The sequence below is a fragment of the Arvicanthis niloticus genome, chromosome 5, assembly GCF_011762505.2.
Source record: "Arvicanthis niloticus isolate mArvNil1 chromosome 5, mArvNil1.pat.X, whole genome shotgun sequence".
In the NCBI taxonomy this organism is placed as follows: domain Eukaryota; kingdom Metazoa; phylum Chordata; class Mammalia; order Rodentia; family Muridae; genus Arvicanthis; species Arvicanthis niloticus.
In genome coordinates, this window is record NC_047662.1 from 85548615 (window position 1) to 85692793 (window position 144179).

At 39.8% G+C, this 144179-nt stretch overlaps 3 protein-coding genes across 13 annotated transcripts in view; 2 read left to right on the top strand and 1 right to left on the bottom strand.

Annotated features, from left to right (window-relative positions):
* Positions 1 to 18214: 18214 nt before the first annotated feature.
* Positions 18215 to 20082, bottom strand: LOC143442436 (uncharacterized). Its single transcript, XM_076934887.1, has 2 exons — positions 19408 to 20082; positions 18215 to 19000 (listed from the first exon to the last, which is right to left on the bottom strand). Exon 1 carries the CDS (start codon positions 20080 to 20082, stop codon positions 19489 to 19491), a length of 594 nt encoding a protein of 197 aa, XP_076791002.1. The 3' UTR covers positions 18215 to 19000; positions 19408 to 19488.
* Ptbp3 (polypyrimidine tract binding protein 3) lies at positions 19942 to 99136 on the top strand. 5 transcript variants are annotated; one of them, XM_076934884.1, is made up of 15 exons: positions 19954 to 20088; positions 22981 to 23014; positions 43433 to 43514; positions 51581 to 51750; positions 58295 to 58441; positions 72367 to 72531; positions 79072 to 79182; positions 80170 to 80344; positions 84327 to 84404; positions 86816 to 86955; positions 87336 to 87369; positions 89550 to 89642; positions 90616 to 90832; positions 93715 to 93792; positions 93947 to 99136. In XM_076934884.1, the coding sequence occupies exons 1-15, from the start codon at positions 20081 to 20083 to the stop codon at positions 94077 to 94079; spliced, it is 1665 nt and encodes a 554-aa protein (XP_076790999.1). In that variant the 5' UTR covers positions 19954 to 20080; the 3' UTR covers positions 94080 to 99136. The 5 variants fall into 5 exon arrangements, with proteins under 5 accessions (XP_034358134.1, XP_034358135.1, XP_076790999.1 ...); XM_076934885.1 differs by having other exon boundaries at positions 43433 to 43505; XM_034502243.2 differs by lacking the exon at positions 22981 to 23014 and having other exon boundaries at positions 19942 to 20088.
* Positions 99137 to 132092: 32956 nt separating this feature from the next.
* The window catches only part of Susd1 (sushi domain containing 1), a 122537-nt gene continuing 110450 nt past the window's right edge, over positions 132093 to 144179 (top strand). For 3 of the 7 annotated variants that reach the window (XR_013110652.1, XM_076934890.1, XM_076934893.1), the window contains exons 1-2: positions 132093 to 132798; positions 141236 to 141349. Coding sequence is in view for 6 of the 7 variants with exons in the window: in XM_076934890.1 (XP_076791005.1) it covers positions 132681 to 132798; positions 141236 to 141349 (232 nt within the window). In the remaining variant the exon portion in view is untranslated. The remainder of the gene's footprint in view (positions 132799 to 141235; positions 141350 to 144179) is intronic. The other 4 variants (XM_076934888.1, XM_076934892.1, XM_076934891.1 and 1 more) reach the window with 2 other exon arrangements.

Sequence of the window (144179 nt, forward strand, 5' to 3'; positions counted from 1 at the left end):
AACTAAATACCGCGAGATTATGTAGCTTTGCAGCCACTAGGATGGCTAAAATCAAAAGGATAGAAAATAACCAGTGTTCAGAGGATGGAGAAATTGGAACCCTCAGACGTTGCAGCAAGAAACGTAAAACTGCGCAAGAAGCGTTAGGAAGTAGTTTCACAATCTCTCAAATAATGGACCTCCTGGACGTCCATGGGCACACCGAAAGAGAAATGAAGGCAAACAGTCAAAACTACCACCAGGTGGCGATGTTACTTTAAAATTCAATTTTGTTCACCAGGAAATTGTTAGCATCGTGATAGACAACTATAATTAATTTGAGTTAAGGCAAAAATACGAGGTTCCCTATAGGACTGCCATCAAGAAGTAAGAATACGTATTAATTAAAAGAAACCTTTAAAGAAAATTGTTTTGAGAGAACAAAATAAGTTATATAAAATTTAAATCCCTAAAAGAAATGTTTGGCCTCGAGCGCCCAATGTTCCTGCTTCTCCCTCTCAAGAGCTAAGATTACAGATACTGCACCTACATAATTATACGTTGTCATTAAACGCTCCTCCATCTGGTGACTAACCACCACCTGTGACTCCAGATTCAAAGCCCTCCTCTTCTGGAATCCATAGGTACCTTCATGCCTGCACACACATACACACTCTCACACGTATGAGAAAATAGATCTTTCAGGGCTGGTGAGATGGCTCAGTGGTTAAGAGCACTGACTGCTCTTCCAGAGGTCATGAGTTCAAATCCCAGCAACCACGTGGTGGCTCACAACCATCCATAATGAGATCTGATGCCCTCATATGTCTGAAGACAGCTACAGTGTACTTACACTAAATAAATAAATTTAAAAAAAAAAATAGATCTTTCAAATAGAAAAAAAAAATAACTGTATGTTATCACCAAAAGCAGATATTTTCAGTGACTTTAGGAGCGTCAAGGGTCTCTTGAAAATGTTCATTTTCTTCTCAGACAAGATAGGCCATTTTGCCCCAGAGTCACTTGAGAAATCCTTGGAGTCTTCAGAGTGTGGCAATTGCTTCTGATATGGTACCAAACCTCCCACATAGAATTCCTGTGTCTCTTCTTGCTTGCTTCATTACTGCCAGTGGTTATCCAATAATTGTAGGATAACCTCAGCCCTGTACTTCACTTGTATTTTCCCTAGTGATATGTAATTCCAAAGACAAAGGGAAGGCCAGCGCCCTCTTCTAATACAGGGTTTGCAATATCATTACAGTGTTCATCTCTGTTAGGATTGAAACATTTACATTAATTTTGATAGATTTTTAAAGCAGAGGGAAGATTTTATATCTGCTATACTGTACTGAAACATAGTTTTGTTTTTGTTTTTATGTTTAAGATAAGGTAACCCAGGCTGGCCCTGAGACTTACATTTCTCCTATGCCAACCTTCCAAATTCTGGGATTACAGGCATGCACCAGTGAGGCCCACTTCTGGTTTTGTCTTGCTGAGTGTATCACTGAGCTCTTTTTAAGTTTATACCAAAAAAGCCTATCTTAACTGTTTGTGTGCACGCGCGCATGTGTGCGCGCGTGCGTGCACGCATCTGCCTGTGTGTGTGCATGCTTGTGTTAATAATATATATTACTTTGTGTTGTGCTGTGTGTGTATATATATCATGTGTACTTGACTGTGAATGTGTGTGCTGTGGGTGAGCATGTGAGAGTCATAGGACAACTCTGTGGAGTTAGTTCTCTCTCTTTTTTTTTTTTTTTTTTTTTTTTTTTTTTTTTTTTTTTTTTTTTTTTTGGTTTTTCAAGACAGGGTTTCTCTGTGTAGCCCTTGACTGTCCTGGAACTCACTCTGTAGACCAGGCTGGCCTCGAACTCAGAAATCCGCCTGCCTCTGCCTCCCAAGTGCTGGGATTAAAGGCGTGTGCCACCACTGCCCGGCTTGTTAGTTCTTTACCCAACCTTTAAGGGAGTTCCAAGAATCAAACTTAGATAGCCATGCCTTTGTGACAAAAACCTTTGCTTGCTGAGCCATCTTACCGGTTCCCTACCTTAACTTTTTAAAAGCGGTTTATAGTTTTTCTTCATTTAAATGCACTCTAAATTGATGTAATCCTTTGTATCTGTGATGAAACACAAATTTAAGACATTTAGGTATTTTCAAACTTGTCTCTATGATAAAGTGTCACCATAAAAAACATTTGGACATGTATGTACTCTTGCTCAGAACCCATATTTCTCTACAATACATTTCTGAAAACTGCTCGATGGATATTCACGTGCATATTCTTCAGGACACAGCTAATAACCGATACTAAGGTTTCCCAACCTCAGAATGGTTGGCCTTTGTGGTTAGATAACCCATTGCTGTAGCAGGTTGTTGTGGACAGTATACAGTAAGATCAATAACTTCCTGGTCTGTAATCTGTAGATGCCAACAACACTCCTTGTCAGTTTTTCCACTCACTATAGTAAAATACACCTAACATAAAGGCTATCACTTTAACCTATTTTACAAGCAGAGCTACCTTAGTGGCATTAGATACATCACACTGCTGTGGAGCTTTGCCTCATTCATTGCCAGTTCCAAGTTTGAATAACTAAAAATGTCCCTAAAAATTGCTAAAAATCTCCAGAGGGCAAGTTGTTGTGAGGGCTTGCAACACCACAGAGATGACTTCTAGAGTGTAAATGCCATGAACGGCAGACAGGAGCAACAGAAAGCAAAACAAAGGCTGGGGAGGTTAAAGGAAAAATAACACCATGCTCAGGATCCCAGCCTCCCTCCTATAAAGAAAGAAGGACATGGCTTCAGAGAACATCACTGAAAGCGGGTTGTGGTGGTCCATGCCTGTAATTCACTGATTGTGAGGCTGAGGCAAGAAGGAGGTGAGTTCCAGGCAAGCCCTGGACTGCATAGTAAGAGTCTGTCTCATAAAACAACAAGAAGAAGTTTGCTTCTAAATTTACAGTACTTTTTCTTAGTTTTTGTTTTTGAGAAAAGGTCTTATTTCTGAGGTCCAGGCCAGCCTCAAATTGATGGCAATCCTTCTGTTTCAGCTTTCTAAGTAGTGGAACAACAGGCATGAACCACTTCCTGGCTGCAATATGTGTGAGCACAGCTATATTAAACATATACATTGATCTTTAGCATGCTGGATTTTAAATGGATTGCTGGATCGGACAGTTCTGGTTATCCGTAGGCTTAGATTTTTTTAAAAACCTACTTTAATAAGGTTTCTCAAATGCTTCAAGCCCCCTTCTAGCCCACTGTCCAAAGGTAGGAGAGAAAAGATTTGGACAAGGGGATGTGGACCTGTTTAGAAGTAGTTCTGTAGGGCCATTTCAATCTCCATTTGTCAGGCCACCAGTCTAGTTCAGTAGTGTCAGGATACCAAACACCAGTCGTCAGTGGTGGCATGATCCAGCAGAAACTGCCAGGTCTCTGCCAAACTGGCAAGTCTATGGAAGCAACCAGGACCAGCTGAAGTGCCAGGAGTTTTCTGGTGTGCCTCTCTCACAAAGTGAAGACCAGTGAAGACTCAAGACCAACGAAGAGCTATGCAGTCATCTTGTCACTGTGTGCTGAGTCCTATCTACACTCTCTCCAAACACCACATGTCCTCTCACAGATCTTGCCTCAGCAAAACACCACGTGAGTCTGTATCACATGACACAACCAGAAACTTGCACGTCAATTATCTGAGACACTTCAATGATGTATAATAGTGGCAACATTAATTCATATTCTCACTAACAGCACATGTCTCCCTTTCGCCTCATATTCACCAGTTATTGGTATTTTTAAGATATCTATTCTTTATTTCTCTGTGTGTGCTCGTGTGCATGTGCACGTGTGCATGTGCATGCGTGTGTGAGTGTGCGTGCGTGTGTGTGTGTGTGTGTGTGTGTGTGTGTGTGCTCTCTCGTCGTGAACTATTTGCAGGTGCCCACAGACACTAGAAGAGGAAAGCAGATTCCCTGGATCTGGGGGTTCAGATGGTTTGTGAACTCCTAGACGTTGGTGTTAGAAACCAATTCTGGTCCTCTAGACTTGTGCTCTTAGTCTCTAAGGCTTAGGTTGAATTTAAGCTCTCTCTCCAGTCCCCCCAATCCCATCTGTCGTTTATTTCAGTGGTACTCAATCTAACTGGGGTGACAAAATTCCCAAGTGTAGTTTTGGTGTGCATCTCCCTGATGGTTAGTGATATTGACAATGTTTTGTACACGTTTTGGCCATTAATATACTCTATTTTGAGAAGTGTCTACTCAGGCAATCCACTTGTTTTCTGATTGGACTTCCCTTCTCTGTTGAGATCCTTATACATTCTGGAAATGAATCCTTGCCAGACGAAGTTCAAAAGTATTACCTGCCATTCTGCACATCTCTCTTTGATTCCTTTAGAAGTTTCTAAACTTCTTAGTCTGATGTAATCGCTTTCGTGTCCTATGCTTTGAGAGTCAGACCCAAAAGATCTTTGCCAATACCGTTGTTCTCAAGTATTATTCCTCTATTTCCTTCCACTGGTTGCACAGTTTGGGGTCTTAAATTTAAGCTTACTGGCTAATCTAGCTGGGCTGGCCAGGGAGTCCCAGGGATCCTGCTGTCTCTGCCACCCAACAGGCCACCACTCAATGCTTTTTGTGTACTGATTCTGGGAATTAACTCAGGTCCTAGTGTTTTCAGTGTAAGTATTTTACTACCTGAGCCGCCTCTGCCTTCACAGCCCCAGGACTGCCATGGCATGTACTTATTTGTAATTTCTTTCCCTTTACTAAGTTCCGGTTTGTCCTTTTTCTAGTCCCGAATGATACATTGTTTGGTCTTGTGTCTGCAATCTTTCTACTTTGTTAATGCAAGCACTTTTTCCCATAGACTTCCTCTGAGCACCGTTGTGTTTTTTTAGCTGAATCCTGGAGGTTTCAGTATGCTGTGTTTTCATTTTTGTTCCTTTCAAGATAAACTTCCCTCTTCTTATTTTTTCAATGGCTCGTTCATTCAAGAGAATGTTGCTTAATTGACATGTATTTGTACAATTTCTAAAGCTTCTCTTGCTGACTCTTATCTCAGAGAAGATAATGGAATGATTTAAATTTTCCTGAATTTGCTGAGATTCGAATTATATATAGCCTAGCCTATGGTCTACCCTAGAGGACGGCTCACTTGACCATGAGAAGAAAGTATATACCCTGCAGCTAATTCTGCAACCTGCTGGAGGACAGTCAAGGTCAATAGTTTGTTAGACCATTTTGGCCTATAGAATAGATTTAATGTTTCCTTGTGGATATTTTGGCTTGGATAATTATATATTAATAGAAATAAGATATAAACGGGGTCTGAATATATTCTAATTTGTCTCTTCTTTTATAGCTAATGGTGTTTGTATTCTATAACTGAGTGCTGCTGTATTCATTGTGTTTATGAATCCAGAATAGCTATTTCTTCCTGTTAAAGCCTTTCCTTTATTATTTTATTCATCCATTAATGAAGAGCCAGCTTCACTGACTCTTGGACTTTTTTTTTTTTTTTTTTTTTTTTTTTTTTTAGACATGGTCTTATGAATCCCAGGCTGATTTTCCAAGACAGGGTCTCTCTTTGTAGTTCTGGCTGTCCTGGAACTTGCTCTGTAGACTAGGCTCACAGAGATCCACCTGCCTCTGCCTCCTGAATGCTGGGATTAAACTACATCCCAGAAACACTGACCTTCCTGCCTCCACCTCCTTCATGCTAAGATTACAGACACATTCAGTTTATTTAACATTTTTGTTTGTTTGTTTGTTTGTTTGTTTAAGGGTCTCACTATGTAGCTCTGGCTGGCTTAGAACTTGTTATGTAGACTAGGCTGGCCTCAAACTCACAGAGATTCATCCACCTGCCTCAGCACTTGCCTCTGCTGGGACTGAAAAAGCACACCACCACACCCAGCTCATTAACATTTTAAATATATTCTTTAATCTAACATAATTAAATTATGAGTTAAGTTTAATACAATTATAGTGACTCCTGTTCCCTTTTGATTTATGTTTGCACAGTGACCTTTCCCACCCCTCCCTTTTTTTAAATCTGTGTATACCTTTTCCAGTGACGATGCTTTCCTATAGACCACATGTAACTGTGTCTGCGTTTTTAAAAAATCCATCCAGTGAGTTTTTCTCACTGGTATCTTTCATTGAGTGAATAATCTATTTATATTTGAGATTATTGTTGATAAGTGAAGACAAGCTTCTGATTTCTCTCCTGGTGGTTCTGTGTACGTCTGTTCCTTTCTTGCGTCTCTGTGGTTTGGTGGTTTTCAGAATGCTGAGGTTTGATTTTCTTTAACCGGTGTATATGCCCTGCTGTTAGCTTTCACACATGCTCACACCTCCCAGCAGCCTTTCACTGTTGGCGGAGGGCACCTTTCACTGTTGCTGGTGGGGATGAATCCCCTTCATTTCTGCCTGTTTGAAGATGTGGGATGTCTTGATTTCTGCTTCACTTCTGAGTATATGAACACAGTTTCCATCCCCCACCCTGCAGTGCGTGCTGCCTCCCTTTCTCTCCATTTGATGAGGACTTTCAAGAGAATAAACTTTAAGCTCAGAAGTTGCTTGGTTGTTGTTGTTTATTTGTTTTTTTGTTTTTTTCCTTCTTGATTGGTGCTTCTCCCTCCTCCTCCAAGACAGAACTGGTCTCACTGTGTAGCCCTGGCTACCCTGGAATTTACTGTGTAGACCAGGCTGTCCTCAACCACATAGAGATCCTTCTGCCTCTGCCTCCTGAGCACTGGGATTAAAGGTGTGTGCCACTACAATGCTTGGCCTACAATTCTTAACCTTGAATGCAGATTAGAATAACTTGGGAGAACTTTAGAACATTCTGAGTTCAGGTCTTATAAAAAAGGGATTCTGGTGAAATCAGGAGGGTATTGTACTGGTCACTTTTCTCTTACTCTAATGATGATTGCCTTATAGAGAAGTCTGGAGCTTCCAGTTCATGCATTTTAGTCCAAAATTCTTTTAGTCCTACATGAGGAGGCACATCCTGGAAGAACCATGTGGCAGAGCTTCCTGTTTCACGAGTAAGCTGAAGCTTATTCATGGCTAGGAAGAAAACAGACAGAGGAAGGGATGGGTCCCACAATCCACTGGGAAGAAAAGCTCCCAACAACCCAAAGCCATCCCACTAGGCCCCCTCTTCTACATTTCCTACCATTTCCCAATAGTGTTAAACTGGGGGCAAAGCCTTCATGGACCTTGAGTGGGCTTTTCCAAACCTAAATTATAGCAGGGGTGCATCCAGGAAACTATGCTGTGAAGTCCTTTTGCTAGTTTTAATATGTAGCCGGGGCTGAGAATCACTGACTTCAGGATTATAATATAATCCTTATCCCTTTGCCTTCGTCTTGTATAGAAATGGGTATCTGATCAGGTTTGAATCCATCTGGGAAGATCTGGGGAAAATGGCCTGACTTTAAGAAAGCAATCGCTTGCTGGATCTTATTCCTAGGAAGACATCTCTCCAGTCTTCATGTATCATATGTAGAGAATGACAAGTCAGACAGACAACAGTTCCTCAGATGATCTCAACGTGAGGCAGTCTGAAATAGCATAGTGTATATAGTATAGAGTAGTTTGGGATGGCAGGCCTTGGACTCCCTCACGTGTGTATGTGGATGTGCTCCTTGGGTTGTGTTGCTTTGTTCAGTGTGACACTCAGACAGTTGATTCCATTGGGTTCTTGCCTTGCCTTCCCTCCAAGAATGGAGTGATGACAACTGAAGAAAGATGAGGAGAACTTTTATCAGCAATGCAGGATTAACAATTCAAACAGGAAAAACTTGAATAGGACCCCATACAGGAAACTTCTCAGTAGTGGGGTACCATCCCATAGGCTGCTGGCAAATTACAGCTCTAGGTTCTTAGCTGGCCCGTGGAAGCCAACTGACAGCAGTCCTCTGTAAAGCAAGGGTGTGGAGAACAGGCTGCTGAAGTGGCAGGTGTCAGAATTGGCAGGTGTCAAAATGGCGGTCTCGAGCAAGTCTATCTCTGGAGGTTCTCCAAGGCAGGAGCAGTCTTCCTTAGTAAATAGTGAGACTGATTTTGAAGTCTTTCTCTGAAGTCTGAGATCTGACCTCACCCCTCCTCAAGCCAGGCTGGCAAACCCTCTCCATTTATAGGGGCTCAGACAGGCCCTGATTCCTTTGGTGTGTTTGTGTGTGTATGATACTGGCTAGTAGGTTGTTCTTTTTCTCTGTCAGCTAAAGAATTGAATGACAGAAAAGAGTTCAGAGTATTGCAAAAGCAAAATGTATGTGTAAGTGCTACAGACTCTCTGAACAGAGAGGGCTCCCAGAAATGGATTGGTCCGAGGACAAGGGGGAGTTGGCTTTTCATTTGTGTTTCCAGGGATCTGCCTGGTGATTTCCTCCTCACGTTCTGTATCAGTCTAAAGGTGTAGATAAGCCCTTTCTGTAGGAGGGATTGGTTCCCTGTCTCTGCTATGTATCAGTTACTTTTCTGTGCTATGATTTAAAACAAACAAACAAACAAACAAACCACCACCTAAACAGAATCACAGAAGAAACTTTATTTTGGCTTCTGGTTCCAGAGGAAGAGTCAATAATGGTAAGGAAGACATGTCAGCAGAAGCCTGAGCAGGAAGCTGGCTGGTCACATTCTTTCACACAGGAAGCCAGGAGAGTGGACTGGAAACTGGGTGAGGCTATACACTCTCAAGGCCTGCCCTCAGTGACTTACGTCCTCCAACAAGACCTAGGTCCTGAAAGTTCTCTCAACTCTCAAGCCTCCCACCAAAAAGGAACAAGTCTTCAAATACATGAGCCCACAGGGCGATATTTCTCTTTCAAACCACCACAGTGCACGATCATGGAAACAGCTGTAATAGTGTCCCTTGCCCTGGTGCATGAAGACACAAACAGTTGCTGGGGGTTGGGACTTGGAGTTGGCCCCCAACTTTCTCTTAACTTTGTGGTGTAACATGGACAGAAAGATTCATTGTAGGTAAGGGAAAGTGATCTACTTTTGGGGGGAAATGGAAGCTTACTGCTGGGACCACAAAGCTACAATGATAATACTAATACTAATACTAATACTAATACTAATACTAATACTAAAATAGTAATACCATCTCTTTATGTTAACTAAAAATGAAGTTACTATATTCCCCTTCTCTCATCCTAGGGGCTGTGGCCTTGTGTGAGTGTTAGGTATAGAACAAGGGCCAATCCAGGCTGGAGAGACGGCTCAGTGGGTAAGAGTGAGTACTGCTTCTGAAGACAACCTGAGTTAGCTTTACCTAGGGTAAAGAGAGAGCAAGTCAAGTTCTTAAGTCTCTCTTTCTGCCCTAAGTTGTCAGAAGAGCATAACTGGACAGTCCGCACCCAGGCATTTGAACATGGTTCTAACTGCCAGCAATCTTTGCAGAGTCTCTGACTCATCACTTGTTAGTTGGGGGCCATCAAAGGCAGTCCTTTGTAGGTTCTCTCCCCGAGGCTTGAGCTCCAGGCCTCTACCAGGGAACTCCAAACCTTGCTGAGTCTCCCTCCTGTTCGTAACTGACTTTCTGAAGGACCAGAGATTGCTGGTGTGGCTAGTCCAGCTAACCACCTGGCTCCGCACATCCTTTGTCTTCCTATTGCTGAAATTATGGGTGGGCTGCCACACCTACCTTGCATTTACCTGGGTGCTGGGCGTCTGAACTCAGATCCTCGTGCCTGTGCAACAAGCACTTTATCCACGGACCCAACACTGCAGTCTCTAGACAAGCTTTTCAAACGACTTCTCAGCCACTTATGATACTAAGACTGAGAGTCATGTACTCATACAATGAAACCAAATGGAGACTGGGTTTTTAATGAATGTGAAATGCCAAACCAGCCTTGAATCCATAACTTTGAACTTCTTTTGATTGAGTATGAATTTTCAAAACAAAAATAAAAATTTTCTCCAGTTACTTTGAGTTTTCTGTTAAATGTGGGTGGACTTAATTCTTAATGGATATCCTATTTCAAGACCAAAGGATCAAAAGAATATGATCAATTACCAGGTTCTTAGGCACACTTATACTTCTAATGTGTTTCTCTCTGAGAAAAATCTCTTTTGTTCAAATTTCCTTCATTAAAATGGCCTTTCCTATTTTCATCTCCTGCTGGTCCCCACTCACAGGGTTGCTCTCACATCAGGATCCAGCCTCCTTTCCCAAGTCAAACATTTTCTTGCCTGAATTATTCATTTGGTTTTGAAAATAGCTTTAGCAAGAAAGTTCAGGGTGAGTATGTGTAGTACAATTTCCACTGGAAGTGTTTCCACCTAATTCTTCCTGGTATCCTGCCAGTAAGTATTATGTCAAATGTATCTGCATTTCCCAAAGACAGATGACTTTTGAGAAAGAGAATTACTGCATTTATATATTGAGAAAAAGAAATTCTTGACATTCCCATGATCAACACAAGCTTCCTCACTGACAGTGGTAGAAGAGGCAACAGCTCCTTTATATCTGGTGTTTGGATTGTACCTGATGTTTGAAATTAGTTTAAAAATCAAGCCCCATAGCCTCTTCCTACAAGATCCTTTAATGGTCTGAGGATTGCTACACAAAGGTCAAGCATTGGAAATACCTTGTGTTTCTACTCTCTTACAGATTACATTCCTCCTACGTGTGGTCCTCCTGCTGTCCTCCACAAAATTAAATTTTTGATTAAGAGCTCATCCTCCCTGTGTTTTGGACGACACACAATAAGAAGACCTAAACCCCTGGTGCAAGTGACCTTCTACCGTCTGGATGAGAGTAAGGCAGGGAGGGTCAACTTTCCAGTTACATAAATAATACATTCTCAGGGAGAAACTTTCCAGCCAGGGTTCTGTTTTCCTGTGTGTGTGTGTGTGTGTGTGTCTTTTTTTGACTGACCTTTTGCTTATTTGCCCACTCAAGGTTGAACATTTGCCTGGTGTCCTGCGGAATCATCAGCAGTTAAACATTTTTTTTTTTTTTAGAGCCATACTGGGAAGGGAGAACAGCTCTAGCCAGTTGTCTGACATTCCAGGAACTTTTCCACTGACCTTAGACTACGGCCTGCTTTTTGCTTTTTGCGTAAGGCTATTATTTCAACAAAGGGCTAGTCTGGAAAAAGAAAATAGGTACATGTTAACCAATCCACTTGGCTCTTTGTTAAAGAGTTCTGTCAAAGGATTCTGTGGACAAGTTTGAATTAGTAATCAGAGTTAAGGCTTTGTTCTAATTGTAAAGGAAAATTTGTATTTCCTGCTGGGTGTGGTGGCCCTAGCCTCTAATTCCAGCATTTAGGAGGTAGAGGCAGGCAGATCTCTGGGGGTTTGAGGACAGCTTCATTTACCAAAGGTAGCAAGTTCCAAGCCAGTCAGGACTACATAGTTAGTGCCTCCCCCAAAATGATTTATATTTCCTGCTTGTTATGTGGTCTCAGATACTCAACAATAAACTATCTTTCCCCCCATAGAACAGTAATAACAGTAACACTATTTCGGACATCTATAATATTTATCAACATTGTACTTCCTTGGAAATAATGGTGAGTCAGCGCAGAAGCTGTTTTGAGATACACAAGAACACAAATACACACATGCACACACACATATGCACACATACACATGCACACACATACACACATGTGCATACACACTGAAGGAAACTGATTTTCTGCTACCTTACAGCAGTTTTTCCAAGCTTTACTTCCTTAAGAAGATTAGGACCAGGCACCAGTTGCTTAGTCACTTAGATGTAGATGCGTTAGGAAAAGCTCGTGCTAAGGGGTAGTGAGCGCGAGGCTGGATGGGAAGAGTCAACTAATGAGAATGAAAGCCATTGTGTGCCACAGAACTTCTCAGAGTGATAGCCCTAGACAAGGAGAGAGAGAGCCAGAAATGTCAACAGCAATGATACCAGCGTGCTGATACAGCCCACGGCACAGGCTTTGAAGAATACTTGGCATTGTGTTCCCAAATCAGGGACTACAGTGGGGTTTGGCAAGAATCAAGTCAGCACCATTTTTAGCAAGTGAGATATTCCCGAAGGTTCAGTAGCATTTTGAAACTTGAAAGGGGATAAAGTATGCTGTCTATAAATTAAGAACACCCCTGGGGTCCATAACCAGAACAGAGGTAGACTTGAAGAAGAGATAACACACCGTATGGTTTTATTTCCCAGGATTCAGTTTCATGATCCATTATTGAAATGTACTTGTGAGGGGAGGCTGAAGGGTGAGTGAGTGCCCTCAATGCTGACCTGCAACTGTGAACTAAAAAGTAAACCAAGGAGTCTAAGTTTATACTGATCGTTGTGTAAACGTCCCACAACAGACAGTGGGGTGGTGATAGTTCAATTGATAAAGAACCAAACACAAGGACTTGAGTTTGATCCCCAAACTCTTTGTTTTTGTTTTTTATTTTCTTAAAGAAGGAAAGCTGGGTGTGACAGTGAATGTTTGTAATTCCAGAGCTAGGGAAGCAGAGACAGGTGGCTCCCTGGGGCTCACTAGCCATCCAGTCTACCTTATCAGTGAGTTCCAGGCCAGCAGGAAAATCTGTCTTTAAAAAGATAAAGTGGTTAGTGCCTAGGGCTGTCCTCTGACCTACACACATGCCCACTCATGCATATACACCTGCACCCATACATGTATACACAGATGTACACACACACATACATACACACATATACACTACATTACTGGCTAGATCTTTGGAAATTCTTAAGTTAAAAATTTAGAGGCAGTGAGCACATTTAGTACCCAGATTTTGTTTTTTGACAAATGACTGATCCTCACATGGGAGCAGAAAATAAACAAGATGACTCTGGAACATCTTTTAATACCATACAAGTCAAGAAGTGTTCAATAAGAAATAGTTGTGTACAGTAGTTTGTGCCTGTGGTCCCAGGACTCGGGAGCTGAGACAAGGAGTCCTTGTGTCCAGGAGTTTGAAACCAACCTGGGAAATATTTAGAGACTAAACACAAATATAAAACACTCCACTTTCTGTGTTATGTAGCACAGAAAGCAGCTTAAACAGCTCCCACGAGTCAATGGCTAGAGCAATTTGGATATTAAGATAAAATGACATTGGTTTAAAATCTGAGTATAAAATAAATGTTTGTGAGTCTGTAATGAAAAAAACTAAATGATTATATGCACAAACTCATCTCAAATAATTTAGGTGAATGCTGTTCCCTCAAGGAAGTGGAGGGCAATGCCCATTTCTTAAGCATGAGCTGCCCAAGATGCTGTCATCTCAGAGAATACAATCTGGATAAAGGATGGAGAGAAAGAAAGAAAGAAAGAAAGAGAGAGAGAGAGAGAGAGAGAGAGAGAGAGAGAGAGAGAGAGAAAGAAAGGGAAAGAAAGAAAAGAAGGAAAGGAAGGAAAGAAGACCACTTTACAGTAAAGAAAACCATAAACTCTATCTTGATCGGATGTTCAAAGTTAATCTTACCCATAATGCATCATGGTGCTAATACCCATCATTTTTATCTTTGTGTTCTTCTTCTCTAATCCTATAATTGTAGGACAGAAACAGCAAATTCCAGTTGAAGGAATCTGAACAGTATTGTTCAAATATGTAGAAGTTTAAAAAATGGGTCCTCAGGGGACCTAATAATGTAATGTAACCTGTTATCTTAGGTGGGATTATAGGACAGATAACATTATTAGGTAAACACTAAGGAACTCTTAGTAAAGACTTCAGTAATAATATATCAGAATTATTTAACTTCATTAAATATACTGTCCCAATGTAAGCTACAGTAGCAGAAATGGTGTAGGATCTGCATAAATGATGTCTTTGAAATTTATTCAAAATTGCTCATTTAAAAATCTTGGCTCCGCAGTGGTGGCACATGCCTTTAATCCCAGCACTTGGGAGGCAGAGGCAGGCGGATTTCTGAGTTCGAGGCCAGCCTGGTCTACAGAGTGAGTTCCAGGACAGCCAGGGCTACACAGAAAAACCCTGTCTTGAAAAACAAAAATAGATAAATAAATAAATAAATAAATAAATATCTTGCCAGCTGTGATGGGTCATGTTAATAATTGTAATATTTGGAGGCAGAGAGATCAGGAATTCAAGGACAGTGTGAATAGCTTATTTTACAACACACAACTCTGGGACATCCAGGCAGAAGAGATGTATATAGTAAGATACAGGGTGGAGTAAGAACTCCCATGCCCTCTCTCTGGGCACACTCTCCTCCCAACAGGTACTCGGAGACCTGAAAATCCATCAGATCTCCCTGTGCAAGAAGAATTTTGTCATAGGGGCTGGAGAGATGGCTCAGCAGTTAAGAGAATTGGTTGTTCTTTCCAGAGGATCTAGCTTCAATTCCCAACACCCACCTACTGGCTCACAACTATCTGTAATTCCAGTTCCAGGAGGTCCAATGCTTTCTGGCCTCTGGGGTGGGTACCAGGCATGCCAACAGTGCATGCATATACATGCAGGCAACACACAAACACACACACACACTCCCTTTTTATCTTCTCTTCCCTTTTCTTTTCTTCTTTATCTTCCTCCTTTTCTTCTTTTTGTGGTTTGGCTTGGTTTGGTTTTTCTCTGTAACAAAGCCTTGGCTATCCTGGAACTCTTTGTAGACCAAGCTGGCCTTGTACTCACAGAGATCCACCTGATTGCCTCCTGAGTACTGGGGCTAAAGGTGTTCGCCATTACATCAGCTAGGGGTATTAGTTTCAAGGACAGGATCTCAGTGTTTAAGGGGAATGATTCTTAAAACATTAGCTTTTATCACTTGGACAGTCCTCTGGTCTAAACCCTAAAAATTTTCCTCTGAATAAAAATAGAAAGGACAATTACATTAAAAAATCTGGGCAACACAGGGAGCCTTGTGGTATAGGGTGACAAAAAGACAGGGGACAAAGTCTCCTCTCTCTTTGGAAAAGTGCTTCATGTAGAGAACAGGAATGTCCAAAGGAAGTCTAACTACAGCGACAGGAGATAACAGCACCCTCAGGGTAGACAGAGGAGTCCTCTGCATCAGGCGCTATCCACGTGCAGGTGATTGCGCTGGGGCAGTCACAAGACAAGGAAAGCAGACATTACTCATGGTAGTTTCAGGGGAGGAATTTCTTAAGGAAATGAGAAGCAAAACACAAGGAAAACACAATTATAGCTTATTCAGAACTGTCTTTCAGAGTAATCTGCAGTGAACACACAAGAAACACTTTGAAGGCACCTCCACCATAGTGGGAAGAAGCTTGAAGAAGGGCCAGTTCGACACAACAGGCAGAGTCTATCTGATTCTGTATGTGTCAGCTAGTACAAGCTCATTTGACTACCACAGTGAGAGAGCCTGAAAAGGAAGAATTGACACAAATGATTTTTGCCTAAGCTTTTGAAGTTGGTAGTGTATCAGTACTGAACCAACAACAAATACGAAAGAACAACCAGATAACACTGAACTCTTAAAACTATTATTTTGCAATAGTTGTAGTGCACAGAAATATAAAAGATAGTGGATCAAGTCCCCAAAAATCCCTCATAGTTTCCTCCAATGGTACCATCTAACGAGAGCATATCATCAAAGCCAGGAAACTGACACGGGTGCATCCATGTATTTGTTACTTTTATATAGGTGGGCATCTGAAGTTTATACAGTCTTATGTGAAGATCTGTATAAAAATCCCCTCCCTGTAAATCAAGATTCAGAACTGTTTTCATTGCTCCAGAAATCCCCCTGGCATAGTACTTTATGGTCACAGGGATCTACTCCCTGCGCCTTGTTACCAGTCTCTTCCAAACACCAATCTGTTTTTCCTCTATGTAATTTCATCATTTTTGAAAATGCTATAGAAATAGAGTCACACAGTATATACGTTTTGAAGCTGGTCTTCTTCATTTAGTGTGATTTCACAAGTTTCTATTTTAAGGAATAGATGTTAATAGTTATAATTTTGAAATTGTCATGATATAAATATTCCAGTAATGACGTTCTGAGATTCACCTAATGGCTAGCATTATTTTTGAACTACAATGGCATCTTTTTTGATTGCTCTCTGTCTTAAGTCTTACTTGTAAACATGAATGTGGGTTAAATGTTAACTAACCACTGCATAGTAGAATAGCTTGAGGCAAGTGCTCAAAGGTTACTTTTTGTGTAAACAGAATAATGAAGGGGTGTGTCTCTTATCAGATAAGCAAGTTTCAGGGGGGACTTCTTAAGCAAACCAGAACAAAACACACAGGGGAGAAACTGTAAGCTAAATTATTTAGAACTATCTTTTCAAAGTATACAGTAATCTGCAGAGAATATCCTCTTTGGCACAAAGAAGACAGAATATTATATATAAAGTGCTACACCAAAGTCATATGTGTAAAATCATTCTGAAAACCCAAAACCTTTGGTTGAAATTACAAAAGACCAAGTCTCTTCTATGTAATATAGAGTATGGGAATGGGAATACTTAAAATCCAGAACATAGGCTTTAAGAAGCAAACTCCATTCTACCCTCTGGAAGTTGTTGTTTTTGCTGTGTGTGTGTGTGTGTGTGTGTGTACACCTGCAGAGGTCAGAGATCAGCATCATGTGTTTCAACAATAGTGTTCCACTTTAATATATATAATATATATAATGTATATACACACTATATATAAATATATAAACTATATATAAATATATAAATAAACTATATATAAATAAATAAGCCATATATACATATATATGTATATATATATACATATATATATGTATATATATATATATACATATATATGTATATATATACATATATATATATGGCTTATTTATTTATATATTTACTTTTTGGTTTTTCAAGTCAGGGTTTCTCTGTGTTGTCCTGGCTATCCTGGATACTACTCACTCTGTAGACCAGGCTTGCCTTGGACTGGGAGATCTGCCTGACTCTGTCTCCTGAGTGCTGGGATTACAGTGTTACCATGCCAGGCTGATAGGTTTATTTATTTGATGAATGCTTTATCTGCATGTATGTATGTGCACTATGTGTGTGCCTGGTGCCTTCAGAGGTCAGAAGAGGCCATCGAATACCCTAGATCTGGAATTAGCGATGGTTATGAGCCACTGTGTTGGGGCTGGGCACTGTCCTCCAGAGCGGCAAGTGCTCTTAGCCACCGCACCTCTCCACCTTCCTTCACTTTGTTTGTGAGACAAGGTTTCTGACTGAGCCCAGAGTACCAGGATCTGGCTTGATGAGGCCATCCTGACTGCACAGCCGTCGTGGAATGAGTCATTTCCCAGCTCCTGTCTACCGTTTTCATCAGAGTGATATGCAAGCTCACAGAGATCATACCATGAAGTCTTTGAATTCAGGACAAAGGGGCATGGGAAAGAGAATGTTTCCCCTTGTCCTCTGTTTACAAACTGTTTCAGTTATCTAGGCCTCTGTTATAAGGCTGGGCTTGTTTAGGACATAAAGTACAGTTTTGTTAATTTTATTCAGAAATATAGTCTTTGAATGATAGACTTTTTAGAGTGACTTGGTTTAGATAATGAGTCTCAGGTAGACATCATTAGTTTTAAAGAGTGACAACTGGGGCTGGAGAGAGAGCCCAGCAGTTAACACACTTACTGCTCTTGTAGAGGACCCTAGTGTGGTTCTCAGGACCCAAGTCGGGTGCCCTGTAACTTTAGCTGTAGGGACGCTAATGTCTTTTTTTTTGGCCTCTCCACAGGCACTGCATTCATATATGCACATACTAACACATTTAATATACTTAATTTAAAAAAACTGCTAGGCATGGTGGTGCTCACTTTTAATTCCAGCACTTGGGAGCTCTGTGAGTTCAAGGCCAGCCTAGGCTACAAAGTGAGTTGTAGAACGGTTAGGGCTGTTACACAGAGAAACCTTGTCTCAAAAACAAAACAAAACAAAACAAACCCCCCAAAACTAGTGACAACAGTTATTTACTTAAAAGGCTCAGGGTTAAGAGAGACATGCTGTTTTCAGTCATTCTTTAAAAAAACTTGTAAATTGGCATATTGTTTTTAGAATTACCTTCATGGTATTTATCAAACTTGATGTACTTATACCCTTTATTCTGGAATTCTATTTATAATATTCTATTCCTCAGTGATAATCATATGTGGTCATAGCTATGTGATGTTTTGTGTGGCATTGTTAATTGTTTTGAATAGCTGCAAATAATATAAGCGTCCACTATTTTGGAAAAAGTGTAAATAAAATATGACACATTAAATTATAAAGTACTATGGAGTATTAAAATGAAGTCAATTAAAATATTGTAATTAAAAATAGTTAAAGTACGCAGGCATATGTCCAAGTTCAAAGACAGTCTGGTCTAGAGTGAATTTCAGGACAGCCAGGGCTACACAGAGATCTCAACCCTGTCTTGAAAAAAACCAACCAACCAACCAAAACCAAACACAAAACAAACAAACAAAAAAGAGAAACGTATTACAAAATATACCTCAAATACAGCAATAGAAACACTTCATCGGCTGCTTCTCTCTCCCTCCCTTTCTTTCCTCCTCTTTTTCCCTCCCCCTCTCTCCTTTTCTCTTCTCCTGAGTGAGTGCTGGGATTAAAGTCATGTGCTATCACCACTTGCTCGGCTGCTTTTCTCCGACATTTTATTATTATTATATTTTTCTGTGACCCAGGATGGCCTGGAACATACCATGTGGCCTTAAACTCAGGTAGGAATTATAGGCACAGTTATGTGCCTCTACACCAAATTGCTATTTTAAAATCCCATGTAGCAATGTACGGTGGAAATGTTTCCAAAGGTAACTTAATGTTTAGATTTAACATACAAAATGTTTTTGACATCTTGAAAAGGGGAACTGAAATTTAAAAAAAAATGACCTTCCAGAATTACAAACTGGTTATACTTTTTTTTTTTAAAAAAATAAGTGTCTACTTATTTTAAAGTAGGTAATCAGGAAAGGTGGACGGAAGTTGTTACTTCTTTTGAAATGATGTGGGCAGGCTCCCTCTTTCATTCCAGACTTTGAAGACATGGCTTTAAATGGCTCAAATTTCAATGATCTGTGAATGGAAAAAGCACTCCGTTCAGAAGTAGATGTGCTATAAAAAAGGGGAAAAGCGTGTTCTCACTAGTTATACGCATTATATATACTAAATAGCTGTTTTATGTTTTACATATGGCTTTGGTGCAAACAAAACATTTTCTGGCTGTGAAATCTCTCTCGTGAATTTTCACCTGGAAAAACATTAATCCTTTCCTATAACGCTCCCCCTTCCCCGCCCCGCGGAGGGATGAATAAACTTACAAAATACTGGCATTATGATGGCCATTAAATAGCTATGCAATGAAAGTTTCTTTTAGTATTAGACTGTTCGGTAGAAAAGCACTCAGATTAAAACCGTGTAAAAATGAAGATGGACTTCAGTCCAGGGCAGTCTCATCTACTTAATTTCTTTCCCAACCACACCTATCCAGCCAGCGCAGGTCTCAGAGGTTGGCCAGGGCCTGACGGACAGGCTACCGTCGCTGCTCTCCGGTCTGGAAAGACCTACGTCCACCCCTGCCCCATAGACGTCGCGCGGGTCCCCTGCCGTGCGCCAGCAGTGTCGCCCGCCCGCCAGTAGCAACTCTGCTCCACTTCAAAAGTCCCCTGGGGTCTCGAGACTTCTAGCCAGCAACATTCAAGGGCCTGAGCCTGAGTCCGGGAAGCCGGAAGGCCCGCGGGCTCGCAGGAGGGCGAGTCGCGAAGCGGGAAGCACAAGGCGCGCGTTCCCGCGAACGCAGGCTCGACGCTGGGGGCGGGGGGCGCGCACGCGCGCCGAGGCACGGGCGGGGGGGCGGGGCGAAGAGGCGAAGGCGGGAAGAGGGCGCCCTGGAGTCCAGCCAAGCCACGGGAGGGCGTCGACGCTGAGGGGGCGGGGCCAGGCGAGGCGGGAACGCGCTCACGGGCGGGGAGGGCGGGGGCGCGGCGCTGGCGAGAGCGTGCCCGGTCCCCGCCCCTGTTTCCCACTCTTCCTTCCACCTCTGACCGGCCGGAGCTGCGGAGCGGCTCCGCTCGCAGGTCCCCGGAGCCGCCGCCCGCTTCCTCTGCCCGCGGTGAGCCCGTCAATCCCCGCACAACGCGCTCCTCCGTCTGGGCCATGGATGGGTAAGTGCCGGGTGGCCGCTCGGGGGCTGCGCTGGCCTCGTTTCCTCTCGGCGTCGCGTCCCGCCGAGGCCGGGGACCAGGGCGCGACGCCGGCTAGCGGAGCGGTCCCGACGGCAGGGACCTTTCGAGCGCGGGGGTCGGTCCGCTGCGGTCTCCGCTTCCTGCGCGCGGCGTCCCCGTCACGTCCGCCCCTCGCAGCCTCGGGGCGCATTCGGGAAGCGGAGACGAGCCAGGGCCGGGGTGCCGGGCCGAACTCCCCACACTTCCTCTCAGAAAATGGTGCGCGACGCTGGCGGGGGCGGAGGCTGAGGCGGCCGCAGCGCTCGGGGAGTTGCTGTTTACCGGTGGGGTGGGGCGCGCGGCGGAGCTTTCCCCGGCGGCGGGCCCCGGAGAGCGGCGGCAGCCGTCTGGGCGGCGACCGGGTCTCGAACCGCGGTCCCGCGCGGGTCTCCGGACCGGCTGGGTCTCCTGACTTGGCCAGTGAGTTACGTTAACCACTTCTAAATACTGAGCGTCTGCACTTTTAGCACAGAGACGCTTCCTCTTCGTTCCCCACCCCCAAGAAACTTCGTGAATTCGCCTCGGGCGATGTCAGATATTGTGTAAGTGTAGATTTCCGGGCGCTTTCAACCGCTCAGTTTAAATGGGGTCTGTGACTAAAAGAAAAAAAAAAAAAGATTTTCTGGTAATTTCTCTGGGAACTCTGGAACGTGGGACAGAACCTGATGTATTTTAATAAAAGCGTGAATTGAGGGATTTTAGTAAATTGGGGGTCATATAATCAAGATAAAAAAATCTCCAAGTCAATTAGAGATTCCACCTTTTATTCATTTAAACCTTTGCCGTTTGAATTGATCCTAAACCCTTCTCCCCCGCCGACTTTTGTTGACAAGACTTCTATAAACTGCGGAATGGTGGAGCATATAAGTTGTTTGAAAAGTAAAATCCATTTAGCAGGTTGCCGCGTAGTTGATCATAGCATACTACGTGTTTACGTGAGGACACTAGAATCTTACAACAATTTTTGCCCTCGGTAGCTTTCGTTTATCTTAATTTCACAGTATTGTAATATGTGGATTATCCCATTTGAATGCAGATTGCGCACTGCTGCAGATATCAAAGTGCAATTTTGGATTTGATTTATGGTTGTGGTGTACTTTCAAGTATTTTTATTTAATGGGAGCTTCTTTGCCGAGCGCTTCTCCTTGAGCACTGACTTCTCTTTACCTGACTCTGATTCACTTTCGGTGATTTATGCCATAAATGCCATTATGTCAGTTTAGAAAGGGCTGTGAAGTGTTCGTCTTCAGAAGGTTCAACTTCGGGTGTGGAAACAAGTTAGCTTTTTGTGTCCTGAGATTTAGTTAAAGGGCTTGACTTGCTTCTTCACTGTGAAGTGCAAGCTCCTCCCCCACAGCGCACTGGTAGGGGACAAGGTTGAGTAGGAATAGTCAACCTTACTCAGCATCTGTGTGTTTCTCTGATCCAAAACATTAATTGCATAGGCTTTTAGTCATCATTTGCTACTTACTGCATCTTGTTAAAGATTACCTTTTTGGTTGACTTACAAATTAATAGGTTTTATTATTTTTCACACACAAACACACACACCGTCTTATTTTGCTCGTATTTACTCCTCAACTCTCCCCTTCCCAAACTGACTTCATTGATAGTTTTTAAGAACTTTGCCTTGCTTGTGGTATTAAAGCTAAGAAAACTGTGATGCAGATAGAGGCATTCAAATTGAGAAATGCTTGTTTTGTACATCAGGACCAATAAAGATACTATTACACACTTGTAAAAAGTATAGCTTATCAGTTATTTATCAGGCTTAAATTTCAGAGAAATGAATACAAGTTTCAGAACTCTACAAGGAAATAAAGGAATGGTTATTGTTTAAAACAATGAAGTTTATACCACTTGATGCAAAGACAGGTTTGCACATTGATTAGTAACGTAATACAGAACTTATATATGTAGCTTTCTTTTTAGGAAATATGGAGATAGAAACTGCTAACTGAAGATGCAGAAGAGACCAGTTTTTTTTTTATAGAACAACTGGATAGGCTTTTACACATTATCTTATAGAGTGTGGCTTTTAATATAGTGAACTATGCCCTAGGCAAGCTTATTAAATTTCATTTTCCCACAGCTTGCAAAAAGCTCATTTCCTTTATTCTGAGTAGTTAAAAAAAAAAAAAAAAACCCCACTAGCTAACATATTTTTAGTTCCTCCTTGAATCCCAGCTCTCTGCCTGACTCCCCCTCCCTGCGTGTTTGTGTGTGTGTTCATGTGTGTTCATGTGTGTTCATTCATGTTCATTTCTACCTAGGAAGAGAAGTACTTTTATACTCAAAACAGTATTGATGGATAACATTTTTAAAATAGCAAATCTTAATGGTGTGTAAAAATTGAGGTTTGTATTTATTCTAGCTCTGGGAGACAATCTTGTTTTTTTGTGAGTTTTGGGGGTGATAAGATACAGATTTACAAGATGCCTTTTGTGTCTGTGAAATCCAGGCCCAGGTTTTGTTTTATTGAGGCTTTAGGGTGTGATCACTCCTATCAGTGACTTAAAAGAATGAACTTTGGTGATTTTAGTTTTGGTTTGGATTTGTCAAAGTGAGATAAACACATGCTTAGTGTATTGAAGCACAACTGTTCTTTCCTACACACTAGAGAGTCATTTGTTTCTTACATTGATGTTGAGGCTTTGCTTTTGAACTCTGCTGTTGCTACTGTCTGTTGTTTTTTCTTTGTTAACATTTCACAGTTCATTTTTTCATTATTTGTTATTATAATGCTTTTTCTTTTTCTTTAATCTTATCTGTCTTTTAAAACTTGTTCTCTAACTTTGTTTTCCATTTTCTCTTTTTACTTTTTCCATACAGTGTTGTTACAGATCTTATAGCAGTCGGTTTAAAGGTAGGAATCTTTTACTATCCTTTCATAGTTTTTATATTTTAATTTTGACATTTCTCCCCCAGTGGCGAAATGATTTCACCTGTTCACAAAATTGTCTTTTGTTTTGTGTGATAATAGTCTTTTACTTTTAACTCCAAAATAAGTAAGCCTGTGGCTAATTTTGGATTTTATGTACCTTTTAGGAGGAACTGTAGTATTATATATGGAAAATTAAAACCACCCAAAGTATTACTTAACATGATTTTTTTTGGGGGGGGGTGTTGGCTTTGTTTTTGTTGTTAAAATAACCATAGGCTCTGATTTTTTAAAAATCTTTTGTGGCTGCACTTATGAGTAATATAATAATAGCTGATTTTTTAACTGCCAACTATGTGACATGTGCTTTACATGTATGATCACTAATCGTTATAACATTCCTTCAAGATGGGTAATTACTATTCTTATTTTAGAGATGAAAAAGCAGGTTGAGAAAGTTTGTCCAGGTTGTTCACATGCTTGTCTTCCTGTTCTATTTTCAAAGCCTTACCCTTTTTGTTGTTGTTGTTGTTACACCTGGTTGCTAGCAATGAGGTCTCTATCTAAAACGTGAATATCCAGAGAACTCAGTATGTCTCAATATGTTGTAGTAATGATTTTTCCAAGTTTCAAGTCTTTAGTTATACCAGAGTCTTCTCAGTATTGGATTAAAAACTACAAATCAAGAAAACACTGCTCCTCAATATGAGGGTTTTAAAAATATAATGTCTTGGGGCTGGAGAGATGGCTTAGCACTGTACTTACTGCTCTTGCAGATGACCTGGGTTCTCTCCCCAGGATGCTTATGATGACTCACAACCACCTGTACTTTTAGTTGCAAGGGGGTCAGATGATGACCTCTGAGTTCACATACATACTCAAGCATGTATACAGACATGAAATTTAAAGACAAAATAATAAAAGATAACTGTCATAAAGTTTTCTTTGATGTTTGATACTGATTTGGGAATCTAGTTCAATAGGTCACACAGTGCAGATTACTGGAGAAAGTAGAACAAAATCTTTACCTTTGCATCTATTTAATAAGTTAGGTTTATTTATATAGTGTGGTCACTTATCTAGTCTGTCAGAGTTAGCACACATCCACCACTGCTCTACATTTTGCTAGTCCTGTTTTTGTTTCTGTACACTTACAGGATCTGATGGTAGAGCTTGTAGTCTATGATATCTTAAGAAATAAGCATAACAAGAAGTTAAACAATGGGATGTCTAAGACTAGCATAATTAGCATAATTGAACTATTGCACTATCTTTTGGGGTAGAGTTGACCTGCTTTGGCAAGCTCTGAATATGCTTATGAGTAGGAAATTAATGGAGGCAGCCTTTTTTGGAACTACCTCCTCCCATTTGTTGTCAGTTTCCTACTTAAGAATACTAAGCAGAGATGAGAAATTAAGGCCTCAATTGTGTGTCTGAAGATGCCTGTGGAAGAAGGGATATTTAATGAATTGTTTTGATCTTTAAAGATGTATTTTGTGATTCTAGCTTTTTTATCTGGCATGTAAATACAGCAGATGTTTAAAAAAGTTACCATTTTAAGGTTAAAGAATTATGCCTACTTTATTATGGTGAAAACTCATCCATAATAAATGAAAGAAAATTTAAATGTTATGCTTAGGAACCAGATTTCCTAAGATACAAGATTTGGCTTTCTGTTTGTATCTTTTGAAGTAAGAACTCTGAAAGCAACAGTCCTGAAGAGATGATAAGCTGACTAGTTGATTCAATAGGCAGCCTGTATTAAAACGTTTATTTATGCTGTAATATATACATTATACATCTGTTCAGCACCTACATATTGAAATACTAGAATTGTGCTATAAAAATATTTATTATATGTACTTTCTGGCAAGATTGTTCTTTCTTTGATCTCACCAAGGAAGTTTGGTTATTACCAAATAATGAATCAGTAAGACTTGCATTTCATCCAGAATATGTGAAAAATAAGTCAGTAATTGTTTTCTTTATTTGCTGTCTGAATACAACCACACAATTAATGTTTTTGATTAGTAGCAAGAATGGAATTTAGGCTGTGTTCCCTAATTTTACTTTCCTGGATTAAAAAGGTATTTAGTTAAAGTTGTTAACATTTATTTTATGTGTATGAGTGTTTTTCCTGCATATATATTATGTATATGCTACATGTGTGTCTGGTGTTTATGGAGGTCATAAGAGGGCTATCTGGAACTGTAGTTAAGGATGGTTGTGAACTACTGTATCGAGCTGGGATCTGAACCTGAGATATCTGCAAGAGCAGGAATTGCTCTCTCCAGCCCTAAAAAGTTATTTAGATTTTGCAAAAGATAATTTTAAATACTTTTAAATATAAAATTAATTATTTTAACAAAGGGAAACTGAGTTGCTTTTAAAGTGATTTATAATGTGTCACAAAAGACATTTGTGAGGCTTTCTTTTTTATTGTTTTCAGTGTCTGATTATTATAAATTAAAAAAATGTTTGATGGAAGAATGAATGCCAAATTGTGACACAGTGATTGTGGCACACATACTGGAGCCCAAGCTTTCTGATACTGCTGGGGTTTTAATAGATATATACCTAGTGAGAAAGAGTTCCTTATGTAGATTGGAATTGTATTGAAGACATACATTTTCAGGTGTTTTAGCATTCATATCATGATATAGACCTTGAATGTTCTTTGTGGGGTATTATTATTACTTCTTTTGGGGGCTGTTGAGACATTGTTTCTCTGTGTAGCTTTGGCTGTCCTAGAACTCACTCTGTAGATCAGGCTGTCTTGGATTTAGACATCTGCCTGCCTCTGTCTCCCAAGCGCTGGGATTCAACTCATGCACCACCATTGCTTAGCTTGGGGTACTAATTTTTTTTTAAAGATTTATTTATTTATTTAATGTACATGAGTGCTCTATTTGCGTGTACATCTGCGTGCCAGAAGAAGGCATCAGATCACATTATAGATGGTTGTAAGCTACCATGTGGTTGCTGAAAATTGAACCCAGGACTTCTGGAAGAGTAGCCAGTGCTCTTAACCACTGAACCATCTCTTCAGCCCAGGGTATTACTTTTTTAACATTGCCCAAATTAAAAGATTAGCTTTTGGAACTCATTGTGAAATATTTTTCATTTATGGGTTGTTGAGATGGTCTTGTTAGGTTAACCAAGCTGAACTTAAAGCTTCTTCAGTTTTCCAATGTCTGGTGTCACAGGTATGCACTACCATGACAAGTTATCTGTATATGTATATTATATGTCTAGATAAGACACACACACACACACACACACACACGTATATCTATCATTGACTCATTGAGAAACAGTGAGCATTGAGTTCTTTTAAATGAAGAATCTTCATCACAATCTGGTGATGAAGAGTGCTGTGGCATTCATTTTAGGGATTTAATATACCACATAAATCAGTGACAGCATTGTAGGTAATGACCTTTTCTGCATGCCAAAGTGCATTTTAAACTTCCAGCTTATGTGTTCAGTAGTATTAGCTGGCTACTACTCAAAATCTCAAAGCCACATTTCCTATATTTCTATTTATTTTGCTCTTCCATAACTGTCATAGTCTTTTCTATTTTGAGTGGGTAGTTGAGTATAGGAAAACACATGTTTAGAAAGGACTGTAATTGGCTTCTAATAATTGTCATGACTGCTATGTAGAAAAGAACAATACAGCATATCGAAATTAATTTTAAAGGTCAGTTTTCTCCATGCTAGACATTGGGAGTTAACAAGCAGCAGCCCATGATGGACACATCTGGCTTGCTACTTGTTTCTGTAAGTAGTTTTATTGGGACATAGCCATGCTTATTTGTTTCTATATTGTCTGTGGTTACTTTCACATTATATTAACAGAGCTGAATAGTGGTCGCAGTCTGCAAAGCATAATGTATTCACCTCCTGGCCCTTTGCAGAAAAAATTTGCTTACTGTTATGCTTCATTATTGGAAATATGGAAGACCTTGGCTACAATTTTTTTAATTTAGATGTTATTTACCTAGAATGCAATTCAATAAAGTTTGACAAATTTTAATACTTTAAATCAAAACAATAAAATGCTGCTTGCTAAAGATTCCTGTTATCTCTTTCCAGACATATTGTAGGCAATGAAAATCTTCTGATTTTCATTAACAGAGAGTAGTTTTACCTATTTCTGCATCTCATATGAACAGAAGCATAGGGTATAAGTTCTCCTGTATATGTTTTATTTAGCAAAATGAATTATGTTGTTGTGTAGTAGTTCATTTTATTTCTGTTTTTTATTATGTCTTAAAAGCTGTTCTCATGTTGATGGGCACTTGAGTTCTTTTCTGCTTGGGAACATTACAAATAAAGCTTCTCTCTCTCTCTCTCTCTCTCTCTCTCTCTTTCTCTCTCTCTCTCTCTGTGTGTGTGTTTTGTTGTTGTTGTTTTTTTTAAATTTTATTTATAATTCTAGACGTGTGCTCTTTCTGTCTTCGTTTATGCCTGCATGGCAGAAGAGGGTATTAGATCCCATTTTAGATGGTCCTGAGCCACCATGTAGTTGCTGAGAATTGAACTCAGGACCTCTGAAAGAGCAGACAGTGCTCTTAACCTCTGAGCCACTTCTCTATCCTTGTGTAAGCCTTTAGTTTACTGTTGTATATCTGTCGTCTAAGCCCAGGAGTAGAAGTGCAGGATGCCAGGACATTTAGATTTATCAGAAACTGTTCAATATTGTTTGGATTTTTGAATGTTCCTCAAAGATCTGTATGTTAAAGGCTCTGCGGGGTAGCATTTTGGGGAATTAATAGAACTTTTTAGTAGGTTTAGTTTCCTGGGAAGGTTTTAGATTTCCATGAGATTGTGGGATGTTGGCACTTCCCTCTTTCCCTTTGCTTTCTGGACTTTAGGTGAACTATTTGTCTATCATTCACACACTGCCATTTCTACAGCAGTATATCTGCTTAATCTTGGACTGGAACTCCCAGAACTATGAACTGAGCAAATTCTTCTCTTGTAAGTTAGTTGTCTCAATTATCTCATTGTAATGAAGAGCCTACTGAGCTGTTGAACTAGTCTCTAAAGTGTATGCACTTTACACAGTCTGCTCTATATTCCAGCTCACATCTGTGGTCATATTACCTTGACTATGCCTGATCTCCCAGGCTCAGCTTGTCTTCCACCCTTTGCAACCCTTGGTGCTGTTCTTTTTTACTTTTAGGTATCTAAAGGGTATAGCAGAATGGCTAGTTTCAGTAATATTTTATTGTACTTGCAATATTGTTATTGATTTGATGACTGGTACTGATATTTATTAATATCTTCTATGTACTTTCTAGCTGTTCACTTTTGCGGGGGGGGGGGGACTTCTGTGAAATCCTTTTGTTGCTGTTATTTGTTGTTGTTTTATTTTGTTTTGAGACAGGGTTTCTCTATGTAGCCCTCTAGAACTCAGTAAACCAGGCTGGCCTCAGACTCAGAGATCTATCTCCCTGTGCCTTCTGAGTGCTGGGATTAAAGGCATGTGCCACCACTGTCTGGTCTTTTAACACCATTCTTTATTCTAGTGTAGTATGTCCTCTCTTAATAAATATATCCAGTGGCTGTCAACCTCCCTAAGGCTGCGACCCTTTAATACAGTTCCTCCTGTTGTAGTAGCCCCGGCCATATAATTATTTTCATTGCTACTTCATAACTATGATTTTGCTACTGTTATGAATTGTAAAGTAAATATTAGTGTTTGCTGATGGTCTTAGGCAACTCCTGTGAAAGGGTAGTTTGACCTCCAAAGGGGTTCCGACAACAGTTGAGAACTACTGTCCTAGCGTTGTAGACAATTATGAGACACCATATGGGTACTGGGAATTGAACCTCAGAGCAACAACTGCTCAATCCCTGAGTCTTTCCAGGCCATCTGTTAAGCCTTTAATTTTTTTCTTTCCCTCCCTCCCTCCCTCCCTCCCTCCCTCCCTCCCTCCCTCCCTCCCCTCCCTTTTTTCCTCCTTCTCTCCTTATCTCCATCTATTTCCCTCCTTCCCTTATTTCCTGGCCACCCTTAAGTCTTTCCTTTTCTTTCTTTCTTTTTTTTCTTTCTTTTTTTCCCCTTAGAGACAGAGTTTTCCTGTGCAGCCCTAGTTGTCTTGGAATTAGCTCTGAGATCAGGCTCACCTCTGCCTGCCTCTGCCTCCTGAGTGTTTGTGATTGTATGCACCTCTTTAGTGTTTCTTAAAGACAAAATAACTTAAAAAAAAAAAAACATTTATGTACTTACTTACATAATTGTGTGTGCATATGCCACAGTATGTGGGTGGAGGTCAGAAAGCATCTTGCTAGAGTCGGTCTCACCTTCCTCTTTTGTAAGTCCAGAGGATCAAACTCCAGGTTATCAAGCTTAGTGGCCAGTACCTTTTCCCACGGAGCAGTTTCATCAGTCCCCAAAATGCAGCTGCTTGGTTTGCTTTTGTTGTTGTTTTTGAGACAAGGTCTTTATGTAACCTTGGCTGTCCTAGAACTCACTTGTTTATCTTTTTAAATTTATCTTTTGAGACTGGGTCTCACTATATCTCTGTGTAGCCCTGGCGCCCTGGCATCCTGCAACTCTGTATAGACCAGGATGGCCTCAAATTCAAAAGTCTGCTTGCTTCTGCCTCTCAAGTGTTGGGGTTATGACAAGCACCTTCACACCTCACAGATTCTGATGGTCTTTTCATTGATATAAGTAGACTGATGGTTCACATTAGTGTAGTTGAATGAATATATTAGTTACTTTTCTTGTTGCTGTGACCTTAAGGAAGAAAGAAAGATTTACAGTGGTGCATAGTTTGAGAGTACAGACGATCATTGTGGGAAGGGCATGGAGGCAGGAGCTTGAGGTTGGGTGACATAGTCAGGAAGCAGAAAGTGCTCAGCTGGCTTTCTTCTTTTTCTCTTTTCTAAAGTCTGGGATTCCAGTACCTGAGATGATTCTAATCATATTCAGGATATTTTTTTCACCTCAGTTAAACTTCTGGACACACCCTCCTACACACGCTAAAAGTATGTATTCTAGGTGCTTTCAAATCCAGAAAGATTGACAGTGCTCACCAACTGTCACATCTGCCATCTTCATAACTTTTTGTTCATTGCACTTGTTCTTGGTTTCTTCTGATTTTTGTTTCTTTTTTGTTTTGCTTTTGAAATGAAATATTGCTAAGTTTCAGGCTGGTCTCCAACTTTGAATCTTCCTCTGTTAACCTTCAGAGTAGCTGGAGTTATAGAAATTCTCCACCACATCTAGTCCCTTCTCCTATGTTAGTTGAACATGTATTTGATTCATATTTTCTCACTCAGTGTATTAGTTAGTTTTATATTATGTAAACATTCTTTATATGTTGCCTTGTAGTTAACATATGCATTTATATGTCACATAAGTATAACATTCAAAATTACTCTAGTGCTTCATGTGTACCATATGTACAATAAAACAGCAGTCTCAGTTTTCTGTCATTTATGACCTCACTACCCTTCATTTTCCTTAAGCATATGCATTATCATCCTATACTTTAGAGATGTTATTATATTATGTAGCTATAGCATAATTATATCCAAAATATTTTATGTGTGCATGTCTAAGTGTGAGTTTGTGTACCATGTTTGTGCAAGAGCCAATGGAGATCAAAAGAAGGTAGTAGATCCCATGGAACTGGAATTATAGGCTGTTGTGAGTTGCCATGTATATACTGGGAACAGAATACAGGTCCTCTGCAAGAGAAATAAACATTCTTACTGAGCCATCTTTCTACCACTGATAGCTCAATGAAATTAAAAGATTTTATTTTACCTGTTTATTGATTTCCTTCATGTAGATCCAACTCCCTGTTCAATAATTAGAATGAACTTCTGCTTCCCCAGGTAACTTTTTTTAACTTTTCTTATAGACATCCTGCTAACAGAGTCTCTTAGTTTTGTTACATCAAATCATACTGGGTTGTGAGGAGGCAATGTTGGGGATTAGAGGGCCTTGGACATTCTGTAGCTAGGCTCTGTATACCTGCAGCCCCTGGCATAGTTAATTCCTTTACTGTGAAATGTACTTTGTGTACTAAGAATTTGGCATTGGCTCTTTCCTCCCTTTCTCTAACACTTTAAGTAGTTCAGTCTTTTTATTATGCTTCTGATGGAACCTTGTAATTGTTTTTCTTAACGCTCTGTATGTATAGACCTCTTACTCTTAGTTTTCCTTCCTCAAAGGTTTTCTTTGTCTAGTTTTCTATAGTTTGAACAATATGCTGAAAGTATAAGTTTAATTTTTGTTTTTATCTACATTGCTAATCTCTTAGCTTCCTGGAGTTGTAATTTGTAGTTTGATACAAATCACTAATTATGGAAAATTGCAAGCCTTTGTTACTTTTTTCTTTCCATTTCTCCCCCCTTCTCTCTTTTCTTCTCTCCTTTCCTCTCCTCTGCCTCTCCCTTTCCGTGTGTGTGTGTGTGTGTGTGTGTGTGTGTGTGTGTGTGTGTTTTGTTATGTTACATATTATGGCCTTAAAATGGCTTTTGGATCTTTCTACTTTAGTTTCCCCTGTAGCTGGGTATATAGAATGCACTAAGGAGCCCTATTGTTAACCTTTTCTCATTGTTACATTTTAAAAACTGTTTAAAAAATTCTTAAGGTTAAATTATATCACTGTTTCCTCCCTTCCATGTATCTGCATTATATACACATATGCATATACACACATATATTGTTTTTCCCCTTTTGTGTCTGTTATTTAACTTGAAATTGTCCCACATTATTGGATGTTCTGAAGTTTTGTTGTTTATTTTCACTCAGTATTTCATTTTGGGAAATGTCTACTGAAGTCCTTTTCTTTACCCTCTGCAGTACTGGGGCTGGCCGTGCATTTCAGTACTGACTGAGCTTGTGCCTATAGCCCCTGTTGAAATACCTTCAAGTTTATTGATTTTTTTTTTTCAGTAATACCTAGTCTATTAATGAACCTATCACAGATTTAAATTTTTGTTACATTTGTGTCTGTGTATATACACCATGGCATCTAGTTTTAAAGGTTTTTGTCCTAGCTGGACGTGGTAGTGTGTGTCTTTAATCCCAGCACTGGGGAGGCAAAAGGCAGGTAAGAAACCCTGTTTCAAAAACAAAAAAACCCCAAAGACTTTTATCCTGCATGATTCTGTTCAAGGGTTTAATAACTGTTTGTGTTTATATATATTTATTTCTTAAAGTGACTTTTACTTATGGAAAGCCAGATATAATATATCAGAACAGAAATTTAGAGCCAAGAGGTCCTTGTGGGATGGGTTCTATGGTAATCTGTCTAGGTGTTGGGTTGGGTTTGGTACGTTCTTTAGTGCCCAAAGCTTCAGTGTCCCTATTGTTCTTACTTGAGTCCTTTATTTAAAGACAGACCCTGCACCTCTTTCAGCTGTAATCCATTGTTGTTACAGCGGAGCCCTGTGACATGGTAAGATTGTGAGGAGGGATGAATTTTGTATGTCCTTACATTTCAGCTTTTAATGGACATATGTTCTCATTCTATGCTGTTTTAAATTCCCCACACCCCCATAGGTGAGTCAGGAAGGCTTGCAGGGGATAGAGTTTGAGGAAGTGCTCTTCTTTGGATAAAGTAGTTTACACATTAGTGTATGAATGCATTAGTCAGGGGTCTCTAAAGGAACAACTGATAGAATGAATTTATTCAGTTGGCTTACAGATATGGACTGGGTAGTCCAACAATGGTTGTAACATGACAGAAAGGTAGAGAATCTGATATTTGTTTAGTCCAGAAGGCTAGGTGTCCCTGCAGTCCCAATCTGGTGGTTGGTATTGGGGGAAGGGTGGGGTGGATTCCTAGAGAGCTGCTGGTTTTCATTCTATGTTGTATTTAATACTGGGCATAGCAACAGAATAGACGAATTTGTCAGTGAGGGCAAGCAGTCAGAAGAAAACTGCTCTGGCCCAGTTATGGTAGGTCTTCCTGCTTCAGATCAGTTTAGGAAAAATCCCTCACAGGAGAGCCCAACAGCTTGATTCTTTTTTTTTTTGGATAAATATTCTAGGGCTGGGTGTGGTGGCACATGCCTTTTTAATCCTAGCACTTGGGAGACAGAGGCAGGAAATCTTTGAGTTTAGGGCCAGTCTTGCCTACATAGAGAGTTTCAGGACAGCTCAGCCTACATGGTGAAACCCTGAATTTGAAAACAAAAACAAAACAAAACAAAAGCTGTGTATTCTGGGGATATAAAGAAAGATTTTCTCATTTGTTGAGAGAAATTTCTAGGCTGAATTGCTGGACATCATTGTTTGAAATCAATTTATCACTTGTGAGTTGGGTTATTTCTGCTCTATTTGTGTCTTCTTACGTTATTATCACATGCACCTAATAATAGCAAGAATAACCACTTGGTAAATGGTTATTTATCAAAACTGCTTCAGCTGTTCTAGGACATTTAAATTTCATTTTAAAATTTACATTGAGCTTATTTCTACAAATGGTGTCAGACTACCTGGATAACCATATGGAAACAAATGTATCTGAACTGCTTGCAGGGAAATTTGAGGCTTAGTTTAGCCATAAAACTACGTAGTATATACATATACACACCATACATAGGCATGCACTAATATAAATTTCATTTTGTTTTAAATTATAAATTTAAAGGTCAATCACAAGAATAGAACAAATAATGTATATATCCTTTACCCATTTAGTTGATTTAAAACAATTTATTACTGTGATAGGGTATGCATGTTGAGGTCAGAGGACAGTGTTGTTGAGTTGGTTGTCTTCCTCTACTCTTACAAGGGTGCCAGGGAAGGAACTCAGGTGTCAGCTTGCATCATTGGGTGGCACTCAACTTGCTGAGCCATCTCACCAGCCCCCTTTAATGAACATTTCTCCATTGTTTCTCATTCCTCCTGTTCCGTGTCTGTTTCTCTCTTAACTCTTATCAACTGTAAAGCCACATAACTTTTCTTTTATAGTCAGTAGTTTAGAGATTTTTTTTAATATACTTTATTCCTCTTAGCTTTCCTAGCTGGGAGCTGAGCCAGGAAGCTCCAAGTGCTACTTACCACTCATACACATATATGAATACACTGAAGCTGTCTCCAGACACACCAGAAGAGGACATTGGATCCCATTACAGGTGGTTGTGAGCCACCGTGTGGTTGCTGGGAATTGAACTCTGGACCTCTGGAAGAGCAGTCAGTGCTCTTAACTGCTGAGCCATCTCTCCAGCATTACTTACCATTCTTATTTTTAAGTTCTGAATGTGCTCCCGCTTGTTTGAGCACTGCTACTCCCCACCCCCCCCAAGTTTTGAGACAAACCCTCTATAAGTTGCTGTGAAAATGGCTTGGAAGTTTTACATTTTTGATTAATATTTTCATTATTTCAAAATAGGTAGAACAGTTTCTTGTTTTTCTGATTTTTCTATTTAATCCATGGATTATTTAGTACTTTAAATTTTTTAATTTCTAAATACAATTTATTCTTTTGTTACTATTTCTAATTATTTTTCTTTCTCTTCCTCATTTTCCTCCTTTCTTCTTGCCTTGTCTTTTTTCCTTCCACTGTTTAGTTCCAGTAGCCTGGAGTACAATCCTCTTGTTTCACTGTCCTGAGTGCAGGCCTTGTAGCACTGTGGCCTCCTTATTGCTTACTTGTTCTCAGAAAAATAGTCTTAGTAGATTCCTTTGGGTGAAATTGAGACAGGAATTGGCAAACTAGGGCAGAAGATCTAACTACTCACTGTCATCTGCTTTTACATATCTTGTAAGCTAAAATAGTTTTTATATATGTGAGTGTTAAAAAAATAAATTAGTATTTCATGACAGGTGAAAAATGGATGAATTCTAAATCTTAGTGTCCAAGTTTTACTAGAATAGAGTGGCTCTTTTCTGAGTTGTGTATGGTTGCTTTTTGTTCATGCAGCAGCATAGCTTAGTAGTTGACTCAAGATTCTTATTATCTGGGGCAGATAAGCTTACCAAGCTGCTACAGTGTCTGTACTATGCTGCCCCTCTTTGTGCATGTGAGGTAAATGCTCTACCACTTAATTATAACTGAATCCCAAACTGTTTGCTTCTGTAAGTGTTTATTCCTAGCTGTGTGTCTGGGTCTCCATTCAGTGTATCTGTTAGCACAGGTTACTGACTCTCACTTGTTTTCTCTTGTCATAATTTTTTATGTTTAGTTTCTTAGTCTCTAAGAGGGATTTATTAAGAATTTAAATAATACTATAGATTTTCATCTTTCATTGGTATCGCTTTCTTTTTATTTTTTCATGCTAAGTGCTTCACCAAGATACCTCATTTTGTATATGTATGTGTATATTGCAGGGAGGGGTTGAGTGTGAACATAATGTGCCTCTGTGTGAGAGCTTATATCTCCATCAAGTTCTCTATCTTTGTGTGTATGTGGTATGGATATGTGCTTCCGTGTTCATGAATTTACGTGTGGAGGTCAGGTTAATATATGTTGGGTTTCCTTCCACAATTGCTTTCTGTTTTGTTTTTAAATTTTTATTTATTGTGTGTGCATGTGTAGTACGTGTGTGCCCATGTACTCACACATGTGGAGGTTAGAGGATAACTACTTTGTGGAGTTGTTTCTCACTTTCACCTTTATGTGGGTTCTGGGACTATAATGCAAGTTGCCAGGCTTGTGAAGCTCACACCTTTACCAGCTGAGTCATCTCTCCAGCCCCACCTTGGCAGAGTCTATCACCAAACTTGGAAATCACTAATTGTGCTATTGTGCTAGACTGTTTAGCCAGGAAGCCCCAGGGATCCTTCAGTTTCTACCATGGTCAGTTCTGGGATTACAGGTACTATACTAGACCCTTTCTATTGGTACTGGGGAACCAAACTCAGATTTTCATGACTGAACCACACACACCTTACCAACTGAACTATCTCCCCATGGTTTGTTTTTCTTTCTTTTCTTAAGAAATCATTCTTTTATATGTGTGTTTTGTTTGCAAGAGTGTCTATGTGCACTACCTAGATGCTCATGGAGGCTAGATCCTCTAGGACAGAAGTTACACAGGGTTGTGAGCTGCCATGTGGGTTCTGGGACTCATATCCAGGTCCTCTGGAAGAGCAGTTAAGTGGAGCTGTTTCTCCAGCCCCTATTTTGGTATTTCTTGAATTACTGTTGGCTGTTTTTCTCTTTTCTTTTGAATGATTTTTCTAAAGAAGTCAATGTGTGCTTGTGTGGCAGGTCTTGAGGCTCTGTATACTTGAGGATATTTTTCAGCAAGAATATTTTATTTTAAAGGCTTCCTTCAAACTTCCTTTCACCCAGACTCTTGTTTCTTCCATCTCAGTCTGCAGGCATCAATTGGTCTATGTCACCCTCACATACAGTGTTGAAGCTCACCTGCTTACATGCAGTGCTGTCTTTCAGTAGCTTTTTGTTTTTCTTTTCTTTTTTGAGACAGGGTTTCTCTGTGCAGCTCTGGCTATCCTGGAACTTGCTCTGTAGACCAGGCTGGCCTCAAATTTAGAGATTCTCCCTCCTGAGTATTGGGATTAAAGGTGTGTATCACTGCCTGGCTCTCTTTTAGTATCTTAATTTCTTGAACACATACATTCTTTTCTAGCTTTTGTAAATATCTAGAAGTTAAATTTGGACCTGAGAGTAAGCCATGTATCTTAATTTCATGCTGTAGACCCATGATCCATTGGTTACCTAGTACCATGAATATGAAAGACCATCACCTAGGTAAGTTATTCATGAAACTTCCAAATTCTATAGGTGAAGGCCTGATTTTAAAGCTTCTGGGGAGAAAGAAGTGAGCTTTAAAGAAATGAAGGTTTGATTTGAATGAAGGTCAGACTGGAAACTTAGTAGTCTCACTACATCCTCAATGAAAACAGGAGCACTTTATAATTTTCTTTAGAAAATAATTTTAACCCAGCACTGCAGTCAAATGGCCTTTTTTTATAGGTAATATTCTCACATATGCATGTGCCTAGAAACTTTACCTTGTTTTTAGTTATCTAGGGATACACTTAAGCAAAATGAAAAATTAAGAACTCGAGAGAAAGGTTTTAAAAAAAAAAATGAGCCATCCCAGAAGAAGAGCCAAAAGATGTTGTTAAACAGTTGTCTAGAATGGTTAGAGAGCAGTAATTATAGATTTGAACAAGAATATCTTGGTGGGGTGAACACCATCATGGAAAGCTTGAAATAAAAGTTGATATGATATAGGACAAGACTATAAGCAAAACCCAAACTAAAGATGTCATGGAAATCGAAACAAACAGGGTAAGGAAATTTTGGTTGTTAACAGACCAAATTAGACTGGCATGGTGTTATGAAATTAAATAAGACGGTAATAATGCATTTGATCTTAAATCTCAGAACCATTTCTGTCTTCAAGTAACTGTAAAGTTGTGATACTGGACTATAGAATAGAAAATGAACTATATCAGGAACTTGATTTCTTAATAATAATTACATAGTTTAAAAAAATGCTGTTTCTTGATTTTCAACTTTGAGTCAGCCTTTAGTCACCACAGGAGTGGACAGAGCCTGTAATTGCAGGACAGAATGTGACAATTATAATAATAAAAGAGGTAAAGGGAAGAAGCAGGGAGATTACTACCTCTGACAGTTTTGTTTTTCCGTAGGGAGAATCAAGAGATAATGCTGAATTGACAAACAAACAATAAAGGTACACTATTAAAGTTCACAGATGGACTACCACACCTGTTAGCAGATCCCCGGAGGCAGAGGCAGGAGGATTGCTAATGTCTTAGTTAGGGTTTTATTGCTATGAAGAGACACCATGACCAAGGCAACTCTTTTTTTTTTTTTTTTTAAGATTTATTTATTTTATATATGTGAGTACACTGTAGCTATTTTCAGATGCATTAGAAAAGGATCCTTTGCTCTCTTCTGGTGTGTGTGAAGATAGCGGCAGTGTGCTCACACATATGAAATCAATCAATCAATCATCTATCTTTAAAAAAATAGGTATTTATTTCTGTAGCCACTCCTTTATATACAGCAGATATCACTAGTTATAAAAGAGTAGGCTTTAATACAGTGTTGTTTGGGACTTATCCCATGTTCATTTTAATGAACAGATATCTAGAAAGAAATCACCAGGGAAGTATCAGAGATAAGGTATACTACAGAACAAGTGGATCTGACAGATATTTAAATAACATGCCACCCAGCGGCTGCAGAATGTATATTCTTCTGTATGCTGATACACAGAGGCTACAAGACAAATCTAAAAGATTGAAGAACTTGAAATTAGAGTTTGTTTTCTCTGACTACAATGGGGTAAGTAAAACCAAGAGAACTTTAGAAATAGTAGAAACAAGCTGGAGAGTGGTGGTGCATGCTTTAATCCTAGCACTTAGAAGACAAAGGGTTATTTAAAGAAAGAATCCTAGAGATTTATAACTTTTTTGATAGTTTCCTTATGGTCTTGATAGGTAAAAGAAATGATACATTCTAGAATTTCATGTGCATGTTATATCTGATCTGAATGTAGAGTTTGGTTTAGTTTAAAAACCTTACATTTTATTTCAATAGCTTTCCTTGATTGACAGATTGTTTTTTTAATCACATTAATATTCTTTCTTGAGTTGCAAATAAAACCAGTTCCATCAAATTTGATAATGAAACATTTGTACTGCTTAATCACAGTATTCTTTTGCTTTGTTGGCCCTGTATATTTAGTTTGTCAGTTGGAGGGAGCTTCAATAATTGATGCTTGAAGCAAATGAAGCTGATTTATGTGTTGACATCGTCAGAGCACTAACAAGTCCACAGGAAATTGCTGTACTTATGTAAACTGACCATGTGTTTCTAAGGAGACTGTTGATGCAGTCTTAGCCTCCCTTCCACACCTGCCACATGATGTCTCAGTTTTCATTCTGTTAAGACCTCCTTGGCAATACTGTTAATTGTTTACCCATGATGTATTCCATTTCCTCCTGCTAAACATTCTTGTTGTCTTCAAGGAGAGAACTGACGCCCTTGCACACATACATGTATATACACATATACATATATATCTTTTGTGATTGACCTCTTAATATTTAAGATTACCTTGTTCTGTGGGATAGTAGTTTATGTTTTTAATAAATAATTGCATGCATTTATAAAGATTTATTCTGTAATTGATGACACTTTGTTGTTTCAGCTGTTCTAGTATGAATAATGTTCTGGGAATATCCTTATATCTAATCGTGTATAAGTAAGCATATCTTGGGTGTGTACATAGCAGTAGATCACAGGGATCCTTTAGATATTCATATTTTGGCTTTCATAGGTTGAATAGTGTTACAAGTTGTACCAATGTATATTCCCATTAAATCACATCCAGCTAAGTCCCGTTTAATTCTAAGAGCTTTGTTGCTCTGCCTTACCCAATGCTCCATTTTGGTACCTTTCTTCACATGATGGTATTCTGTTAGGGTCTTAACTTACTACACGTCCTGAAGTAACTAGTAAGAGCAAACTTGTTTTCCTATGTTGATTGCATATAATGTTAGAAAAATATTTCCTGTTTATTTACAATGTGTGTGGCTTTACTTAATTCCTGTGCTGGAAATTGGGCTGTTAGAGTAAAGGCTTCCTCTTATATGGGACATTTTCTTGTTATAGAGTGAAAACAAAGAAAATAAACCCAACAAAATGGCTATCCTATGCTTGGGTTAAATGTTGTGTCCATACTCCAGAGGCCAAAGCCTATCACAAAACTGCTCAGTGTGAGGCAGGAAGTTGTTCTCCCAAGACAAGCATTCCAAGTCATGGGGCCATGTGAATGGGGGAGGGTGATCCTTTCACAGGACAGGACAAAGTACAGGTGCTAGACAGTAGTCACAGTCTACTGCTGCTTGGTGAGATGCTGCTCACTTTCTTTCATTTGTATCTTAACTCTTATTCTCATTTCTTGTGTTTTGGTCTTTTATATACTGTAGTCGCCCGCGGCCACAAGTTAACTGGATTCACCTGAAAGGGGGGCTGGGAATGAAAGGGGAAGGAGGGCGAGAAGAGATGAGGCCAAGACAAAGTTCTCTGATCAAGGCCTCAAGCTTTAATGTTCAGCTCTCAATTTAAAGGGGAAGACCCAACCCACAACCCCTCCTGGTTTCAGATGGGTGGGATAATCCATAGTCCATTCCAGGTCACGGCCGGAGATGTCTCAAGGCAAGCCCAGGGGCAGTTCTGCTGTGTTCCGGGCAGCCAAGGTGGGTAACTCCACCTAGATCCCGTCACTTGACCTTGCTGTGGCAACCAAGGTCTCTCAGTCCTGCTCATGGGGGGGAGAGTACAATATACTTTCTAAAGTTTTTTAAAAAGACTTTTAAGGTTATAAATGCTTTGTTGATTATATACAATACAAACATATTTTCTTTCACTTGTTCTTTTACTCTAAATACAAAAGTTAACTTAAAGTGTGTATCTGTATTTTTTCTTTGCATTTATGCTTTTTTGTTGTTGGTTGTTTGAAATAGTTTCTCTGTGTACCTTGGGGTGGTCTGGAACTTGATTCTCCCACCTCAGCCTCTGGAGTGCTGGGGTTACAGGCATACATCTAGTTATTTTTTTGTTTCTCGTGTAAGAAATAGTGTCCTACTCCATAATCCCAGAGTTATATTCCATTGTCTTCTGCAGTTTTTATCATTTTTCTTTTTACATTTTAGTCTGTAGTCCATGTAAACGTATTTTTTTTAACATTTAAACATGATCATTTTTAGAGCATTCCTTGAAAGAGTTGCTCAGATAATAAGAACTTTAGAACTGTCTCAACAGGCCCAGCCACTGGTCCTAATTGTGTGAGTGAAAGAAATGAGTAATTGTGAAAAGCAGAGAAAGAAAATTTAATTAGCATGCATTAGGAAGAGAAACATAGAGAGGGGTCCCCTGTCCATGTCCATCTTTGTTGTACTAAAATAGATTTAGATAGAGGAAGCATGGTGGTGGATGGGCAAGAGGTATGTGGAGCTAAGCACTGGTGATCTAGGTGTAGTTTGTCTGTTCATTGTTTTCTGGTTCTGCATGGTGGTCAGAAGGAGTTCTTCTTAGTCTAGGGGACAGGCTGCTTCTCAGATTAATCCTACTCGAGAGTGCTGCCTTTCCATTATGGACAGTTACCCTCATTTGAGTTATAGTTTGTTGTGTGAGGTTCTGTTGTTTCTGGACTCCTTGATGATTGAAAGTTTAGGACATTGGAGACCTTTCAACATTTTGTGGGGGTCTGGAATAGGACATTATAAAAAGCTGACAATAAGGTGCCTCAGGTACTCTTATATTTGTTTCTTGTACCTTTAAGTAAAATAAAGAGGTTAGTTAGGTACTACCTTTTTCCTAGGTAGTGATTAACGTGCCTAGGTGCAGAATTAAGGTGTAAAGTTGCAAAATGAGAGGAGGGATACCAGGATTTTATCCTGCTTTTAGTTACCTGGTGGGCCCAAGTGAAGAGTTGATGCTTGTTTTTTTTTTTTTTTTTTTTTTAATTTTTTAATTTTATTCTACTTTTATTTTTTGGTCTGGTTTGTTTGTGTGTGTGTGTGTGTATGTATGTATGTATGTATGTATATATGTATTTATTTATTTTAGCAAAGGCAGGTTTTAAGAGCCTTTTACCAAACCCGCTTTATTTTGACATGAAGCACACTGATACTAAAGACACATAATGTGTAGAGGATATATTAGCAAAATATATTTTAGCCAAATTCCTTATTTTAAAATCATGTTGGATATATTTTGTGTGTGTGTGTGTATAAATATAATTCTTTTCAAGTTATAAGATTTTCCTGTATAGTCCTACCTGTCCTTGAACTCCCTCCGGAGAACAGGCTGATCTTGAACTCAGAGATCTGCCTGACTGCATCCCAAATGCTAATGCTGGGATTAAAGGCCTGTGACACCACCACCTGACAAATTACTACTGTATTTAAAACTCAAAACCTTACCTTTATCTGCAGGTAGACAGCAAGATACAAAGTTTGTTCACTATTGGATCAAAAAGCACAGTAATACCTTTATATCAGAAATTAGGAATTTCTGTGCCTTAATCCTGATCTTTTAGGAGAGTTGGGATTTGAAATTTTTCTTTCATCCTAGTTGGTTAATTCCTTTGTTTTTTGGGTGTGTCTTTGTTAAACTTGAGTAAAAGGGTTAGTAATTTCTGGATGCTTAAAACATTTTTGTTTAAATAGTTGTTTTTGTAGTAACTCAGATACTTTGGAGGTTAGTCCTTCCGCGGGAGCCAAAATGTTTGTAGTAGGGGCTGGAGAATTACCTCAGGATCTTTAAGAGCTGCTTTTATAGAAAACCAAAGGTTCATTCCCAGCACCCACAGTGGGCAGCTCACAACACTCTCTAACTCTATTTCCAGGGGATCTAACACCTCCATGGGCCCCCAGCTCCCACAACATACATTTACACAAGGAAACATATAAGTTTAGATTGAAAATAAAGTATTTGTGGTAGAATTATTCTAAAATGTATATAGTTATTTGAAGATTAAGTTTTATCACCAATGAAACAAAATACGTATTTTTTTTAAAAATTACCAGGATGAACAAAATTGGTCGATTTGAAGTAGATTGGTTTTGCCTTTTATTTCATATTTATTATCCTTTTATAACCTTGGTTATCTGTATTAGGATTATAATGAAAGTGCTTATCTGATACATTTTATCATTGAGTATTCAGATGTTCAAATAGGACAGAACTCTTGCTTGAACAGGTCTGGTGGTTCAGCCTTCAGTCCCTGTACTCAGAAGGCTCAGGCAAGAGCATAGAGAGATCACCACTCAGTCTTGGCTATATAACAAGACTCTTATCTCAGAAAAGCCAAGGTCTGAGGCTGGAGCTGAGTCATGTTTGCCCAGCATGGTCAAATCCTCAGCACCAGAAGACAAACACTTCTCTCTTATCCTAAAGAAATAAATTTCTAAAAACATATTTGCTTAAGAAATAGTATACACCAAAGATAGTTTTTGGGATTAATGCTAATGGAAATTAATAATTATAAAAAATTTGACAAGTATAGATACAAATTGTATCCTTGTAGCTCTATTTTTAAAAATGAGTATTGAAAGTCAAGATTCTTAGAATGTTAAATTATTTGCATGGAAATAAAAACTGGCAGAATATAGTCTCCTAAATACAGTTTAGCACTTCAAACACTGAATGATTGGAATTGTCAGAGGCATTTGCAAAATTATGTCCCCAGTGTTTTGCCATACACACACACACACACACACTCACACTCTCACACACTGATAGGCGTCTGCTGTAATTTTTTCCTTACCACACAGTTTGCTCCCAATCTTTTTACTTTACTTAAGTATATCTTTATACTTAAATAAAATAACACTTTTGGTAAATTTAATAGTAAATATAAACCATTATTTTAAAACTTGCTTTATTGAGTACTAATTTTGCTTTTCAGCGGGGATCTGATGAGCTTCTTTCTTCTGGTGTCATTAACGGACCTTCTACCATGAACAATTCTACTTCTGCAGGTGTGTATGGTAAGTTTGAACACCTAATCTTGTGTTTTCTTTCTGTGAGCTTTTTTTTTCTTCATTGTTCTTATGTGCTACTGTTTACAGTAAAAATTTGTGAATTTTACTCAATAAGAGAAGTGGAAAGAGTCAGCTAAGGAAAAAAGATAATATTGAAGAAATTTAGGAATGGGTCCACCATGTTGTATGTTGTACATCTACCCTAAAATAATTAATTGGGAAGATTTTGTAGGCAGAGAATTTTTTGATATAAACATGTAAACAGTGATATGGGAGTTGAGACTAATGCCAACTTTGTGACTCTGAGCTCACATTAGAGTCACTGGAGAAGAAGCTGGGGAGATACATGTAGTTTGATTAGTAGTGCTTGGTGTGCAAACATGAGGGCCTGGTTTTGATTGCTCATGTCTGTTTATTGCCTGTGTCTGTTAACCAGTGTTAGGGTGCAAGAGGAAGAGAAGCGACAATCCTTGGAGCTCACTGGCCAACTAGTCTAGCTAAAACAAGGAGCTCTGTCTCAGAAATTAAAGTGAAGAGTGATAAAGGAAGACACCCAAATCAATTTCTGGCTGCCATAAGGATGCAATGCATGAGTAGCTGCCTATGCACATGGCATGCCAGGAAGCAGAGAAAGAGGAATGCTACTTTTCCTTTTTATTCGTTCCGGAAGTTTCGATCATGGAAAGATACTGCCCACGTTCAGGGTGGGTCTTCCCACGTCAGTAAAGCCTCTTTGGAAAGCCTTCCTAGACTACACCCAAGGGTTTATCTCCCAGATGAGTCTATTATAAGTGTCTTGAAGTTGACAATCAAGATTAACCAGCATACTCAGAATAACTTGGAAGCACTGAAAATATGCAAACAGCACGACTTACCCCTGAAGTTTCTGTGTGGGGGTGCTGTTTGTCTTTATTTTTAGAGCTCTTAGGTCATGCATCAAGAGATACAGACCTAAGGGGTGTTGCTAGGAATCTAATCCAGTCCTTGCAATGCTTGACAGACCCTACCCAACTAGACTTGTTTGATTCATGCATCTTTTAATGTTCCTTCTAGGTTGTCCTAGATTCCTAGAGCATTATGTCCTGAAGGGTGGGAGTAGGGGTTGGGATGTGTGTGTTAAATTAATAGTACCTTGAATTTCCTTATGATTTCCACTTTGTAATTAATGTGGAACAAACTTTTCTTTCGTCATACTGGGAATTAGACCCAGGACCTCACATATATTAGTAAGAAGTTGTATCTCTAGAACCAAAGAAACCTTTAAAAATTCATTCTTTGTAATAATTCAAATCCAGGTTTGTTTGAACTTGTGATAATTCCACCTCTGCCTCCAGAATGCTTCTGATGTTATAGGCATTCGCCACTGCAACAATGTGAGTGTGAGTCACTCACAACTTAAGATACACAAACATTTTTTGTTGTTTTGGTTTTTTTGAGACAAGGTTTCTTTATATAGTCCTGGCTGTCCTGGAACTTGATCTGTAGTCCAGGCTTGCCTTGAACTCCCAGAGATCCTGCCTTCCTCTTGAACACTGAGATTAAAGGTGTATGCCACCACTGCCCTACAAGACACAAACATTTTAATAAAGTCATACTGTGCACCAAAATGAGAGCCATGAATACTGACTTACTGAGTGGTCTTTTTTTCTTTAGTAAAATCAGAAAAAATTTTGTAGATAATCTGAATATCAATTTTAAAAATACTTAAAGTCTGGTAAACTAATTGGTATTGGATGAAAACTTTTTGTTTGAAGACAGGAATTAGCTTATATCTGTCCTCTTGCAAGTATGGCTGCCTCATAATATTTTTGCCATGCATGGACATAAGTGGTAGGCTAATGATGCATGGCTATAAATGTACCAAAAGACAGAGGAAAACTGAGTAGAGAAATGATTACATTCACTGGGTGTATCTGCAGCAGGTAAGCTTCTGAAAGGTTTATACCACTGAGGGGCCAGAGCCTTTTATATCTATCTGTAAGAGGGACAGGTTATTTAGTCAACTTATAGACCATTTGTGTGTGGTATAAAGCTGAGGCAAAAGCCATATCTGAAGGAACAGACTGACTTTCTGCCATCTTGTTAAATATTAAGCTTTACAGCATTCGTTATTTTTTTTTAAGAGATGGATCTTTGGGTGTCACGTGTCTTGGGTCACTGGGACTTTGTCTTGGAATGTTGGTATATCTAGTAGCTAGATAAGGCTCCATGAGTTGAGTGTTGATTGTTAAAGTGCACAAACCTTAACATTTGTCTTGGGCCTTTTTATCTTTGTGGTTTCAGTAAGAACAGTGTTCTTACCCTAGAGTATGTGGCACCAATATTTATAGTTGAGTCATACCTCAGAATGTTACCTTACCTAAGGAAGCCTTAGCAGGAGGATTTCAAATTCAGTGATAGCAGGTTCTAGACCTTACTACAAAATTCTATCCTACCTTAAAATGATAAGTTTTTTACTGTTTCAACAGTTGATGTTGAACTTTTAAAACTGAATTTAAACATATTAGGTAGAATTGCTCCTGTACTGTTAAGTTGGGATCCACTGAAAGGATTCAGAAGTATGTCAGTATCATGTAATAATTGATTCTCTAAAGTTAGCAAATGATGACAAAATTGAACTGTTATAGTCTGCTAATAGGGTTGCTGTCTCTTTATGGTATATACAGAAAAGACTGCATGTGAAAGTAATTAAGGAAAATTGTTAGTTGATTTATTTCAAGCTTTTAAACATAATAGTGATAAAGTTGTATTTCACATAAGCGTTGCCAATGATTCACACATTTTCAGCTGTTGCCCTGGCCACCAAGTGTTCCAACATGATGGTGCATTCTTTTAGTCCTAGCACTGGGGAAGTGGAAGCAGAAGGATAAGAACTTCAGGATCATCCTTGGCTACAATTTTAAAAAGTGGAAAGGAAAAATAAAGTGTGTGTGTGTGTGTGTGTGTGTGTGTGTGTGTGTATGTGTGTGTATGTGTGTGTGTGTGAAAGAAAGAGAGAGAGAGAGAAAGAGAAAGAGAGAGAGGCAGAATAGCAATATGTAACAAGATTGAAAGCTGCTAGGAAAAAAAAAAACTAACTAATTTCCTTATTCATACCCTGTTGTACCTGCTACTTTTAAATCAAAGCTCTGTATGTTGTCCATAAGAGATTTTATAAAGAGTATCAGTCTCTCATTAATTAACTTTCAGATTTAACTGTTCTGAAGTTAGATGAGACTCTAACAGAAACCTTAACACTAAGGAATTAAATCTACCAAATCCCACTCTTTCTTATTTTGGTACAACTACTAGTAATATAGATATACTTAAAATGAAAATTTTTATGTTGCATAAGGATACTGGAGCACTGGTGCCAAGTTGTGACTCTGCTAGGCAACGTGGGACCTATGGTTATTCTCTGTAGATATTGTTAGTGTTATTTTAAAATCTCATATGTGATGGGCTACTTGAGGTGCTCAGGAGATAAAGGCATTTGCTGCCAAGCCTTATGACCTGAGTGTGTGAGTGAGCCCCAGGCAGCTCCTACATGGTGGAAGGAGAGAACTGACGCCTGTTGTCCTTTGACTTCCACACATCTGCTGTGACACATACATCTACGTAAAATCATAAAATGTAATAAAAGATTCTTTCTTTCTTGTAGGTACATATTCTGTGAGAGCTTTAAATTATGAAGCTTAATTCTAAAATAAAGAATATCCCTTCCTATGAGCTTTAACTAAAATAGACCTAAAGATATTTTGACTCAATTTACATTAATTTGTTATTGTAATATGCTTCTTTCACGTGTGTGTGTGCTCACGCACCCCTGTGCACAGGGCGATGTTTTTTATATCTGGGAACTTGAACATGGATCTGCAGTTTTAAGGTGTTTTTTTTTTTTTTTTTTTTTTTTTTTTTTTTTTTATGTCCCCTGGTAACTCTGAAAACATTTCAACACTTCATAACTCATATTCTCCTTTTAAATTATGGCTGTACAAACTAATGGCAGAAACTGATACTGTTCTATTTGTTTACTAAAGAACTGATTGTTACTCAGATTACACAGCTACTTTTTTTTTTTTTTTCCTTTCCTGAGACAGGGTTTCTCTCTGTGTAGCCCTGGCTGTCCTGGAACTCAGTCTGTAGACCAGGCTGTCCTCGAACTCAGAAATCCGCCTGCCTCTGCCTCCCAAGTGCTGGGATTAAAGGCGTGCGCCACCACTGCCTGGCACACAGCTACTTTTAAAGTCTTCCTTTTAGCTACAGGTGGCCTTGACTAATAAGCACACGTGTTTTATAGGACCTGTGGATCATCTCTGTATACTGTTTGTCTTTTCTCCTAGTGCTTCGAGGACTTCTATCTTTCATCTCAGATTGTAAAGATGTAGCAAGAGAGACAACCTAGAGCCCAAGTCACTCATAGTTTTGTATGTTGCTATTATAAACATATAATATGCAATGTTGCTTAATTTCACAAGCATGATGTTAATTAAATGTTATATATTTAACATATATCAGTATATGTTAATATTATTGGCTCATTTACACAATGCTTGAAAACACAAATACTAATCTATGTTGTGAAAAATCAAAATATGCTTGGAAGATAAACGTAAATGGAAAGAGAAAAAAAAACATCATGTGCATAAAGCATATGTGTGTTTCTTTGTGAGTGAATGTATTATGTGTGGGTATCTCAGGATACCAGTAGAGGTCATTGGATCCCTTAAAACTGGGGTTATAGGTGGTCAGCCATCTGGTGTGAGTGCTGGAAACTGATTAGGGAAGAGTAGCAGCAAGAGGTCTTAACTGCTGATCCATCATTGCAGCCCAGTATTCTACTTCTTGATTTGGCTGCTGATTATGCAGTCTGTTTATGAAGCTATGATAATATTAATACTAAAATCTATTAATGACTACAGTACAAAAAGTTATAGAGAAATACTTTGGTACAGTTATAAGTTCTAACAAATGTGCACAAGATGAACACAATATATACACGGTTGTATATATATGTGTGTATATATACATACACAGATATGTATATATGTAGACTCTTAGAGGTCATTTTAATGTCTCTTTTCCTTTCCTTTCAAAACAGAATTACCAAATTATTACTAGACTGCCACACAAGAATAAAAAGCTGATTTTCTTCTCCCACTTGAAAGTGGAAGATCAATGGTAAAAGAAGATTGACAGAGATGAAGTCCAGCTTTAACTTTCCTTAAACTCTTCTCTAAGGATGGGAATGATGGTGATAGTGGTGGTTTGAGTAAGAATGTTCTCCATAGGCTGATTATTTGGTTGCTTAGTCATCAGGGAGTGGCAGCACTTGAGAAGAGTTTGGAAGTGCGACCTTGTTGGGATAGGTGTAGTCTTGTTGGATGAAGTGTATCACTAGGAAGGGTGGGGATTCAAAAGCCCAAGCCAAGCCCTGTGTCACTCTCTGTCTTGGCCAGTGGATCAGGATATAACTCACAATACTTCTCCAGCACCATGGGTGCTGCCATGCTCCCAGTCACGATGATAATGGACTAATAAACCCGAAACTGTAAGCAAGCCCACAATTAAATGCTTTCTTTTGTAGGAGTTGCCTTAATCATGGTGTTTCTTCACAGCAATAGAAGAGGACTAAGAAGTGATAAGGCCAGCAGTCATAAATTACAGTAGGAGATCATATTAGAAAATCTAGGAAGGGTTCCTAATCAAATCAAATCCCCTGTCATCTACCCATATTTCAGAAGACCTAAAAGTATACCCAAGTCTGTAGTTTGTTTTGAATTATAGCACTCTCACCTATATTTGAGTTAACATACCATACTTAAATAATACTCCCATGATCAGTCTGGCTTAATCCATGCATACAAAAACAAGCCAAAGCCAAGAAATTATAAAATATGTCACAACATCAGATGAGTGGAGAGAAAACCTTATGACAGATTAATAAAAGCATAGTTATAGCTGTTGGTGATAAACACAAAATAAAAACAAATTAGCAAGATAATCTTTGTATTCCTATGCTTGAAATAATCTTCAAAATTTGGAAGACTGGTGATATAGCATGTATGAGGTCCTAGGTGCAGTACCCAGAAATATAACATAGCAGTCTACTAACAGTACATAGCTAGTTACAAATACAAATTTGGGAGCAAGTGGTGTGGGGGGGGGCGGGGGGCAAAAGGAATGTTCAATTTATATATTTTTAGGTCAAGTTGTATGCCACAGACACAAATAAATATTGCTCTATTTTTATATGGTCCTCATTTATATAGGATTATAGGTAGTAAATTTTAATTAGTTTTTAGAAATGGGATATTAGGAGTTTGGCAAGATTATATTTTTCTGCCAATAGTGGCAAATAGCATATTTAATATTTTAAAAGATTATAATGAAATTTTTAAGTAGTTATATTTGGCTTGTCTTCACTATTCATAGAAGAAAAATATTTCTGAATTTTATCTGCATAAACTTGAGTAATCATTATAGCCGATTGTAGTTAGTATGATTTGAATAAAATCTTGCTATGTGCTAGGATAATCAGTTCTTTTTTGCAGTGTCTATTCTGAAACTTTAGAGCAGGATAGCATCCTGGGGGACATGCTGTGCTGTAGAGTCCTGAGTAGCATGCTGTAGTTTGAAGTATGTGTGGGTATTGAAAAATGCATATTTCAACCAAGGTCTGCTTATTACTGTTGAGTAGGGTTATCATAAGAACACAAAGTTAAGCTAATAAAGTGAGAAAGCTTACGATGCTTAAGAAATAAACTAAAATTTTACATATAACTCCAGATCTTTTGGTTGTATTAGGTACAAAATTTATATCATAATCTTTCTTAAAAATTTGTCATTCATTTGTTTGAGTCCTGGCTGGTCTGGAACTCACTCTTTAGATCAGGCTGGCTTCAAACTCAGAGATCTGCCTGCCTTCTGACTGCTGGGATTAAAAGGCGTGTGCCACCACACACGCACAGCCTGGCTTAAATTTTATTGTTTTAATTCTTTTTATTTTACAGTATAAAAAATTGAAAAGGGTTCTTTAAAAATATGGAGAGATCGTTGAATAAGGTTAAAAGCACTGGATGCTCTTGCAGAAGACCCAGGTTCAGTTCCCAGCACCCACATGGAAGCTTAAAACTGTCCATAATCTTAGTTCCAGGGACTCTTAGGAACCTTTCTGGTTCCTTGGGCCCCAGGCATGCTCAATATACATACATGTATGCAAGAAAAACACTTATACCCATAAAAATAAACACACACATGAGACATTTTGAACATTGAGTTTAGAGGTATAGTCATACCTCAATTAGTGATTGGCATGTTTTCTGAAAATGCAGTGAACATCCTAGAGTAGGGTCCTCAACCTGTGGGTCATGACATGTAGGGGTTGAACTATTCTTTTACAAGGGTTACCTAAGACGATCAGAAAATACAAATATTCATATGACAGTTCATAACAGAAGCAAAATTACAGTTATGAAGTAGCAGCAAAAATAATTTTATGGTTGGGGGGGTCACCATAACATAAGGAACCCTTTTAGGGGTTGTAGCATTAGGAAGGTTGAGAACCACTGTCCTAGAGTGTGCTTACACAGACCTGGGCAGTATAGTTTACTTACTATATTTAGGTATGTATGGTGTATGCAGTTTAGCTTATGTCCCAGACTGCAAACCTTTGCATATTGACTTTGTGCAAACCTGTCACTGTATTTAATACTATAGGTGGTTGTAGTTAAAGTGTTATATATCTAAACTTATAAAAGGTATACTCACGGTTAAAGCTTACCTCATGAAAGTGATACATGACTCTATGAAGCAATTAATTGATTTTTTCTAATACTTGTCCTCAAAAACAAAACAAACAAACAAACAAACAAAAAAACCCCAAAAAACCAGACAACAATTAAATGTAATGGCCACAGTGAAAAACCAAAAGTGGGTTCATAAAGAGGTGGTTGGTTTTATTTCCCACTCATATCATCAACCCATAGCTCCATGAATTTCAAGTGCACTAGGTCAAGTGTGGCAATTTAGTTAATGTATTATGTCAACCCAAATTAGTTTCAGTAATTAAAAAAAAATCTTATGTTTTTTAGCTAATGGGAATGACAACAAGAAATTTAAAGGAGATAGACCTCCCTGTTCGCCTTCCCGTGTTCTCCATCTCCGAAAAATTCCATGTGATGTCACCGAAGCAGAGGTCATATCATTAGGTCTACCATTTGGCAAAGTAACTAATCTTTTGATGTTGAAAGGAAAAAGCCAGGTATGTAATATTTAAAGATCAACACTGAGTGATTATCTTCTGGGTGTTAGTATTTCATATAATTTTTATTTTCTTGAACTTAAAATTAACTGGTTGATTTGAGATGGGGTCTCTGTGTTGCTCTGGCTGATGTAGAATAAAGTTCATAAGCTCAAGTGACCTTTGTAAAGTTCAGCTTTCTGAGTATCTGGGACCACAAGGGTGTGTGCCACTTTGCTGGCTGTTCAGCTTTTTTTACTATCTGTGACCACAAATTAGTTTTTTTTTTTCCCCAAGTTATTTATGTATGTGAGTACGCTGCCGCTGTCTTCAGACACACCAGAAGAGGGAATTGGATCCCATTATAGATGGTTGTGGAAATTGAACTCAGGACCTCTGGAAGAGCAGTCAGTACTCTTAACCACTGAGCCATCTTTCCAGCACCCCACAAATTAGGTTTTAAGCCGATTTTTCCCCCTTGTTTGACAACAAACAAAAATTAACACAATAAACAGGAGAATTTCTTATCTATTGATTTGGGGCCCTTTTTTTTTTTTTTTTTTTTTTTTTTTTTTTTTTTTTTTTTTTTTTTTTTGGTTTTTTCGAGATAGGGTTTCTCTATATAGCCTTGGCTCTCCTGGAACTCACTTGGTAGACCAGGCTGGCCTCGAACTCAGAAATCCGCCTGTCTCTGCCTCCCAAGTGCTGGGATTAAAGGCGTGCGCCACCACAGCCCGGCGATTTGGGGTCCTTTAAGACCTATTTTACTTACTTGATGTTTCCAATTATAGGATGATTCCTAAAAATATCCTGTAATACCTAAGAGACCCTGATAGAGAACTTATAAACTGCACTTTATTGTTGGGGGTCCACACTAGCCCCACGTTGGGGCGGCCAAAATAATGTTGGGGTCCACACTAGCCCCACGTTGGGGTGGCCAAAATAATGTTGCAGCCCAGGCAAAATGTTGAGGCCCCGGCCGACCCACGTTTGGGCGGCCACTGTATCCCGGCCCAAGCTGCCGCTCCGGTCCACGGGTCGGGGTTCAGCAAGATCGAGGGTGAGGGCAGACTCGAAGAATGGAGACCAGACAGGGTGTGATTCAATCCCGTTTATTCTTCAGTCTCTCTTCCTCTAAGTGTCTCCTGCTGTGTCTCCTCTGTCTGCTGTCTCTGATTCTCTCTCTATAGTCTGTCTTCTGATCTGTTCTGTCTCTGCCTTTTATATGTCTCACTTCTAAGCCACGCCTCTAAGTTACGCTTTTAATCATGCCCTTAGGTCTTGTCTCTAACTCTGATCTCTATACTTCTAAGTCATACTCTTAAGTCACACACCTTTAGTCTCAAGGTATCTAAACCAAGATTATCGGAGTGTGATCAGCTGTTGTAGGCTATTGTAATCCAAGTCACATGTCAGGTTATATGGCTCAAGATGGCTGTAAAGCTGATAGCCGCTTTCTGCTAAAAGTCGGCCCCCAACACTTTATTTGTCCAACTAAAGAACAGTTAAGTTTTCCAAATAATGCCGTTATCACTAAGCTAAAGATCTAATTGGCTTTTTTGTGAGATTTAAGAGTTAGGAGCAGCTGGGCATGGTAGCATATGCCTTTAATCCCAGTGCTACAGAGGCAGAGGTCGGTGAGTCTCTGAATTCAAGGCTACTTCTGTACATAGTGAGTCCCAGGACAGCCAGGGCTGTGTTGAAAGATCCTGTCTCATAACCAGAACAGCAGCAACAAAAAGGTTTGGGAGCTACATCATTTGTAAAATGAAATTGAATGGTTAGCTAGATATGACTGAATAGTTAAGTATTTTCAAAAGTGGAAGCAAACATTTTTTAAAGGCTAGAGATTTAGCTCAGCAGTTAGTTTAGAGCCCTTGTTGCTCATGCAGAGGACCTGGGTTGAGTTTCCAGGCCATAAGGGTGGCCCATAGTTGGCTGTAACTGCCATTCCAGGGGTCTGACTGACATCCTCTCTAAAGCTCTGTGGGCATTAGGCCTACATCTGATGCACATATATATAGTAAACACATACATAATAGAAAATGAATCTTTTTATAATGGATTGGTTTACAGTAGGCTACTTTTCTTGGAAGAGTTCATTTCTTTTTGTATTTTTTTTAAAAACTGATTGCTGTGAGTCTTCTCCTTTGCTTTGGTTTGTTGTAGCCTGTTGCTTTAGCTAGCCTAAAACAATGTCACGTCTCCTGCTTCCATAAAACCATTATGCATATTCTAGTTGTAGAATTATTATGTAACTTCTTTAATAATTTGAGACATAGAGAAACTTCATTATACAAATGAGTTTTTACATTAAATTGAGTTTTAAAGATTTTATTACTTATTTTTGATACTTTTGTGAGTTTCATATATGGATTGGCCATAGTCACTCCTCTCTCCCAACTCTTGTCATACCACCTCCTCTTTCCTACCTATCAAACTGTTTTGTTTTTTAAACCTTTCAGGATACATTTTAATGGATACAAGCAAATATATAATTTCTGTGTATAAATGGAATATTTTTTGATGCTTTAATTCATGAATATATCATATATTTAAATCAGATTTGAAACATCTGAAACATTCTCTTCATCCTTTCTCTCTGTTTTTTTTTTGGGGGGGGAGGGGAATTTGGGTAGAGGGAGCAGTTGTTAGGGTTTGACCTTAGGGCTTTTCTTGTGCTGGCCAAGTACTCAGGCTACAACCTGATAATACTATTTCTTTGTGATGAAAACATTTAAAATTTTGTTGTCTAGTCTTTTTAATTATACAATGTATTATCATTATCTTTAAATACCTTACTAAGAAAAAGCACAATAGAATTTTTACTTCTGAAGATAGCTTACACAAGCTTAAACCAGTTGTTTTTAACCTGTGTGTCAAGACCCCCTCCCCCCCTTTCATGGAGGTTGTATATCAGACCTACTGCATATCAGGTATTTACATAATGATTCATAACAGTAGCAAAATTATAGTTATGAAACAGCAATGAAAATGTGGTTAGGGGTCAGCACAACATGAGGAATTGTGTTGAAGAGTTGGAGCATTAGGAAGGTTGAGAACCGCTGGTGTAGACACGTTTTTTTGATCAACTTTTCCCAAGTCTTGTGTCTCATTAATTTCCCCAGCCTCTAGTAACTACCATTCTATGCCTAACTTGTATGAGAATAGCATTTTGAAAGATTCTGCATATCAGTGAAATGGTGTAATGCTTATCTTTCTGTTCTTGGCTTAGTTTACTGAACACAACAGTTCCCAGTTCCTTCTATTATATACAGATACCATATTTTCTTTATTGACTCACTGGTTGGTAGACACTTAAGTTGGTGCTGTGTTTTGGCTGCTGTGAGTAGTACTACAATAAATAGGAGAGCTCCAATGTCTCTGCGACCTTCTGATTTTGTTGCTTTTGAATAAACACCTAGTATCGTATTGCTAGCTGTATTTAATGTTTTTTTTAATAAAAGTGTGTATAATAGTTATATCAATTTATTTTCCCACTAGCAGTACAAACAAGGCTCTCAACATAGTTGTTTTGGTTTTTGAGACAGTGGCTGGCCTTGAGCTCAAAGATTCCTGCTTCTGCCTCTTGATTTCTAGTATCAGTGATATGTACCATCACTCCTGGCCTTGCCCTTAGTCCTTTTTGGTAATAGTCATTCTATTATCAAGCAGCTAATTAAAAGTTTGATTTTTATTTCCCTGATTGGTGGTATTGAACTTTTTTTTTTTTTCAAATAGCTGTTGACCATTTGTTTTCTTTTGAAAAAAGTAAAACACTTGTTTAAGTCTTTTATCTGTCCTCTACCCACCATGGACGGGTCAAACTGTTCTTTCAGTTTTGCATTTTGAGAACTCTTGTCTCTACCTGCTACCGTCTGGAATTATACCTGTGTCCCATACTAGTGCTCTAACTCCTGAGCTTTGGACCTCACCTTAGAGCTGTATAAACAGGCCTAACTCTATCACTCATTTTAAAAAATAGAATCCTTTTTTTTTTTGATCAGGTTATTTTTGCATAAATTTGAGATAGTCTAGTAGGTAGTTCTGAGTATTCAGTATGGCTGGTTAGTATGTTTATATTCTCTCTTTCATCAGCCATTAAAAAGTAGGCAGACCTTACATTAAAAGTTCTGTTGCCAACTGCATGTGGTAATAATAAGTCTTTGATCCAAGCACTCAGGAGGCCAAGGCAAGGGCCTGGTCTTACATAGTGAGTTCAAGGACAGACAAGGTCTATGTAGAAGAGAACCTGTTCCTCCCCCAAGATTTAAAAAAAAAAAAAAACATCAATCAAAAAAGTTCTATTGCTAATTTAATTGATCACAAAAGTAATAGCCGTCTACATAGCTAAATCCATACATAGGATAAGACATGAAATGTCAGGAAGCTTCTTTCCTGCCTTCTCCATGCTATTCCTCCCATCCTGTATTAGTACAGTAATTATTTGGTGCCTAGTGTCACTGATTGATTCCAGTCAATATTGACTTAATGTAGGAAGTTTCTATAGTTCTCTAATTTTAGTAATTGATCCTTTGCATCTTATTTTTAAAATAATCTTTATTTGTAGGGTTTGAAGCTATTTTATTTTCTAATACCTCCAGATCTTATGTGAAATGTGATAGATAAATGTGCATCTGTGCTTTTGCTATTTGTTTTTTGAGATAGGTTTTTCTTTATAGCCTGGGCTGATGTGGAACTTGCTCTGCAGACTGGACTGTCCTCAAACTCAGTGATCCGCCTGCCTCTGCCTCCCAAGTACTAGGATTAAAGGCAAGAGCTACCACCGCTTGGCCAAATCTGCCAAACCTTCAACACTTATTTCTAAGCCCTAGGAACATTAGCTAAAATCATGTGGCCAACTAGAGGGTGGTGGATAAGATTGTAAGGTAGTAAGTAAATGTTCAAAAAGATTTCTTCTTCATACAATTTGGAGCAAATATGAATAAGTGGATATGGAATGTAGCAAGTTCTTGGTGTCTAAAATTAATGCCATCTGCTGACAGTGCACACTTGATTGCTCATTGTGGGTTGGAGTTTTAAATTTTAAAGAAATTCTTACCATAATCTTAAATTGGGAAACCTTTAAGTAATTAAAAGTACCTCATATGTATAATGAAAAATTCACAAACAGAGAATTTTTTTTTAATGTGATATTACCCAGTCCTGTTCAAAGTGCTGTCTGCATGTGTGTGTGTGTGTTTATGTGTGTGTGCACATGCATGCATGCACACACATATAATATACAAATGTGTAAACATATTTATGTGAATACAGTGTGTAACAACTTGTATATATACATAAAACAGAAAAATACTTTACACAGGTTTATATGTAGCCTTCACTTTAAAGCATACAGGATGAATGTAGGTTAGAAGTATAATCGAGAAATGAGATAAAATTGAATGTGAGGGCTGGCTCAGTGGTAAAGAGCACTGGCTGATCTTCCAATAGATCTGGGTTGGATTCCCATCACCCACATGGTAATTCCCAGCTGTCTATAACTTCAGTCTTGGGATCCAACTCCCTTTTCTGGCATCTCTGGGCAATGCATTCATATGAGACATAGAACCTCATACACATAAATAAAATTAAAATTTTTGAAAAAGAAAACAGAATGCGTATACTACTATTTTGAGTGGGTGCCTTCATACACTGATAATTTCTAGTTCTTTCCTGCAGAATCCCTAATAGACCACCTAACTAGCACTCTAACCTAACAGTCATTTCACGTTTGAGTTATAAGAGTTATAGATTGCTTATATAGCTGCATATTTTAATAGAGGAAACTGAGGGTCGCAGGTGTTTGTGACCAACTTACAGTAGGTAGAGATTTAAATCAGGTTTTTACTCAGGCAATGGTGATTTCTCATCCCCTGTTGTCAAGTCAGATATGTTGGTTCCTTGGTGGCAATATTTATGATGATAGGAACTCTGAAAAAACATTTCATCTGTAGATAGCTAGTGTATAAAAACGAAGACGAGCAAGTTATTATACCCAGGTCTTATTTGAGAATTTAGGTAGAGTAGTACTTTTCAACCAACTGCCCCCTTTCCCCATCCTCTCACAGGGTTTTCAACTTGTCTTGTTTGTTTTAAAGTAGGGCCTTACTATGCTTCTGTACCAGACTGTCCTGCAACTCAGGTTCTCCCAGTGCTGGGACTAAAGGTGTGCACTGCCACACTCACACGTGGATTCTTGTTTTTAACCTCTTTATTTGTCTTTAATGAGTGAAATTCTAGCAGTTTAGCCCAAGATTTTAAAAAAAAAAAATTCTTAGCTCCTAAGAATATTCATTTGTAATGGTGATGTAAACATTTATTTTTACTTTTAGGCATTTGAAGAAATAGAAATTTAAAAACAAACAGAAAACATAACAAAATAATTTAATCAAGTGGCAGTTTTCTTAAGTTGGAAACTTTTTTTTTTAAGTTGGAAACTCTTATTGGACCCAGTTTTTCAAATTAATTTTATCCTCTTGGGGACAATGTCATGTATAGTGAGAAAGCACAAATTTAGACCAATATGGAATGATTCTTAACCATCTTCTTGTGTTTATTGCAGGCCTTTTTAGAAATGGCTTCTGAAGAAGCTGCCATTACTATGATAAATTATTACACTCCTGTTACTCCTCAACTTCGAAGTCAGCCTGTTTATATCCAGTATTCCAATCACCGAGAACTCAAGACTGACAATCTGCCTAATCAGGCTGTAAGTATTATAGGCATCTGTAAGAATAATTATACAAATATATGCTATCATAACTTAAAAATTAACTTTCTATACTTCCGAGAAGAACCACTATATAGTTTTCTTCCTTTTAGTACACTTTATTAGGATTTCATATGAATATGTAATTTGTTCTTAAATGCTTAATAATAAAAACAGTTTCATTTGGAAACTTTGGAAGTTGTAGTGTTAGAAATGACACTTACTGGACTGTGCATGGGTAACATTCTTGTATGTAATTCTAGAAGTAGGAAGCTAGACTACTCAGGGAAACTCTCTCAAAACAATCAAGAAGTAATATTTCCCCCAAACCCATAAAACTGTTTTTGTAATTAAGATAAAATCCTATACCTTCTAAAATCAGAAATATGAAAGAAGTACAGGAAATATTTCCAGCAGGAAATAGCTGGATTTACCCTTGTTTTGACAGAAATCAAAAGCGTTGAGTTTGCCTTCCAGGGTCCTTTGAGTGTTTGTTAAGCACTCTCCCAGGGTCCGCATCCCTAGCCAGGAGTAGTTCTCTGTTGAGGTGATAGGGAGGCAGTTTAAGATGTAGAGAATTGCTCAGAATTTTTTTTTAAATGAGTTTTGACTCCTCAAGTGAATATGGCATAGTCTAACAACATAATGCTTTTATTTTGATATAGTTCATGGTGAGTCTTTTGTGTCTTTCCAGGCTCATTTTAAGTGGTTAATAGAAATTTGATTTAACAAGAAAAAAAAAACTTGTCTACAAAGCAAAGGCATTTTTTAAAAAGTATGTGTTTGTCTGTCTGCTTTTTATATGCATGGGTGTTTTGTCTTTATGGATGCCTGTATGCCAGATGCTCTGGAACTGGAGTTACAGACAGGTGTCAGCTGTCATGTGGGGCTGTGAATTGAACCCAGGTCCTCTAGAAGAACAGCCAGTGCTCTTCACCACTGAGACATCTCTTCAGCCCCCTGTACTTTATTTTTTAAATATCTTCTAAAATTAAATATAATTATTTCACTTTCCTCTTTTCTTCTCCTTTCTTTAGCCCCTCCCATTCCCCACATTCTTTCTCAAATTTACAACTGTGCTTTCATGCTGCTGCTGCTGCTGCTGCATTGCTTTTGTTGTTATCCATCCTCAGCTTCACATACAGGGTTTCTCTGTGTAGCTTGCTGATTCTGTTGAGTGTTGCTTCTGTGTATATGATTTCAGGACTGACCACCTGGTGTTAGATAACCAATTTGAATACTCATCTCTGGGAAGGCTAGTTCTCCCTTGCTCAGCTGTTGTTAGTTGGAGGTTCTTTCTTTGAGACATGTGAGATTTCTCTCTCAGTTTAACATCTTTATCTATGGGTGGTGTTCTTGTTTAGGCAGCCATATATTGAGGTAGATATCATGGATGTGGCTTCCCTGTCATTTTTAGGTGATACAGTCTCAAAACAGACTTTCCCATCTTCTAGCTTTTATAGTCTCTTCCCCCTTCCCCCATGGTGTTCTTGAGCCTTGGATGCAGAAGTTGTGTTGTAGATGTATCATTGGTACTGGGCCCCTAGCCCAGTTGCCTTCTTCATTTTTAACCAGGTATGGTTTTCTGTAATGGTCTCCATCTGGTGCGTAGTGAAGCTTCTTGATAAAAGGTGGTCTGTGCGTATTAGGATAAGTATTTAGGTTAAAAGTATTGGTGAGATCAGGAATTCAAGGTCCATGCCTAAACATAATAAAAGCAGTATACAGCACACCAATAGCCAACATCAAACTAAATGGAAAGAAACATGAAGCAATTCCACTAAAATCAGAGACAAGGCTGCCCTCTCCCCCATCTATTCATTATAGTACTCAAAGTTCTAGCCAAGCAATTAGATAACAAAAGGAGAGCTGAGGGATACAAATTGGGAAGGAGGGAGTCAAGATAACACTATTTGCAGATGATATGATTATATATATATATATATATATGTGTGTGTGTGTGTGTGTGTGTATATATATATATATATATATATATATATATATATCCATCCCTAAAAATTCTACCAGAGAATCCTACAGTTGATAACTTCAGCAAAGTGGCTGGATATAAAATTAACTCTAACAAAACAGTAACCTTCCTCTACTCAAAGGATAAATGGCTTGAGAAAGAAATTAATGACATCCTTCACAAATAATATAAAATATCTTGGTGTAACTCTAACCAAGCAAGTGAAAGATCCGTATGACAAGAACTTTAGTCTCTGAGGAAAGAAATCAAAGAAGACCTCAGGTGGAAAGATATCCCTTGCTCATGGATCAGCAGGATTAACATAGTAAAAATGGCCATCATATCGAAAGCAATCTATAGATTCAATGCAATCCCCATCAAAATTCCAACTCAATTCTTTACAGAGATGGAAAGAGCAAGTCTCAAATTCACCTGGAATAACAAAAAACCAAGGATATCGAAAACTGTGCTCAATAATAAAATAACTTCTGGGGGAATCACCATTCCTGACCTCAAGCTGTACTACAAAACAATAGTGATAAAAACCGGTTGGTATTGGTACAGAGACAGGCAGGAAGATCAATGGAATAGAATTGAAGACCCAGAAACAAATCTACATGCGTATAGTCACTTGATCTTTGATAAGCCAAAACCATCCAGTGGAAAAAAGCCAGCATTTTCAACAAATGGTGCTGGTTCAACTGCGGTCAGTATGCAGAAGAATGCAAATTGATCTGTTCTTATCTCTTTGTACAAAGCTCAAGTCCAAATGGATCAGGGACCTCCGCATAAAAGCAGATACACTGACTGTAATAGAATAGAAAGTGGGGAAGAGTCATGAACACATTGGCACAGGGGGAAAGTTTCTGAACAGAACACCAGTGGCTTATGCTCTAAGATCAAGAATCAACAAATGGGACCTCATAAAGTTGGAAAGCTTTTGTATGGCAAAGGACACTGAATAGGACAAAATGGCAACCAACAGATTGGGAAAAAATCATTACCAATCCTACATCCGATAGAGGGCTAATATCTAAAATATGCAAAGAACTTAAGAAGTTAGAGACCCCAATAACCCTGTTAAAAATGGGGTACAGAGCTAAACAAGAATTCTCAACTGGGGAATCCCCAGTGTCTGAGAAGCACTTAAAGAAATGTTCAATATCCTTAGTCATCAGGGAATTGCAAATCAAAACTATGCTGAGATTCCACTTCACACCAGTCGGAATGGCTAAGATCAAAAGCTCAGGTGACAGTAGATGTTGGCAAGGATATAGAGAAAGGAGAACACTCCTCTATTGCTGGTGGGACTGCAAGCTGGTAAAACTAAAACCACTTTGGAAATCAATCTGGTGGTTTCTCAGAAAATTGGAAATAGCTCTACCTGAAGACCCAGCTATACCTCTCCTAGGCCTATATCCAAAAGATCATCCAACATAAAACAAAGACACATTCTCCACTGTTTATAGTTACCTTATTTATAATAACCAGAAGCTGGAAACAACACAGATGTCCCTCAACAGAAGAATGGATACAGAAAATATGGTACATTTACACAATGGAGTACTATTAAAAACAATGACTTCATGAAATTTGCAGACAAATGGATGGAACTAGGAAATATCATAAGTGAGGTAACCCAGACACAAAAGAATACACATGGTATGTACTCAACTGAAAAGCGAATATTAGCTGCAAAGCTTGGAATGCCCATGACACAACCCTCAAACTACATGGAGATTAAGAAAAAGGAAGACTAGGCCGGACAGTGGTGGTGCACACCTTTAATCCCAGCACTTGGGAGGCAGCGGCAGGCGGATTTCTGAGTTCGAGGCCAGCCTGGTCTACAGGACAGCCAGGACTACACAGAGAAACCCTGTCTTGAAAAACCAAAAAAAAAAAAAAAGAAAGAAAGAAAGAAAGAAAAAAGGAAGACCAAAGTGTGGATGCTTCAATCCTACATAGATGGGGGAACAAAATAATCACAGGAGGTAGAGGGATGGAGGGACCTGGGAAGGAAAGAGGAGGGGGAGAAAAAAAAGGGGGCAGGGTTAGGTATTGGAGAGTAGTACAGAGTACAGAGAGTAGTCAGGAAATCGAACAGAAATATGTAACAGGAAATGGGGAACTCCGGGTAGCCACTAGAAAGTTGCAGATGCTGGGAAAGCAAGAGGCTCCCAGGACCCAACGGGGATGACTGTAGCTGAAATATGCAACAAAGGGGAGATAGAACCTGTAGAGACCACCTCCTGTAGATAGGCACAGCCCTCAGTTGGGGGATGAATGGGGCCACATACCCATCTCAAAATTGTTAACCCAGAAATGTTCCCTGTCAATGTCACTGTCAGAAGGACAGTATCTTAGGGTTTTACTGCTGTGAACAGACACCATGAGCAAGGCAACTCCTATAAGGACATTTAATTGGGGCTGGCTTACAAGTTCAGAGGTTTAGTTTATTACCATCCAGGTGGGAACATGGCAGCATCCAGGCAGGCATGGTACAGGAGGAGCTGAGAGTTCTACAACTTCATCTGAAGGCTGCTAGCAGAATACTGACATCCAGGCAGCTAGGATGGGTGTCTTAAAGCCCCCCTCCCCCCACAGTGCCATGCCTACTCCAACAAGGCCACACCTTATAATAGTGCTACTCCCTGGGCTGAGCATATATGAACCATCACAGACAGGAACAAAAAATGGAAATGAGACTGAAGGAAAAGCCACCCAGAGACAGCGCCGCCTAGGGATCCATCCCTTCTGCAGACACCAAAACCTAAAACTATTGCTGATGCCAAGAAGCGCTTGCTGACAAGAGCCTAGTATGGCTGTTCCCTGAGAGGTTCTACCAGCACCTGATCAATACAGATGTGGATACTCATAGCTAGCCATCGGACTGAGCTTAGGGACCCCAATGGAAGAGCTAGGAGAAGGACTGAAGGAGCTGAAGGGGATTGCAACCCCATAGGAAGAACAATATCAACTAACCAGAACACCCAGCGCTTCCAGAGACTAAACCACCAATCAGTGAATTTGCATGGAGGGACTCATGGCTCCAGCTACATTTGTAGCAGAGGGAGGATGGCCTTATCTAACATTAAGGTCCTGTGGAAGCTCGATGAACCAGCAAAGGGGGATACTAAGACAGTGGGAGTGGGGAGTGGGTGGAGGAGCACCTTCATAGAGGTAAAGAGAAGTGAGGAAATGGAGAGTGGGATAGGAGGTTTGGGAGGGGTAATTGGGAAGGGGGATATCATTTGAAATGTAAACAAATAAAATGATTTATGAAAAAGGATAAGTAATTAGAATGCAACTTTTTTTTAAATATAAAGAGAATTTTGCATGTATTCTTCCTATAGGGCAAGACTTCTTCAGCTTTTTAAACTTGATTGTTATGGGAACTGCATTTATAAAATTACTAAATTAGAATTTTCTATATTAATACAGGAACATTTTCTGTATATAATCCTTGTTTTAGGATATAATGGCATGTTTCATTTTTCTTTTGAGGGATCAGATTTAGAGCCTTAAGCATGCTAAGCAGGTACTATACTGTTGAGCTGGAGCTCAGACTATTAGAATTCTTCAGTGAAAATTGTCTTTATAGATTATAAATAAGAAACCTGCTCATAGTTAAACATTCAAGCAATTTAGAAAAATAAGAAGAAAAATGCAAACATCTGTTTGACCAGAGATAACTGCTAATTGATGCTAACATTGTCCTATGCATTCTTCTGTTGTGCTGTATATCCAACTGTATACAGATGAATTCCTGGTGTGTGAAGTGTTTTTGTTTTTACTTTGTAATATATTATGGAACTTGTTCTTCAGCAAGAGACAACTGCTTTTGAATTTTTAATGACCACTGTTATTCCCTTGATAGAAGACCTAAGTTAGTCCAGGTTTTTGATAAGCATTAAAATGTTTTTCCTATCTTAAGGTTTTATAGTACTGCAACAATACATTTTGGCACACATGAAACATCATTGTACTAGGTCGTGTTTCTAACAGTGAAATCTCTGGGTTCAAGCATATGCATGTTTTAATAGCTATTATGATTGATTTCTGTATTTAATATGTTATTAAATACTTTTTAAAATGTGTGTGTGTGTGTGTGCTCATACACAATGTATTTATGTTTGTATGTCATAGTGTGGGCATAAATGTGTGACTCTTATGTATAGAGGTCAGAGGACAACCTTGGGTGTCATTCTTGCCCTCCACCTTGTTTGTGACTGTTGTTTGACACTGCAGACTCCAGGCTTAGCTGTCCTTGAGTTTCTGATAACTCTGTCTTCACCTTAACATTTGTAGACACATAGGGATATGGTGGGACTTGTGCAGCTTTCCTCCAGTTCTAGGGATTCAAACTCAAGTCTTCATGCTTGCATTGCAGCAGATGCTGTTAGCTGATGAACCATCTCTCCAACCCTCAAAATACACATAATACATTCATCTTTAAGTCATTTGTAAGTGTACATTTTAATAGTTGTTAAGGACAATCATTAACTCATCCATCTTTGGAACTTTCCCCCTGTTTTAAACTGAAATTCCTTGTCTTAAATAACAACTTTCCAATTCCTTTTTTCCTTGGCCTCTGTCAACTGACATTCTTCTTCAGTCTATGACTTTGTGTTTAGGTAATTTAAAAATCATTTTTAGATATTGGTAACTTCCCTCAAGATGGTCATATCATTTCATACCATGCTCCAACATAACATTAAGATAAAAACCCCAAACTACTTACATTTTAAAAATATATTTATGTCTATAAGTGTATGCATGTATGCACATGCCTGGTACCCATGGACATCAGGAGAAAACATACAGTTGCTTGGAACTTAAGTGATGGGTGGTTGTGCCACTATATGGGTGCTTACAAACTCAACCCAGGTCCTCTCCAAGAGCAACAAATGCTCTTACAGCTCAGCCATCTCTCTGACCCTTCTTCCATTATTTTGGTTGCTTCTGGTTTGATATTCAAGTCTTTGTTCTCTTGGATTTTTTTTGTTTTATATATGAGATACTATTATTATTGAACTTTATTTCTCCTAATGGCAAGATAAGTTTCTTCTGGTTTATTTAATAACCCATTTATTAATCTACTCATATGAAACTTACCATAGTTTCATATCATGCCCTTTCTGCATGCTTATAATATGCATTTATATATACTTGTTAATAAATGCATGTTACATTCTGTGTTCATGAATTCCCTTTACTTGGCGCGAGCTCCAAATCTAGCTTGGACCTAACCTTCTCATTCCTTCTGCTTTAGTGTGTACTCTAACTTAATTTACTGCAGAGCAATATATTGTCTCTTCAGAATTAACTAATTAGAGTCCTTATAATTATTTTTGTTAAGTCTTGTTTTCTTTAAAAAATTGAAATTGGGTTGTTTTTTTTTGTAAATTTGGAAATAATATATTTTTCTCTGAATCTTTAGTACTAGAAGTTTTGTTTTGTTTTTCTATTAAAGTTTTTCAGTAGAATTTAAACATTCTCTTCATGTAAATCATACAGCTTTCACAGTAGTTTTATTCCTAAGTATGTTAGTATAAATTGCCAGAACAAAAGATAATTTAATAAAAACTTAGAGATTGGATTATGCCAAAGGGAAACAGTGAGAAATCCCAGTTGCTTGGCAACCGCAGTCACCCAAATGGCCTAGTTTATTCTTAGATAGCCTTGATTTCATCCCAATACTTTTTTGTTCCAAACTCTACAGCAGATATAAGTCAAAATGGAAAGTAACTGTTTACATATATATACGCATATATACATGTGTGTGTATGTAAATAAATATATATATATATATATATATATATATATATATATATATATATATAGCTTTTTTTCAAAGCCAAGGAATCAGAGTCACATTCTCCCCCCCCCCCTCTTTTTTTCTGATCATCAAGATACCTCAAATCAAGCATGTGACTGAGCTGTGGACACAATTGTCAGAGGGTCAAGACCATGTGAAGTAGTTTCACCTCCTTGCTTTACTGGAGAACTATAGTTACTAAATACAATTGTGTTGTGTGGCTCAGCATTTGAAAACTTTTTGCTTTGGCATTTTCTTGACCTTGTTAGTAGTTTATGAATTTGCAAAAATGACTTTGTAAGGTTTACCTTTAAAATGTTCTCTAAACAATTATTAAAATGAATTAAAATGAATACTAAAGACCAGCATATTCACTCTATTCTAGTTTCTATATTCTTGACCTCAGAAATGTATTCTTCAAGTCACACAGGTACTTGGTGTTTTATTTATTAAGGTAGGGACTCTCTATGATGCTCAAGTTAGGTTGAGCTCACTTGGTAGCCCAGGCTCTCCTTCTCCTTTCCTCCTTTATCACTTATAACTGCTGGGATTACAAGTCTGTGCCACCATGTTCCCTGGGTGCATTTATGGTTTAGAGCAACAAACAATATCTCCCCACTCTAACTTATTAAAGTTCTTGTGCTTGTTTGATTATACTGATTTCTGTTTCCCTTATTAACAGTATAATCATTTTAGTATTGTTGCCTTATTAAGTGTCTAAGAATTATCTCCCACAGTAATAATTTTATTGCATCATAATTGTAAGCATCAAATGGATTTTCATCTTCAAACACTTTTTGTTTGTTTTTCTTAAATATTTTTGCTTAGTTAACAATTGCTATTAAGAACTTGGTTTGGTAGTAGTGCATATTTATAATCCCAGCACTAGAGAGGCAGAGGCAATAGGATTTTAGTTCAAAATTGTCCTTGACTACACCATAAAACCCTGTCTCAATACAGAACAGAAAGCTTAAAGTCTTATAATTATAAAATATATCTACCATATTTTCAGGTCCCTCCCCATTTATACTTTCTTTTTTCTTTTTTGTTTGATTTTTGGTTTTTGGTTTTTCGAGACAGGGTTTCTCTGTGTAGTCCTGGCTGTCCTGGAACTCACTCTGTAGACCAGGCTGGCCTCGAACTCAGAAATCAGCCTGCCTCTGCCTCCCAAGTGCTGGGATTAAAGGCATGCGCCACCACCGCCCGGCTCTACTTTTATTTTCAAAAACTCTTTTCTACTCTTCCTTTCTCTCCTTCTTTCCTCCCTCTCTTCACTCCTTTCTTTGCCTCTCATCCCCCCGCCCTGCCTCCATCTCGTAAACTTTTGTTCCCATCTTACCCCTTTCAGTACTGGTATTAGAGGTGTGCACTGTGCACCCCACTTTAAAAACATATCTTTACTTTCTTGTCAGTTATTTAGAAACTTCGAGGCTTTCCCAAAAAACACCCAATGCAGAAGTAGTGACTATGTTTAACTAATAAAATTTAGCTCCTCAGTTACTGTGTCTTATAGCTGTCATATGGGTTGTTTTGTTTTTTGTTTTACAAGACAGGTTTTTTCTGTGTATTTTGGCTGTTGTGGAACTCACTCTGTTGAATAGGCTGGCCTCAAACTCACAGAGATCAGAGATCTGCCTGCTGTGATTAAAGGCTTGAGCTACCACTGCCATCACTTGAGACACCCAGCCAGCTGTCCTACTGAACAGGGTAAAATCTAGGCATTAGCACAGGAATCTGTTGGCTATAAGACAACACGAATTAATATCTTATACTCCTTAATTTGTGGAGTGTGTAGAATAGTTCACACACTGATCTTATATTTGCCTGTTAATTCTAAGCCTGTATCTTTTTTGATTGGTATTCTCCACCTCATACACACCAATTAAAGTTTCAAAGGGAAGTCTGAGTTGGTTTTCAAACTTGTAAAAGCAGTATCATCCTCATTTTATAATAAAATCTTACTGAGAAGCTCAGAGTAAAGTAAATGAGGTAGAGTGCCATGTTTAAAGCAAAACTGGGGACCTAGACACTCTACAGTGTTGGCTATAGACAATAGTTTTGAGAAGTAATGATACAAACAAAATGTTCTTTTAATTCACATATTTTTTTTAAAGGTGAAATTGCTTTGGGAACTGAAAATTAGGGTTTTTTGTATTATATAATATGTAAAAATATGTTGACATAAAACCACTATTAAAATGTTTCTAGATCAACTAGTATCTTTAAAAGGCTCATGGTCTCTTTATTTTGTGTACTAACACTGGAACGGATATGGTGATGAATATAGCCTAGACACGTGCAAATTCATAAAATATTTTGTATATTAAAAAAATGTTTTCTTAACTAGTTATGCTAGCTCATACCTTTAATCTCAGCACTTAGGAGGCAGAGGAAGGAGGATCTCTTGTGAGTTCGAGGCCAGCTTGGTCTGCACAGTGAGTTCCAGGGCTTTGTTGCATTGGGAAACCCTGTTTTGAAAGACAAAAAAAGATTTTTCTCTAGTTTGTAAGCAACATATAAAGTGCATAAAATAGAAAAAATCATATACGTAGCCTGCCACAGTGGTGCATAGCTTTTCCAGCGCTTGAGAGGCAAAGACAGTGGGATCCTTGTAAATTTGAGGCCAGCCTGCTCTATATAGTAAGTTCGAGGACAGCTGGAGCTACATAGTGAAATTCTATCTTAAAACAGTCAAACAAAAGAAAAAAGAACAAATACAAATGTAAAAACTGGGATTTATTAAGCATACAAAAAGTAAAAGGCTTCCAAGTTTAAGAAAGGCACTTATTTTAGTAAAATTCATTATAGCAAACTGTGAAGAACTCAAGCATTTCACATTGTAAAACTGTACATAAAAATTAAAAACTGCAATTAATTATTTAAAATATCAATTCTATGATTAAAATTTCCTAATTGAATATATGAAAATGAAACCCATATTAAATTTGTAGAACTTTTTATTTTGATGCACATTTTTAAAATTATCACCACTCTTAAGAAATAAATGTGGCTAAGCATGGAGGGACATTCTGTAATATCAGCACTTAGGAGGCTGAGTTTTTGGCCAGCTATGGCTACATACTAAAACTTCTTTCCATATGTGGTGGAGGTGGGGGACACAAGACCTCCACATAAAGAAGTACAAGCAACTAAGGAATGCTGAAAGCTAGAGAAATAGTCTTCCCTTGGGAAGAGTAGTACACTGTTTTTAACCTATACCAAAAGGCCAGCCCTGAAATACACACACACACACACACACACACACACACACACACACGTATATACATACATACATGCACAGTTAATGTACAGATCAAGCAGATTATAGTTATTCTCCTTTCACTTTTTAAAAGTAAATATTTTAAGATTTGAGGATATTACAAATGTAGAAAAAAAATTACAGATAAAGTTTCAGTTTTCAAGCCTTTTGAGAGTGTATGACCAACCATTTTTCATTATTTACTGGTATTTTGTATATGCATGCTACAAGTGAGGAAATTTCTTTTATAGAATAGAATTGGGTAGTCAACACTGGCCTAGGTTGGTGGCACAGGCCACTATTTACTCAGAAGGATCATGAGTTTAAGATCTGTTGAGGCCGCATAGTATATTTAAGGCCAGCTCAAATAACTTTGTGTAACTTTTATCTTGAAATCAAAAAGCACCCCAGGAAGGCTCTGGTAGGATGCTTACCTGGTGTGCAGGAGACCTTGAGTCCAGTGCTTACTACTGGCCCCTAAGAAGAAAAAAATGTAAGGAATTAATATTGATACATCACTCCTCTGTCATCTGTAGATCCCACTCATATTTTGCTAACTTTTCTATTCTGCATGTAGCAAAATGATATAGATTCATGTATATGTTGTTTGGCTATGTCTTTTTAGTCATTTTAGACAAATTCTGCCTTTTTTTTACTCTGATGTCCTTAACATCATTGAAAATGAAAGGCAGTTTATTTCCTATAATGTCCCTCAATGTGTGTTGGTCTAACGTTTCCTTGTGATTCAATTCAGAATATATATCTTAGACAGATATATGCAGAAGTGACATGTAGAAGCGACACAGTCATGTTTATCAGGCTTCTGTACCATGGAAGAAGGAAACTTCTCTCTTATTACCCTTTGGGGAAGATAGTAGTTTGGTTGGTTGTTTCTTGGATCACCATTCTAAAATCCAAGGATGCTAGAGGTACTTTTATAAAATGATGCAATAGCTGTATATACCATAAGCACACATTATTGTATATACTTTAAATACCCTCTAGATTATTTATAATATCTAATATAACATGAATGCTATATAAATAGTTGTAATATTGCCAGATATAGTGATATACCCTTGTAATCCTCAGCACTCGGGAAGGAGGACAAGTTCTAATCCAGACTTAGCTACATAATAGTGAGATATAGTTTCAACAAAATCCCCAAAGTTGTTACATTATTTTGTTTAATGAATAATGACAGGTAAAAGGGGTGTTTGCATGTTCAGTATAGATCAGTAGTTCTCAACCTTCCTAATAAGATCCCTTAATACACTTCCTTATGTTGTGGTGACACCCAACTATAAAATTATTTTTCTTGCTACTTTGTAACTAATTTTGCTACTGTTATGAATTATAATGTATCTGTTATGCAGATAGTCTTAAGAGTCTCTTGTGAAAGGGTCATTCAACCCCCAGAAGGGCCACAACCCACAGGTTGAGAACCACTAGCATAGACAGAAATTTTTCCATCCATGTTTAGATGTTGTACCTACAGATATAGAGCACCCACCTTTACTTAAAAGGGGGAAGAAATAATATCTCATACATTTGGATTAATCATAAATGCTGTTCTTTACGAGCTATCAGTTTTTAGTATTATGGATTTAGGAATTCCTGTTTATTTTATGTATTTATTACCTTTGATGTTTAAAATTCTCAGATTGGGCCAATGGGAGTCCCTTCAAGTTGTCTTCTGTAGTTGACATACAGCCTTTATTGTTCCAGTAATTTTTGCATTCTGGAAAATACACCCAAAATACCACAAAACCAAAATTATTTCATACTTATATTCTGTTTTTCTTGCCACAGTTCCAAACCAGCTGCTTTTTAGAATACCTTGTTTCATTTCAGTAAAAATGTATTAGAAGCTTGCTTGTACACTAACATTCTTTGTCAGGTTATGTGAATGACAGGTTAGCCTGATCACACTCTAGACTCAATATACTAGTTCATTGCTTGCCCCACCCCACATACCTCCTTCACCCTTCTCAGTCTCATGACATTGGCTACTTACATCATTATGGGTTCCCTTCTAACTTCTTGGGCTTAGGCATTCTCAGCCAGCTGCCCCATTTATCTTCATCTGACTCTTCTCACACTCTTCAGGTGATAGCTACCTATCATGAAGCCCCCTATCCCCGCAAACAGAAGCATACTATAAATACCTTCTTTTCCTTGTCTGGATTCAGATTTTCCTTTGCAAGGCAGCTCTGGCCTGTGGATGTGGTCCTCGGCTTGTTCATGATGTTCCATGTCAGGGAAGTCTACTTCTACTGATAGCCTGCTTTCCTCACTGACACCAAATCACATTACACTTACACTGTCTAAAAGCTTTAGACCTGAATTGTCAAGTAGTAATGCACACCTTTAATCCTAGCACTCAGGAAGCAGAGGCAGTAGGTCTTTGTGGGTTTGAGGCTAGACTGATCTACAAAGTGAGTTCCATGATAGCCAAGACCACATGAAGAAACCCTTCACCCCCAACATAATAGTGCTGGGACTAAAAGCTTACGTATATCACTGCTCCCAGCTTTTTCATGTAGATTTTAAGGGACAAACCCAGGTCCTCATGCTTACACAACAAGCACTTTATTGATTGAACCATCTGAGCCCCATCTTGAAGGAAGGAAGGGAGGGAGGGAGAGAGGAAAGGAAAGGAAAAAGGGAAAAAAGGAAAAAGGGAAAAAAAGAAAGAAAAGAAATGGAACCAAACAAACAGAAAACTTTGCTCTTAAACATATCAGACTTGAGATATGTATCCAGATAGGTGTCCAGAAGTTTGTATTATGTCGCATGAGCTTCAGGGTGCACACACTGCTTCTGTGATCAAGAGTGCTCATTTTTCTTTTTTATTTATTTTTTGCCTTGTTTTATAGAGAGCCCAAGCTGCACTGCAGGCTGTCAGTGCAGTCCAGTCAGGAAACCTGTCCCTTCCTGGAGCTGCTTCCAATGAAGGCACATTGCTACCTGGGCAGAGCCCTGTGCTCCGGATAATTATTGAAAACCTATTTTACCCTGTCACTCTGGAAGTTCTCCATCAGGTAAGGAACAAACTCTTCTGAAAGCAGAATCAAACCTGTTTTTTCTTAACTTTTGATAGTTACTGTCTGTTTTGTAAATTGGATGTGATGGCACACAACTTTAATCCCAGTGCTTGGGAGGGAGAGACAGATTAATCTCTGTGAATTCTAGGCCAGCCTAATCTACAAAGGGAGCTCCAGGACAGCCAGAGCTATATAGACCTTGTCTCAAAAAAAGGAAAAAAAGGGAAAAAAAATCATTCTTTACTGATTTGATTGATATTTTCTTTTTTCTTTTTTGGTTTTTCGAGACAGGGTTTCTCTGTAGCCCTGACTGTCCTGGAACTCACTCTGTAGACCAGGCTGGCCTCGAACTCAGAAATACACCTGCCTCTGCATCCCAAGTGCTGGGATTAAAGGCGTGCGCCACCACTGCCCGGCGATAGTTTCTTTTCATTATTTGCTTATATAATATGAAGAAATTTACCATCCTGATTTTATAGAAGAAATTGTATCAGGATTTTGGTTTTGGTTTTGGTTTTTTTTTTTTTTTTTTTTGATATCCACCCTTTTCTAAATTTTGTATTTTTAAGACCTATAAACCACTCTCTTAGAACTTGCTGTGTAGACCAGACTGGTCCTGAACTCCACAGAGATCTGCCTGCCTCTGTCTCCTAAGTGTGTTATTAAAAGTGTGTATCACTACACTTGGCCTAACCTGAAGGCAGTTGAGTGGTGGAAGAGCATGTGGTATGAAGAACTTTCATGCATGAGTTCTTATGTTCAATCACTAATTTCAGTAATTATGATAGTAATACCAAACATTGGAGGGAAAATGGTGGGTAAGAAAATCTAATTTTAGCCAGCCTTAGTAACACAGTTATAATCCTAGTACTTGAGAGGCTGAAACAGGAGGATTTTTAGAAAATCAAGTCTAGCTCATAGCAAAACCCTATGTCAAGCATATCTTTGTCTTTGCTTTAGTGCTTTGAAAAGACACTACCCAAAGCAACTTGTACAAAAGAAAGCATTTAATTTGGGGTTGCTTACAGTTTCAGAGACTTATTCATTAGCATGGCAGGGAACATGGCAGCAGGCAGGAGTGGTGCTACAGAAAGAGCTGGGAGCTGTATCCTGCCACAAGCAAAGAGAGATTGGGAATAGCATGGGCTTTTGGAACCCTGGAGCCCACCTCCAGTGATGAACACACTCTTTCCAACAAGACCACACTTCGTAATCTTTCTAATCCTGTGAAAGAAATTACATTCCCTAGTGACTAAACATTTAAATATATAAGCTTATGGGGGCCATCTCTTGAGTGTTAGGATTACAGGCTTAATTTTTTTGATAGCTAAGCTTGAAAAAAATGAAGAAAGTATAATATCGTTGATAAAATCTAGATAGCTGTAGTTTCTTCAAAAATTATGTCACCACAGAATACAAGTAATTTACTGTCCATTCTTATATTTGGATATTTTCAGATTAAAATTTTGAGGTAAAAGCACTTGCCTTCTAGCCCAGTGACATGAGTTCAGTCCCTGGGACCCATATGGCAGAAGACGAGATCTGACATGAATATGTGTGTGCATGCACAGGCACACATATACATAAATACTTTTTTTAATTCTGAAGGGAAGCTATATAGTAAGCCTCAGTATATACATGCATATATGATATGTATTGTGCTAGATAATTACTTGTAATCCAGTATAATCTTTGTAGATCATTGATTAGCGCATTTAAACTGTCTTATCAAAGATAGTCCACTAAATTGGGGCTAGTATTATTTAAAATTTACAAATTGAAAGGTCACAATTACACAATTTTCTAGTGGGTAAAACTGGACACACTTCCTCCAGTAAGGCCATATCTCCTAATCCTTCCCAAATAGTTCTACCAACTTGGGATCAAGTATTCAAACATGAGCCTTTGGGAGCCATTCTCATTCAACCCTCCATGGCATTTCCATAGCCACTGTAAGCTTGTGGCTATACCATAATGTAAAGTCATTCATCCACTTTGAAAAGTCTCCATAGTCTTTCAGTCTCATTTGTTTAAGGGGGCTAGGCCTTATCCTAAGCAATCAACTAACCATGGCACTGCCATCTATATGGTCCTGGCTTTAGCATCATGAAGGACACATGAGTAAAGGGGTTGTGGAATCTTTCTACAGTTAAGGAGAACCACTGGGGCTAGGCGCTGTGTGGTAGCTGCCTGCTTTGGGTAGATCCTTGCTGCTTTGAACCACAATGTTTAAAAGTCCAAAGTTCAAAGTCCCTTTTAAAAACTCAAGAAAGTCTCTAATTGTAACCCCCTGTAAAATCAAAAAGCTAATTATATAGTGGCACAGAATACACATTACCATTTCAAAAGGAAGGAATGGAGGCATAGTAAGGAAATACTGGACCAAAGTAAAACTGAAACTCAGCAGGGCAAATCCTAAACCCTGTAGCTCCATGTCCAGTGTCAAAGGGCTTAGGTGACTTCCATCCCTCCAACTCTGCTGCCTGCAAGATACATCTCTTCTTTTGGTTGGTTTCATTCCCCTTGCAGTTTTCCTTGGTAGATACCTCATAGCTCTGGTGTATTTAATATCTTGGCCTCTCCAGTGCAGCCCAAGCTGTTTGTCCTCTCAGGGCCTTTGTGTAGGGGCATGCCGGGCATAAGTGGTTCTCCTATACTCTGAAAGATGATTTAACAATCTCTTTACTGTTGTGTCCTTCATGACTCTAAAGTCAGAACCACATGGATGACACCACCATGTTTAGCTGCTTACTTTAGGATGGATCCTGACCCCCTGGAACCTCATTTGCAGCAGTTTTTCTTTGTTGTTTTCTCCCAAAGCAGAACATTCCTAATGCCTTTTCTTTATATAAGTTGGTAGCCAAGCACGTGGAAGCTTTGCTCTCTCTATTCCATTTCAGGGCTGGCCTCTCCTTAATCTTACCTCTTTCAGCACAAGCCTTGGCTCCTTTCTTGGGGTCTTCTTGTCATCATCTCTTCAAACTGTGCATTTTGTACTTCTTTTTCCCTTACTTACTCTTATTTATTGTAGATGAATGCATAAGTGTGATTACTAATAACCACATGGCAGAGTTACTACTAGACTGTCTTGAAATTTACTCCACTAACAAAATTGGTCTGTTACTTTTAAATTAAGTTGCAGGCAAATTTTTAGGACAGGAGCAGACTACAGCCTTATGGCAAAAAATATCACACACAAAAAAAAATGTTCTCTAGCCCAGCTGCTAATATTATTCACCCTCAGAAACATCTTAAGCCAGGCCTCCACAGTCCTCAGTTTTCAGCACCATTGGCTTTCAAGCTTCTACCGGGATGACCTGTTAAGCTCTGCCTGTAGCGTCCAATCACTTTTCTAATTCAAAATTCCAAAGTCTTCCATGTTTCTCAAAAAAAGCCAGCACGGTCAGGTCTGTCACTGCAATACTCTGCTCTCTGATACTAGTTAATGGGGCCCAAGTATTCAAACATCTGAGCCTATTGAGGGCATACTCATTCAAAGCACTACACACGCCTTGGGATCTATATGACTAAATGAAGAGTTGTAGGGTGTGTGTGTGTACAAAACAGATGTATCTAAGCTCAAACAGTATAAATAATCTAGAGCCCTTAGACATCCTTTTACTTGCCAATCATCATATCAATTATGATGGGACTTAGACTTAACTTCCAGTGTTCTTTGCTATGCTTGTAAATTCTAAATATACTAGTTGGTAGGACTACTTTATTCTGTTCAATAATTAATTATCTGTGTACCAGTTTCAAAATAAATACACCTGTAAAGCATTTCTTAGATGCTTTAACAGTGGTGTTCGTAGACGCCCCTGTCCTTCCTTAAAAGTGGTTCAGTAGTTCAATGATTGGTTGCATTGTTCCCTTAACTTTGTTTTCTGCTTATTGCACAAAGTAGCATTTAGCACTGGAGGCTTGAATTGTAACTGGTTTTTATTTTGTTTATTTCACAAAGATAAAAAACCTATGTGACCCATCAGTGGAGTGTTTGTATTTGCTTCTGTAATTCTGTGGTAATTTATATTCTTATAAAAGATATTTTTAAACCTGTGACTCAACACTGCCACCATCCAGCAGGTGCGTGTTAGTCAATGTCATGAGGTCATGCCTAACAGTCTAGTTATCTTTTCCCAGAAACTAACAGACATTCTTTCTCATATAGAAGTACCTAGAGACCTGGGTGAGCAGGACTATTTTTAATTCTCAGTACCATCAGTCAGATTAATACTCCCAGTCTTTAGTTACAGAAGTAATTGTTTAGTTCTTCCCAGTGCAGTTGGGAGAAAAAAAAAAACTTGACCCCCTAGGCCCCACAGACAAATGTTTCCCCCATTCCCCATCCTTAGTACCCAGCATTCTTCCCTGTAACGCCTTGTCCTTTCTGGTGCACTGTCTATCTCTCTGTTCTCTGTTCTCTGTCCTCCAGGTTAGCCCTATCTTTACTTCCCTTTGTGTTTCTTGGGTTTGGGATATTCCTTAAACTACAAAGTTAGGCTCATGTCCCTCTCACTTTAAGTCCTCTCCCTCAACACTGTACCTTATTCACCCCTCTCTGTCTTAGTCATTGTTATGTTGGTGTGAAGAGACACCGTTATTATCATGGCATTGGGGACAGGGGATGGTGGCATGTAAGCAGGTAGGTGTTGAAAGCTACATCTGGAACTTTAGGCAAAGAGAAACTCTGGGTGCAACATGGCCTTTTGAAACCTCTAAACCCACCCCAGTGACACTTTTTCTAACAAGGTCACACCTTTAAAATAGTATGAGCCTATTTTGGCCAATCTGATTCAAACCACCACACCATCCAAGAGATAGTGTGGTTAAAGTTAGAGGATCTGGAGCTGCTTTGAATCTTGCTCTTATGCTGTTCTATAATCTTGGTGTGGTAATTACTTTTCTCATTTCTGTGACAGAATACAAAAGCAGTTTAAGGAAGAAAGGGTTTATTTTGACTCATAGTTCGAGGGTTCAAGGGCATCAAGGCAGAGAAGGCAAGGCAGTCAGAATGATTTTACAGTGACTGAAGAGACTGACTCAACTGGTCATATTGTGTCCTCAAGTCAGGAGGCAGGGATAAACTAGGTGTTAAGCTGGCTTCCTCCTCTGTTTCTGTTTATTCGGTCCAAGAGCGGATGGTGCCGACCACATTCAGGGTGAGTCTTATTTCCTCCTCAGCCTGAAACATCCTCCAAAAACACCTAGAGGAGCTGGAGAAATGGCTCGGCTATCATGGGTGCTGGCTGGCAGCTCTTCCATAGAGCCCAGATTTGATTCCCAGCATCCACAAGAGTGAGCAAGCAACCAACTGTGTTACTCCAGTTCTGGGAGATCTCACATGGTCTTCTGGTCTCTGTGGAAACTGGGTGCACAGTGGTATGTAGCAGCAAGCAAAACATTAATTCCTAGCTCTTGGGTGACAGAGGCAGCTGGATCTCTGGAGTGAGTTTGACCCTCACCCTGGAAAAAAATAATCAAAAGTAAATGAGCATTGGTAACTACAGATCTGTTAGGAATATTTCCATAGGAAAATTTTCTTGTTTATTCCTCCTTTTTATTTTATTTATTTATTTTTTGAGACTGGCCTCAATCTTGAACTCACAGAGATCTACCTTTCTCTGCCTTTCAAGAGCTGGGATTAAAGGCATGTACCCCAGGCCTAACTTTTCTATTTCTCTTAACAGAGGACATTTCATCAAGACTCACCTTAGCCACCTTCCTACTCTCTCACTAGGATGCTGTTTAACTTCAGCTCTCTCTCCTATTTTTTTTATAATACTTTTGTTATGTCTATTTATTGTCTTAATAAATAATAATAAGTATATCTTAATAAATAAAAATTATGGTATCCTTTGCCTGTTTATTGTCTTAATAAAGCAGAAAACTTTATTTTTGCCAGTACTTAGAAAAATGTCTTTTAATTATTGAATTAGTTCAACAAGCCTTTGTTTGAACATCTTGTATCTGCTTATAGAAGCCTTCAGAAGTAGCTGGTGACTTAGAAGGATGAAATAAATCATTGACTCATTTGACTTCTTGTTTCGATTCATATACTGTGAACATCATTATATCAAACTATTAGTTACTATTATTACCCTGTGTTTTAGAATTGTACCATTTGTGCATACTATAAAATTGGTTAAATGTTTGCGTTCCTGTGATGTGCCAGTAACATGTCATGTATAGGCATTGAAGTAATAACATCTTAGGCTTGGTTTAAGACAGTTTGTACCAGAAATTTTAATAGAGAAAATTGTTTACATTTTATACATTAATGGCAACAAACAAAAACCCACAAAAGTCAAATGATGTAATTCAAAAGTCAACGTGTAATGTAATAGATGCCTGTAATCCAGCACTAGAAAGGTAGAGGCAGGAATCAGCCTAGCTTACATGGGGCCCTTCAGCAAAAAAATCAAAACTAAAACAAACCCAGAAAAACAAAATAGAATTTATAAATCAAGATGTATTTATACAGGTACATTAATTTAACATTTTCGCTTGGATTAAATATGAACTCTTTCTTTTCAGATATTTTCTAAATTTGGCACGGTGTTGAAGATTATCACCTTTACAAAGAATAATCAGTTTCAAGCCTTGCTTCAGTATGCTGACCCAGTGATTGCGCAGTATGCCAAAATGGTGATTATGCTTTGCATCTTTCTTTGTCACTCTCTTTGGAGACATCTGAAGGAGCCATCTCACCTCTCTTGCCCCAGTTTATCTTGTGCCTAATTGTGATCTTTGACTGTTGAAAGAAACTGTCTTTTCTTGCGTTCTTCTAAACTGAAGCTTACTGCTTTCCTATTGGAAGCATCTGCAGTCTACCAGTTCTCAGATTGCTGAAACAAATTGCTATCTGTCTGTTGTGCTTAAATCTGTGCTTACACATTGTGTTCCTGGTGTAATTCTGTTCATATTGTAATGTATGAAGCTATAATTCTGCTTCATATTGGTTTAGAGATAAGAGAAAAAAGTTGAACATACTTTTGTTTTTCATACAGTTTGAGGAATACAGCCTTGCATTTCCTGTTCGTCTAGCTTCATGGTTTTTTTTTTTATATTATGTTTATGTATCATATAGTTGTCATATTCTTTTGCTTCTGTGTCTGTTTTTATACATTTGATTATTTGTGAAAGTAGGTAGTAGCTAGGTGGTAGCCCATCTGTACATTTTATTCTTAGGAAGGAAGGATTACTAATCTTTTGTTACAAGTGACTTCCTTTGTTCCTTATTCAAAAAAGCAAGTACAAAAGAAATAAAATACAACAGTTAATATTTTATGTATTATGACTAATGTACCATACTATTTACAGTGGTTTTTATCAATACATTATATTCACCAACATAAATTATACTAAAATAAAAAAGTATGAAATCAATATCTTTAAACTTATACTGTGGGCAAAATAATAATAGTAGTGTTTTTATACTATTCCACAATCATTTTCTAAACCTTTGCTTATTTTTCTTCATTTGATCTGACCACTTCAGACGATAAAAGTAAACCTAGTTCTTTGGCCTTTGTACTCTGCATAATGCTGAATTGCCACTGTCTCACCTAAGAGGCTCTTCAGTTTTTCAGTGTGGTCTTGACAAAACACCAGTTTCTTTCTCATCTACTTTAGGCTCTGGATGGCCAGAATATCTATAATGCATGCTGCACTCTTCGTATTGACTTCTCCAAGCTCACCAGCCTTAATGTGAAATACAATAATGACAAAAGCAGAGACTTCACTCGCTTAGACCTTCCTACTGGTGATGGGCAGCCATCTCTTGAACCTCCTATGGCGGCTGCTTTTGGTGAGTAGTTCTTCAGTCACAGAGCAACTTCTGAAGGTACAAGTTTCACTTATTTGTATCAGCCTTCTTAGGTTCTCTCTGGATTTCTAAAGGAAATCAAGTGGAACAAATATGCCCATAAATTAAGCCTTAATATAAGATAGTTCTGTTAGTTCACAAAACACATAACAGCCTGAAATTATGCTCCAACACATTTTTCTAACATTAACACATTAATATTGCCCAAAAGCTACTTATTTGCTTTAAAATAATTATTTTAATGGTAATTTTTAAATTGCCATTTAAAAAATTTTAAATGTGCAGATTTCTAAACAGAATTTTGACATTAAGTGCTTTTTTTGTTTTGTTTTGGTTTGGTTTGGTTTGGTTTGGTTTGGTTTGGTTTTGGTTTTGGTTTTTCGAGACAGGGTTTCTCTGTGTAGCCCTGGCTGTCCTGGAACTCACTCTGTAGACCAGGCTGGCCTCGAACTCAGAAATCCACCTGCCTCTGCCTCCCAAGTGCTGGGATTAAAGGCATGTGCCACCACTGCCCAGCTGACATTAAGTGCTCTTGAAAAATTATTTTTTTCTTTTAAAGTAATGATAACTTCTAAATCAATGTCCTAAATTAGCAGTGTCTTTCCTCTAGTCAAAGAAAACTGATTTTATTCTGTTTTACTACACTTCAGCAGTAGAACTTTCATCTTTGTCTTAAGCTGTGAATATTAATGTTTTACATTAAATAAACTCCTTTAAAATACTTGTCTTTCAAGTTATCTCTGCAAAACTAGGTTTGAAGAGCTTGCCTCTTTTATTTAAAATAGAGTAAACCTTTACGATGTCTGAGTTGGAGGCCAGCCTGGTCTACATAGTGAGTTCTAAGATATCCAGGGCTACATTGGATACTATGTCTCAAACAACAACAAAATTTAAAAAAAACAAAAAAAAAACAAAAAAAAAACAAACAAAACAAAACAAAAAACCCTTTATGTAAAGGCCAAAAAAGGAAAAAAAAAAAAAAAGATTGGCTACTTTGCATGTGTCATTAGATTAATATGTGCTACTTGTTAGTTTTATACCTCTAAAAAGTAAGGTTTATTATTCAGGAAAGTTAAATTTTAATAGCCTTAGGATTTATTTTCCTCTGCTAAGTAACACCTTAGACTATTGTTGGTGCCTATGGCAGTACCCATCCATCTTTTGTTTGTTGTTTGAGACAGGGTCTCTCTATGTAGCCCTTTCTATCCTGGAACTCACTCAGAGACCCACCTGCCTCTGTCTCCAGAGTGCTTGAGATTAAAGGAGTGTGCTTTCATACCTGCCTCCAATTTCTAAGTGAGAAAATTAAAGCATTAAGACAACTAGTTGGTTTATTTTGTAATTCTATTTTACAAAGTAGCAAACAGTTTCTCATAGAAATCTGCCTGCCTCTGCCTCCCAAGTACTATGATTAAAGGTGTGCACTACTACTCTCTAGCCCTTTTTTTTCTATTGGTATGACTTTCTTGTGTATTCCATGTTAGTCCTTTTTGGCTGTTTCTATTATAAATAGTTTCTCCCAGTTTGGGCTTATTGATAGTTAAGTTTGTTATTTCCTTTATATGTAGTAATTATTGTGTGTGTGAGGAGTCTTGCTACATTAAAGGCATAAAGATACTTATAATGGATTTGGTAGTGGATGTACCCATTACTCAGAAGGCTGAGACAAGAATTTTGAGTTCAAGGGTAGCCTTAGGTATATAAAGAGACCCTATCTCAAAAAAACAATTTTTTTTTTCAAAACAAAAGAGCATCACTTACATTCTACAGTTCATCGTATTTTAAATGGCTTTGTTTTAAAATAATGTAAGCTTTAGGAATAGTATAGATAATTTTGTTCAGATTTCTCATTTATGTCATGCTGTGCTTGCTTTTATTGTTTCCAGTTGTGTTTGTATATATTTATAGTTGTATCTCCCTCTTAAAACCATTACAGCGTAAGTTGCAAATGTGTTAGACTGTACCCCTAAATGCTCAATTAATGTTTACTAAGAACAAAGATGTTCTTTGTGTGTGTATTTTGTGTTTTTCAGACAGGGTAGTCCAGGATGACCTTGAGCTTGCCTAAACTAGGTTTATAAGTTTGAACCAATGGGCTTAGCAATCAGCATTCTTAAATAAAATTCAGTTTTTAAAATTAGAAAATTAATGCCTACACCACAGCATCTAACCAATAGAAAATTTGAAGTTTTGCCAGTTACAAAAATAATATATAGCTATTTTTTCTAAAAACTTGAAAATTATCAGGTTTATCCAGTGAACCATCTCAATAAAAACTTTCAGTGGCACTTAGTATATTTGTGTTTTTGTGTGTGTGCATGTATCTGTGTCTGTCTGGCTTTCTGTATGATCATATGCATGCACAAATATATATATTTACTTGCCTACAGAGGCTATAGAATAAAGTTAGGCATCATTCTGTAGACTGTCTACCTCTCTTCAACACAATCTCTCATTGGTGTGGAGCGTGTCAGTTACACTAAGCTGACTGACTGATGAGTCTATGTATCTACTTGTATCTGCCTATGGAGTGTTGAATTTCTAAGCATGCACTGTCAAGCCTAGCTTCATGTGAGTTCTGGGGCTTAAGTGCTGGTCTTCTACCTGCCATTAGTGCCACTTTAAAAAGTTAACATTGTTTTAAACTAATTATTTATTTTGTATATATGAGTACACTGTAGCTGTCTTCAGACACACCAGAAGAAGGCATCCAGATCCCATTACAGATGGTTGTGAGCCACCATGTGGTTGCTGGGGATTGAACTTAGGACCTCTGGAAGAACAGCCGCTGAGCCATCTCTTCAGCCCCCATGTGTAATCTCTTAATAAGATGAAAATATGTAGGCTGCTTTCAACAGAATACTCCACCTGGAAAAACAGATGGAAGCAGCTCAACCTTTGCTTGTTGGGTTTTTTACTATTCCCTGGAAAGTATGCTTTTCTCTTTGTTTCTTGTGTAATTCCTGTTGAAAGGTCTCCACTTAATTTGGAAATATTCCACAGGATCCCAGAGATCACGTTTTTCTATTTCTAAGGCTTTGTCCTTCTTTTCCCCTATAGGATATTTTTTCTCCCTTTCCCTTTAACACTGATCATCTTACTGTTTTGTGCCCTTTTACTACAGTTTTCACCTGTAGGCACTTAGTGGCTAATTCAGCATAATTACTAAGTCTGTATGTTGCTTATAATAATTCTAAGTTTGCCTTGGTATTTTCAGTTGTGTATCTTACCTTGAACCTGATTCCTCCAGTGGAACTGCCTTCTGTTTTATTGACACTGTCACAAGGCATCCTATAGAAAATGCTGGCATTGCTTGTCTAGAATGCACAGAGCACTCACTATGCTTTGCAGTTACATACTGTGTAGCTCAAACTTTCCCCTAACTTCCAGAGATCTCTTCTCTAATCTCTATGGTGAAGCCTCTAGGACCTCTCCATACATAGTCCACTTGCTAGATTATATGACTGGAGGACCCTCGGCATATGAATTTCTTTAATTCATTCTCAGTGACAAATATTTCATCTCACATTTGTTTGTTTAAACAGAATTGCACCATGTAGCTTAGGCTGGCCTTAAATTTATGATCTTCCTGTTTCAATAATGGAATTAAAAGCATGTGTCACATTGTCCAGCTGCATTATTTCTTTTCATCAGACCAGTACTCCTTCAACACAGTGCAGTTTAACAAGCATTTGATGGCTTTTCATATAGGCTAAAAACGCTCTAGGTAAACACCAGAATCAGCCTAGTTCAGTCATTAACAGCTAAGCTTCATCCTTGAACCCAGTTGAAAGGTCTCAGCCTCTGGAGGTAGCAGGAGCTTTCTGTACTTTTGGGATTACTGACTGAACAACTATATGATCCCATCTTCAGTTCCACTTATATTTTCACACAGGCATTTTATAGTGTGTTGATAACACATATATATAGCAGGCATATATTTATTGTAGCTTTTTCTTTACAGGTGCACCGGGTATAATGTCCTCTCCATATGCAGGGGCTGCTGGATTTGCCCCAGCCATTGCATTTCCTCAAGCAGCAGGTGAGTCTTTTCAGGTTGAATTTGAAATGAATCTTTAAATGAGATTCTTTGTTTTCTAGGAGCTCACCAAATTTCGACAACTTAAAAATAAAAGCATTAAATATAACAACCATGGAGTAACTTGTATGCACAACATCTTTTATATTTACAAATAATTCTCTCTTGTTCCACTGTGTACTCCAGTAATTCCACTGTGTACTCCAGTAATTCCACTGTGTGTTTTGAATCACTTAGTTAACTATAGGTTAACTACATTAAACTAGTAAACTATTACACTTGTGTCAGGTTGTTAGATAAGGTGTAGGATCTTCTTGCTTCTTTCTTTGTTGATAAGCTTATTATGTATTGAACAAACCTGAGTAGTTTTACTTATCTTTGTGTCTTCAACACATTTGAAAGAAACATAGCCAGTAAAAACATAAAACATTGAACATCTTTGGAGAATGTCTTTACCATTTGTGAGTTCTTAATAGTATCAATGAAGGTTATGTATGTCGTTTATTTCAGGGGATGCAATTTTTTCCCTGGGAATATTTATGGAATAATAATTATTATACCTGGAATAATTAAGAAATAGGAACTAACCCTGGTTTTCCTGGAAATCACTATGTAGAGCTGGCTGGCCATGAACTCCCAAAGATCTGTCTACTTCTGCCTCCCCCAAGTGCTGGAATGCCCTCCACCACCACCCAGCTTTATGATTTTTTTTTATCATATACTTTATGGTTTTATTTCTGAAAAGAAAACAGGTTTGTAATTAAGAAAGGGTATGCTATGAATGTGATCTTGTATTTTAAATTTCAGAGTAGCTTCTTTCTAGCAATTATTTTTATATTTTAATGTTTTAATTCGGGATATTTTAGTTGCTGTCTCTCTATTGGGCAAAATAGAATTAACTGAAAAGAAGACTAATTTTAAGAATAAAGTTTTAAGTCCTAGTTGTTTGGTGGTTTAATACATTGTAACACATCTTCATGTGACCATTCTGGTTATTTAAAAAAACAAAACATAAAAACTCCATGGAGTTTGCTTTCTGAATCGCTTAGAGTTTAATTTTTGTACATCTGGAAGTGAAAGATTTGTTTTCCTTTGTTTCAAATATTTTGTTTAGACACACTGTGGTTTAAAACACAATAATAGACATTAAGGCAGTTGAGAAAAATCAATGAATGTTTAATTTGATAAGACTTGTAAGACTAAGTGAGCACACACTGTAGCTCTACTTTTAGCTGATGTATAACCCACTGTAGGCATTAGTAAAATTGGCAGTTTGAATTAGAAGGGCATGAGAGGAGATCATATGAAGGAGAAAAGAATTAAGCTAGTTGTGATGATGCATGTCTTCTGTTGAAGCACTCAGGAGGTTGAGACAGCAGAATCTCTGAATTCTAGGCAGGCTAGAGATATAAAGTTGAATCCCCAAAAGGCATTCAAGTAGAGAGTGCCATCTGCATAGTCTTAAACCTCTTAGATTGTCAAGCAAAACAGGATAAATTTCAAGTCTACCGCAAGTTAATTACACTCAAGTAAAATAGAGTAGTCAGAGTATGAAAAAGAAAGCTAGACTGAAAGAACAAATTGAAGCTGGGGATATAGCATAGTAATAGTGTTTGCCTAGTACTCAAGGACCTGTATTGTAAGATAAATAAAGAATTGACTCCTTTTATAGAATCAGAGGTTTCTATATCCTTAAATACCTTTAAAGCAAAGGTATAAGTAGTGGGACTAATTAGACAATGTTGTTTTAAGTACAGTGTCAGTATATCAACTTTTTCAGTAGTTCAAGAATACTTAGGGCATCAGAAGTCTGAAATTTTGTTACAAAATACAATAAATTTATTACTTTACAAGGTTAAACATATTTTTTCCATATAAGCCATTATATAGTACTACTCAGCATACATCTTTGATGCTTCTATTGAAGGGCTATGCGTGTGTAAACCACCCTGATGTTTTTGAATATGAAAATTACCTTTGCTTGACATAAAGGTGCTGGATAGAAAAGTGGTTTAGGTAATAGGTCCTCTGAGAAACTTGGGTTTTTGTGGTGGGAGTGGAGGGTGGAAGGTTGAGATAAGGTTTCACTGTGTAGCCGTGACTGTCCTGGTTCTCACTCTGTAGACCAGCTGGCCTAGAACTCACAGAGATCTACCACTGCCCAGCTTCCTAACTGGTTGTTAAGACCAATGAGTCCAGTTACTCTACAGAACACAATATGAATGACATTAATTATGGGCAATGTCAACAAATAAAGCACTCGTCTTCTGGTAGACTATGGGAGACTGGCTTTGGATAACCTTTATGATAATCTGGACACTTTTAATGTTTACTTCCTTGGCTTAAGTTTTATCCTATCAAATGTTATTCTTCAGATGATTAGAATATAAGAAATACTGTTGGTGTTTTTAAAGGTCTGTCTGTCCCAGCTGTTCCTGGAGCCCTTGGTCCTCTCACACTCACCTCCTCTGCTGTCAGTGGAAGGATGGCCATTCCTGGGGCAAGTGGTATACCAGGGAATTCTGTTCTGCTGGTCACCAACCTCAATCCTGATGTGAGTGGAAAAATGGTCTAAGCTTTCAGGAAGGGGGGATGGTGGGTTTTTTGTTTTTTTTTTTTTTTTTTTTTTGGTTTTTCGAGACAGGGTTTCTCTGTGTAGCCCTGGCTGTCCTGGAACTCAGAAATCCACCTGCCTCTGCCTCCCAAGTGCTGGGATTAAAGGGGTGCGCCACCACTGCCTGGTGGGATGGTGGGTTCTTACAGATAGTCTAGCTTTGTGTTATAATGCTTAAGTTTGTTTTAAAGAATTTAAATCAACAGGATATGTAGAAGCATAAATTGTGCTGTAACAGAATAAACTGTCTTTATTACATTGTAAATAGTTGTTTTTTAAATTGTGCTATATTTAGTTATATTTTGTGTTATCCTTTTCAGTTTATTACACCACATGGGCTTTTTATTCTATTTGGTAAGTTTTTAAATCATTTTTAATATTTTCTGTGGTTGTGAAATGAGCATATTTTATTCATTTAGAAATACTTGTTTGCAGAATAGAGACTGGGAAGGGGGACAACATTTGAAATGTAAATAAAAAAAGTAACCAATAAGAAAAAAATACTTGTTTATTACTTTTATATGCTTTGTAATATGTTTGACACTGGAGCTAGAACAAAGACTAAAACCAGGGAAATAGAGTGCTGGGAATCAAACCCAGGACCTCTTCTGTGCCTTGCCAGGACCACGCTACCAAATTTCACCCTCAGTTTTTCTCAGGCTAGTGAGACCCTATCCTTAAAAACAGAGAGAAAGAAAAAGTTTGGGAAGTTTCTAACAGTCTTCCCTTCTCAGCTAAAAGCATAATAATTAAACATGTATCCCAGCTTCATAGGCTCAATTATTTATACAGCTATCTTTTATTATAGTCATATGTAGTATAAGCACACAGACAAAACTTGGAACAGTAAAATGAGCAGTATTTGAATTTAAAGAATGTAATACAAACTCTCTCCATTAGAAATAGAAAGTTCAAATGGAAATGTTTCATTTTTTCTGAACTTCATTAATTATTTCACTAATATTTTCAGTTGAATCCAGTCCTTTTTGATGGTCCTTTACCTAGAAATATTCTGTTTTTCCTATTAGCAGATTTTGAAAACTGTTGTATTTGAATGTTTAACAAATAGGGCAGGTGCTTATTTCCAAATTCTTTAAGTGATAATAGTTGGCTGTTTTTTCAGACCTGGAGATTGAACCTAGGGACCTTTGCTTGTTAGGCAAGGCATCTACCATGGATATGGGGTCTCTTTGTTTAGCTCAGATTATCTTTCTGCCTTGGCCTGCAAAGTAGCTAAGGTTATGGCATGCTGCACTGTACTTTGCTGCATGAGAAGATATGATGCAGTGGTTAAGTGGGTACTATACCTGCTTGCCTATTGAATTCAGATACTAATTAAAACTTTTATTATTTTGTATATATGTGATGCATGTATGAGTACACATGTGCTACTGCATACATATACATATGAATGTTAAAGAACAACACTAGAGTCAGTCTTTCCTTCCACCCGTTTTGGGTTTTTGAGACAGGGTTTCTGTGTGGTTTTAGCTGTTCTGGAACTCACACTGTAAACAAGGCTGGCTTCAAACTGAGAAATCTGCCTGCCTCTGCCTCCTGAACATTAGCATTAAAGGTGTGAGCCACCATGCCTAGCTCTATTTAGTGTTTTTAAAAATACCTACTTCAGCTTTTTGTCATTTTTTAGAAGGGCGATGATTCAGAATGCTTGTTTTTGTTTTAAATTTTAAAATTCATCTGTAGGTTAAATGTTGTCTTTAGATGCTAGTAAACTAATCTTTTCTTTGTGTATCTTGAAGGTATTTGTAGCAATCTCTTACTGAATTAACACGTGTAGTGATAATAATGCCTCTCTGCTTTTGTGGCACCAGTAATAATCTCTGCTGTAGAAACCGCAGACTGTGATAGTACATGGGGCGGGGGTGATGAAAAAGGACTTTCTTAAATGGTAGGCTCTCCTGTCTTTAATTTTTATGGTGTTAAAGTTTATAAAATGTAATTTTTCATGTTGGTCTTTATTTTCTTTCCACACTGAAATTAATTATTTTTCCCTTTGTGATAGATGACTGACTGTGGGAACCACTAGTAATACAACCAAATAAACAAATATAAATAAATAATTGGTGTGGTGAGATGAGCTATAAGGAGTTAGGATAGGTCTTGAGTCCGTAGGGATAGGTAGAACAGGTATGAGTATATAAGTGGAGTTGTGAGAGCCTCGGAGGCCATACATTCCAAAGGTGCTGGTGAGTTTAAGAAAGATGTGGAAAGTTGATCTCTGACAGGAGCGATTGTGTGCATAGTGTGCATTTATCTTGGGTAGCCAGGGTTACCCAATACTAGAAATAGAAAGATGTGACAGGGATTGAATCCATTGGGGAGTATACAGAATTAGATGTGTTTATGAGACATCTGGAACAGATTGAGAGATAAGAGCTGTGAAACTTATTTAGACTATATATAAAATTGCCATAGGATGGTATGTAGCAAGAAAAAGAAGCCTGTAGATACAGGGATAAAATGACTCTACAGCCAGGCACTTAAATCCAGTGCTTTGTGTTTGCTTTAATTAGGAGTGTATGGCGATGTGCATCGAGTGAAGATTATGTTTAACAAGAAAGAAAACGCCTTGGTGCAGATGGCGGATGCGAGTCAAGCCCAGCTAGGTACTGACAGTGGGAATGCCCATTTTGCATATTCCTCCCAAAATGAGCATTATAGAACTGGTACGGATGTAATTTTGCAGCAGCACTTCCTTATGGTGGTAGTGTTTTCATTATCATTTGCACCTGTTTTATTCGAGGCTCTGAAGTTGATTATGTAAAACATATAACACATTGTCAGTGCTGACAGCTTGGACTCTAAGACTTTCTCCCGTTTACTTTAAACTTATAACATGAGTTTTTTTCACTTGTTTGTATGGGTCTTCATTTTTCTTTTAAAATCTGAAAAATTATGTTTGAAAAGAAATGAGTATTTTTCTTCTAAGTTAGATTTTTCTAGAACTGTTGAGTAATTTAAAAGTAATTGGCAAATTTCCTAATAATGGTACAAGAATATATTCTTCCCAGCCGTTAAAGTATAGCTACTCAGATGTCTTACAAAAATGCTTTGCTTAAGAGAAACTCTATAGTCATATAACCATTCATTGAGGGTTTGTTATATTCCGTGCCTGTAGCTTCCTGGCACTCTGCTCAGAAGTTACTTTGTTTAATGGTTAGATTAATTTTTAATTGCTTTTATTAAAAAATGAGGTTAGTTAATACATTTTCTGTCAGCTCTTGAAATGCTTTTGATTCATAATGTTTTATGTGTATAGGTATTTTGTCTGCATATTTGTCTGTGTACTGTATGTGTGCCTGGTGCTCACGGAAGCCAGAGAAGGAATTGATTCCTTGAACTGGAGTTAAAGACCATTAGAAGTTGGCATATATATGCTGAGCAGTGAACATGGGTTCACTGGGAAAGCAGCACGTGCTCTTAACCTGTGAGCCATCTCTCCAGCCCCTGAGCTCTTGAATTTTAAACCTTCAAACTGATTACAATTTTAAATGACTAAAAATTTTTAAATGGTCACATATTTTTTGAGAATGTTAATCTTAATACTCAAAGTTTTCTTACTTTCTTTCTACCCAACAGCAATGAACAACTTAAGTGGTCAGAGGCTTTATGGAAAAGTACTTAGGGCTACACTGTCCAAACATCAAGCCGTCCAGCTCCCTAGAGAGGGTCAGGAAGACCAAGGTCTGACCAAGGACTTCAGCAATAGTCCCCTGCATCGCTTTAAAAAGCCTGGCTCAAAGAATTTCCAAAATATCTTTCCTCCGTCAGCTACACTGCATCTTTCCAACATTCCGTATGTATCTAATAAGTTATTTAGGTGATTAATCTATGATATGTGGTTTAGGAGAAGCAAAAGCCATAAACTTTTCTTAGCTTAATAGTTATCTTGGTTGATATCTTTTATGTACCATTATGTTGCAAGGATCCTGTCTTTCTAATCATACCCTTAAAAGTGAAATTACCACCATTTGAAGATTTTCAAATAAGTAGTTTAATTAGTTGCTTCTGTGTTTAAAGAGGGCATAAAAAATAAGAATATGCAGGTATTACTTTGGTAGACATTTGTTCGCTGCTTGGTAGAAGTTCAGCTCTCAGGTAATACATCAACATCAGTTTGTCTAAACATTTGACTGAAGAATTCTGTGATATGAGAACGTAACATAAGGTGTAAATGTGGTGTAAATTCACACAATACCTTTGCTGCTTTGGAACTACATAGAAAACTGAGTGCTTACAGCAGAGATTGTATAGTCCACACGCATGAGATATTTAGTCTCTGACCCTTCAAAGAAAGTGTTTATTGTAATTCCTTAATATTAAAAAAAAATCAGCAATTTTTGTCTATTTTAAACTACTCATGAAAGGGGAAGCCTTGGGATAGTGCTAAAAGTTGTGGGAGCACGTTTGTGTATTCATGTGTGTACGGTTTAAAAACTAAGGGAATGGATGGTAAAGTTTGGAACATAATTGAAAGAACATGAACTAATGAGAAAATAAAAATAATTACTTTAGTATTGACTGCTTCAGTTTTTCTGCTGGTGTACAGTCAGGTTTGATGGGAATCTTTCATCTAAATTAGACAGTAAAGTCAAACCTCATACCAATTATACAAATGGAGGAGTCATTTTAAGAAACTCTTAAAGGAGTCACTTTAAGAAACATTTTTTTTTTTTTTTTTTTTGGTTTTTCGAGACAGGGTTTCTCTGTGTAGCCCTGGCTGTCCTGGATCTCACTCTGTAGACCAGACTGGCCTCGAACTCAGAAATCCGCCTGCCTCTGCCTCCCAAGTGCTGGGATTGAAGGCGTGCGCCACCACCGCCCGGCAAGAAACATTCTTAATGTACATGGATTTAAAAATATATCAGCTCTCCTTCCCGGTGGTAGTGCACACATTTAATCCCAGCACTCAAGAGGCAGAGGCAGGCAGATCTCTTGAGTTCAAGGCTAGCCTGGTCTACAGAGTAGTTTCAGGAAAGCCACGACTACACAGAGAAAACCAAAAAGTATCAGCCTCATTGCTATGTACTATCTAAATGGACTTGTTATTTTTAGGTGTATGTTTGCATGTGTGTTTGGTTAGTTGGTTGGTAGGTTTTTTTTTTTTTTTTTTTTGTCTTGTTTTGTTTTTCAGTGTCTACACTCGGTCCTCAAGTATGGCCAGCAAGTTCTTTACCTTTGAGCTAGACACCCCAGCCTTTTTTTTTTTTTTTTTATGTTGACAGTTCTGAAACTTGAGACCTTCTTATTTCATCTTTTTCTTGACTAGCTGAAATTGTTGGCTTTTATCGTTATGCCCAGTTTATTTGTTCCTTAATTATAGCACATTATGCAGGAGCTGGTCACCAGTTATTATCACATAGGACATTATAGATGAAGAAAGAAATACTAATATTTCTGAACTGTTCTCCAAGTTGTAGGTTTTGTGCCCGTGTTTTACATGTGTCATTTCATTTTATTTCCACAACAACCCCTTTTTAAAATGACTTGTTTATTTTTATTGCATGTGTATTGGTGTTTTATCTGCATGTTTGTAAGAGGGTGTTAGATCTCTTGAAATTTGAATTACAGACAGTTGTGAGCTGTCATATGGGTGCTGGGAATTGAACCTTTGACTATTATGAGTATATGGTACAGTGCACATTCTCATTAAGTACATTCATATTTTTTAAAATTATCCACTCCTATCTGAATCACCATTCCAGCATCCAAGTTGAAAGTGTCCTGTTAAGCAGTCACACTCCATATTTCTGTGAACTCTAGTCTGGTAACTAACTGTTCTACCTTGACTTACTAGTTTATCTATAATAGCCTTTGAAACAATCATTAGGTTCAGTTTATTGATGATATTCACACTGAGGAAGATAGTTCATTCAAAAGGCTATAAAAATGAGAAAGGCGTACAGTGTAAGCACAGCTCTGTTTCCTTGAAGAATCACTGATTGCTTTCATCTTGTGACTCTGTAATGGACCATACCATGTTAGTTATAATACTATATAACACTATTCCCAAACACAGCATAGTAATAAATATTTATTATCTCATGCTTTTAATCAGGAATGTAGAGGTGGCTCAACTGGATGATCTCTGAGTATGTTTCATAGGGCTGTGGTCAAAATGCCAGACAAGGGAGTACCAGAGAATATAGATCAGTGTTAGAACTTATACTTAGCATGTGGAAAACCCTGGTTTCAGTTCTTGGCACATACTGCTGTTTCTGTGATATCCTAAGGGTTACTGAGGACATGTCCTTGCAGTATGAGAGAATAGCCAGAATGTAAATATTTGGAGGTAAAAGTAAGTAGGGACCATCTCAGAGATTGTCTATCCCATACACATTCTAAAACCTTGAGAACTATAGAAACTGTATAATTTTAGGCTATAGCAGGTAAGCCAGAGCTGGGTATATAGCTTTGTTATTACTTGTGTTAATTACTAATGCCAGTAGTGTGAGAATAATAATCATTTTGAAAAAATACCTACATTTGTTATTTTTAGTTTTGCCTTTATATACTTTTCACCATCTCCAGTCATGTATGTATCAGTCGTGACTGTTCTGCAATTTAGAAGACATTGGTGGGGATATAAAGTACTCTAGAGATTTGATAACAGTCAGAGCTCATCCTTGAGTCATTGCAAGTGGGGCTAATATAGTTGACACTTTGCTATTTTCACAGTCCTTCTGTTGCCATGGATGATCTGAAGAGCCTGTTCACAGAAGCTGGATGCTCAGTGAAGGCGTTTAAGTTCTTTCAGTAAGTCCTTGCTTTCAAAAAGTAATTAACAGTTTATTTAACATGGATTACTGGTTGGTTGGTTGTTTTTTAAAGTAGTTAAGCAAAGTTCAAAGGAGAGGAAGGTTTAAAAGCAACATTAATTCTAAGTATTGTGTATTCTGTCATTTTTTAGGAAAGACCGTAAAATGGCTCTCATTCAGTTAGGATCTGTGGAAGAAGCAATCCAGGCCCTTATTGAGCTTCACAATCATGATCTTGGAGAAAATCACCACCTCAGAGTTTCCTTCTCAAAATCCACCATCTGATTTTTCTGTGAAATTTTCTCCTTATACTGGACCATAATTTCTGTAAAAATCTTCAGGCACAGACTGAAGCAGCTCAAGACCAATTCTGCCTCTTTCACAAAAGTAACTCTTTGGGAGTTTGGTTGATATTCAAGTACATTCAAAATAAGAGATTCTTTCCTCTCATTTTCCCCAACAGTGTATGATCAAAAGTTTGCTTTGCCTTTGTATTGTGGTTTCTATGAAAATAACTTTCAGGAAAAAAAAAATCAGGAAAATATTTTTTAAATAATTTAATTCCCTGAATTAGATTTCAAAAGAACAGAGTTTCTTTGTGTTTGGGTCCAGATTAGCCTTACATGACATTTCTAAACTCCTTTGTACTTTGAGAAATTTAAACATACAGACTTTTACAATTTCTTGATGTAATTTAAATCACCTACAACCAAGTTTTTTCAACTTTATGATTCAGAAATTTCCCTGTAGAAAATGACACTCATTCACTTATAAAAATTATACCAGATATTTACATCTATTGATAGTTATTATACATAACCACATGGAGTTATATTGGAAACAGGTTTATAAACATGCATGCTTTCTTTGAGATTTCTTTTTTTCCCACTGTATTACACTCCTTGAATAATGCATATCTTTTCTTTTTAAGACTATTTGGAAAAGCAAAGTGTTGCAATTGTCCCCAGGGAAATAGGAGTGAAATTCAGCCTGGATCTATTACAATATTGGCATAATTAGTCATTTTAGAAAAAAAAATCATGTTTTAAATTTCAAAATGACATTTGTCTAGTAATATAATGTGATCTTGAAAAATTTTAAAAGAAAAATAATCCTACTTTTTTATAATTGTTTTCAGAAAAAAAGTTTACAGTCTTAAGGAAAAATATTCAGGTCTATCATATGGTTTGACAGATTTTTTAAAAGTTATTTTTGGTAAGGTCTTCTTTTAGAAAAAAATCTCAAGGGTTTTTTGTACCACTATAATCTCTAATACTCAGAATTACTGTGTATTTACTTAATTTCTTATTATGTGCCTTATTATGTGCTTAAGATATAATAGATTAGAATTTTATCTAAGTATCTAGAAAGATAAATTGTGGGCTTGGTGAGCATTCTGTTATTTCTTTTCCTGTCTTGGATTCTAAGGGTTTGGTTGTTTTTGTTTTGTTTTTCTTTTTTCATCACAATTTTAAGTGGTTTTCAATAAGTAATAGTTTCTATTCAGATTTTTGGTGCTTTGGGATAGTGGTGGGATAGAGAAGGGTGAGCGGTTTGGGAATACATGACTCAGTGTGCACCTGTAGGCCTCTATTGTGACTGCTGGTGGCCGCCAGCCGGCAGTGAAGTCGGAGCTGTAAAACTGCAGCCTCGGATCTGTATCTGTCTAACCTTTACTGCCCATTAGAATTTGTCTCAGGATTACTTGATTCTTTCTCAGAACTCAAGTGAGAACTTGATTTTGTTAATGCAACTTCATTACAGATAGCCCACATATTTGGAGTATGAGAAAGTGGGTTATTTTTTATATTCTGACCCTCTTACTTTTTTGGTTGAATGTAAAAGTACATATTAATGTTGCTTCAATGATTGTGTCATGTAAAATTATTTCTTTTAATATGAAACTGCTTTTGTTAATTATTTCTTCAATGCTTGATTGGTTTTTAAAATACAGAATTTGTCACAGGGATCAATTTTGTCCACCCCTTCTCATTTTGAATAATCTCAAAGTGGATCATCTCATCTTTTAAAAGTATCTCAGTCTTTACCTTCAGCCATTAATTTGAATGTTCTTTTTTTTTTTTCTTTAAGAAAGGAAGAAAAATTTTATAGAAGCTGAAAGAGATAATTATAGATTGGCTAAAGTCAAATCAGAATGCCCTCAATACAAAGCAACTGTTGGTAGGCCAGACAGGGAAATGCTAAATCGGGCATTTCAGATGGATCACCTTTCATGTTGGCTGAATAGTTAGGTGTGATAATTTTTCAGTGGGTGTTTTCCCACTTACATTTGAGATGTATTTTCACCTGAGTACTGAATAAGGGAGGGAAAAAAATTAGGACTGTCTACCCAAATTTGCTTTTTTTCCTCACACAGATAACACATTAATTTTCAGTAGCGTTTTAAATTGGATTGCTTCCTTTATTTTGAGTTGGGAACTACTATGTAATTTATTAATTCATGGCACTCATAACATCCAGCATAAGTGTAGCAAAAGTTATTGAGAACAGAAGGGAAATCATACTGGTGTTGAATGTAATTCTGAAGTAGGGATGGCCTTTAAATACGAAAGATAACATTGAAATCCTTTTCAGGGATTTGTGTAGATATGTGTGCGTGTGTATGTGTGTGTATAAGTAAGTGTATATACATACATATACTCTTTTAATGTTATATATACATATGCACATTACGTACATTTTAATTTATTGACAAAATTAACAATGATTTGGAAACATAGAATATGCTTGTTTTAAAAGAGCATGTTTGAAGCCATCAGATTGTGTCTAAAATTAGCTGTAGTGTATGGATGCTGTCCATATTTTGAGCTCTTTACTGTTTGAATTATAGAGGTCTACAGTATTTGTGTTGGTATAATTTTAAATATCAAGGTGGTGGGAAATTTGATCTGCATATTTTTATTTTGGCATGTGCTTATTCAATGTCTTTTAAACAGTGGTTTATTTGTGCTGTTGATCTGTGATGATACCTTGCTGAGTTAATTTACTTTATTTTTCACTTTTCAAGGTATCCTAACTTTTACAAAGCATATATATTCAGGACTTAAGAAAATAGCAGTACACTTAATAATAGCATTGTATATCAAGATACTTTACTTTGGGATGTGGATGTGTTTTGTTAGAGATGGGAATATATAAATCAAGCATTCTCTTAATTGACAATTTGTTAGAATTTCAGGATTACCTGGTATCCCCAGAGGATGTCATGAGATCTTTGGGACTAAATACTAGAAGCAGCTCTTTGTAGCATGTTTGCACTGAATGTTTTAGAGTCACGGTTACTGTCTTTTTAATTCCTTCTTTGTCTTTTCCTACTGTGGTGATTAAGGGTCCTGTTGCAGTTTTGGAATTACCCCTTATGATCCAGGCACACAGCTGCAATTGAAGCACTGGAGGAAGCTGTTGGTTGTGACTTTAAACCCAGCCTGGACCGCTCAGACCATGCTCCATGCTAGTCTTGCTATTACGGAAGACCCTGTACCCTCCCTTCCCCCAGTTAATCTACTGTCAACTTTAAAGTCTTCATGTCATCAGGCCCAATTCCCCATCTAGTCCCATTAAATATTTTTGGATAAAAAAATGGCAAACTCAGAAATAATGATCTTTTGTGCCTCAGTGAATCTTCTTATAAACACCAAGCTTATCTCTTAGAAGAAAATCCAGTGTGTACTGCTATTTTTAGAACCAAAAAGCATGACTATGATTGGAGCATTTTTCTCAGCCTTCCTTTGTCTTGATCTATCGTCAATGCGAATAAAACTGCCAGACTTAAAATACTCACAATCATGCTAAAAATGAACACTGTTTAGATTGTACATAACTTTGCAGTGTAACTCAGCTGTCTCTTTAAGGATTGTGTTAGGTATAAGACTGTTTGCAGTCCTTTTTCAGAGCGGATTTTAACAGGTACTTGTGAATTGTTTGAAAAATAGAAAATTGCAGAAATCTTAATTTGGGGTGGGGACTTAAAGGGAGAAAAACAAAACAGGACCAAAGTTGATGTGCCTTCTTCAGTAGTCTTAATTGACTTTTTCTTCTTTAAGACTAAAGTAGCATTGGTATTTTGGTTTTCAGGAAATACCTACTATATAGATTAAGAGACTATTGTCCCACAAACTGGTCAAACAAGCAAATAGTTATAACTGAATAAAAAGTCAGTTACACTTTGCCTTCAGCACATAATGCAGAACACTGTACCAATTCAAGAGCATAACTGCTCCCAGTCTTTATCGTAGTCACCTTAGCTTTTGCAGCTTGTCAGGGACCTTGGTGTTGATAGCAGTCATAACTGAAAGCTGCTTATGGCAACTTCACTTAACACTGTCAGCAGAGTTTTATTGTTATGTTCTTTATAGTAGTTGTAAGAACAGGTATTTTAGGAGGTTTTGGTTTTGTGTCATTAAGACTATCATACTCTAGTCTTTTTTGTTTCTTGGTTGTTTGTTTGTTTGTTTGTTCCTTACCACTCATTGTTACCCAGATCTTTAAAAACCCATCCCATATCCAGTAAGCACTAATTACAAAGATTGCTGACCACACCAAGTTTTACATTGAAATTTCACCTCATTGCTCTGACCAAAGACTGCGTGTTCTGGTTTTAACTCATCAGTGAAGCATTTTCCCTGACTCTTTTCTGAAAGATCCCGTGCAGAGCGGCCTTGACTTTTCATTTCCTATTGGTGAATAGACTGCTTAGAGAAAATGGGAGTTTACTATGAACAGAGTGGGACAGCAAGGATGGATGGTTATTTTCAGTACTGTATTTTGAGGGGGAAAATAGCACAGCTAGAAGCTTCTAACATTGTCTAGTGTTTTACATGGTCTGTTCATAAAATTCCCTTTTTCTATTGTAAGAATGTTCATCTAACAGAAGAAAATGCTGTAAATATTTGTAACAATGATTTTTTTTGTTTTTGTTTTTTAAACCAGGCCAAAAAATAAAAAAAAAAAAAAAGGTTTTCAGGAACAAGTTAACATATAAAATGGTTTTATATAAAACAGCGATTGTCTTGTATATTTTGATAAGCAGCAGTACCAGATTTCATTTGTAATACAGTTTGTGGTATTGGAAGAAAAGGATTCTGTGATTGTCTAAGTGAATTATGTTATAAATGCAAAGAGGAGAAAATATTAAAAAACATATTTTCTAACTGTGTAGTGCATGGTTAATTCAGGCTTCTGTACACTACAATATTGATCCCATCTCCCTTTGGTTTGTATATTTGATAACTGTTCCTTGGAATCTCAGTCTTTTCCTAACACATATAGCATTGTAGCATGCCTTTTAATAAATGTCATGGCATCTGTACTCTCTTAAAAGATTTTTCTGTGTTCTTGTCTGTACTTTGGGTCTTTCTTTGTCTTACCTGTAATCTCAATGATGTCATATTTTCTTTTTTTTCCCCATAGCTATCCATCTCAAGTTGTCATACCGGATAGCAGATACTTTTAACAACTTTAAGCATTGGGATTTAAAGAAAAAAAAGCCAAAGTCATCTGTTGTTTGGGTATAAGTCTCATTTTAAGAAGCAAAGCACATTCCTGTTCTTAAAACACACTGCTTTGTCAGACATCTCCAGTGTACATACAAATCAGTGTGCTCAAAGACCCCTCCTTTCCCTCCCCCCTCCCCCCTGCTGACTTTGTATACAGGGAGCCATGGAGTATATAACTTTCAGTGAGTTGGAGTCCTTTTGAGTTCAAGAAGGTTAACAGTTACTAGCTGGCTTCACTCCAGATAAACACTGGAGTTAACAGAATAGTCATGTCTGTTAACTCAGAATACTCAGAAATACTCAGAATACTCAGAAATCTCTAGGAAGTGGGGATTTCTCCTTAACACGATAGAAAGCGTTATAACACTGCTCATCACTGTTAGCTTACCCATAGGATCTGTTATTTACTTAAATGCTACTAAATAAGTATTTCAGCCAAAAATGGCAGAAGAAAAAGATAACCCTATAACCAAATGAAATTTTGATCAGTTTGCTTAATTAAAATGCTTATACACAGCAGAGGGCCTAGGGTTATTACCAGGAACCATGTCAGTTCTTAACATGAGAGGTCTTAGAGAGCATACATGAATTTTCAGTTGATTGCAGTTTCTTTACCTTTACTCCCTGCTGCATGTAGGCACTACAGTTTTACATTCCCAAGCTTGTTGACAGCATGATCATGGAGGCCTACAGTGCTGAGGGCACAGGGTGGGCAGGACTTATTCTTTAAACCAGCAAGTCCAACTTAAAAGACACTGGGTATTTTTTAATGACAACAGCAATACTGAGAACATTTTGCTGAAGACTAAAAAAATTAAACTGACTGTATAGTTTGGCAAACCCAGCCCTTTAAAAAGTTCAATCCTTGCAAGTTGTAGGGCCTAAAAATTCAAGTTGTTTTTCAACTTCCAGTGAGAATTTGATACCATTTTTCTTTGTGTGCAGTTTTTCATCTGGTACTATCTTTCTTGGTGTGTAGATCTTGTGGTCTTTGTGTGCCTTTCTGTGGTCTTCTCTTCCTTTGTGTCTATCCTGACTTTATAGGGCAAGCAAGCCCTGTAGAAGTAGAGGATCACTTGGGTTCCACACGGAGATGCTCTTTCAAAACAGCAGAAGAGGATAAAGGCCCACCTATACCATCTCACCTTGCTTTATCCACATAAAAGCCTTGTCTCTAAATACAGTATGAGATGTGGCGAGTTAGACTTCCACTTGGGAATTGCAGTGAGGGGTGCACAGTTCAGCCCACAGCACTGTTGAGTTGCATGCTGGGAAAGTAGACGTGAAAGGCGTGTGACTTTTGGGAGAATGTAGTATAGTGACCATAAAGACCATCTGATTCTAAATCATACCTTTGCATTTCCTCCTTTAAAGTTACAAAGCTGAATGGTGTGGTTGCTGTTCTGCCAAAATATATACTGCTGAAGCTAGTCATGTGGCAGTACGTATTTTGTAGTAGTAATGTACTTACGCTCTAGTAATAAGCCATTTGAAACCATTGATTATTGCTTAGGTATTACTTGAAGATCAAAAATAGAAAGAGGACACAAGGGTGTGTGTGTGTGTGTGTGTGTGTGTGTGTGTGTGTGTGTGTTTGTGTGTTTTGGGACAGGGTTTCTCTAGCCTTGGCTGACCTGGAATTCACTCTAAACCAGTCTGGCTTCAAACTCAGAGATCTGCCTGCCTGCCTATGCCTCCTGAGTGCTGAGATTAAAGGTTTGTGCCACCATTGCCCAGCCCAAACATGTTTTCTGAAACAAGGTCTCATGCCCAGGCTAGTTTCTAACTCCATATAGTGCTGGGATTAAAGGCATGTACCACCACTGCCTGGGTTCAGGGTCTAGTTGTTAACCCTCAATGTGTTGATAATTGGGTGGTGCTACTGGGTAAGATAGATGGTTAAAAGAATTAAAGCTATCTTGTGTCTATTTTAGAGGGTTTTTTCCCCCCAAGACATTCCTACATTATGCTTTTTTTCTAATTGTCTTGAAATGAATGGGAATTTGTCTTTTTTAATTTCAATCATAGCAATTAAAGTGATAAAATTAATGGTTTCATGAAAGTTAACTCCATTTCTGAACCATTGGGTTTCAGCATAGAATTCACAACTAATCTAAAGAAATAGAAAGAGAATAACTAAAATTCTGTGAAGAGGTGGTAATAGTTCTTTTGGAAGAAATTGTCCTGTTTAAGTCAGCACCTGTATCTTTGTTGTTGGCCTAAGAGTATGGAGTTTTCAGAATTCTTGATCTTGGCAGAATACAAATGTCAAGTTGTAATCTGTTTATAGATATTGTCCTTAACCAAAAGAAAGCTGATGTTGAGTATCTGGATGTTAGCAAATGTACACTTTAGAATAAGATGGAGATAAAGGGATAATAGAATAAAAATGGGACTGTACAGTGATACAAATGATTACATAGAAGAGTCTCACAGATGGGGTGCCCATCAAAAGAAGCAGTACAGAACTTAGAGGATGTGTTTGCATCAGGTTCAGAAATAGGACCTTGGAGTTACCTTGACAAAGGAAGAGATTGAGAGGCATATGAGGAGGGTTTCTGGTGTCTGGTTAACAGTTTATATCTCACGTCTGTACCGGTTGCTCAGAAGTGATGACTTTCTGATAATACATCTTTGTATATGTTGGATTTGTGTTTCTGTGTTACACTTTAATGAAGTTTTAAGAAATTATATCAAGCCAAAGGTATTGCTGGATCGGAAGAGTACCCTATCCATTGACGATGTCTTAGGAAGAACTCAAAATGCCATGGACTAAGTTTACTGGGAGATTCTTTCCATATGTGTGTATTTCAAGTTTCACTAACAAAAGACCTTGTTTCAAGTGAAATTGATCTTCAGAATGCTTTTATACCCAGCTAGATTCAGAAGTGTTACATTTCAGTGCATATTAGCTTTGTATTTGCAACTCTAAGCTTGATCTGGTGGGTTGTTTTCAAACCAAATATATTTCTAGCTAGAGAAACCAGGCAGACTACCTAATTCTAGCATCCCAAGAAACTAATAAGCTTAAACTTGTCACTAGTAATCTTAAACACATAGACATATAATACGACAAAGCCCCACGTGCCCAGTGTCTAACTGCAGTCACTTAGCTGTGCTGGTAATCACATGTAGGCCTTAGCGTTGTACTGCTGAACCTCCCCCCAGCTTTCTCTTATTTATGTTTATTTTGATACGCTGAGGTTTGAACCAGTGTCAACATGTTTGGTAGGCAAGTTCTTGACTGCTGAAATACATGGCTCAGTCTCTCCTCTCTGATGATGAACAATCACTGCTGGCCAGTGTGGTTTCATTTCTCTCCCTTTTCTACCCACCTCCAGGGTCATTGTTAAACCATTCAGCCCATATTAAAGTGTGGTTGTCAATACCACAGTTTTTCTTTCCATTATTTGTGCTTAGTTTGTTGAATTGAGCTCTTGCAAAAAGCTTTCACTGCTAGATTTTGTTGATTGGGTTTCCTGGTGATTGTAACTCTAGTATCTTCTGAAAATTAGTTTCTTTCCTTCTCTGCTTCTCTCCTTCCTTTTTTGTCTGGCAAGAATACTTCATAGATGACAGTGTATCCTGTCTTGTGACAGCAGTAACTATTGATAATCATTTCCTAGCTCCATTAATTTTTAGGAACTACAAATTGATGAAACTTCAGTGTTGGGGATTAAACCCATGTGACCTCGCACACACTAGATGAATGCTCTGCCACTGAATTACATCCCCAGCCCCCAAAGCTCCAATTCTGTTGCTTGCTTGCATATATTAATTGTATTGATTCTGTATAAAAGAATTGTCTCAGTTCCATGTATTTGGTATTCTGAGATACAGTTCTAGTAACAAAGAAATTCCTGGAGGGTTCCCCCCACCCTTTGTAAATTATTTTGGATTCTCCAAATGCCCTAAAAAAAAAAAAAAAAAAAAAAAAAAAAAAAAAAAAAAAAAAAAAAACGAAAACAAGACTTGTGTTTCTTGGAAATTTTTCCAATATTTGTGATAGCAAAGAGTTGTATAATGAAACCTTGTTTCTCTCACTCCATGGCTGTTGTTTTATATACCCGACACTCCTTTCCCCTGACTAGGGGAAGCAGGGTCTCTTGCAGAAGACCTGCACATAGTGGATATCTGTTGATATACAGTTACTTGCCATGCGCTTTGAGTGTAAGTACTTGTGGTCGAATCCTCTCTTCTTTTCCTTGTCAGCTACCAGTCACTACCTCTGAAGCCATGGGCTTTTCTGAATAGTGAGACTAGTGTGACCCTGTGAAATTGGGCTCAGTAGTGAAAGGCAGACATCTGAATGGACACTCAGAGAAGGAAACAGAGTCTGTATCTCAGCCTACCATGATACTCCCTCTTAATTTTGGCAAGTTTGGTAAACAACAACAAAGCAAAAGCATTTTTTAGGAGTATATAGACCCCCAGATCCATGTCCTCACTACAACTATTGGTTCTAACCTCTGTATTTTTCCCAACGACATCCCAGGTTTTCCAGACCTGGACAATCCCAAGGATGTGAGCGTATTCTGCATATTGTTTGTTAGGGCTGTCATAACAATGTCACAAACTTAGGTGGCTCAGATAATAGTTGACTGGTCATGGCCCTGGTTTCTCTCAGCACAAACAAGGTGGAGAAATTCATATCCTATGCTCTTGAGACTGCCAATCTGAGATCAAGGTGCCAGTGGGTTTAATTTCTTCTGAGATCTTTTCTATTTACTTTCTAGAGACAGAACCAGTTGGATGGATGATGGAGTGAGGATTTGGGGAAATTGGTTCACACCGTGCCCAGGCTTTGTTGAAGCCTGAGGCCTCAAAAACAGGCATGTGTTAAATTCCTTGCCAGCAGAAACACTTCCACAAGATTTCTGGAAATGGTTTTAAGGGCAGTCTGTAAACCAACATTTACCCCCAGAATATCTACAGAATGGTAAGAAACCATTCTGAACCAGGATAGCGCCTCTGTCTGCTGTCACAGCTCTGAGTGCATCTCTGGTGTTGAGGTTAAATCCCAGCGTGTTGGAGGTAGGAGCAATGTTTGGCTTAAATCCTGCTCATAAATGGAGGTATTTACTGGAGTATAGTCTCTCTAGGGTCCTGGTCACTTCTATGTCAGCTTATGTTGTGGTTTTATGTTAATAAAGGCAACTCCCCAAAACCCTAGCTGCTCCCCACTGCAGACTCCTAGACAAGTTGAGCCAGGCTGCTATCCTTCCCTGCTCTGTTTTCCCTTCCCCTACTGTTCCCTCTTCCCTCCCCTCTCTTTCCTTCTCCCTCTTTTTTCTTTTGTTTAAATTTCTATATTGGCTTCATCCTTGGATTTCAGTCTTAGCAAGAATCCTCAACTAGAATTTCATATTAATGGGTGGGAATGCTCTCAATATTTGATTCAATCCTTCATTTCCCACTGTTGGTATGGCCTGTCCTTGGTAAGAATTCCTTTTCCCTTGATGTCTACTCTTAATAATTTTCCATCTTCCAACCTCCCCACACCCTGATGGCAACTTTGCATTACCACTGCTACTCCTGTATCAAGAGTTTGCTTTGAGCCCTGCTAATTTGAGTCTTGAGTGATTCCTATCATGATAGTTCTAATGAAAAGTTCTTTTTTTAGTGCATTTGGGGTAACTTTCTCACCATCCAGGGGCCCAGACTCTGCCACTCAGAGAAGCACACTAGTGTCCCAGCTCCAATGGGCAGCTCAGATGATGCTTCAGGAAAAACAAACAACAAAAACTAAGTAAAAAAGCCAGATCATAAAACCATTACTAGTCTGTAAGGAGGATCTGCCTTCTGGGCTGCAGACATCTCTCGGGTAAAGAGTACTTGTCTGATGTTCATTGGGTAAAAGAAACCAGAAGTTTTAAGAATCTATTCAGTTGAAGATGCCAGAACTGGATTGGACAAACGGTAGTGCAATTGATGCACCCAGAGCATAGTTAACTGTAAAGATGTCATCTGACAACAATGTGATTTAGTAGCCACGGGAGAGAGGAAGTAAGTCCTATCAACACCTCTGATTCTTGATAGACTCTGTCCAGAGACAAGTAGAGGCTGGATTTGTTGTAGGGAAAATGGACTTCATTTATTAAATAAGTAAGAGAAAAACAAGTTCCAGAGAACAGGACCAGTAACCCAAATCACTGCAATGTTTTCTGAGATGTACGGTTTTTAACCATGTAGAGAAACAGGAAAGTATTATCCGTAAAGGAAGCAAAGAAGAGCAGTAAGGAATAGGGTGCTGGGGCTGGAGAGAGGTCTCCACATTTAAGAGCACATACTACCACTGTAGAGCATCCAAGTTCGGTTCAGCGCTCACAGCAGTCAGTTCCCAGCTGCCTGTACTCCAGCTCGTGGAGATCTAAGGCTACCTTTCAGGCAGTACACTGGTGTACAAGCACACACACACATGCACACACACATAACTACTACTGATAATTGTTTTTTAAAAAGTAATTGTGTATTAGAGACACTAAGTGTCAGATTTATTGAAAAAGCATTTTATAGAGGCCATTGCGCATGTTCAAAGAACTAGTTAAATATCTGATGATACATTAAATACACTCTCAGAAACATATTGCATGGAGCCATGGAACTTAGAGAAAAAAACCAATGGAAATGGAAAGTTCACTAGAGGTATCCAACAGTATATATGAACTGGCAAAAATTCATAGAGATTAGATACATTGAGGAACAAAGGAAAGAAAGAGAGTCTTGGATATAGGAGACTTCCACATCGTAGAGGAGCATGGTGAAAATCAAAGAAAGCATCTTTAAGCAGCAGGGGAAAAGATTTAAAAAAAAAAAAAAACATTACTTCTGAGAGAATCATAATAAAATTAGATGACTTGGCAGAAACAGAGGAGGCCAGAAAGGGATAACATTGAAAGTGTAAAAGAAACCAGGCATCGGGCTGGAGAAATAGCCCAGTGGTTAAAAGCACTGAAAGCCAAGTGATGGCTCACAACTCTAATATCAGCATCCAGGAAGCTGGGCAAGAAGGTTGTCCATTTTGAGACTAGCCTGAGCTACATAGTTCTGGCCAACCTTTGCTACAAAATGAGACCTTGTCCCAACTATAAAATAATAACCAACCAACAATCTTGTATCCAACAAAACTGTGGTTTAAAATAAGAGGAATGCAAAGACTTTCCAAGCACGACAAACCGTGACTTTGATGCTGGCACACCTGCCTTAGAAGAAATAGTAAAGGCAAGTGACCTCTTGTCATTCTTGTATGTAAGAACACCGGCCAGCACTTCAGCACTCCCCTTGGGGGCTGTTGTAAATATCAACAAGAAAAAAATGCAAGAGCATGATGTTGGCTATGAGAAGAACATGTGTTAATGCCAGGTCTGGAAAGATGCCAAGCAGGTCACCCTGTCTCACAACATCTGGGAACATGTACGTTGACATTGGGTAGATCAAATTGTTTTTTAAGTCACTGTGCATGTCATGAATTACCGAACAAGAACCCTGAGTATTGACTTATGCGTTAAAAGTTTTTGCAAGCAGGAAACCCCACAAATAATGGTGCCAGCAAGTCTATATATGTTACAGCAGCTTCACCAGATATAATGTGAATATATGACTATATTGCTTAAGATTCTGTTAGAGGGTCTTGTTGGTCGCCTCTAGAGGGTTTGTAGCCACCACTTGGGGTGAAGAGTACGGCTAGGAAAGCTATCTATCTGTAGTTGTGACTTTTCTCATTGCTCTGAGAAAATACTGAACAAAACAATCTTCATACACGCACACCCAAAAAAAACTTAGGGCTTATTTTGGGTCACAGCTTGAGGTGATAAGCAGTGCTACGCAGACTCCCTTTTTGGCTAGTGTGGGAGAAGTTATTATTGGCACATAGTCAGGTCTTCAGCATCCACACTTTGTCTCCTCTTCCTGTTTTACTACTTCATACTTAACATTGGGCTAAAGATGACTGCACATGGCAGCCCCAGTCCTTGCACATTCAAGGAAAGAGGGGGCAGAGATACTGTCACAGTGCTCTTGTTCACGGAAAAGCAGAGGATCTTTATACCTCTGTCAGCCAGCTTTCTGTTACTGTAACAAATACCCGACATAAGTCAACTTACATACAGGAAATGTTTGTTTATGCTGATAGTTTTGGAGGTATCCACCCACGAGCAAGTGATACCTTTGCTTTGTGGTCTGTGGTGCTACAGCATATTATAGCAGGAAACCTCAGACAATGGTCCAGATCTACTCACCATAGACAACTGGGAAGCAAAAACAGAGGAAGGGGCTATAATTCCTCTACTCTCCAAGGGAATGGCTACTAATGACCCGTGACCTCCTGCTGGGCCCCAACACTTAAAAGTTTCTACACTTTATTGCCAAATTGGGGACCAATCCTCTATCCCATAGGCGTTTTGGGGACAGGGAAAATCCAAATCTTATCAGATATGCTCACTAGAATTACATAATATGGCCATGTAACTGCAAGAGAAGCTAGGAGCATACATGGATCTCCACTTTCCATGTTAGAAATAAAGGGGAAAGACTATAAAGGGATACCAGGTAGATCCACCCAAAGTTACTTACTTCCACAAGGAGTTGAAGACTGAATTAAAAAAGAAAAAAAGAAAGAAAGGGTGGACTGTTTGTCTCAAACCTGAACACTGAGACCTCCACAGTCAGTGTGGATATAGACCCCGAGTGATGTCTTACTGATGCATTTTCCTGCTGTCTTCCAGTGATTCAGGTTCAGGTTCTCCTTCTCCTCTACTCTGAGACCTCATTCTATCCAGTCTATAAATCCCATCATCTAGGTATTGCAGAGAAAGATGATAATGTGTTTGGTATTGCCGGGGTGCCGGGGAGGACTCCCTGCATTGGTGGCACCAATATAGATCTGGTATAAGGATCTTATACCAGGGGCCGTGCTCAGCCTTCTGCACTTTGTCTTCCACTCTTGTCGTCTTTCTTCTTTCTGTCACACGAAGGTAAAAATCCTCACCAAACCCAGCACCTTGATTCGGAACTTCCTGCTTTCCTGAACTGTGAGAAAATGAAACATCTGCATTGCCCAGGTCAGACAGACCATCCATTATGCACTGTCCATAAGCTCCTGTGGATTGACCCACCAGACTTTAAAACATGCTCAGGCCTCTCCCACCTTAAAGCATAAACCTCCAGGCTCCCTTGCTGACTTCCTTGTTCCCCGTTGCTCTCTTTCCTCTTCATAGGCCAAGCTTTGGGGAAAACATTGTCTTTGTTTTTTCATTTGTTTGTTTGGTTTTTTCCATCTTTTTCATTGAAGCCTCCTACTTTGCATATGGATGTGTGTGCATATGGAGGCCAGAAGAGGATGTCAAGAGTCTTCCTCTATTTTAATTTATAGATTGGATATCACCTCCTACCTTATTTGTGTGTGTGTGTGTAGTGTATGCATGTGTGCCTATGTGCGCACATACAGACTCCTGGAGTCTGTCAGTCGTTCTCTATCACTCTCCACCTTAGTTACTTATTTGGAGCCCGGGGCTTTTACTGGACCTGTAGCTCACCTGCTTTGCTAGGCTGGTAGCCGGTGAGCTCTTGGGATCAACTGGTCTTCACATAGCAGTGCTGGGGTTTCAGGCACACATGACCATGTCTAGTTTAGGTGCTGGGGACTTGAACTCATGTCCTCCTGCTTTCACAGCAAGCACTCTTACTCACTGAACTATTTCCTTGGCCCTTTTTTAAAAATTGCTATAGTATAATGATTCAAAAATCAAAATTTGCTTTAAAATTAAAACCTGCAATTGCCTTAAAACAGCACTTACCATTCATTTGCAGCAGCAGCCATATGGCACCAAGCCATTCACGTGAGCACCACCCCCTGGCTGTCATCTATATGCCCAGTGCCACCTGGTTCTGCAGCATGTGCTGATGAGCTAGCTCTCTGCCCACATCAGCCGCATACCTGCCAGCCTAGCACCTTACATTCCAATCTCTGTATTTTATGTTAAGGAAAAAGAAGAATTTTCAAAATACAATCAAACTATTTTCTTGGTGTTCTCCAGTCTGAGGGTTGACTGTGGGATCTGCTGACCTTCTGGCTAAGAATCCCTGAGCCCAGTAATAAACATGCAGAGAAGCAGTTAATTCCCCTTTTGTTAGATAAAACATTTGTTTACCCAGCCAGCCTTTCTGTGTTGACCCTGTTAACACCTCCGGCAGTATGGGTAGTTAGAATGTAAACAAAGTGTTGCAGTTATGGCATCAGAATGGCAAGTGACCTTTTTGAAATTTCCAGCTGTGGAAATGTCACTGTTTCTCTTTTCATTTGTGACTAAAAATGAATGTCATCAGCCAGGGTCTCTTTGTTTTCTGATTACCAACAACCGTATAAAGAACACAGCTACAAGTATTTTTTTACAGAGACTCTAGACCTATTTCAAGGGAGGTGATCTTTTGTTTAAGGTACAGCGGAGCTGACACCAGGGAGGTGTGGCCTTCGTGTGACCAGTACAGTTACAGCCTAGATACTGTTAGATTGAAAAGTATCTGAGATGGATCCTGATTGCAAACTTAAGAAATGCTCGGCCATGGATGCCTTCGTTCAGCACACTGTGAAGTAGCTAAAGAGCTGTGGAAGTTCTTGATGAAAAACTCAAATAAGACATGGCACCCGGGTCCTGGCTAGTGGGGGGAAGATAAGTAAGCAGGCTCTCACAAGGTATTAGACGAGTGGGGCTTATGGACCTCAGAAAGGGAAGAAGCTCTGGTGGAGTCTACAGAGGGTCTTAAAGAATCTACATTGATGCAAACAGATCATTGTGGCTTACCACCAACAAAAGCTCATTCCTGTGTGCGAGACCTCCACCCTCCACTTTGTATTAGTACCATGTAACTAACATCCATGGTCTCCAAAGCCTCCTGAACAGGGAGCAGAACAGTGACTGTTTGGGGTGGTGTTTGTATAGTTTTGAGAGGACTTAGATTCTTCTGTCTCAGATTTCTGAATGCTGAAATGACAGTCATGTGCTACCACCGCTGCCAAGCTTCTTAAACACCTGGCTTTTAAAATATCTTTTCTAAAAAGTGTCACGTGTCTCCATGCTCAGAATGCACTGAACTGCTAGGGAGGCTGGGAAGGTGTTTCCTGGGCAACCATCTCCAGATGATAAGTTGGAATTCTCCTGAAAGGGATGTGGGTAGGAAGGACACTGAATACAGGTCCTGAATCTGGGTGTGGGGAAAGTTTGGGGAGCAGCAGTGAATAGCTGCTAGATTAGTCACTGGGTGGTAGTTGCATCTTGAGGGGATTTAGGATGCTATGAAGACTGTTAATACAGTGTCGGACTAAGATCTTAGTGTCAGGTTCAAGGGAAACTCTACTTTCCCAAACTCCAAAACCTGGACTTTAGAAGGATTTCTGACAGTTAAATAAAAACCAGTGTTTCTCAGGAACTTGTGAAGTCAGTTCCTCTCTACCAAAAGAAGCCATTTCCCGTATTCTGGTAGAAGGGACATATGGCTACCTGAGGCACCTATCAACCTATTAAAGCCTGCGTTGGCCTCTAGGCTCCCTCAGCATCACAAGGACCTGTAACACATTTCAAAGTCTATGCTGGCATCCTAGATCCTAGTCCTTTTCACCTCCCCTACTGTAAGTCCCACCAGTTTGTGAACTTTCCTCCCCAGATGGCATTCTCCTCGTAACCATGGAGTGGTCACGTCCTCAGTTTATACAAGTAGGACTTCATCTTCTGGAACGGGGGAATTGCTAGAGAGGAGTAATGGAACTTTTGTCTATTTTTTTTCTAACCACACAAACCCCTGTAAGACTTTGGAAAGACTCACTGAGCTGTCCTGAGCCTATATTGGAGTCTCTGAATCTCTATCTCTGTTTTTCTGTCTCTGTCTCTGTCTGTCTGTGTGCATGCACATATGTGTGTGTGTATGTCCTGTCCCCGCCTCTGTGTATCTATCTGTGCTGTGATAGCATGTGGTTGAAAACATCTGGGTTTGTGTCTTTCAAGCTCTCCATGAAACTTTGGAAAGGTTATTTTCCTTCCCTGTTGGTCTTCCCATCTGGAAGTTAGGACTGTAGTAGGTACCATAGAGTTGTTCCGCAAGCATGAGTTAAACCACAGAAGGTACTTAGGAGAGTGCATGGCATAGAGAAAATACTAGGCGACTTTGAGGCTTCTTATTTCCTCATTGTAGCCTTCTTAGTCTCAGCCCTTGAGATCAAATGTGCAACCAATAGCAACGTTAGAAGCCCTGTCTTGTTAGAAACACCATAGAATGGTCTGTCAGCATGTGTGGGGTGGGTTTGGTATCAACTGGTCTCAAATATCACTAGTGCTCCACGGAGGACCTTTGCGCTGCTGCCCAGGTGTGATTCCCTGACTGTCCCGCCTTCCTCCGGCTCATGTTCTCCTTGGGAGATGGCTTCACACAGAGCACAGACTGATTAACCCAGTGCAGAGGTGTCTATGATGGTGGGACTAGGGGCAGTGGGGATGCCTGATTTTTTTTTTTTAAACTGTAGCATACATAGAAAGATATAAGGCTCATTTTGACAGGACCAGTTAGTCTGGGATGAGTGTTTGCAGACAAAACACAGGACCCCTACTTGTGCTTGAACTCCAGATAAACAGTACTTTATTCAAACAAAATAAATAGCTTAGACTATTTAGGCGGACTCACAAGGCTGCTGTCGTCATCAGGCTTTGCTGCTACAGCAAAGACCTCACCCAGAGCTTGACCTCTCATCCTCCAGGAGCTCTGGGTTGGTCTGACTTAGTTTCCTTCCAGGTCACGTTATCTGTCTGAATGTGCCAGCGGCCAGCAAAGCTGAACCAGGCCGAGGTATGTCACTGCTCTGGTACCGAGTTCTCCTCACAAACTACCATCCAAGGTACCGGAACCGTCTTCTCCAGCAGCAGCACCTGCATCCTGCCCAGTCAGTAGAACTCAGTGTGCTTCCGAGCACAGTCTGGCAGGCCCTCCCTGTATTTGCAGCCTGTGTCAAGAGCAAACAAAACCTGCTATAAACTGGAAAATGTTCTTCCCCAAATACAAAATAGAAAGATATATGGAAATTCTGACTTGTACAAGACTGAAAGTTGGCAGACTATTGAGGATGATGAAATTTAATTATCACTGCACATGTCTGGGTGTTCTGTTGAGAAGGCAGTGACGTCTGGATGGGCAAAAACATAAATCATACAATGGTATGCGCATAGTCCATAAAATCTGTTTTTCTTGTATTTCTTTCAACAAAATTACGTTGGTACACTAAACATATTTACATACTTTGTGTTCTATTGGCAGCAACTACCTCAAATGTATAAGTTGGCCAATCTTGTCTGTAAATTACCAGATAATTAAAAAAACAAAACAACAACAACAACAACAAAAAAAAAAACAAAAAAACCCGATGTTTTTGTGAGCCATTTGTGTTCTGTCAACTCTACCCTTGGGACATAAACCACCTACAGACAGCATATAAATGAATGAGCTATAGTCAGTTTCACACACAAAAATAGATAGCCAGATTTGGCCTAATCACAAATAAATTGTGATTAGGGTCAGTGGGATGCTTTGATGGATAAAGGCTCGTGTGTTCAGCTTGATGATGTGAGGTCTGTCTCCAGCACCCACACAGAGGAAGGAGGGAAATGACTCTCCCAAGTTGCACTCTGATCATACACAAACACACATATGCACACGATAAAAGTAATAAACGTTTAAATGAAATATGATTATAGTTACAAGATGTAAAGTTTAAATATAGTATTTAAAGATTTAAATTAAAGTAAAAAAAATGAGGGCCAGGAATATAGTTCAAAATTTTGCATACCATTCAATCGGTTCAATCTCCAGCTCTGTAAATTATTGATTGAATTAAGATTTACAAATCAAAATTATTTGCATAGATTTTTTCCCATATTATCTTCTAAAATATTCAAGTCTATTAAAATTAAACATAAAATATAAATTATGGTTACTTAATATCAACTTTCTTTTTGTTTGTTTGTTTTTGTTTTGTTTTTCGAGACAGGGTTTCTCTGTGCAGCCCTGGCTGTCCTGGAACTCACTCTGTAGACCAGGCTGGCCTCGAACTCAGAAATCCGCCTGCCTCTGCCTCCCAAGTGCTGGGATTAAAGGCATGTGCCACCACTGCCCAGCGAATATCAACTTTGTAAAGCCAAATTTTGTAAATAAAGCTGACTTAATTTTGTAAATATTTCATTAAAATCTTACTAAAAACTTTTCTAAACATAGAACTATTCAGAATTGTCATTGTAATAGTCGTTTATTTGTTCATGTAGAGCAGTATCGTTGGTTTCTAAGAGTGAAATCCAGGCCATCCTTTCATAATTTAAGAGTTATAAGAACTCTTGGATTTTTTAGTGTCGCCAAATGTTCCTCACCAGTCTCATGAACAATATTTGCAAATACTATGCAAATTTGTGCGTGCTTCTGGAGCCACAGATTGGAGCAGGAAAAGCAAGAAAATGGATAACCCTTCCATCACGCCAAAGCCTGTTCTGTCAGTCCCTGCTGAGTCAGGGGAGGACTGAACAGTTTAAATGCCCATTCTCTTTCCTGCGGCTTGTAGCTCCGCCCTCCGACGCTGGCATTGGTCCAGGGAGAAAATTTCCAGCTCCTAGAAGCTGATGCGCCCCCAGCCCCTCCCAGGTTGTTTCAAGCACTGGGATGCAAGAAATGTGGAGAAATGTTTCCGGGCATTGTCAGAGCTTGTGTCAGTGTTTGTGTATGTAATTTTACTAATGCTAAGAAAAAGATGCCAAGGGACAAGACTCCTGTCTTTAAGATGGGGGCCTTACTATGTAGTTCAGGCTGGCCTTCAGCTCCTAGTCTTCTTGCCTCGGTGTACTGAGTGCTGGGATTATGGGTGTGTACCATTAGACACTCACAAATTCTCTTTGATCTCTCTCTCTCTCTCTCTCTCTCTCTCTCTCTCTCTCTCTCTCTCTCTCTGCATGGATATATGTGTATGGTATGTATACGTACGTGTACATATAGTCATAGGTGTATGAGCCTACATAAGTGTGTGGAGTATTTTGCATGTGGAGGCCAGAGGCTGATGCAGAGTGTCCCGCTATCGCTCTCCACCTTCTTTATTGAGACAGGGTCTCTCACTGATCTCAGAGCTCACAGATTTGACTAGTTTAGTTAGCAAGCTTGTCCCAGTGCTCTGCCTGTCTCCCTCTCTCCAGTGCTGGGATTATAGGCATATGCGGTCACATGCAGCATTCATGGAGTCTGGCAACCTGAGCTCAGTCCTCACATCTGCCCGGCAAATGCTTTTACCGACTGAGTCGTCTTCCTCAGCCCCACAAATTAATATTTTTATGTTTATTTCATGTCTTTTAAAAAGTTTTAAATTATATGTACATATTTTTTGTTTGTCGTGTGTTTGGGTATATGTGGATAAGTGGGGTGTTGGGGGGGGGGGGCGGAGTAAGTGGGTTGGTCCACAAGCCGTGGTGCACAAAGGAGGTCGGAGAACCACTCATGGGAGTTAGTTGTCTCCTACCGCCACACAGGTCCGGACCCAAAACAGGCAGTCAGGCATGGTGGTAGGCTCTCTCCACTAGTGAATTACCCACCATATTTATTCTTTGTATGTCTTTCTATTACAGTGTTCTGTGTCTAGCTCGTGGTAATGATCCACTCCTTTAATCCCAGCACTCAGGAGTCTAAGTTAGAGGCCAACCTGGTCTACAGAGCAAGTTCTAGGCTAAACCCTGTCTCAAAAAATCAAAACCAAGCCGTGCAGTGGTGGTGCACACCTTTAATCTCAGCACTTGGGAGGCAGAGGCAGGCGGATTTCTGAGTTTGAGGCCAGCCTGATCTACAGAGTGAGTTCCAGGACAGCCAGAGATACACAGAGAAACCCTGTCTCGAAAAACAAAACAAAACAAAAAAACCCCAACCAAACAAACAAAAAACCCAAAATCAACCAACCAAACAAAAAGTTCTATGATTTATTTGCCTTTTTAAAAAGATAAAATGAAGCAGCTAGAGTGACTAGCTAGCGCTCAGTGGTTAAGAGCACTTGCTGCTCTCCCGAAGGACCTGGGTTCAATTCCCACCACTCACATGGCCACTCACAACTGTTTGTAACTCCAATTCTGGGAGATTCATCCCTCTCACACAGACATACATGCAGGCAAAACACCAATGCACATAAAATAAAAATAAATCATTAAAAAGCCATCATTCCTGAGTGAGGGCAGAGTCTGTCTCTCAAGAGTCATTCAGGATATGCCCTGGTGCAATTATTCTAAAAAAAAAAAAAAAAAAAAAAAAAAGAAGGCAATTAAAATGGAATCTAAAGGGCATTACAGTCCTGTATTTGAAATATAAAAACAAATAAGTAGCCAGGTGTGGTAGCTATGGAGTCTATGATATCAGTACAGGTGGCAGAGGCAGGAGGATTTTTGCAATTTTGAAGCTCTCATGGCCTACAGAGAGTTCCAGGGATAATTAATGAGAGCCTGTCTCAAACAAAACAAAAAACGAACAACAACAAAAAACAAAACAATATTTTGCTGGGTTTTAAGTGTCAGTATTTGTGAAGAAAGAGCCACTGGTCAGACAACCCTATTATTCTCAGTTTTAGCATGAAATAACTTTCTATATACATAGTTACAGGTTGCCCACCAGAAATGACCACTTAGACACAGTTATGGCCAATTGAAAATCTTTATTCAGCTGGTTGGGACTGCACTCAGACATTCAGGACCTGTAAGGCAAAAGCCACATCCTGGAATCTTTCTCAGCAGCTGCATGGGGGATGGTTTGCACAGGCAAGCAGCTTAACAGAAGCTGAGATAAGCTATGTGGCATCTTGACCTTGGGTTCCTAGAATAGAGTTGAATAATTTTCCACAGAATTTTTCTTCAAGGAGAGCAAATTCTGGGTAAACCTGAAATGGCCTCAGTGATAATACAAGATGGACGAAGTCCTGCACTGTCTCATCCTTTCACACATGTAATTAAAACAACACTGAATCAGGAGTTAACCAGAGTGATGAGAGACCCAAAGCCATATTAGAATGCCAGTGGAAAAAGCTTTGAAAACTCCCAGCCTGTTTATCACATCTGAAGGCACTCGTGAACTGAAGCAGGAAGGGCAGGATCTGAGCAGCTGGGAAACTCAGCTCAATACTGCCTGCAGACTTTCTGCCCAGCATCCTTGTACCCTCTGTAAAAACATGAGCTAGCATCTGCAGCAGGAACCACTTCTTCCTCTTGCAGTCCTGGGGGTCAGGCTGACCCCATAGTCAGGCTCGGCCTTGTTGCAGGTTAGCTAATAATTGGTCTTATGACTGGTTTCATTGTGAGCACTGGCCCCAGGGACAGTTGGCTCTGGACTTCTCTCTTTCTGTCTGCTGGATTATAAACTGAAAACACAGAAGTACTGTGGCTGCTGCCATCCTACTTGAGAATAGGACCAGAGATGCTGAGAAGACACGATGGATTCTAGTGACAGTATGTGGGTCATTGACAATTCACCACTGAAGTCATCAAATTCGGGAGCTATGAGCTAAATTACAGCTTGCCCTTTCCTCTCTCCCTTCATCTGTCTGCCTGCCTGCTTTCTTCCCTCCCTCCCTTTCTTTTCTGAGACAGGAATGACCTGAACCCCCAATTTCCCTTCTCCTGCCTCCTGAGCTCTGGGATTATAGGCATCTACCACCATGGCTGGCTTAGGTGGTGCTGAGGGTCCAACCCAAGGGTTTTTGCACACTAGGCAAGAACTCTATTAAGGGAGCTACATTCCCAGCCTGATTTTTTAAAATGTTATTTGAACATAAAGTCTCCTAAGCCGGCCACAGTAATGCTATGACAAAGAAGAACCCAGAACAGATGAATTTGGAGAGAGACAGAGCGAGGGAGCAAGCGAGAGAGCAGCTGGAACATTGATAATAAGGGGAACCAGCCTGTTTGGACAGGTGCAGTTTGCTCAATTTAAACAATGTATGGCGACATGTGTTTTATGTGAAGATCTAAGGTTTGTAGCTTCTCCCCCTGATATTGTGGCTGGTACTAGAAAATTGTATTTATGAAGTAGTTGCCATGATGCAAAAGCATAATTTGATTAGAAAATTACCCATGAGTGCTTAGCGTTCATCCCACAAACCTGCCAGTGAAAAATCAAAGCATGAGAAATCTTTTGAGCTGGCTAATATGTGCTTCTTTTTCTATCACCCACTTTGGTACAACGTCGATATGCCTTACTCTTATCCTTTTTAAAACAACTGTGTGAGCAAGTCGGAACAATGTAGGGCCCATCCGAGTTTCGGAGACAGCCCTGGGGGCTAGATCATCCTAGAAACACTGGTCTTTGAACAGGAAATGAGATGTGTAAAGGGAGTGACTCATCCCATCTTCTCCACACTGCTTGGCTCCATGGATGTTTAGCTGAGCTGTATATTAAAGTCTCCTGGCAAGCAATCCTTCTCTCAAGACGACTAACTAGACCCAAGGAATTTTACCAGGCATCATGGTACTTGGCTAACTTGGCTGTTGGGGTTAAATATGTTTGCGCCCCAGATGGTGACACTATTTGGGTTGTTGATGGAAACTTGGGGAGATGGGGCCTAGCTGGTGGAAGCCAGCTCCTGGAGGCCTGACTTTGAAGGTTGCAACTCTGGATGATTGTCTCTGTTTCCTGTTTTCCATGAGGTGAAAGCTGTTGCCACCATGGTGTTGTACCTGAGGTCATGGGGCCAAAAAAACTTCGTAGACTTGAAGTTGTGAGAAAAACAAATCCTGGTTCTGAGTTATTCTGTCAAGTGTTTGGTCACAGATTGGCCAAAGTAACTAGCATAATGACACATTTCCACACCCTTATGCAATTTATAGTCTAATGAGAGAGACACGTGTAAGGGCAGCCATGATTGTTGGGGGCTTTGAGAGAGAAATGCAGAAGGAAAATTGAGCAAATTGCAGAAAGCTAGTATGGTATAGGAAGGCATAGAAGGCTTTATTGAACAATGCTATGTTTCACATTTACCAGTTGGTATATCCTCATTTCTAGAACCCCCCTTCAAACCCACAGTATAACAGTGATAAGTCATCATCAAACGTTTGGGACCAGGAGACCATTTGTCTTTTAGTCAAGTTATCAAGCCAACCACTCAAGACTGGACCTAGGCTGGGAAGATCAATGTGTGGATAATAACACATTAGTCGTTAACTCCAAGCCACCAAGGAGAGAAATAAAGTCATCGTACTGAACTCAATCAAGAGCGTCCTCTGTCTGTGTGTTGTATGATCTGAATCTGCCTGCTTGAAGGCTGTTTTATGAATCCCTTTGTCTCTGTGTCTCGATGTGTGTATCCTTGTGTCTGTCTCTTGTTGGAGCTGCATGTATCTGTGTGTGGGTGGTGTCTGTCCTTCACAAAGGGCTTCACTTTATATTGATTGAACATCATAGGAAGCATCTCACGGGGACGTTTACAAATCTTTAACAGAGGTTACAAGGGTATAAATCACTGGATCCAGTTGATTCCTATGGACCCAGACAACAATCACTGTTTTCCAGTTTTCCATAAAGGGTTACTTTCAAACTTTTTGATAGATTTTAGCAAATTGCTTTCAACTTCCGTATTTGCTGCTTTCAGGAAATGATACACATGTGTTATCTGTGTCAGGGGCATGGAAGAGTGCATAGCCTAAGACACCACTCTGTATTAGCTTAGGTTATAAGAGTTGATGATGACATGGGAAATCCAAGGTTAGTAAGGTTGGTTATGGCATTGTTCTCTTAAGGCAAGTGAAACAGTCTGAGTACACAGTAGGGTGGTAGTCAAGTTTTAAGTGACTCCCAGGTGTATTATTAACTCTGGCTGTGAGATTCAGCAAAAGTTTTGGTTTCTTAGCATGCAAGAGAGATTTCAGAATATTGCATCATCCCGGGTCAAGACAGACCAGTCACTTCCACACAGCAGGGCTTGTGTTAAGGAATCTCATAGGCTGCTGGTACCTCTGGTGGTTTGAATAGGTGCGTGGGCCCCACAGGTTCGTGAGTTTGAATGCGTGGCTGAAAAACTGTCACTATGAGGAGGTGTGGCCTTGTGGGACAAAGAATGTCAGTGTGGAGGTGGGTTTTGAGGTCATATATGCTCAAGCTACGGCCAGTGTGACAGACACAGTCTCCTCCTGTAAGACTCTATCGAGCAGAGCCTTAGTTTACGGGAGACCCCCTGAGTGAACCACTCGGAGATGAGAAATCACTGCAAAATGCAAGAGGAATTTTTAATGTTCCTGCATTCTGGGGCCATCCTGCATTTCAAAAGGAGAGGCGACCCCACACAGCTTGTTCAGCAGACATTTATACAGTCTCTAGAGGTAGCAGCCATTAGGCACACTGTGATTGGCAGAACAGTGACTTTTTAAACTGATTGGTCTTCAGGGAAGCAAGGGCCTCTCTTATCTGTAGGTAACAAGGGTTTGTCGGTCCTGCGGAATGTGTCAGGTGGAGAACCAGAAGTAAAGGAAATGACTCCTTTTAGCATACAGGAATCAGTTTCACAAGTTCTGAGAAATGCTGGTTTTTATCTAACCACCAGAAATCTTTCTGTAGTCCATGTTGAGCTGGCCTAGATTTAATTTTACACCAGTCAGGTAGCCTGCTCTTCTGGCTGGGGGCGGGGGAGGTACTCGTTGGGCCTTACATATGTGTGTGTAGGTTTGGGGGAGCAGTGTTGTGCACTAGTGCATGGAAATGCCCATGGAGGCCCGAAGAATCATCAGACTCCCTGGAGGTGTGTAAAACACCTGATGTAGTTGATTGGAGTCAAACTCAGGTCTTCTGCCAAGAGCACTCACTCTTAACTGCTGAGTCATCTCTCTAGCCCTTCCTTGGCATACTTACTGCAATACCAAAAAAAAAACTTAAAAAAAAATAAGACTGAGTTGAATAAGCACCAAATGAAAATTAAGGAATACTTTTTAGCAGCTAGAGAGATGGCTCAGCAGTTAAGAGCACCTGTTGCTCTTCCAGAAAACCCAGGTTTGAGTCCTAGTTTCAATTTTCAGCACCCACATGTATATAAAATAAAACTATACATATATGAAAGAAGTTTTATTTAACCACATAGAGACTTGTACTTCCTGAATGTTCATAGAAGGATTAAGCATTAGAATAAAAGTTGAAGCAACCTAAATGTTCACCAACAAAGGTATAGATTGTTTAAATGTGACAAGTTCCTACAACAGTGTGGAGTAGAGAATCCAGCCTTGTCCAAAAGAAGGTCGGGCCTTTGGCCTTGGCTTCAGGGATGTTCCATTCTTCTGGAATGTTATGGCTGATGGGAGAGTCTTTGCTTGCCTTGGGGCCTTGGTTCTTAGTGGATAGTCTCAACAAGGTGATTTAAAGTGGGAGCTGGTCACCCCATTACTCAAACTCATGGACTAGAATTGTTCAACTCGAGGCTCGAAACAGACCACACCAGGCCAAACATTTCTACGTGAGGTTTATTCAGGAGATAAGGGCAAAGGTGTCGGCAAGAAGAGGGGGAAAAGAGAGAGAGAGAGAGAGAGAGAGAGAGAGAGAGAGAGAGAGAGAGAGAGAGAGAGAGATCAGGGTGTTCTGCCTATTTATATGGATAGTGACATAGCCTCTAGCAGGTAAAAGTGGGAGGTGAGCCAAGTGGCTTCTGGGAATGTGTGGCATTTGTCGCCTAGCTGTGATGTCACTGGGTTCAGAGCCTGATACCAACGGGAGTCATCACAGAAATCAACAATGCACCTTTGGATGGAGTCCCGTTTGTTAACCTGGAGGTGTTGGACCCAAAGATCCAAAACCGGGAACGCGCTCCCACAGAAACATCCACAGGCGGGATTCGATGCAATACCATGAGGTTTATTGATAAATTGATAATAACCAGTACAGTGGGGTTCTCTTGCATGCAGGCAAGAAGAACCCCGGAAAAGCAGTTTATATACCATTTTCATAGAATTCACGAGGACAATTAATTACTTCTGAAACAATAACCATAAAAGATTTCAAACAGTTCCCAGGCCAGGTTTCTAAGTAACTCAAAGTTGCAACCTTATCTTTACAACAAAGAGTGTCAGCTTAAGTGGCTTCTGTTTACCCAGGCCTACTGTGTTAAGGGCTCATCTCCCTGATAAGCTCTTATCACGGGCCCTTCTTCCTGGAATGTTTGAGTCTTTGGAATGTGCTTCTCCAGGGGTGTGCCTGGGGGCAGCTAATAAACTGAAACTCAAACTTAAGGATCTTTTAATTTTAAGTTCAAGCTGAGACCTGAAATTACATTCTTACAGAGGCTGAGATAAACCAAGGAATTGTTGAGAATTGGTTCTAATGCTTTGTTTTACATTGGCTTCCAAAAAGCCACACTTCCAGACCTGAGTGTCCCTGCTCCCAGCTGGCTTTGATTGATAATAAAGAACTGCTGTACAGCCATTGGCTGGGCAGGGAGACAGGTGGGACTTTTAGATTGCTCAGGCAAGAGACCTAGAGAGAGGGGAGAGGAGGAGAATAGACATAACAGGGAAGGAGAAAGATGAAACTTAAAGACCCGCCAAATATAAAAATCCAGAAAAGTGTCCCCTAGAGGCCACTTCCCTGATTGGGTCTGGGGTAAAAGATATTAACTCAGGAATACTGGAGGGTGCTGTTTGTTAGCCTCGGGGAGGTTTAGAAATGCTTGGCTGTTGAGCTAGTCAAGGCATATCAAAATTAGCTGGAGTGTGTGTGTGTGTGTGTGTGTGTGTGTGTGTGTGTGTGTGCGCGCGCACGCGCGCGCTGTTTAATTAATTCACGGCTACATGGAATCAACCAGTCAATCAGTCAAGTGTATGTGGTGAACTAAAACTCTGGACACCAAAGTACAGTGTCTACTTACACTGTCACATGTCGAGGCTAGGAGCTAATGGTGGCCTGACTCCATGAGGAGAAGGCAGAAGAGGCTTCGTGTTTGGCGTTCTGTTGAACTCCACCCTATACATTTGTTTCTTATGAGCTTTATCTGTGCCTTTGACCTGAAATAAAACCTCACCTTGGTGAAAAAGGCTTCAGGGAGGTCTGTTAGTCCTTCTAGTGAATTGCCAAAATCTAAGATGGTTTGGGGAGCCTCCTGAATCTGTGGTAGGTGTCAGAGATGGGAGCAGTCTTGAGTGGAAACTGGGCTCCCTAACCTTGTAGCCAGCTCAAACCAGTCACAGTATATGGCGCAACAGAAGAAATAATTGTCCTTAAATACAACAACACACAGGAGCCTTGAACACATTGTGCTATGGGAAAGAAGGCAGACACAAGAGGTCGAGTGTTGTAGGTAATCACATTTATAAGTGGCTGAGAGGAAACAGGGAAGACACGAAGGGAATGATAAAAATAATAATGATAAAAATTGTTCTGGAATTTGGTTGTTCTTGTTCATAGCTATGAATCATATACTAGAACCACTGAATTGTACAACTTAGAATGATGAACTTTCTGCACTGAGTTCCATCTCAATAAACCTGTTGCTTAAAAATAACACTTGCAATAGCATTAGAAACATAAATGGTTCTTGGTCATCCTCAGCTGTGCTGTACATATGAGGCTACCCTGGGCTAGAGGTAACACACACACACACAGACACACACACACACAGACACACACAGACACACACACACACACACACACAGACACACACAGACACACAGACACACACAGACACACACACACAGACACACACACACACACACACACACAGACACACACACACACACACACACAGACACACAGACACACAGACACACACACACACACACACACACACCAGTAAGGAATTGTCCAGGGAGCCTGAGAAGTTCTGATTTTTATTGCATTTATTTACTTACTTATGTAGAAAGTGCATGAAACAGGTCGAAGGACAACTTTTGGGAGTCGGCTCCCTTTCTACCATGAGGGGCCTCAGATACAACTCAGGTCTGTATAAACTGAAATCATGACTGCTTCAAGGTATGGTTGAGCGAAAGCATCAGGGCACAGTCCTGAGCAGAGAGAGAAACTGGTAGATTGTGTGTGGCTAGCAGACTGGACTTGGCCCTAAGAGGAGAGAGAAGGGGAGAGTGCATGAGGAAGAGACAGGGGACTGAGAGAGGAAGAGAAAAGAGAGGACCAAAAAAGCACATGGCAGCAACAGCAGTTACATAGGAATGGGGTGGGGGTGGGGGACCTAGGAGCTGGAGAAGCTTAGGGTAGGGACTGGAGTGAGAAGAGCTGAGGAGAGTCACAGGTACTGGGTGAGCCTGGAGGCCAGCATGCTCTGTGATGTGCAAATAGGCACCACAGGTAGCCATTTGCCCCTTCTGACAGTCAAGAGGAATGTCTCCTTTGGCAGAGGAAAACTGATGCCAGAACTTGGGGGAGTGGAGTTTTCTTTGGACCTGGCAAGGTCATTAGGCTTGATAGCAAGGGCCTTTACCCACTGAGCCATCTCCAGGTCCATATGTTCTGTACTGTGGTCTAACTGGCAGCTGTACATAAATTCATAGAGCAATAGACTTAATATCTACATATTTCACTGTTTACATCTGACTTATGGCTCTTGGCTTCTAACTTCCTCCTTAAGACAGGTTATACAAAGTAGGATTTCTCTCTCCCAAGGTGGGTAAAGCAAATTTTAATCCCTTCACCCTCCCCTCCCACCTTCTAGCTGACCATAATAAATTCTCTGACCTACTCTCATTCAACAATAGGTCAATGAATTCCTCATTCCGGAGCATGCCTGCTGCCCCAAGGAAAGGAGTCCTAAAGAGTCTGGATAGACAGGCTTTGCTGGGTCTCCCCACACAGCCTAGCATTCATTCCTGCACAATGAAGTCTCCATAAAACCCCAGAAGAGTTCAAAGTAGCTGCTCACATGAGGGTTCAGAGGAAAAGGAACAACACTCCCAATATGCAGTAGGGTGGCGCACAGCAATTCTGTGGACAGACGCTCCTGGGACTATTCCAGATCTAACCTGTGTACCTGTTCATCTGGCTGTCCATTTGTATTCTTTAAAATATGCTTTATAATAAACCATTAAATATGAGTATACTATTTGTCTTAGTTATTTTTCAATTGCTGAGACAAAATATCAAGACCCAGGCAATTTATAAAAGAAAGCATTTACTTTGAGGCTCGCAGTTTCAGAGGATCCATGACCATCATGGTGGGGGAGCATGGCAGCTTGCAGACAGGCATGGTGCTGGTGCAGTAGCTGAGAGCTTACATCTTGAGACCAATCACAAAGCAGAGAGGGATAAGTGGAAGTAGTATGGGCTCTTGAAACCTCAAAGCCCACGCCTACTGACACGCCTCCTCTAACAAGGCCACACCTTCTAATCCTGTACAAACAGTTCCATTAACTGGGGACCACGTATTCAGATAAATAAGCCTATGAAGGCTATTCTCACTCAAACCACTGCAGGGTATTTTTATGTTTTATTTTATTATGTGTAGTGTATATGTTTGTGTGGTGTGCATGTGCGTGTGTTTATGTCTAGGAGATCATGTGTGTGTGAGGGTACTTGTGCATGTGTGTGAGCATATACCTGTAGAGAGAGACTGGAGGCTGATGGTCATCTAATGCAGCAGTTCTCAACATGTGGGTCCCAATCCCTTTGTGGGGGTCAGAGTTGGGGTGGTGGTAGGGTGGTCAAACAATTCTTTCATGGGGGTCATCTAAGACCATCAGAAAACAGATATTTATATTATAATTCAAAACAGTAGCAAAATTACAGTTATGAAGTAGCAATGAAGTAATTTTATGGTTGGGGGTCAGCATAACATGTTTTCAATCTAGAATCTTCATCAGTGGCTCTCCATCTCTTTCTTTGAAGTGGGGTTTTCAGTTCAACCCAGAGCTACTCAGCTTGCTTGTTTCTGCCTTCCAAGGACTCTCAGGTGAGCTGACACAGCTACCTGACATATGCGAGTTCTGGGGATCTGAACTCTGAATGGCAAACAATTTGTCTGTTGAGTCATCTCTCCAGCCCCTAAGTAGATGAATCAATCTACTAGGAGATGAATCAATCTCTCTCTCTCTCTCTCTCTCTCTCTCTCTCTCTCTCTCTCTCTCTCTCTCTCTCTCTCTCTCTCTCTGAGGAAGATTCCTTCTATGGAGTCCAGGATGGCCTAGGACACAGTGATCCCTGTCTCAGTCTCTGGAGTGAAAAAAAAAATCAACTACTTCTTAAATATTTTGAACCCACTAATTCTATATTCATTATATAATTAAATTAAGGCTAAAATCAAACTTGGACATGCAAAGATTCAGAGTTCCAGAGTTCCAGAGATCCAGGGGTTCTTTCTTAAGGGGATACTCAAAGATGTATCAACAGAAGACCAAGAAAGAGGAGAAGGGGGTGGGAACAGGACACAACACTGGTGAACTAAGAAGTCATTGAAACCTGGAGCTAGGCCTGACGCACAGTAGCCCAGACATGCGTTTGCATTTTGAAGATCGTACAGTTTATGGGGTTGGCACCTCAGGCCTTCACTGTCAACTTTTATCAGTAAAGATCTACAATAGGCAATGCCTTGGGCTTCCTCTGTGGCTGTGCTGGGTGCTGATGATTGGCTTTTGCTGCCTGACTGGTTTCTGCCCAGGCTAGTGGGTAGCTGCAAGGCTCCTCAGCTGATCCCAAGGCCGGAAGTGGCTGTCAACACATTTCCTTTCAGGCTTTATAGAACAAACAGACCAACGGATGAAGCTTCCTATAATAGGACAGGTGGTGTGTGTGTGTGTGTGTGTGTGTGTGTGTGAAAGAGAGAGGGAGAGGGAGAGGGAGAGGGAGAGGGAGAGGGAGAGGGAGAGGGAGAGGGAGAGGGAGAGGGAGAGGGAGAGGGAGAGGGAGAGGGAGAGGGAGAGGGAGAGGGAGAGGGAGAGGGAGAGGGAGAGGGAGAGGGAGAGGGAGAGAGAGAGTCATCACTTTACTTGGTGCTCCCTTACACTCTCATGTAAGGTCAGAATTGCTATGTTTCTCCTGCAACACCCATGAGCACGTAGATACACGTGTGATTTGATGCCTGCTCGTGACCTTCTTCAACCAGTCTCTTGAAAAAGCAGAGCATTATTTCTTGTGAGGAACGCAGTTATTGCTCAGTGGATTTTCCCAAGAATGTCCCCAGGATATTTGATATCTCTTTGCACTCTTCCCTTCTTTCTTTTCCCCAGATGGGAGCCATCATACAAACTCCAGACTGAACCATGGCAGCAGATGCTTTGAATGACAGCCTTGGGTTGGGGCAGAATGGGGGGGAGACCCTAGAGAGAGGACTAGTGCTCCAAACGGAATCCCTCTATTTACCTGCCTCCCTCTTCATATTCTTTGTATTAAACTCAGTATTCTCCAGGAATCCCATCAGGGATTAAGATGGAGATTTTCAAAGGACCCTTCCTATAAATTTAATACCACATTAGCTTTTCAGAATCTAGAATTGATTTGTAAAGTCCTATGTACTCACACCTGTCTCATAGAACAGGCAAAGTTAATATGTAGGTTTTCCACTAATTTTTAACTTATTTAATTTTATTCTATGTGCATTGGTGTGAGGGTGTTAGATCCCCTGGAACTGGGGTTACAGACAGTTGTGGGCTGCCATGTGGGTGCTGGGAATTGAGACTTAGTTTTCTGAAAGAGCAGCCAGTGCTGTTAACTGCTGAGCCATCTCTCCAGACACTTTCACTGATATTTTGTTTTTGTTGTTTTTGTTTTTGTTTTCTGTTTTGTTTTGTTTTCTTGAAACAGGGTTTCTCTATGTAGCTTTGGCTGTCCTGGAACTCACTCTCTAGACCAGGCTGACTTCAAACTGACAGAGATCTGCCTGCCCTCTGACTCCTGAGTGCTAGGATTAAAGGCATACAACCATCATTGCCTGGCCCTTCTGATGATGTTTTAAACTGCCATTTAACTATTGTGTTCTTTTTTTTAGTGTGTGTGTGTGTGTGTACAGATGCACATTTTTGCATATGCATGGGTGAACATGTACACGTGTGTACATGCGTGTGGAGGGAGCTCCAAGTCCAAGGGTTACAGGTATGTGCTTCTCAGCCTGGCTTTTGGCGAGTGTACTGAGGATCTAAATTTATGTAGGCCACAAGGTTTGTGCAGCCAGCATTTTGCCAATGAAGCCAGCTTCCCAACCTTTGAAGTACTCCACCTAACCACATGGATGTCTTCTGGTGAGTAAATCAAAATAGAAAAGGTGTTTTTTGATTTTTTTTTTTTTTAGTTTGAAATAAAATGGAGATTAGTGTCCCCTGCCATTCTGAGCAAGATCTTGTCTAAGAAAAAAATTAAAATGACATTTTAATGGTGCAAGAATTATTCTTTTTAAGCCAGGAAACAGGCATTTGTGTGGCTGGGGAAGTCACTGACTGCAGCGAACAATGTAGATAGCAACAAAATAAATCATTTTGCATTGGTTAGAAGTGTATTTTCCATTTTCTGCAGTGGTTCTTATACAGTGATTCTGAGTTAAAATTTAATACATGATGAAGACTTCACACTGCATTCATGCATACACATAATAACTTGTGTGTATGCAGGTTTTTTGTTTTTATAAGGTTCATTATTTTATTTTTCTCACCCCAGTCGCTGGCTTTGTGGAGGACTTGTGTGGCAAAGCCAGTCTATTGCGTTCCTCAGAACGTGTTCATTGATGGCTTGTTTTCCTGTTTAAAAGCAGTCGCATACTTAACTGTGAGCATCTGAGAGGAAAACAAGAACCCCAAACTGCTACTTCTTTCTGTACTCTGTAATTCAACACAGAACTGCACTGTGTCCAGATGGATGGGAGTTTTTTCCGCATACACAGTCAGAAGAAAAACACGGGGGAAAATTTAATCGAACAGTTATATTGAACCAAGGACAGTGAGTTGGGCAGCCCTCGGAACCAGAAGAGGTTTGGTGAGACTTCAATGGTTGGATAATATTTGTAAACAGGGAAAGGAAAGCGAGGAGCAGAAAATGCATGTGACTGCAGAAAACGGAAGTGGGGGTACAGAAAAACGGAAGTGAGGTGCAGAGACAGCTGGATTGGTAGGCGCTCGGCACTTGCCTGATGTGAACGTGGCTTGAGTAGTTGCCACACACAACTGACTGAAGCTCCGCTCTGGTGACTGGCAGAGACTCAATGACTTGAGGCAAACTCCTCAGTTTTTTGGCTTGTTTACATAGTGAATTAGCTGAAGTTCTGTCAGTGGAGCTGGCCGGCTCAACACGTCTAACACCATGGAACTCTACCAGACAAAAGATGGGTGCCATAGAATTCAGTTCAACCTGACAGGCTACCCCACCACACCCAACTTTAGACGAGCATTGCCAAATCCTAGGTTATGACCTCTGCTTATGACTGTGAGTCGGTGTCTCATGTTTCATTCTGGGGTACAACCATTTGCTAGGCTGGTTCACAGAATTCAGAAGAACATTTTTACCTATGTTTATCATGAGGGATAGCATAAAGAATACAGAGAACTGACAGATGATTTACGTAAGGGAAGGAAGGCATGAGGCTAGGGACACAGCTTCCTTCCAGCTCCTCTCCTAGGTTACTAGTCCACCCATAAATTCATCTTTTTTTGTGGCTTTATTGTAGATAATAACAGCTACTTTATTATCCTTCAGGAAATAGGAACCCTGTTGTGGAACAGTGGGACAAACCCCAGTACCAGGCCTGCCATAGAGTAGTTCCGTCATTTCACCAGGATTTGGGAGAAGGGGTTAGGGTGCTTTCAGGGCTGAGTAACCCATCCTGAAGTCATTAAAGTTAAGTTCATGAAGTCATTCAATCAAGGCTCTTTCCAAATTCCTTTTAGGAAATGTGGGCGCTCTGGCTGCACCCTCTTTGAAGAATCTTTCTTTCCTTTTTCTCCATTAATTTATTTATGTACTAACTTTACATCCTGACCCGATCACAATCCCCCTCCTCTCAGTCCTTAGTTGACTCTGTTGGTCTTCCTGTGGAGTCCCTGTCCCCTCCAGGTCCCTCAATCCTTCCCGAAACTCTTCTACAAGACCCCCCAACCTCCATCTAATGTGGGTCTTGGTATCTGTTTTGGTAGCTGCTGCATGGAGCCTCTCAGAGGACAGCTATGCTTGGCTCCTGTCTGCAAGCATAACAAACTATCATTAATAGTGTCAAGGATTGGCTCACCCGTGGGATGTATCGGGCCAGTCATTGGTTGGCCAAATCCCTCAATCTCTGCTCCATCTTTGTCCTTGCACCTCTTGTAGGCAGGAAACACTTTGGGTAGAAAGTTTTATGGATGGATTGTTGTTCTAATCCTTCCACTGGGGTCCTGCCTGGCTACAAGAAGTGGCCACTTCAGGATCCATATGCCCTACTGCTAGGAATCTCAGCTAAAGTCACCCTCATAGACTCCATGAAGCCTCCCCCATCCCAGGTCTCTGTCATGTTCTAGAGATCCCCCCACTCCCCACCTCCATTCATTCTCCTGGCCCTTTCTCCCCACTCTCCCTATTCCTGATCCCCCCACCCCCTGAACATTTTTCACAAGCCAAGTCTTTTCACAGCAGCCATTTTACTGCTCCAGATTTAAAAGTGGTTCACTATTCTCTTTTGATTCTTTTGGGTTTTTCTCTTTTGATTCTTGAAACAATACTGATGAAATAATCTTTCGTCTTGTAACACAACGTGTAAATGCCAGTGCCGGAGGTCACATGTAGAGGCCAGAGGAAACCTTCAGCCACTTTCCACATTATTGCGCTGAGTGTTTGCATGTTTCTGCCTCTCAGTGCTGGGTTAGCAGCAAGTGTAGCCATGCCTGCCTCTTTTACTTACTCCTGGAAAGTCTACCTCATAATTACACAGAAAGTGTTCCTACTCTCGGGACTATCTCCCTAGCCCCACCCTGACTCCTATTTTAAATATCTGAGACATTCTCTCAAGTAGCCCAGGCTGGCCTTCAGCTTGATTTATAGTTCGAACTCCTGGTCCTCCTGCCTCTACCTCTAGAGTGCTGGGATCACGGCTTGCACAACTATATTCAATTTTATGCCCATGGCCTCATGCACGCTAGATAAACATGCCACACCCTCAACCCCTGGTTACTTTTGATCTTTATAATTAGTGGTCCTGGGTAAACCGGCAACACAAAGTTGCTTGAAGCAGTGGAAGGCAGCAATGCCTCAAAGATGACGAAGCAGCTAGAGAGTTCCAGAGCATGATAGCACAGGATAGGGAGAAAGGCAATGGAGTTACAGAGTCCTGTGAAGAGCTGAAGACAAAAATCTGGGTGTCTACGCCACTAGAAGAGTTCCAAGGAGTTGTTAAACTTCTATGGCCTCTGGGCTGTAATGGCTGTTACAGGGAGCTGATTGTCCAGAACCCAGAGCCCTTTCTGGAGTTGCAGTCCCAGTAGGAACTGCCTGCTGTTCCTTCATCCTGCTGTTGGAAGTAGAGGGTTACAACAGTTGCAAAATGTAGGGGTTTGCTGGTGGTTAAAGTCCAGAGCAATAAGCCTCCAGCCTGAATGCCTAGTCATGTCTCTGGCTTCTAAAGCATGAAGCAATAGGCCCCTAGTTATCACAGTTTGAAGCTGTGAGCCTCTCAGTCCTTTCGTCCAGCCCACAGGCTCTCCAGACCCAGAGCCTTGGAGGCGCTAAAGTCAGAAAAGCCTCTCTGCTTGTCTCACATGTTTTTGTATTTTGAGACAGGATCTCCCTGGCTATCCTGGAACTTGCTATGTAAACCAAGATGCTTGGAATTCACATCCTCCTGCCTCTGTCTCCTGACATCTGGGATCAAAGGCCTGCACAGCCATGTGTGGTCTCAGGATTTCTTTCTATCCAGGTAAAGGTAAAGGTAAAGGAGCCCAGACAGACAGCTCTGATTGATAATACTGTCATCAGGATTATTTAAGTTAACCTATACTCTTATAAAGCCACAAATAAGCCTAGTCAATGGGACATTCATAAAAGTACACTTTTGAATTGGATAATGCACTAAAAAGACACCCAGTAATTTCCCTTCCCATTCCCACGTTTTGGATTTTTTTTTTTCTACCATCACATTTTTGTTTTCTTTTAGAGTGTATATACACATTTATTTTGTAAAAGGGCATGAGGAATGGAGGTAAAAGTTGTTTTCAAAATGTCTTGAATGGTGGATTTGTGAAAATAACGACCTGTGAGGGTTCATAGAGAGTTGGTTTTACCAAAGAGTTGCCCAAACACTCAGAGACATTTTCACACTCACACGGTCCATCTACTTCCCAAAGCAGGCTTCTCTCCTTGTTGGACAAAAATAATCTTCAAGAAAGCTTGTTTCAAGCAACTAGGAAGTTTATTTTTAACGGCTTCTTCCTAAGGCAGCCCAAGTTCAGCCTTATATGGGTGTATTTGCCTGTAGTTAGAGGTAGGGCTAGTTCACTGGTGAGAAAGCAAATGAGGGTACCTGCAGAAGTGGGGCGTGCCCCCTGCACTTGGACAGCCATCCCCCCACAACTGATCTTACTTCTTCAGCCTCCCTCAACCCCAATTCCTAACTCTTGTTAACTCTCTGCCCCCCCCCAGCCTCCCACCACAGTCCACCCAATGCATAGATCTAAGTGACATTCGCAGTTTCTCCTTAATCTAATATTGTCTTTTCTCCAATACTGCACTACTCTTTAAGACATGGTGGACTCTGTCCCTGGACGCTCAATTTCTGCTTCTCTCCAAACTTCAGATGATCACGTGCCCCCTCTCCCGGATTCCCTCACGCCCTGATGCTGAGCCTACTCTCAAGAGCAGAGTCCTTTAACTCTGCCATGTATTTCTCTAACATTTTGTCCCCACCCTAAAACGGTCCCCCAGTTTCTAGAATACACGGTGTTCCTTCATCCATGTCTTTCTCACGACCTGTTTCTCTCCCCGTTTAGAAGGTTAGAGTCCTAACCTTCCAAGGAGGGTGTCGTCCAGCAAGCAGACGGAACTTTAGTTTTGTCACCTGTTCCAGCATGTGCACCCCGGGTGGACTGACCCATGACTTGTCGCCCTCTTCTCTCTTTCCCTCCATGCGGCGGCCACCACGTCCCAGCTCTCTGACCCGTTCAACTAGAGACCCTTTCCTGTGGCTCTTGCACTTCTCTGGTCTCCCCGGGGGTCCCACAAGTCACACTTGCACCACGATGTCCCCCTCCCCCGCCCCCAGCACAGTCAGTTCTCTCCCCGTAGCGCGGCTCGCGCGCAGCCTGTGCACCAGGCGCACCTAAGTCCGGGGACCCCGCTCCCCGCCGGGACCCGCGCCACGCTGCCCGGAGCCGGAAGCCTCTGCGCCGCCCCTTCCCCGCGCTGCCGGCCTTATCTCCGGGCACAGGGGCCTCCGGGGAGTGGCGGGAGCCCGGAGGGAGCGGGCGGCATGGGCCGGGGGCCCCGGGGCACGCGCCGCTCGCCAGGCTGCGGGTTGCCGCGGCTGCTGCGGCTCGTACTGCTGCTCAGTCTGGCCCGCGGCGTCAGCGGAGAACGGGACACGGACGGTGAGTGCGGGGCTCCGGGCGCGCAGGACGCTTCGCGCTCCGGGTCTGGAGGCGCAGAGTCGGGGCATGGAAGGATCATGGAGGCGGAGCGGCGAGGGGAACGCCAGGCTGCCCGCCCCGGGAATGGTGGGGTGTGTAGTGGAGGCGGCCCTGCTCGACTCGCGCCTCCCGGGGGTGGGTGGGTGCGGGGTGGGGACTGGACTCGGGTGGGGGCCTGAGGGACCCGCACGCCGCGTGGAAAACATGACAGGGGGAGCCGCTGGTTCTACCCTTCCAGTCGCATCGGCTTTTGCAAGTCAAATTCTTGACCTGTAGCCACTTTTTGTTTTTTCTTTTTATATTTTTCTCCTACAGGAAGAACTAAATGTTAAGAATGTGAAGAAGTATAAGGAAGTTTATAGGAAGAGTTTATCCTTTAGTTCATTCATCCATTCGTTTATTAGTCTGTTTATCCATGCATCTGTGTATCCATCCATAGAAAGCTCTTTAATATCTTCCCTGGGTCAGATGTAACCGTGCGGTGTTGGAGTTCTAGCGGTGCATAGTCCCAAGGAGATGGGCAAGCACATAGTTTGTGTTTTAGACAAATAGGAAAAAACCCACAACATTGAACATGATGGGATTTACCTGACACGGAGGATTCAAACAGGAAAGTGAGGTGAAGTCTGTCCACATAATAGCAGAATGGTGCTTGGTGTTCTGGTCAGAAGAGGGAACGACCATATTTTACTGGGCAGCTGTTAGGTATGAGACGAGTCAAGCTGAGCCTTGGGGGACTGGTGATACTTGGATTTAGGAAAAGGGAGGAAAGGTGTCCCACCCCACAGAGGAGGGGGCTGACTGCTCTTTAGAAATGCGTATAAAACTGAATCCAACTTGTGAGATAGGCAGGAGGATTGCCCTGAATTCGAGGGCAGCCTGAGCTACATAGTGAATTCCAGAGTAGTCTAGTCTACAGAGTGAAACACTAAACAAACAAAACAAAACAAAACAAAAATACCCAACAGAGCAATGGATGAGTTTCAGACAGGGGATAGCATGGGAAAGCAGGACACAGAATACAGAAGTGGCTAGAGATGGGAAAACAGACTGGATTTTGCAAGAGGGAGTCAGTCTTATCCTGACAAGCAGAGCATGGTGTTTGGGTTTAACTGTTCCTTTCTGGTGAGAAGCCACCAGAAGCCGCGGTAGGACACCGAGGAGTGATGTCAAATAATCTATATAAGGACACCCAGTCTCTCACTGGCATTTCCTTAATAAAGCCAAGCATTGAGTTCCAGAGTGGTGGTGGGTCATGCCTTAATCCTAGAATTTGGGACTTTGAGGAGGGAGAATTTCTGTGAACTTGGGATCAACCTGGACCACAGAGTGGAATGTCTCAAAACCAAACATAAGCAAAACCAAACAGGCTCTAGAGGTGGAAAAGAAATGAGATGAGATGAGTGGACTTGGAGAAGATTCCTGTCCTCCCAAAGTCTCTTATCCTCTTACTTTGTTGTTGTTTGGGATTTTTTTTTTCTGAGACAAGATATCTCTGTGTAGCCCTCGCTGTCCTGGAACTTTCTCTTAGACCAGACTGACCTTGAACTCACATATCTCCCCGACTCTGTCTCCTGAGTGCAGGGATTACTGGTTGCTTAGTGAATTTCACCGTTACTTTGGGTATTTGATGTCTCAGCTTTCTAGAATGGTCCCTCTCCACCTCAACATCTGGTACTCCAGTAGGCTTTCTTCCTTTCCCATTGGATCTCTGTCTTGGGGTTTCTATTGTTGTGATAAGACAGCACAGCCAGAAACAATTTGAGAGAAACCAGTTTATTTTAGCATACAACTCCCAGGTCACAATCCATCCTGAGAGAGAGAGGTCAAGGCAGGAACATGGAGGTAAGCACGTAGAGGCAGGAACTGGAGCAGAAGCTGTGGGAGAGTGCTGCTTACTAACTTTGCTCTCCATGGCTTGCTCAGCCTGCTTTCTTGTAACACTCAAGACTACCAGCCCAGGGGTAGCACCACCCACAGTGAGCTGGAGCCTCCTACACTAATCTTCAATCAAGAAAATGCACCACAGGCTTATCAAGTGGTGACATTTTCTCACTTGAGGTTCCCTTTTCCAAAATGACTCTTAACTTGTGACAAGTAGACATAAAACCAGCCAGCACAGTCTTCCGCAACAGTGTGAATAAAAACCTGAAGATAATTAAAAACGGTTTTCATACTGGTGTAAAGACTCTAGCCCAGGAAAATATCAAGTGTGGTCCATGGATTATTGGCCTAAGATGGCGGAACATAACTAGCAGTCACTCTGTCTACACTTTCTTAATTTTTCTGGTGCTGTGGGTTGAACTCAGGCTCTTGTGTCTAAGTATGCACTTCACCCCTGAGCCGCACCTCCAGGCCACCTGCCACGTGTGAGGTGTTTTGGGGAAATAAAGTAAGTTAGGGCTGCTTTGTTGAACATCTCTCCTTAGGTAGACAGTTTCCTACAAACTTAGAATCCAGTTCTACAAAAACCCTCCTTTCCCAGTGGTAGAAAATGTGGGGGTAAAACGATCCTCCTGCCCCGTGCTGGGAATTATAGGCATGTTCTACCATGCCCAGTTCAAGGATGAGTTCATGGGGCAGAGTAGTTTGGAAGATGCAAGGAAGACAGAAAGATGTAGTAGCCAGATGGCTAACACCCCTGGGCTAGTGTGGCGCTGAGGAAACCAGAGTTGGAGCTCACAGCATGCTGAGAAAAAACCTGTGGACTCAGTGACTCTGGCTGGACACAGGATTGCTGTGACAAGTTAGAAGGAAAACCAGGGTGCTTTTCAGTTGGGCTGCTCAGGTCAGAGAAGGATTCGGGGAGGAGGACGTCCCATCTACTCACATGTTGGACCAGCATGCGTTATTCAGCAGGGAGAGGTAGAAAACAAGAATGGACATGATATTTAATTGAGCCCTTGTAAAGCTGGGCCTCAGGTGGGAGAAGTTAATCCCAGGAAGGAAAGACCAAGAAACTGCCATTTCCCCCTCCTCCTGTCATCTACCTCAGTGCTGGTCAGATTTCAGAACCAGGCTGGCTGCTCTCAGTGCAGTCCACTTCTCTTTGATGCCATGACACTTTTCTATTGCCCACTTGTGTGTGTTGTGACTTTGTTATTATGAATGTCACATGGGAATAAACAGGGATCACCCAAATAGGAACAAGCAAACTCCTGGCTGTAGCAAAGGGGTAAGCCATCATCACCCGAATTTGCAGTGGGGTGATGCCAAAGCTGGCTTTGGGAGTGGGAGAGCCTTGGTGGTGCACATAAGGGAGGGCTTTAGGGATGCCCAGCTTGGGGAAGCTGGTGGCTATCTACTAGCTATCCTGTGTGATTGTTTAGGGGCTTACTTGCCTTTCTCTGTGTGTATATGTTTGTGTTTTTCTCTGTGTGTATGTTTGTGTGTGTGTGTGTGTTATTTGTGTATGTGTGTTGTGTGTATATGTGTGTTGTGTGTCTGTGTATGCATGTGGGATGTATGTGTGTGTATGTGTTGTGTGTATGTGTGTATGTGTATGCATGTGGTGTGTGTGTGTGTGTGTGCATATACTTTTTTCCTGAGACAGATTTTTTTTTTTTTTTTGGTGTAGCCACAGTTGGATTCAAACCCCTAATTCTCCTGCCAAGCGCTAGGTTGCAGGTGTGTGCTGCATTCCTGTCCTCTCAGTCAACCCTGATCCCCTCAGTAGCCTGTGCTGAGTTGCTTTTAATTGCTGGAAGATGCTTGGGAGGAGTGAGCTGAAGCCTGAGTTTGAGGGAAGTGGGGAAGTTTAAACTGAGGAGCAGAAGGGTGTTGGTGGGTGGGTGGGGTGCCTGCCCTGGGATTCATGAGGTTGGTAATGGGTGTGGAAAGGCCAAACCAGTCTGTCCTGTTCTCAACCTTTCTGTGGCTTTCCTCTGAGTCTAGGAGTGGCCCTGGGACTTGTTGGCACAGGCTTGGCTGGGTTCAGGAAGGCCAGGAGAAGGACAGAACCAGGGGATCATAGTGGAGGAAGGATGGGCAGAGCCGGGGAAAGCCCAGTGTGTGAAGTGTCTCTGTTGTGTTTCCTTCTCTTCATGAGTGAGAGCAGGCAGCCTGGTGGACAAGAGGAAGGAGAGAAGCAGAGAGTAGTTTTAGAGGGAGGGAAAGTTGCTCCAAGCTAGGAGTGAGAGGAGGCTTAATGAAGGACTTCCACTGTGCCTTGCCTTCCACCCCAGGAACTTGACCCTGTGCACTTCCATTTTCTTCTGGTCAACTCTAAGATGAACTCCTTTGAGTCTATGGCTCTAGCTAACAAGCTGTCTGTTGGATTTACAAAACAGTGTACAGGTCTGGGGTGTATCTCAGTGTGGTTGTGTGTTTGCCTAGCATTTGGGAGACCTTGTTCCATCCCCAACACCACCAAAAATTTAAAAAAAAAAAAAAAATCAAAAGTTCAGCCTGCTGGAGAAGGTGTCAGGTGTGAGGCAGAGTGAGAGAACAGAATGGCTGAAGGAGGTGACCGCTGGACCTGAACAATAGTGTGGGCCCCAATTTAATGGCTGCTTAGCTTACGACTCAGAGTTGGGATTGGGACACTCGGTATACTTAATATAAATTCAGTTTTGGTTTAGAGGACAGTTGTGGGGTCCACTGTGGCTTGATCTTGGTCAGACAAGAAAGTCTGTGGGAGATAGCCAAAAGAAGCCAAGGCTCCTGGAAACATTTTACACAAGGAAAGGCATAGGGTTCTGAATGGCCAGAGTTAGCTGTGGGTGCAGGCTTCAGATTGCCTGTGATGACCACTTGACTTGGGAAGAAGATAAAGGCTAACATTTGTATTTCTCATCTCCTCTTCCTCCTCTTATTCCTTTCCTCCTCCCCCCTCCTCCTCTTTTGATACATGGTTTCCTGTAGCAGGGGCTGGTTTTGAACTCCAGATCCTTCTGCCTCCCCCACCTGGGTGCTGGGTCTGCAGTCTGATCACCTGAAGGTTGAGTACAAAGCTTCATGTATGCTAGGCAAGAATTCTACCAATTGAGCTGCCTGACATGGGTGCTGGGAACCAAACTCTGACCCTCCGTGAGAGCAGAAAGTGTCCTCAACCGCTGACCCAGTTCTCCAGCCCTTGATTTTTCTCTTTCCACTTCCCTTCACATTGTATAGGTAACATAGCATCAGTATAACAAGGTCTGAAGGAAGCACTTCTTGTGATCATGACATCAGAAACTGCCAAAGGAGCTGGCCTTGTTTTCCAATGCTGAGTGTTAAAGCGTTAATCTATTAAAATGGTTAAATGTATTTGGGGGATACTTTCTTCTGCTCTGTAGGTTGCCTTTTACCTCTCTGATCTGGAGTCTTTCTGACTCTCCTCGTCTTCCTCCTCCTCCTCCTCCTCCTCCTCCTCCTCCTCCTCCTCCTCCTCCTCCTCCCCCTTCTTCTTCCTCTTCCTCTTCTTCCTCCTCCCCTTCTTCTTCTTCCTTCTTCTTCTTCTTCTTCTTCTTCTTCTTCTTCTTCTTCTTCTTCTTCTTCTTCTTCTTCTTCTTCTTCTTCTTCCTCCTCCTCCTCCTCCTCCTCCTCTTCCTCCTCCTCCTCCTTCTTCTTCCTTCTTCTTCCTTCTTCTTCTTCTTCTTCTTCTTCTTCTTCTTCTTCTTCTTCTTCTTCTTCTTCTTCTTCTTCTTCTTCCTTCCTTCCTTCCTCTCTCTCTCTCTCTCTCTCTCTCTCTCTCTCTCTCTCTCTCTCTCTCTCTCTCTCTCCTCTTTCTCAAAAGCAAACTGCAACATACATCAGCATCCATGAGGGGATTTGGGCCATTACTCCTTATAGAAATCTTATAGAAATGTTCCCTCAGAGGCTGGAGGCGGGGCTCAGTGGTGTAGCCTGAAAGACATCAGAAAGACAAAACAAGAATTGTGCCTGCGTTAGCAGGTTCTTGCGTGTCCCATACCCGCTTCTGTGCTGTCTCTCCAGCTACCCAGGAACTCTTTGTTTCTTCCTCTCTGCAGAGCAATTGCTATGTATTGGTCTCTTTTCCATCTGAAATATTGCAAACATCCTTTGTCTGCTGTCATTGTCTATTTTAAGATTTATATTTTTAGGAGCTGGGGAGAGGGGTTACCTGCGGCTCACTGGCCAGCCTAGTCTACTTGCTTAGGTTCAAGGCAGTGAGGGATGCTGTGTCTAAAACAAAACAAAATAAAACAAAACATGCAGACAAGGCCTGAGGATTAATACTGAGGCTGTCCTTTAGCGGTCACATATCCCTGCGTCACCCAGTCTTGGCTCTGCTGCTTCTCTTACACACACACACACACACACACACACACACACACACGTTTATCCACATGCACCCCATCACACATGAATACAGAAAGATTTATATCTTTCCAATTCTTCATTTTATTTTATTTTTTTGAGGTGTAAGGGGATTGGAAGTGTTTGAAACCCTCAGGGTTTACCCAGAAATCTTTCTTTTGCTTTTAAAAACAATCTTTTTGAGTTCTTAAAACTCTATCTTCTTTCTTGCTTCCAAATTTCTTTCACTGAAAGTCCAGGACTCTTTTGTAATTGCTTGATTTTTTTTAAATTACTTTTTAAAAATACAAAAACATAAGAAACTCAATTTTTTTGCAATGAGTTTTTATACCCATCCTCTGGCAGCCATTCATTGCCTTTGTCTAGAGAGTGCTGGAGGAGAGTGTTGTGGAACAGGGTTGTTTTTGTTTTTTTGATTTTGAAACTACACATAGGTTTTGCTTTGAAGTTTTATTTCATTATTCCATGATGGTCAGATGATATACCTCTAAAATTTTTATTTAATTTTTTTTTGCATTTTTTGTGGTCATGAGATATTTATAGATATCCCATGGTTAATTTGGTATCAGTAACCATCAGTGATTTGTGTTTGTTTCTATGTTATCTTCGATTTTATTTGTATTTATATTTTGGCATTTGTTTGATATAATCTCATGCAGCCCGGGCTGGCCTCAAATATGTTGTCTTTTGTTAGTAAAATTAAAAACTAAAGCCAGAAACACAACTAAGAGTATTTAGGAGTTTCCTGGTTTCTGTTGGTCTCATGCCTGGAGCAGCCTGAAGGCCAGGCTATATATTATCTGCTGCGGATGAGGCCAAGGCTAGGATGAAATTCTATGCTGGACACTCTCTTCATGAGGCTACTCCTGCAATTACAGAGACACAGGCATGGAACTCGATCTTCTACATAGCCTTGAGAAGAAATTCTTGTTTTGTCTTAGGTTACCTATCACCATTTTGGTAAATTTAGGTATTTCAAGAGTTTTAGTTTCAAATGTTTCTGTTGTTTATCTAATTTTGTTTTGTTTTGTTTTTTGGTTTTTTGAGACAGGGTTTCTCTGTATAGTCCTGGCTGTCCTGGAACTCACTCTGTAGACCAGGCTATCCTCAAACTCAGAAATCCGCCTGCCTCTGCCTCCCAAGTGCTGGGATTAAAGGCGTGCGCCACCACTGCCCGGCAGTTGTTTATCTAATTAATGGGGTCTGGCCATCCTGTCAGGACTCAGAGCTTATCTCCCTGACTTCTTAAACACACTTTTTTCATAAAGGTAAAGAGAGTAGTCGGCAGATGTGTTCCTCTCTTCCGCATTTACTTTATAGCTGTAGCAAGTCACATTTTGGATTCGTTTTTTGTGGGTGTTTTGCCTGCATGTATGTGCTCATGGAGAGGACAAGAGGGCATTGGATCCCCCAAGACTGGAGTTACAGGTGGTTGTGAACCACCATATGGAGTGGTAGGAATCGAACATGAGTCCTGTGGAAAAGCAGCCAGTGAGCCATCTCTCCAGCTCCCATTTTAGACCTCCTTTTCCAGCTCATAAAACTATGTTGAGCGTCTATACTGTGCTGTACAAACAATACTGAACAAATGTCATAGCCCTCATCCTTGTGTGGTTCATTTGTAGTCTCAAATGAGAGTAAACATAGATTAGCGTGATGGTTATGGGAGTGTAGATGCTTTATGGGAGATTAGAAGATGCAACCACCTATCCTTGGGAGTGGGGAAGAGTTCAGAGAGAATGAGACATGCTGGCTAACTCTTGAAAATAAGAGTGGGTACCAGACAGGTAGAGAAGCGGGCATGGATATTACAGGTGAACACGGTGAGGATGGTAGCAGCTCGTCTGTTAGGAGAGCGTGCTTGTCCCTTTGCCTGGACGGCACCACGCAGTTAGAGTTTGGGAATGTGAAGCTGAAGGAGCTCGTAAGAAGACAAGCACTGAAGAGTGTTGACTGACAGGAGTTTGCATTATATTTTGTGGCCAGTGAATCATGATTGAAAGTCTTACGGATGAGATTTGAACCTGACCCGGTTTATTTTGGAATTGAAGTTTTGGTTCTCTGTGAGGCATGCACGTTGGCTAAACATTTCTCGCCTTCATCTTCCTGTTTCTGAAATGTATGATCTCTGACTCAGATTTAGATGTCTGTGCCACTTGCCATGAACATGCCACGTGCCAGCAAAAGGAAGGGAAGAGGATCTGCATTTGCAACTACGGGTTTTGGGGCAACGGGAGGACACGGTGTGTTGGTAAGTTTCACTGGTGGGTTAAGCTGAAAATTTGAATCAAAACCAAAGGTTTTCCAGTTTTAGAGTCAGTGTCCATGTAGGGCAAACATTGTTATTTTGTTCACATGTTTTTCTTAGTGAATTTTTGCCAATTACAACAAAATCTCAGTTTTGTTGTTTAGATACATCCTTTTTGCTGGCGTTTCTGAGGAAGGCCCTCTCCTATTAGATGTCGTTGACCTGAACTCTCTGGAAACTCCTTGACCTCTGCAGATTGGAAGTCTGTTTTATGTCCTGAGTTTAACTTAACAACAAAAGCAAATATTACATTTCTTAATTTCCTTGGGATGACTTCAAGGAATACTTTAAGATAACTTGAAGGTTGTTTAGACTAGATGCAGCTAAGATTATATATCTATTTCTTCTCATGATATCTATTCGGGAACAATCAGATAACATTGCCGATCAAGCACACTTCAGAGAGAACGTCACAGCAATTTAGCTGTACTAGATTTGGACGGAGCTGTCTATTGTCTACCCTTGTTAGCATGCCTTCATGTCGATTTTCCTGTGTGAGGATGTATGTGTTGCATGTGTCTTATGTACACAGATGTGTGGGAGTGGAGGGGCATGTGAGGAGGCCAGAGGAAGATGTTGGATGTTCTTCCTCACTATCTACCTGGATATAGGGTCTCCCATTGAACCCAGAGACAGGCTGTCAGCCAAGAAACCACAGTGGTCCTTCATGGCCATGCCTGGCTCTGCTCTGCTCTTTTCTTTATTTTTAAGTTCCTTCCTTCCTCCTTTCCTTTCCTTTCCTTTCCTTTCCTTTCCTTTCCTTTCCTTCCTTCCTTCCTTCCTTCCTTCCTTCCTTCTTCCCTTTCTTCTTCCCTCCCTCCCTCCCTCCCTCCCTCCCTTCCTTCCTTCCTTCCTCCCTTCCTTCCTTCCTTCCTTCCTTCCTTTCTTTTTTGAGACAGGGTTTTCCTAGATAGCCCTGGCTGTCCTGGAACTTACTATGTAGAGCAGGTTTGGCCTCAGACTCAGAGACCCCACCTGTCTCTGCCTCCAGGGTGTGAGGATTAAAGGCATGCACCACCAGGCCCGGCCATGTCTGGCTTTTTATATGGCTGCTGGCAGGGGGCTTTGAGCTGAGGTGCTCGTGCTTGTGTGCAGCAAATGCTTTTACCCGCTGAGGCATCCCTCTAGCCCTTTGTCCTGGTGTACATTTTCTTGTTTTTAGTACTTAAAGAAAAATAACAATTCAATCCTGCATTCAGAGTCATATTCCAAAGGTTGGGTGAGTCACATTCCATTGCACAAATAAAAGCTGTCCCTGTGACCCACCCTTGTCCATTCCGAATGCTGGATTTGAATGTGCTTTGAGCAGCCCCACTCTCGAGGGCCGTCCTTATTAGACATGGCTGCTCTGCAGGGAGTCTCTCTCTACTCTCTCCCCAACAGTACCTGATTCTTTGTTAGCAACTAAAGTTGGAATTGAGGAGCTGGACGGGTGTTCCTCTAAGGCAATGGCTCTTAACCTGTGGGTTGTGACCCCTTTGGAGATCGACCAACCCTTTCACAGGGGTCACCTAAGACCATTGAAAACAATAGCTGTTTACATTATGATTCATAAGAGTAGAAAAATTACAGTTATGAAGTAGCAACAAAAACAATTTTATAGTTGGGGGGATCACAACATGAGGAGCTGTATTAAAGGGTCTCAGTGTTGTGAAGACTGAGGACCACAGCTCTAAGGTATCCTTCCTCTCCTGGATGTTAACTGTGCTCTCAATTGCATCTTGTAGGAAAGGAGAGGGCTTCAGAACATTTGTGTAATTGTTCCCACTTATTCTGGTACTTGGACTGCTGTGTGCATGATGCAGGTTACTAGTGAGGTACCAAAGGTACCTTAATATGACCAAATGGCTTATTTCTAGAGCTTTACGTAAACATAAATACCCAACTGAAACCTTCAGGGAGACATTAAATGTCTCCAAATGACACCACATATGCCTGTTATGTGTTTGGTGTGTGGGTGTTGGGGGGGGTTGTGGTTGTTGTAGTTGGGTTTTGTTTTTGAAAGATTTATTTTATTTATATGAGTAGCTGTCTTCAGACACACCAGAAGAGGGCATTGGATCTCATTACAGATGGTTGTGAGCCACCATGTGGTTGCTGGGAATTGAACTCAGGACCTCTAGAAGAGCAGTCAGTGCTCTTAACCTCTGAACCATCTCTCCATAATTTAATTGGACATAAAATTCATCTTAAGGTTAGGAAAGATGGTTCAGTGGCTGAGAGTATGAGAGTCCTCTTGCAGAGGACTTGAGTTTGAGTTTTGTTTTTTTGAGACACAGTTTCTCTATGTAGCCCTGGCTGACCTAGAACTCACTATGTAGACCAGGCTGGCCTTGACTTCATGAAGGTCTGCTTGCCTCTGCCTTCTGAATGCTGGCATTAAAGGCATGCAGGCCTTAAAAGCATGTATGACTATGACCCACAATTGGTATATTTTATGGCTGCTTTTAAAGCCCACAAGCAGGAATGAGATGTAAAGAAAAACGTTTTCTGATCCCTGCCAGAGTCAGAGATAGAGGCTTTAACTTCATTGTCTTTTTGTTTTGTTTTGTTTTGTTTTGTTTTTTTTGAGACAAGGTTTCTCTGTATAGCCCTGGCTGTCCTGGAACTCACTCTGTAGACCAGGCTGTCCTCGAACTCAGAAATCCGCCTGCCTCTGCCTCCCAAGTGCCCACCATTGCTCACACAGGTCACTGACAGCGTGAGCGTCTCCTGCCTCTGTATGAACCCTGCTCCGAGGCTTCACTGCTAATTCCTTTGTGTTTCCTGGAAA

Excerpts from the sequence above, each read along its gene's own strand:
- Ptbp3 (XM_076934884.1), top strand. Across the intron at positions 58,442-72,366 it reads ACAATCTGCCTAATCAGGCT|AGAGCCCAAGCTGCACTGCA; the intron begins GTAAGTATTATA and ends CTTGTTTTATAG. Across the intron at positions 87,370-89,549 it reads TGGGCTTTTTATTCTATTTG|GAGTGTATGGCGATGTGCAT; the intron begins GTAAGTTTTTAA and ends TGCTTTAATTAG.
- LOC143442436 (XM_076934887.1), bottom strand. The coding sequence starts at position 20,082 with ATGGCCCAGACGGAGGAGCGCGTTGTGCGGGGATTGACGGGCTCACCG.